We start from the raw sequence: 116,977 nt of genomic DNA, 5'->3' as shown, positions 1-116,977 counted from the left end.
GGGCTGGTGGTAGATTTTTTTTACTTGCATTTCCCGCTTTTTTGTGCTTGTTTTTGCACTCATTGTTGACAGTGATTTGTCATCAGACACAGATGAAGACAAGCTAATGGATGGGAGTTTTGACAGTGATGAGCTGTATGAATTTTATGATGAATAAAACTTGAGTTTAATAACTTTATGTAATACTTTTTTTTTTTCAAATATAGGGCCCCAAAATTAAGGTGTGTCTTATACTTGGGGAAATACGGGTACTTATTTTGTAACAGGAAGTTTGTTCTTCTTGATCCCCTTCACTTATTTCACCCACCTCCATGCAATGCTTTCTACAACCCTCTAGGGTGGGTGCTATTATCCTTGTTTGACGGAACTGAGTAGTGCCAGGCCACAGCGGGAGTGTGCAGTCAGAGCCAAGTCAGCTGGGTCCCAGGCTTTCTCTTTCTACTTCTCTTCATCCGTGACCTCCAGTCTCCTGCCACTCCCAACCTCTGACGTATTGGGGGGGAAAGCTGCTGGTGCCTTTTCCTATCTTTAGTTGGAAGAGAGGTTGTGGACCATCTAGAAGGCCCTCATCCTTTCTCTCCTTTTCCTACTGTCGACATTGACCTCTGTGCCTCTCGCCTCAGTGCTCACCCTTCACTGGCACTTCCACCACCCGCCCTGGCCTCCCTTCTGTTCCTGGTGTTCACACCGCTTTTTCCACCTGAGCCCTGGCATAGAACTTCCCCGCATGGGGTCTCCTCCCCATCAGTCTCGTCCTGGCATTTTCCTACTTATCCTTCTCTGATTATTCGTCAGGAAGACCTGCCTTGACCCCAACCCAGCCAAAGGTAGGGCTTCCTTCTCTTTCTTAGTTTTTTAAGTGAGAGGAGGGGAGCTAGAGAGACAGACTCCCACATGTGACCCAATCGGGATCCTCCCAGCAACCCCCGTCTGGGTCCGATGCTCAAATCAACCAAGCTATCCTCAGCACGGGGGGGCCGACACTTGAACCAGTTGAGCCACTGGCTGTGAGAGCAGAAAAGAGAGAGAAGGGGAGAGAGATCACTTCTCATGTGTGCCTTGACCAAGAATTGAACCTGGGATGTCTGCATGCCAGGCCAACACTCTATCCACAGAGCCAGCCAGCCAGAGCCAGGATTTACTTCTCTTTCACAGCAAGATGCTCTGTTGTTTTCTTTCAGAGCACCTATCACAAATTGTTATTATGTCCTGGTTAGGCTGTTTGTTTCAAGCCAGTTTCTCTGCTTCAGTGTAATCTTTATAAGCTACAGAACAAGATGGTGTCTGTTTTGCTCACTGTTTTGTTCTTGGCATCCCAGATATAGGAAGGGGTTAATAAATTGCAGGTGAACAAATGAATGAGTGACCGTAGGTTCAAGGCTGTTGTCAAGACACTGTTGTCTTGGAGGATCCATGTTCCAAGTACATCTATCTCCCAGACTACATTCCTCCATGTGATTCACTAGTTTCCTTTCACCTTTCTTCACCCCCACCCCTAAAAATGAAACGGGATAGAGTTCTGTTGCTAATTTTATGTTGTGTTTACCAGAAGTCGAAATAACCTTCTGCCATTTTGTGGTCTAAAGGGAATAGCTTTTGCATTGGATTTGTGATTAAAATGAATAGCTCTCCATTACACAGAAGTCTAACTTCTAAGAAATACCCCAAGGACATTTGTCCTTTAACATCTTGCTACAATAAAGGCCACATCTCCATCCTCATTTCTACTTTCACCAGCATGTCCCAGTTAATTGCCTTAAATAACCAGAAGTTAGAACTGTGTGATGTGCACAGATTACATGAATTCATCACCTGGTATTTGTTGGACAAATCTGTCGTACCAATGTATTGTTCCAGGCACTTTGAAAGATAAGAGAGAGAAGGCAAAGGTCCTTCCCACAAGGAATTTATCACTTCCCAAACAATTAAAATAAAATGAAATATACTTGGTCTTAGAAGTCTATAACACTGAACAGAGCCTTTTTCAGACTTTGCTTTAGCTTCTTACAGGGCCTCAGGGTCATGACCATGAAGTTGATTACCGTTGGCTAATGCTATGAAAAATGTAGCTAATTTAGTGCCAAAGTGTTCATGGCAGGCTCCAGCTTGAACTGTTTCCATTGCCTTGTACTGTCCTCGGCAAGATCCAAATTCATTAGCAGGGCCCTTTATGATCCAGCTTCTGCCTGCCTCTCCAACACATTTATCTTGGGCCCTCTGGGGGCCCTGTGGAGTGGCTGATGGTTTTCCTTCTCACACTTTTGCATGTGCTGGAGCTTCAGCCTTCCTTTAACATCTTCTTTTCTTTTTTTCTTCCTTTTTTTTTTCTTTAGAGAGAAAAAGAGACAGGAAGGGAGAGAGATGAGAAGCATAGACTCATAGTTGCCTCACTTTAGTTGATTATTGATTGCTTCTCATACATGCCTTGACCTGGGGGCTCAAGCTGAGCCAGTGACCCCTTGCTCATGCCAACAACCTTGAGCTCAATCCAGTGACTTTGGGCTTCAAGCCCAGAGGTTGACTTTGGACTCAGGCCAGCAACCAAGAGATCACGTTGATGGTCCCACACTCAAGCCAGTGAGCCCACGCTCAAGCTGGTGGGCCTGCGCTCAAGCTGAATGAGCCCACACTCAATTGAAGACTTGGGGGTTTGGAACCTGGAACCTCAGCATCCCAAGTCTGTGCTCTATCCACTGCGTCACCACCGGTCAGGCTCTCTCTCTCTCTCATTTTGAAAAATGGGCACAGAAACTTGGACAGCAAGGGAGAGAGAGGGACCCAGACAAGCAGTCTGGGGAAGGTGGGAGGGAGTACAGTGCTGTGTGGCTGCCTGAAGACGAGGCTCCGGTGAGGAAGGAGTGGGATGGACGCAGGACGCAGGGAGGGGTCTAGATCACTGCCGCCGGGGGCTCTGGACTCACAACCACTCTTCCCTGCTGGGTAAAAGGCATTCTGGCCGGTTTGCTGGTGTGTGGGGGAAAGCAGAGCCTCTTGGTGGCCGCAAAGTCTCCCCGTCCTGCCATCTGTCTGTGCCCCAGCTGTCTACTTGCCGTCTGCCTATTCTGTGAGAGGCTCTGTGAAGCACAAGATCTCGTGAGTCACTCATTACCTCTCCTCGGAGTAAATCATGTCAAATCTCACAAGAGCAGAGCAGTCGGGTATAAATGAGGTGACACTCAAGGACTGAGATCAGGTTCTGCTTTCCTTCGTGAGTTGGCACCACTGTCACGGGAGGCACATTGCCAGCTCCGCTCGAGCTTTTGGGGCCATTGACCCAGAGCTCTGGCTGCTTCAGGTTCATCTGGATTTGATATTCCGCCTGCCAGACTCAGCAAGAGGCAAAGCAGGCCCCAAAGATCATGGTTTCGGCCCAAATGGGGAAAACGTGAAATATGAAGTTGGGTGTATGTTGATTTGGTTTCGTCTCCGGTCTTCCTGGAGACAGGCTTATCCTTTATTCCACTCACAAATGTTGCTAACAGACATCCCAAAAGTAATTCTAGTACTGCTTGCCATCCCCTACAACATGCAGAGCCCTTTGAATACGTAAAACAGACCGCTCCTTAAGGAGCGGAGAGACTATGTGGTCCAGCAGAGGCCAGCAGTACCTTCGGGCTGATATTCTGACCTCACGCCAAGAGAGCGCGTTGTCTTCATTTCCTGGTGTCTGCCCGCAGCCTGTCTCTAGATCAGCCTCCCCACCTGGCCAGAGTCAGGGGAGGAGAAAAACAATTTGATTTTCTGGTAAAAAAAATATTTATAACAGGGCGTAAATCCAAGCACAGGTCTCGCTCCTTGCAGGGCATCACTCCATTTTAAAGTAGAAGCTTATTAATCAAAACCTAATTGATAGAAAGTTGGGTAAGACTTACTTTTTGTAGACAGACTATTTTTTAGAGTAGTTTTTGATTCACAGCAAAGTTGGGAGGGAGATAAAGCGATTTCTCATATTCCCTTTCCTCCCACTCACATACAGTGTCCCATTGTCAACAACCCCCCCCCCCCCCACCACCACCACCGGAGTGGTACACTTGTTACAACTGGTGAACCCACACGGACACATCACTATCACCCAGAGTCCAGAGTTTCCATTCGGGTTTACTCTGGTGCTGTACATTCTGTGTGTTTGGACAACTAACCTTACAGCATCATACAGAGTAGTTTCACTCACTTCCCTAAAAATCCTCTGTGCTTTGCCTAGTCATCGCTGCTGCCACCACTCTGACCTCGCAACCACGTCTCCATAGTTTGACCTCATCCAGAAGATCATATAGTTGTAAGCATATGGTAGGTAGCCTTTTTAGATTTGTTTCTACTTAGTAATATGCACTTAAGGTCCCTCCATGTCTTTTCCTGGCTTGATTGATCATTTTGTTGTCGTGCTGAATAATATCCATGTCTGGACACACCACAGTTTATTTATCCTTCTTCTACTGAAGGACATCTTGGTTGCTTCTAAGTTTTGGTAATTATGAATACAGCTATTATAAACACCTGTGTACAGGTTTTGTGTGGACATAAGTTTTCAACTTCTTTGGGTAAATACAAAGAAGCGTGATTGCTGGCCATATGTAAGAGTATGTTTAGTTTTGTAAGACTGCCAAACTGTCTGCCAAATTATGTTACTAAGTGCCTGTGCTATATTTTTTGCATTCTCACCAGTAATGAATGAGAGTTCCTGTTGCTCCACATCCTCACCAGCATCTGGTGTTGTCAGTGAAGATTTCTACTTACGAGAGGAATTTTCTGGAATCCCTTCATTCCCCTAACCTGTCCTCCTCACCTGACCCACGTTCCTCAGCATTAAGGAAACAAGTCTCAGTTTCTTGGTGGCGCTCTTCTGGAGGGTTGTTGCTGCTTCAGTTGCACCTGTTTCAGGCGTATAACTTCAACTTCATGGCACAACCAGTCACCGTCACACTGTGTCCACCTTACCCCCGCCCTCAGACACCCACCCCCTTGTTGGCAAGCTCATACTGACTCTTTACATCTCCTTGGAAACAGCTGTAGAGACTAGGAATATAAGGCATGGACTCTGGAACCAAATTGGTTGGGTTCCAAATACAGCCCCAGTGTCAATCTGTATCTATACAAATAATCGCTTCAGACAGTGCCTGGCACACAGGTGGGCAGTGCTGTTTAGGTGTTCATTACCCCTTTCTCCAGAAAAGCCTTCCCTAGCCTCTGGTGCAGGGACCCCTCCCGTGAGCTGTACTTTAATGGCCTCTTTTAATTTATGTCTCATACTCATTCAGCAGCCCAAACAGACAGTATATAGGTAGTCTCTCTTCCCCTTTCCAAGAAAGTCACCGGGGTGTCCTCATCCCCAGGATTGTTAAGGGTGCCTATAGGGGTAAAAGGAAGGGTCATAAATAAGGCAGGAAACAGGCATCCAGAATAGCACAACTGTGTTGAATCTTATAGAAAGAAAACAACCCCTGGCTGAGAGAGGAAGTAGTGGACCATCCTAGAGGGAAGATTTTGAGCTTTCTGAGACACTGGAAGGGGAGCAGGGGTGCACAGGTCCAGAGTGATGGTGGGGACCATCACTCTGGCCTGTGGAAGGACCTCAAGGCAAAAAAGCTGCAGGCTGCCCAGAGGAAGGAGGTTCAGTAAACATTTAGCTTCCCAACCTTCAAACGCTCTAGGGCTGGGCCCTGGACTACTGCTTTTAGGGACCATGTGGATTTTGACATGAATATCTCAGAAATAGCCAGAGGGGATCAGAAGGCCTTCTAAAATGTGCTGGACTGTGCCAGATCCCCTCTTCGGACTCCAGGGAGAAGGGTTACCTCCCTACCTTGCCCACACCGAATTCACGAGGTTGAATTTCCTAAGAAGATGGAGACTCTGAACAAATGTAACTTTGAGACACATGGAACATGACTTTTTTTGCCCCTTCGTGAAGTGAGTACAATTCATATCTACAACAAGTCCTGGCAAAAGTAGGTATATCAGTCATTTGGTGAATAAATGAATGCCAGAAGTGTCTTGAACTGTGTGTACCTAGTCTATTTTAATAATGCCATAGAAACAGTTCTTGTTTGCCTAAAGTTTTGAATAAAGGTTTTCCAGGGCTGTTTCCTGAGCATTTAAAGCACATTGAAATGAATTGTCTCTGAACAAAGATTTAAAAGACTTTCGTGACTATGAGCTAGCAACAAGTTGAATTTATAACTCACCAGTCTTACATTGCTGGTTTCCGAGCAACTAAGCCTAGCTGATTTACCCTTTGATTCTGGAAAGACTGGAGTCTCCAGTCAGAACTTGTACCACAGAGCCCCACCCCAATGATAAAGCCTGTTAGGACAGAAAATCAAAGTCCTACTTGGCGAATTGGCATCCATTTCACAAAGCTGCCTTGTGCCTGAGAAATCCTAGTCCCTGCTCAGAATGAAGGCTGTTGAAGCTCTTTCCCCTGTTTAGTCTTCAGAGACTTCTGTAACAGTCTGTAGGCCTGCTTTGTTTTTTCTGCCCTCTTAAGTATCAGAAGAGTATCTAAGACAGTTAATAAATGGGAGAAATAGGAACATGTTAAGATGACAAAGAATTCAAGCGCATCTCGAAGGTGGGACGTTCCATTGGACGGACTACTGTCCTGGACTCTCAGGAAGCCAACACCACAAAAACCTTTGTATGGAGGCAAAGAAATGAAGGACCCCAGAGAACTCTGACTAATACACAATAGGAGCTGCCTTTATACATATATCCCTTCAAACAAATCTGACACATAAAGATTTAGGATTACAGTTTATCTCTGTCATTGACAAAACAGAAAAAGGGTAAATATGATTTTACGACTATATTTCAAGTTTTCAGTTAGATAAACACTATTTTAATTAATATTCCAATGGTTTTATTTTTTTATGTTTTATGCCAATTTTGGATCTTTAGTACAGTTTAATAATTTTTTTTTCTATTTCTGTCTTTCTCTTAATATAACCACAGGGAGCTTTTGACCTTTAGAAGCTGAAAGGACTTCCCGACAAGCCACAGCAGCTCATTGGCCTTTGATTCTAGAGTACACAGATCTTCAAGATTAAATGGCTGTGTATCAGAGAAGGTTCTAAAATGATTAGGTTCAAGTTCACAGTCGTGAAAATTCTTCATCTCTGCCCCACTGAACTAACAGTCTCAGAAATGAGAATATGGTTATAATGTTATCACGTTAGCATTTCATTAAAGCAAAACATTATTTGAAATATACATGTAAATACTTTAAAACCCACTGCTATTGAATGACAAGGACTGTGGTACAGTGTCTTATACGAGCAGTTTCATTACTGCTCACAACAAGCCAGGGATCTTTCCTGTCGCTCTTCCCTGAGGGAACTGGCACACGGCAGGTGAAAAACTGGCCCAGATCACAATGGCGGCTGCGGTACAGGCAGGCTTGAAATGTAGGGTCAGTGAGTAGTTTTTTATCCACCCCATATTTAAAGCGTCAGGCTCGGTTCTGGCTTCTAGCTTCTGGGGATACCGAGGCAAACAAAAACATCAAAATCCCTGCTGTGGGTGTTGTGAACACAGCTGAGTTTAGCAGTTAGAGTCATTCATACTTAGCCAGTCTAGTTTTCCTTTTAGAAATTTAGTCCTATAAAGTTGATTTTTTTTCCCTGAAGGATAAAGGCCCCTAAACTCATTCCATGCCTCTGAAGATTGGAAATCTGGACTAAAACTGGACTCTTCCAGAAAAAAACAGCAACTCTCTTTGAAATAGCTACTTCCTTAAAAAAACAAAACAAGTAAACAGCCAACCAATGCACACACAGACACACACATGCGCACACATATTTCTGTCTTTTCAAAGCATCATCTATTCTAGGCAAATCTTATAAATACGCAGCAGTACCTTTTACAATTCAGGGTGGCCAGGCCAGTGGACTATTTCTCTGTTATAGCTTTCTGGTTGTGACGATTGCTGTACATTACAATAAAGAAGGACACCACAGTGCATTTTCTTAATATAGTAACCTGAATTTGGTAAGGCTTTTACTCCCTTAGCAACCAAAATGCTTTTGTGTTGTAATGTGTAACAAAGTCTGCAGTGGCCTGACCTACTGGGTCTCCAAATGCAATAGCCATACCACCTCTATCTAACCCTACAATTCGTGTTCCAGGGTGCTGCTGGCTATGTTACACAGGCAAGTTCTTTTTTTTTTTTTTCTTCTTTCTTTTTTTTTTTTTTTTCTCTGAAGCTGGAAACAGGGAGAGACAGTCAGACAGACTCCCGCAAGCGCCCGACCGGGATCCACCCCGCACGCCCACCAGGGGGCGACGCTCTGCCCACCAGGGGGTGATGCTCTGCCCATCCTGGGCGTCGCCATGTTGCGACCCTCCTGGGTGTCGCCATGTTGCGACCAGAGCCACTCTAGCGCCTGGGGCAGAGGCCACAGAGCCATCCCCAGCGCCCGGGCCATCTTTGCTCCAATGGAGCCTTGGCTGCGGGAGGGGAAGAGAGAGACAGAGAGGAAGGCGCAGCAGAGGGGTGGAGAAGCAAATGGGCGCTTCTCCTATGTGTGTGCCCTGGCCGGGAATCGAACCCGGGTCCTCCGCACGCTAGGCCGACGCTCTACCGCTGAGCCAACCGGCCAGGGCCCAGGCAAGTTCTTAATAAGGAATTTTAAAATAGTCAACATTTCTCCATAGATGGTTACCTAAACTTTCTATAAGTTATAGCACTAGCTTCTCATATTGACCAGCATTGGGATAAACAAACATATCTGATGCCTTCAGCAGGTAATTATGGATATATGAAATTTAAAAGTCATGACTGTGCCTGACCAGGCGGTGGCGCAGTGGATAGAGCATCAGACTAGAATGTGAAAGGACTCAGGTTCAAGACCCCGAGGTTGCCAGCTTTGAGCGCGGGCTCATCTGGCTTGAGCAAAAAGCTCACCAGCTTGGACCCAAGGTCACTGGCTTGAGCAAGGGATCACTCAGTCTGCTGAAGGTCCGCAGTCAAGGCACATATGAGAAAGCAATCAATGAACAACTAAGGTGTCACAACAAAAAACTGATGATTGATGCTTCTCATCTCTCTCCATTCATGTCTGTCTGTCCCAATCTATCCCTCTCTCTGTCCCTGTAAAAAATAAAAATAAAAAATAAAATAAAATAAAAGTCATGACTGTGCTTATACTATATATAAATATATTTATAATAAGGAATAAATTATTTTTATTTTCAAACATGATGATTTATCATCTTTATATTTGGGTCCTACTTTATAACCTTAATAGATATATATTGCATTATAGGAAGTGAAAGAATCGTGAAATAATATTCTGCTTTCCTTTGAGTTTCTCACAATGGCACTTATTTCTTTTACCATTCATTGAGAAAAAGCTCATAGGATTCACAGCAATGCAGGATTTATTTTTAACAATCCTAGCAGATTTTAGCTGTGCATAAATAGTTTAAAACAGACATCACTAGAATATTGGAGTTTATATTCATATAAAAAAAACCCTGAAGTTCTCTTGTGTTTTATGACAGTAAAGAGCTAAGTCTCCCTAAACAGAGAGACTTAGTTAACTACAGCACCTTGGCTTTAGATAGATGAGGAATTTCACTGTGGAGTTCCACACGGTGAGAGCAGATGAGGCCCTGATTTGCATCATTTGAGAAATGATTGCTATCTTCCCCTGGAACACCTCCGCCTCGTAACCTTGGTTATAAAATAGACACGCATATCATATTTCCATTTCTTATTATTAGTAGAAGGTTTCTTTACTCTCTTTGACACTAGGGACAATTTGATGACAAGCTGAAAAATAGACCATTGGAGAGATAAAGTCTTTGGATAGAGAGGAAAGAGAACAGGGGTTTCCAGTTCTGGCTTTGGGTGACCTGCCTACATTTCTATTATAAGACAAAATATTCCATCCTCTGGCCCTCAGCATCTGCAAAAAGGAGAGCAGTAGACCAGATTATCTTTGAAGTTTCACTTTTGGCTATAAAAGTCTTACTTAAATCTAGATTAAGCTATGGTAATTAAGAAGCAAAATGGTATCTGTGACAGGCTATTACATAATCTGTAACACACAATAACCAAAACAAATAAGTAAATAATGTAAATAAATAAGTCAGTGTGATAATGCACAGGAGTGGCACAGTGTCTGGACTCATACAGCCCAGGGTCAAGACTGTATCGTTTATAAGCTATATGACCTTTGGGAAGATTCTTGACCTTTCTGTGTCTCAGTTTTCTCATCAGTAAGATGGGGTTAATAAAACGTTTGTAAGAGTGTCATGAGGATGACATTTAATGAATGTTAAGCACTTAGAACAGTGCCTGGCACACATAACCACTATTTAAGAGCATGCTATTATTATATTAAATAGTGCTAAAACAAGAAAGGGAGTGTTGAGTGGGGTTTGTGATTTTTAATTAGCGGTAAGAAAAGACTTCAATGAAAAAATGGTGTTGAAGCAAAGACTTGAAACTGCTGAGGGAGTCAGTCACTGTGATATTTTGGGGAAACATGTGTCCAAGCAGAAGGAATGGTAAGTACAAAGGTCCTGAGGGCCTGACCTGTGGGGGTGCAGTGGACAAAGTGTTGACCTGGAATGCTGAGGTCACCAGTTCGAAACCCTGGGCTTCCTTGGTCATGGTACATTTGAGAGTTGGTGCTTCCTGCTCCTTCCCCCCCCCCACATTCTTTCTCTCTCTTCTCTCTAAAATGAATAAATAAAGTCTTAAAAACACAACAACAAAGGTCCTGAGGCTGGCACATGTCTAGGGTTCCAGGAATTGCAGGAGGGTGTTAAACAATAACCTTTGAGACTGAAAGTTTTTCTGAAAGAAAGGGTTTATTGAGCCAGAATAAAGACCATTTCCTGGAACATATGGTCTACCAGGCATCCCCAAACTATGGCCCCCTGAGGCCATTTATCTGGCCCCCCACTGCACTTCTGGAAGGGGCACCTCTTTCATTGGTGGTCAGTGAGAGGAGCACTGTATGTGATGGCCCTCCAATGGTCTGAGGGACAGTGAACTGGCCCCCTGTGTAAAAAGTTTGGGGACCCCTGGTCTAAACCACCAGCAACAGGGCTAGATGGAGAAGGCAGGGCTCTTTAGTACAATGGGTTTGGGAAGAAAGACAGTTGTTTTGAAAGAATGTATATTGGCTACAGATAGGGGAATAGGAAAAGGTAAAGAGAGGGGAATTCTAGGATGGGTGCATGGTCCCTAAGGAAGAACTATTTCCTGTTTGTGGATTAGTTGTGGGCAACAGTCCACAGAGTTCACGCCCGAGCAGGATGCGGTGGCGTCTGGTGGTCAGCTGATTGTTTTCAGTAGCTACCTGGAAGTTGATTCGAAGCTTTGACACACATTCAGGAATGTGAGAGGTCTTTTGTGGGTTTCGGCTCTCTTCCTCCCACCCTCTGGCCTGCTGTGATTTAATGGGGGGGGGGGGTAACTCAGAATTCTTCTCTTGTGAAAGGCAATGTGGCTGGAGAGGAGATTTCGGTAGAAAGGGACCATGGATTAGGACTTTTCTGAGGAAGAGACTAGGGCAGGAATTCAAGGATTTATGCCCTATGGGAAATATGCTTGTTCTCAGGGAAAAAGGAGAGAGGAAAACGGAAGCCAGCAGCGAAGGAGCTCAGCTGTGCGGGGGCCTCTGGAAAGAGAACTGTCCTGCAGAGCGTCCCCTTGAGACAGGTAAGCTGGCCCTTGGTACCCCCATTCCTGCGAGTCATTGGCAGCGGCTGCTGGATGGGGCGGAGTCTCGGCCCCTTCGGGCTGCTCTAACAAAAACCACAGGCTAAGTCGCTTATAAACAGCACATACTCATTTGTTACAGCTGCGGAGGCTGGAGGCCTGGGACAGAATTCTGGCACGCTAGAGGGAGGGCCATCCTCTAGGCTGCAGCCTTCCCCTTGTACGTCAGGTGGCGGAAGGGGCTGGGGAGCTGTGTGGGGCCTCTTTTATACAGATGCTGATCCTCCTGACCCGTGATGGTGCAGTGGATAAAGCATCGACCTCCAACGGTGAGGTTGCTGGTTTGAGGCCCAGTGAAGGCACATATGAGATGCAACTATGAGCTGATGCTTCCTGTTCCTCCTATGTTTTCCTCTTTTTCTCTCTCTCCTTTCTCTAAAGTCAATAAATAAAAAAATAAAAATAAAATAAAATTTTTAAAAAAGGCACTGATCCCATTATGAAGGCTCCCAAAGGCCCTACTTCCTGGTTATATTGGGGGCTAGGTTTTTACTATATGAATGGGGGGGGGCACAAACAAGGTGTTAGCATTCCTTTCTGGAAGCTCTACCAGGCATCCCCAAACTACAGCCCGCGGGCTGCATGTGGCCCCCTGAGGCCATTTATCCGGCCCTCTGCCACACTTCCAGAAGGGGCACCTCTTTCATTGGTGGTCAGTGAGAGGAGCACTGTATGTGGCAGCCCTCCAATGGTCTGAGGGACAGTGAACTGGCCCCCTGTGTAAAAAGTTTGGGGACCCCTGGTAGGCAAAGGCAGTAGACAAGAACAAAATTGAGATGTTCTAAATTAGAATTGTAGCAGCCAGAGAGAGAAAGAGAAGAGCTAGCCTGCTGGTAACTGTGGACCAGCTCTGACAGGACTGTTCACCCTACTGTGTATCTGTTGGCATTTAGCATGAGTTTCCAGGTGCCTGTGTCTTCGATTATCCAAAAGAGAGCTAGCCAGGCAGCACCAAACCCACCTTCTAATTTACCCATGCAGACTCTGGGGCGGTTATCCCAGAACTCACCCCGCTGTGGCTCCTCCCCCGTCTACAGCTGATACAAGTCCCTTCAGAAGGCTGCGTCTTCCTTCCCACTATCGCTGTATAACGCGCTTGAGAAACTTCTGGACATCAGACAGGTTTTCTTTCCCAGCTAGCCATGCTGGTGGTTTAGACTCCGCACCCCCAACCAGCTTCTATTTTTCTTTCTTTCTTTCTTTCTTTCTTTCTTTCTTTCTTTCTTTCTTTCTTTCTTTCTTTCTTTCTTTCTTTCTTTTCTTTCTCTTTCTTTCTTTCTTTCTTTCTTTCTTTCTTTCTTTCTCTCTCTCTCTTTCTTTCTCTTTCTTTCTTTCTTTCTTTCTTTCTTTCTTTCTTTCTTTCTCTCTGTCTCTCTTCCTCTCCTTCCCTCCTTTCATTCCTTCCTCCCTCCCTCCCTCCCTCATCCCTCCCTATCCTTCCTTCCTTCCTTCCTTCCTTCCTTCCTTCCTTCCTTCCTTCCTTCCTTCCTTCCTTCCTTCCTTCTTTCCTTCCTTCCTTCCTTCCTAGCAATGACCAAATAAATCCTTTCTTTTAAAAAAACTTTCAATCATGAAAGTTAATTTTTTTCAGACTTTACTTATTCATTTTAGAGAGGGGAGAGAAAAAAAGTGAGAGAGAGAGAGAGAGAGAGAAGGAGGAAGGTGCAGGAAGCATCAACTCCCATGTGTGCCTTGATCAGGCAAGCCCAGGTTTCAAACTGGCGACCTCAGCATTCCAGGTCGATGATTAATCCACTGCGCCACCACAGGTCAGGCAGTTATTTTTGTTGTTGTTGTTGGTTTTCTTTTGTTTGTTTGTTTGTTTAACACAATGAAGAAATTCTGCAGGGAGCACCTTTTTGCCATGCCTCCGGGTCTGTCCTCAGTGATTCAGGTCACTGCTAACGAGCATGTTGCACCCACGGAGCAGTGGCCTTGCGGGTGGGCAGCCGCACCCAGACGGCAGCAGGCTGTCAGGGATTGTGACTGGGGCTGAGCCTTGGGTGTTGTACACTTTACCCTGAGCAGCTTGTCATACTTCTGCTTCCAGCCACACAGTCTTTGTTCCCAAAAGGAGCTGCGGTGGCTTTTACGATGCCAACTTAAACTGGAACTCCACTTTCCAGGTATCAGATACGGAAGATCCCGCCTGGTGCAGAGAGGACACACTAAGCCACAGCCACTACAGGCTGGGGATTGGTAGAGGCAGGTAGGGGCAGCCCCGAAGGTGTCAGTGGGTCCCTCTCAGCCCTTGCTTTCCCTACTCCAAGTCCAGCTCTTCTTTCCAACTGCCAGCTCTCCTGACCAGCAGTGACCCAGGCCCACATGAGATGCTCTGCTGTGAGCTCACAGAGATGGAAGCCACCAGAGCCGACTGCCTTCCAGATACTTCCACATCAGCCTTTTTGGGGGCTCCTCTCCCTCAGCTCAAAGTTCAGCAAGCTCCACCTGTGTACCTCCATCAGGGCTGATTAAAGCTTTTCTCTGGACCTTTTCTTTCTCGGCTCCTCCCAAAATTGTGTAAGGTCGAACTCCATAAAAATCTATCCCATAATCCTCATAGTGGTCTTGCTTCCCTGATTTGAGCCCTACTGGTACAGGAGGGGAGTGTGATTATCTTCATCTTATTACATGGCCAAGGAAATTGTATCCTTCCGTACAGATTGCTACAACAGACACCTTTCCGCCTGGCTGTCCTTGAATATAATTAATATGTATCAATATAATCATATAATCAAAGTGACATTGAATGTAAGGTCCTTGAGTATCTGGTAAGGGCGGCACTAAAGAACTCTGTTTAGGAGAACTGTAATCAATCCAAAGATCCTTGTCAGTGACACCCACAGGGGCTGGGGGCTAGAGATACATTGGAGAGGCAAATTCACCCCCTTGGATCTTGCAGATAACTGAAAGCGTTCTCCCGTCTCCTGGGCTGGACCCGTCATCACCTGGTTTTTCCTCCTTGATCTTAACTTGAGTCTTTCCCCCTCATCACATAGCACCGTGCTGACGGGAGGCCAGCAGGACTTAATTCAGCCACGAAATTGCTAAATGTACTCATTCATAATCTCCAGGTGTCATGAAAAGCGTGCTGGCCTGAGGCTCAGAGGATCGGGTTTCTGGTCCTATTGCCAAGAACCCTCGGGATTAGGAAAGTCATCAGCCTCTCTGGGCTTCAGTTTCTTGGTGATTTGTTTTCTAATGCCATGCTAATGGAATAGGTTCTGGGTCTTCTGTCACATACCTCAATTCATTGCTCTTTTTAGAAACTTGCATTTCAGTTATTTACATTAAAGTTCCACAGAGTGGGCACATACATCCCAAGAACGTATTAAATACACGAATTGACATAGTGACCTCTCTTGCTCTAAATGTCAGATCATCTTGCATGGCGCTTGTTTCACACACACGGGGCCATCCTGAGGAAAGCGTGGAAGTTCCAGAACAGGGGTCGACAGTGGGGTCCTCTCTCTTTCATTTGCTTTCAGCATAGCATGACACATAACAATCTATGTGTGCCTAGCACTGTTATAACGGTTTTGGGGTAATAGTCACTGGCTTTAATTAAATTAATTTTCATTAAAAAAGAGTTAAAAAGATTTGCTGCAAGGAAATCATGGACTGAAATGAAAACAATAATATAAGCACCAGCACATACACAACACCAAGAATGACAGAGCAGACCCTCCTAGACAAACTCCTTGCTATCCACATTAAAAGGTTAAAATAATAAGGATCAAATCAGATCTGACAGAAAATCTGACAAAACTATCTGCAACTATCAAGGAGATGTTTTGTAATTTGAATTTGTATCTAGTAGATTTGTATCTGCTATCATGAATGTGAATCTCTGTTTAAGGGCATGTTGTGTCTTGAAATATTAACTAATGTAATATGATACCGTCGTGATTGGCAAGGCATTTGAAAATATTATTTATTTCCTCTTCATACCATCTTTGTTTTTCTTGTTTGTGCATTTATTATAGTGCTGATAGCACCGTGGGAAGTATACATATTGGAAGCATGTACTAAAAACTTATAACTGATTGGAGGGGCATGACCAAGCTGGTGACCACTAATTGGACTAAGACCCACATGTCTACCTGTCCATCTGACTTAAGAAAAGAGGCCCAGCTTGGACCCTGTATTTTAGGACTGCAAAACATTTATCATTCTACTTTTTATGACCTATGAAATAATTATAAGAATTAAGGAAAGGGTTGTACTTTAGAAATTCAGATAAGTGTTTTCATTTCAATTGTCAGGAACCCCCACTTCCAACTTTTAGGAAAAACACAACTAGATTTAATAATCTTTCAATGAGTTGCTTTCTCTCTTACTTTTACCTGGTTCAACATCCAAGTAAATGAACATTGCTAACCTATTAGTTTTTTTGGAACAAAGAAAATTGTGGGGATATTTCAGATTCAGGAAAGAATTTTGTTACAGTATTGAATATGTGCAATATTTATTTATTTATTTATCTATCTATCTATCTATTTATTTATTTATTTATTATTCAGTGAGAGGAGGGAAAGCAGAGAGACAGACTCTCGCATGCTCCCTGACCAGGATCTACCCAGCAAGCCCACTAAGTGATGCTCTGCCCATCTGGGGCATTATTTGGTTGCTGAGCAACGAAGCTCTTCTTGAACACCTGAGGTGGAGGCCATGGAGCTATACTCAGAGCCCAGGGCCAACTCGCTCCAATGGAGCAATAGCTGTAGGAGAGGGAGAGGGTGGGGGAGAAGCGGTGGAGAAGTAGATGGGCACCTTTCTTGTGTGCCCTGACCAGGAATCAAACCTGGGACCTCTATACGCTGGGCCAATGTTCTACCAGTGAGCCAACTGGCCAGGGTCATTATTTATTTTTAAGTCTACAGAACTAAAGTTACTATTGTTGAGAAATTAAAAAAAATCAAAACCTTAGTTTATTCATAGATAGATTTAACATTTTTTAAAATTGATTTTAGAAAGAGAGAACGGGAGGAAAAGAGAAAGAAACATTAGTTTGTTGCTCCACCCATCTATGCACTCATTGGCATATGTCCTGACCGGGGTTGAACCTGCAACCTTAGCACATTGAGGACAACACTCTAACCAAGTGAACTACCAGGGCAGATTGATTATTTATGATATGCTAGTTTTAGAGTGCATTTTATGCAGAAAAAATTATATTCCATATTTTATATTATTTAAAAATTTTGCAAAATATAAACAGGAGATAGAAAACAAACAGGGTATAAATGTGAACTAAATTGTTCACCAGGAACAGACAACCCCCTAAATCTTAGTGACTTAATGCTGTGTAAGTTTGTTTTTTACTCATATTTCATGTCTAATGCAGTTTGGCAGGTGGGGCCCTGCTCACTGAGCTCTCTCAGGGGCCGTGGTAGACAAAATAATGACCCTCAAAGATAGATAGCCACGTCCTAATCAGATGCTGTGAATGGGTTTTTTACCCTAATGGCAAAAAGTGCTTTGCCAATGTGATTCCGTTCAGGATCTCGAGATGGGGAGATTGTTTTGGATTATGCAGGTGGGTCCTTATGAAAGAGAAGCAAGAAGGTCAAAGGCAGTCGGAGGAGATATGACCATGGAAGAACAAGGTTGGAGTGATGTCAGGGAGGGCCGCAGCCTCTAGACATTAAAAAATGCAAGGACATGCGGCCTTCCCTGAAGCCTCTTAAAGGAATCAGCCCTGTTGACACCATGATGTGAACGCAGAGAGGCTGATTCTGGACTTTAGACCTCCAAAAGTATAAGAGGTTAAATTTCTACTGCTTTAAGCCATTAAATTTGTGGTAATTTGTTACAGAAGCAATAGGAAACAAATACAGGGACGTATGTTCCATCTCGACAAATGCTTTCATGGTTCCTAAGGCAGAAAACGGAAGAGTGGTAAAATATGTGCCTTCTCTTAAAGCTTTAACTGAAAGCGACACGTATGTCTTCTGCTTTCCCGATTGGACCCTGGATGAAATGCCGGGTAACCCAGAACTGACAAGCACAGTACTCACAAGGACAGCTCTCGTCAAGGGGATGTCCTTGTGGTTCTAGGCTGGAGGCGGGAAAAGACTAGTGAAAATGACACAAGTCAGCAGGGTTCAAGGCAGAACGGATAGAGATATAAGGTTGCCAGGTAAATTGTGGATTTGTCTCATGAAATATATAGACTGTATACTTCTTTGCTATTGGGCTGTCTTGTACATTGTAGGATGTTGAGCAATATTTAGGACATACTTATACTAAAAGATTATCCATTGTTTATCTAAAATTCAAATTGAACTGGGTGTTACACATTTTTATTGCCAAATCTGGCAACCTTAATAGAGAATAAACTCATGTTGAGAGCTGGCTTTAGTGCTGTGCAGGAGTAAATATGGGGACAGGCAGGGTCAGATTTGGGGAAAAAATGGACACTGGAATCAAATGTTAATTTTTTTTAATTTTTTTTTTTTTACAGAGACAGAGAGTGAGTCAGAGAGAGGGATAGACAGGGACAGACAGACAGGAACAGAGAGAGATGAGAAGCATCAATCATTAGTTTTTTTTTTTGTTTGTTTCTTTTTTTTCTGAAGCCGGAAATGGGGAGAGACAGACAGACTCCCACATGCGCCTGACCGGGATCCACCCGGCACGCCCACCAGGGGCGACGCTCTGCCCACCAGGGGGCGATGCTCTGCCCCTCCGGGGCATCGCTCTGCCCCGACCAGAGCCACTCTAGCGCCTGGAGCAGAGGCCAAGGAGCCATCCCCAGCGCCTGGGCCATCTTTGCTCCAATGGAGCCTTGGCTGCGGGAGGGGAAGAGAGAGACAGAGAGGAAGGAGGGGGGGGGATGGAGAAGCAAATGGGCGCTTCTCCTATGTGCCCTGGCCGGGAATCGAACCCAGGTCCCCTGCATGCCAGTCCGACGCTCTACTGCTGAGCCAACCAGCCAGGGCCCAATCATTAGTTTTTTGTTGCGCGTTGCAACACCTTAGTTGTTCATTGATTGCTTTCTCATATGTGCCTTGACCGCGGGCCTTCAGTAACCCCTTGCTTGAGCCAGCAACCTTGGATCCAAGCTAGTGAGCTTTGCTCAACCAGGCATCTCCAAACTACAGCCCGCGGGCCACATGCGGCCCCCTGAGGCCATTTATCCGGCCCCCCGCCACACTTCTGGAAGGGGCATCTCTTTCATTGGTGGTCAGTGAGAGGAGCACTGTATGTGGCGGCCCTCCAACGATCTGAGGGACAGTGAACTGGCTCCCTGTGTAAAAAGTTTGGGGACCCCTGGAGCCTCAAACCATATGAGCCCGCACTCAAGCTGGCGACCTCGGGGTCTCGAACCTGGGTCCTCTGCATCCCAGTCCGACACTCTATCCACTGCGCCACCTCCTGGTTAGGCTCAAATGTTAATTTTTAAAATTGATTTTTAGAGAGAGAGAAAGGGGAAAGAGAGAGAATGAGAGAGAGAGAGAAATGTTAATTTGTTGTTTCATTTATTTATGCATTCATTGGTTGATTCTTGAATGTGCCTCACCAGGGATCAAATCTGCAACCTTGGTGTAGTGGGACGATTCTCTAACTAATTGAGCTACCCGGCCAGGGCAAATCAGATATTAACTGAAGTCTTTGTTTTAGACTACAGTTACTGTGACTGAGGCAATTATACAACATGATTAGTCCAATTAGAGTGAATGTTCAGAAAGATGTGTGTGTGTGTGTGTGTGTGTGTATGAGTATAAAAGAGTTACAGACACTTACCTGTGGCCCAAACTAAGCAGTTGCTAGAGAAACATTCTCAATTATTTGAAAGTCTAAAGATATATAGCTGGTGAACTAGCATGTGTTTTTTTTTAAGGACAGTGATAAAAGACAAAAGTATCCACTAAAGACCAAATGTCCAAACTTGGTGATCTGTTTAAATCAGGGGTTCTCAACGAAAGGTACTTTGTATCCCAGGGAATACTTGGCAATGTATGCACAGTTGTGATTGTCACGAAGGGAGGTGCTGCTGTCATCTAGTGCGTGAAAACCAGCTAACCATCCTACAACACACAACGCAGCACCCAAAACAAAGAATCATCCAGTCCGAAAGGTCAACGGTGCCACTGTTGAGAATCCCTGGTGTAAACTCATGTAGTCAGTACACATTCTGTAAAGGCACAAACAAAATGTTCCCTCCTGAGTAAAACTAGATAATAAGCCTGAAATTCCATGCAGACAGATTCCAAACTAAAATAGAAGCAGCTGGCACCACACAGGCCCTTCATTTGTCATTCCCTATCTGGGGTTTAGCCACCTCTGCAGACAGACAATAAATCATTACTGTGTGTGGTGTGTGCATGGCATTGCTATCTTGTGTATATTTAATCATTATGCCCAAATGTTTTAACCTGCATACGGTGCCATTGTTTCTTCAGGGTGACTTATTTCCATATGATTCAAGAGATGGAGGCTCTGGCTGGATGGCTCAGTGAATAAAGCATCCACCTGGCACACCAGAGGTCGCAGTTTCAACCCGATTAGGGCACATATGAGAAGCAATGAATACACAACTATATGGAACAACTGTAACAACGAGTTGATGCTTCTCGCTCTTTCTCCCCCACCCCCTCTCAAATAAATGGGAACATATTTTTTTTATAAAAAAAATTTTATTTTAATGGGGTGACATCAATAAATCAGGGTACATATATTCAAAGAAAACATTTCCAGGTTATCTTGTCATTTAGTTCTGTTGCATACCCATCACCCAAAGAGAGATCGTCCTCCGTCACCCTCTATCCAGTTTTCTTTGTACCCCTCCCCCTCCCCCTCCCCCTCCCCCTCTCCCTCTCCCTCCTCCCCTCCCCCCACCCCCGTAACCACCCCACGCCTGTCCATGTCTCTTAGTCTCATTTTTATGTCCCACCAATGTATGGAATCCTGCAGTTCTTGTTTTTTTCTGATTCACTTATTTCACTCCGCATAATGTTATCAAGATTCCACCATTCTGCTGTAAGTGATCTGATGTCATCATTTCTTCTAGCTGAATAGTATATCATGGTGTATATGTGCCCCATCTTCTTTATCCAGTCTTCTATTTTTTTACAGTGATTAAAAGCCTTTAAGCAAACTCTTGGCCAATACAGCAAGAATCCATAAAAGAGTAGTGTCCTTAACATGTTCACCAAGTCCAAGTTGGCCCCATCACCATGCCAAATTCCTGTAAAATGCAACCCAACCACAGTTCAGTCTGTTAGGAGCTGTCACAGGGAGCAGGAGTCCAGGAAAAGTCCACATCCATGAAAAGTCCTCATGGCACTGGAATTGTTGTCACCATTCTATACTTTGCAGCTCATGTCCAAGTCCCAATGACCGCTGCTTCTAGCTGGTAATGATTCAGGTAGACTGGAAAAGCCATTTGCAGCATGCATGGATATGGAGCTTCTGTTCTCCTCTGCCTGGAGAGATGAGACCAGGTTGCTTTTCCCTGGAGCTCTGCGACTGTGGCATGGTAAAGAGAACCTTGGGATACACTAAGCTGGGTGGCAAAGGTAGATTCATAATAAAAGTTGGCAAAAGGGGGAAAGAGAGCTCTAAATTAGGAGTAGGTCCCAGCCTGAAATATGAGTGGGGCATTGAGGTAGGAGGAATAAAGGAAACACTATATATTAAACAAAGCAGCAGAAAATAGGACTATCAACACCCACAACAGAGATCTTTGAGGGAAGAATAAAAAACCTGACTATTCAGGCAAAACATAGTTAAGTGGCCCTTGTGCAAATGAGATCAGTTTACCTGCTTCCTGGAAGAAATACCCTAGGCTCGTCCACAGTGTCGTAGATGGGGCCGACGGCCCTGGGCACTTTCAGCCTTCAGTGGCAAACCCCAGCTTTCTGGGCAAGGTTAGGTCATAGGTGGCTGGAGCAGGGCTGGAAGAGACTGAACCCTCCCTTAGAGGAGCGAGGGAGAAGCCTACCTTCCAGTGTCCCTGTTTCCTCACAGCAGAGGCATGTAAGCCTGGCAGGCTTTAGCTCAATGACCTAATGGGAACATATTTTTAAATTTCTTTTTTTAAAGAGTTTATTTATTGATTTTATTGAGAGAGGAAGGGAGAGAAAGAGAAATTAGAACATCAATCTGTTCCTGTATGTGCCCTGACCAGGGATCAAACCGGCAACCTCAGCTCTCTGGGAATGCTCCAACCAACCAAGCTATCTGGCCAGGGCAATAGGAAATTTTTTTTTTTTTTTTTTCAAAAAGAGATGGTGCCTGACCAGGTGGTGGCGCAGTGGATAGAGCGTCGGACTGGGATGCAGAAGGACCCAGGTTCGAGACCCCGAGGTCGCCAGCTTGAGTGCGGGCTCACCTGGCTTGAGCAAAGAGCTCACCAGCTTGGACCCAAGGCCCCTGGCTCCAGCAGGGGGTTACTCGGTCTGCTGAAGGCCCACGGTCAAGGCACATGTGAGAAAGCAATCAATGAACAACTAAGAAGTCGCAATGCGCAACGAGAAACTGATGATTGATGCTTCTCATCTCTCTCCGTTCCTGTCTGTCTGTCCCTGTCTATCTCTGCCTCTGTAAAAAAAAAAAAAAAAAAAGAGATGGTTATATCTGTAGTAATATGGTTCAAGTTCAAGGAGTTCATTAGGGAAAGTTTTGAGCTAAATCAGGTCAAGGAGATACTAGAGACCTGGCTGAGAACCAAGGGAATTCTCAGTTCCTGGAAAGGTGTGTTTATGAAGGCTCTGTCAGTTCTAGAGGGCAGAAAACCAACTCACCAGGCTTGAAAGCAAAAGAAGATATATTGCTTCGCATGACTGAGACTGTCCCTGGGGTGTCCGCTAGGGCTGGATGAGGATCTGCATGCATCAACACCTGTTTCTAGGCACTGCCTGAACTCGCTTTTTCTCCCTGTTTCTCATCTCTGCCTTCATTTTGCTGGGAGACTTTCTCTACAGGGTCATGGTAGGGAAGATGGCTACTGGCAGCTTAAATGTCACATCCTCCTGACTTAGAACGTCTCTTTCCCGTCACCTGTATGTCAGAGTAGGAAAGGTCTCTGTTTGGCCCGAGCGGGATCCCTGGCTGTGTCCAGGGAAATGGTACCATGCATGGTTGGCCAAGTCTGTGTCATTTGAATGACTTTTGTGGGACCACATTTCTATGCTGTCTCTAGTCCTGAAACTTCCTCTTTCTCTTTTTTTTTAAGGTTTATTTATTGATTTTACAGAGAGGGGTGGGGAGCGAGAAGTATCAACTCATAGTTGCTTCACTTTAGTTGTTCACTGATGCTTCTTGCTTGTTGTATGTGCCTTGACTGAGCAAGCCCAGGTTCAAACTGGCAACATCAACATTCCAGGTCAGTGCTCCGTCCACTGCGCCACCACAGTGCAGCCTAGCCCAGGCACTTCTTGAATGCAATAGCTGGCACCCGACTGCTGAAGGAGCCGGACGTGTGAGCGCTTTCATGTCTGGCTGTGCAGAGCCACCTTGGAGGTTCAGGGTTACCCGAGCTTTTTTGGCTGAGGTACTGACTGACCCTCTTCATGTGGGGAAATAGTCCTGTTCTCGCAAGACTGTGTTAGAGAATCACAGAAACAGACTCATATGGTAGGAACCCGATAATACATGGTGATTGGTTGGTGGCATTTTTTTTTTTTTCTTTTTAAGAATTTACACAAAATAGTCCATATAAATGAGTTTTAATCCTTCTCTTCCTTCTCTTCTTCATCTGGTTAATCTGGAAGTAATGTAACTCTCCTTGCTGTACAACTATGTGCAACCAATCATGTCAAAAATCTGTTCTTCATCATAAAAACGAGACTAAGAGACATGGACAAGAGTGTGGTGGTTACCAGGGGTGGGGGGAGGGAGGACATGGGAGGGAGGGAGGGAGAGAGTTAGGGGGACGGGGAGGGGCACAGAGAACTAGATAGAGAGTGGCGGAGGACAATCTGACTTTGGGCGAGGGGTACGCAACATAATTTAATGACAAAATAACCTAGACATGTTTTCTTTGAATATATGTACCCTGATTTATTAATGTCATCCCATTACCATTAATTAAAATTTATTTTTTAAAAAAATCTGTTCTTCAGATAATTTTCGGTGAGTTGCTTCAAATACCTTTTGGGAAAAGGCACCTCGAAGTTACGGTGATCTAGCTCTTGCTCCTTTCAGTGGTTACAGCCCCTCCACTGAGAATTCCCACTTCCCCACTCTGATTCTTTCCCAAAGAAATTGCTCCAAGTTGGCAGCATCCACAATTCCATCTTCTACAGGGTGGGTGCAGTCACAGGTGGACTTACGAACCTGCCTCCATTTTTTTTGCACTTCTTTGACACACGCTTTCCCACGGATGCCACTGGGGCAGCAGAGACAGAAAAAGGATTAGTGTCCTTTCAGTACCCCAGATGATCCATGTGTAGTGCACAAAACACATTCTTGCTGGGCCCTCAGCTGATGGTCTCTCACATCTGTTTGAGTGATGTGAGAGAAGGAGCTCTATGTTTGCATCTTAATACCCTGACTTCTAAGTGGTTCTTCCACTTACTGGGCGAGCAACTCACTGGGCTGCTGTCAGCCCCACCTTCCTCATCTGTAAAATGGGCCAATAATCCCCCCTCTCAAGGATTCTGAGATAATCAATGAGATTACCTGTGTATAGGGCTGGTATGCAGGAAGTGCTCCAAATTGCTTCTTTCTTCTCTCTCTTCTTCTGCAATGTTGGTCAGCTTTTATCAAAATTTAAAGATGTTAGATTTCTTTAAGTTAGACAATATATAGCTTCAATTATAGGAACACTTTTGAATGTTAAAAATAACACTCAGAATATATAAATATTTTTAACTATTTAAATAAATTACATCTTAAAATGTAAGACATTATATATGATGATTTGATAAGTAAATTAAGCTAATCATAATTCAATTCTTATGTTCCTGAACAAAATGACTTCATAAATATTGGAAAACTTCCTGTTCACATCACCCCACCCTTCTTCCAAGGGTCAAGTTCTGTTTTCACTCTGAAGTTTCCAAATATGTATAAATTTCTCTTTCCTGGTGGTTGAACTACCAATGGTTATAAATGCTTAACCAAATGCTAACTCAGGACTGTCAGTGCACCATCTCAGTTACTGAGAATAAAAAACGCGAGCCTTTCCAGAGCAGTGCTATTTGAATAACTATTCTGGGAAAGACACTTTGAGAACTGACTGTATTCCTAACGAGTTCTTAGTAATGATACTTTCTCCCAGCATGAGCAAGAATGGCCATCTGTACTTCAGAATAAATGGATAATGTGCCCTGGGACCCTGGAACTTATTTTTATTAGTTTTCCCTGGCATTTGGCATATCAAAGGGAAGAGATGTGAACATCATTAAATAGAGAGTTCATGTGTGAAATGTGAGGTATAAGAGTTTAATTTTCTGTTGCAGCTGAGTAAATGCACGACTATGGCTTGACAAGTTTTATTCACTTGAGGAAGGTCTTAATTCTAGTGCTGATTTTCTTTTTCTGCTGTTTCAATGAGCTTACATATAAAGCTGGCATGCTATATTTATGCAACTATGTTAAATTTATGAAATTTATTTCTCCTCTTTTTTTAATTTTTTTAAAAATTTTTTTGGTATTTTTCTGAAGCTGGAAACGGGGAGAGACAGACTCCCGCATGCGCCCAACCAGGATCCACCCGGCATGCCCACCAGGGGGCGACGCTCTGCCCACCAGGGGGCGATGCTCTGCCCCTCCGGGGCTTCGCTTTGCTGCGACCAGAGCCACTCTAGCGCCTGGGGCAGAGGCCAAGGAGCCATCCCCAGCGCCCGGGCCATCTTTGCTCCAATGGAGCCTCGCTGCGGGAGGGGAAGAGAGAGACAGAGAGGAAGGAGAGGGGGAGGGGTGGAGAAGCAGATGGGCGCTTCTCCTGTGTGCCCTGGCTGGGAATCGAACCCGGGACTTCTGCACGCCAGGCTGACGCTCTACCACTGAGCCAACCGGCCAGGGCCTATTTCTCCTCTTATTCATCATCTTACGTCAAAAGAAAAAAGAAAATATACAAATGTGTACAATTCGCTTAATTCTTTAAGTGGGCAAGGGTCAAAAATGGAAATTAATTTAGAGGGATTACCTGGTATTCTTTACTGCCTTACTTTCAACTGGGATGATTTCTTTTCCTAAGGAAAGAGTTCCTTTTCTTTTTTCTTTTCTGATCCAAAGATTGTTATAAAGATTAAATGAGATAACATATGTCCACTATTGGCATGCAGCAAGTTTTCAATAAATGTTGCTTCTCTTTTCAGCTCCTTCCAATGAGTGGTCATCATGTCTGATGACTAAACAGAATGAATGGTTCTCAAATTTTAGAACATTTCAGAATTAACTCAGAAATTTGTGAGATGTGCCACCGCCTGGTGCCACTTTGGAATCACAGGGTCCGAATTTCCCGGACTACGTCTGATAAGCTTTGATGGGAACCCAGCATCAGAACTGCTGATCATAAACAGAAGTCAGAGCTTACAACAATTTCTGGGTTGCTTTCTTTGGTTCCCAAGGATTGAATGAATTCTGAATCAGTAGTTATAAAGAGAACTTTGGGGCTAGAGAAGAACTTAGTGTTTATTACATTTCCATCTTCTGCAGTTAAAACTGAATTGCAGAGAGGCTAAGGGACTTGCTGGGGAAACTTAGGTGCTATGTATGACGTGGCTGTCCTTGGGCTCTGTCCCACAACCCCCACTGGCTTTGAGCGTGAAGTCCTCCGCGGCTTCCTGTGGTAGAAACATTTACTTTCAGCTCAAATCAACCTATGCTTATACATAGATGGCTCCATCTTGATATGTCACACTGATCTTGTACTTTGTACAAAAATAGCTGCTCGATTCTAATGGCTGGCTATTTCTCACTTTTATTACCTGATATAATTACCCCTTGCCCATTCTTCTTTGTGGTTATATGATTCATGACTATTATTAGCAGTAGGCCTGAATGCACTTTGAAAGGAGTATTGAAAGGAGCAGATATTACTGACCAAATACCATGTCATCTCATGTGATTATTTTACTGTCTTGGGAGCAGGAGAGGATTAGGTAGGTATCTTTTGAAAGGATTGTTTCCTTTTATATATTCACGGCAGGTTGGTTTTGGAGAGTATAAAGTTGTCTCATTTTTCAAATACAGGAGCAGAATTTTTAAGTGCCCACCTACCTATTTAAGAATTGTACTATAGGACCTTGGGATCATATATGATTTAGAGTGATGTTTCTGACGTTGAATTTCTAAAACCAGAGGAGTATTTCAAGATTAGGTATACCTCATGTGTATCATTTTTTTTTTTCAGTTATCTTAACTGATCTCACCTACCCGGCACTTGAATTATCACTACTGGAACTTAGTCCCTCACAAGCTGTCCCTTAGTGCTTTCTGAGCCACTCCCAGGATATTTGACATGTCCTCCCACCTGTTTCTCCAGCTGTGGCCTCGTCTGTGGCTGGCTCTCGAGGGCTTCTTCTCTGTGGGCTGAGGCGGTCCTCTACTGCTACGATACTGTTATGCGGCTTACATGCCCGTCTTTCCATCTCCTATGCCTCTGTGTGAAGGATAGTTTCCTGAAGATTTGATATAACGACAGCGACGTCCAGTAGAGTGGAGAATGATCAGACCAGTACCCAGGTTCTCTAATAGTACTTAGCTTCCCTGCTCAAACCCAGTTCTCACTTCACTGCGCTGGGGCAGCTCACTCCCTACCCGAAGGTCCTAAATGCTTTGGGTTTGTGCCAACTGTTTCCCATCCCTAGAGAGGAAAGGGAATTTCTTCCTCACTTCTGTCTTTGACCCATTTGCCTTAGACCGTTAATCTGTTGCTCAACTGATTGGGAGTTGTAAATGCTCGTTTCCTAGATGGGAACTGTGCAGCCAGGAATGGTCTGGTTCCGCAGCCTCGGCGAGACAACCACAGCATGGCCTGATGTTAGTACATTTCCCAAAGGCTGGGCTATTCAGTCTCAAATAAAATCAAGTATGAAACACTGAGAACCCGGGCCAGGCTGAGTTGTCTCAAACCCAATCCAGATAATTCTATCTCTTTTCATCAAGGGTTTATAAATGGGTCGGGGTAGGAGTCCAGTCTTTCCCAAAGTCATCTTGTTACACAGAGAAAGTCTCCTCAATACACTACTTTTCTGAGGATGCTTATTTAAAGTGCCTTCACTGTTAAAGCCGCACTCCAGGGATCCTTCAGGTGAGGCTGATATTTGAGTGTCTTCTCCTCCCTTTGCCTTCCATGTCATTCCTCCCACAGCTGCAGGCCTGGCTGGACAAGGAAGCTCAGTGGGGAGGTCCCTAGGGCTCAGCCTCCGGGGACACAGAGCGTGCGTGGTAGAGAACGGATCTGAGGGAGCAGAGGGAGAATGACCAGACAGTGCCAAGGACAGAGTGTTTAGGGAAGGTCTGATTCCCGGCTGGGAACTCTAGAACACCATAACTCAACCAAGACTTTGGGTTTTCCTAGAGATCAGGCTTATAACTAACTGTCACCAGGCCATGTCTCTGTGTGTGCCTGTACATCTATGTATGTGCATGTCTGTGTGTCTCTCTTGTGTCTGTGTTTATGTGTATAGGCATGTCTGTATCTGTGTATGTATGTCTCTATGTGTGTGTGTGTCTGTGTATTCCTGTGTATTAGGTGTCTGTGTCTATTTTGTGTTCCCTGTGTGTCTGTGTGTCTGTTTCCCTGAAAGCAGGGAACAGCAAAGAGGACCTTCTGGGGTGGAGGACTCAGGACTCCCACACAGTCACGGTTCTGAGTCCGTGAGGCAGTGGATACCAAGGCTAGCCTGCCCAGGCATCTGGGGGCTGCCTGACACCTGGCAAAGGGGTATTGGGAGTCTGAATGACTGGCTTGGATTCTGCAAAGCCAGTTGGCATGGCGCAGTAGGATCGGCCTCTAGAGGAAGCAGCAGGGCAGGACTGCCCCTAATATTTGAGGGGTCCAGAGCAACAGTATAAATGAAGGGTACATGCCACATGTTTAAATCTTCAGAAGTTATCAATCAAGCTACATCAGAGCCTAGCTCTTGGGTTCCACGTGGCCACAGCGTTTCCTGGGACTGTCCTCACAACCTGGAGGCTAACGAAGCCTTCCCCTCCCCTGTTCTGCAGGTGGTATGCTAGTTCTGCTGGGGCCGCCAGGACAGCCAGGCCAGGGCAGACTGGGGTCTGGGCTCAGACTTCTGGGCGCGACTTCACTGCCTAAACTCAGCATTTTTCAACTGGAGCGCTTTGGGGGAGGAATTTTCCTTCTCTAAGCCTCAGTAATGTCCCATGACACCAGAGTTCTCCAGCACACCTAAGGTATTGCTTTTATTGGAAGGGTTTTTGGATTTCAGATGCAGAGAACTGAATGAGTCATAGTCCTCAGTTAGCAGCACATAATTATCCCTGGTTCCTACAAGGCACCTCTCTGATTCACTCATTCATTTATCCACAGCCAATCTATCATTGGCGTCACAGGCACAGTGCTTTAGGGCTCACAGTACTTTGAGAGCCCCACGAAAATGTTTTAATTTCTTTCAAATCAGAAATAAAAATGAGCTTGAAGGTCAAAGAAGATGTTTTTATACATAACAATATACTTGTTCTTATACCAACACAGTTGTCAAATATGATTTTTAATTTTTATGGGTAAAAAGATTCATAAATACAAAATGACTTAGAACCCATGAACTACAGAATGCAGCCTTGTATTTATTCATCCTTTTTGCTCTATATCCTAGTCCTTGTCCTCAATAAGCACCCTTTTAATGTGCGTATTCATTTCTATTTGAATGTATTTTTGAAAAATGTATATTGCTGCTTTGTGTGATGTATTTCTTCCTTAAGTGATACTGTATTGTTCTGTTTCCTACTTTCTTCACTAAGCTCCATGTTTTTAAGATCAGCCCATGTCTACGGCCATACCACCCTGAATGTGCCCGATCTCGTCTGATCTCGGAAGCTAAGCAGGGTCGGGCCTGGTTAGTACTTGGATGGGAGATCAGCCCATGCTTCTATGAGTACTTCCAGCTCATGGCTGCAAAATGCTCCAGGTGTGCCCGCACCACGCTTCACCCCTTCCCTCTCCCAGTGACTGTGGCCCAGGACTCCAACTCCCTGCTGCCACCATGCTGCAATGACCTGCCAGGGACATTCCCTCATGGGCCTGGGTGGGAATGTCCCCAGGATATAGGCTCAGTTGATTTCTGAGCCAGAGGGTACTTACATAGTTAATTTGGCTATGTAATAGCAAAAGGCTCCCCAGAAGAAGTACTGTTCTCAATTTTTTTTGTGTGTGTGCTAGTCATGTCGGGGTTTGCTATCAGTTATGTTAGTTTCATAATATATATTAGTAGTTCTTTATTTTCTAGAGCAATTTATATTGCAGAGGAATGAACTGTTCTAGGATGTAAGCAGTATGACTGCTTGGTGTTAAAGCTCATTTACATAAAAATTCTCTGAAAATGGTTTCAATTTCTTCTTTGGATGCAGATTCTAATAGATGTTAATGGTTCTCAATCTGTTGTTGGCGCCTGGGCAGGAATAACGAGGTAGGAGAAGCATGAGTCAGCATCCCTCTCCCACTCGAACTTTCCTGCCCGTCTTAGTCACTGAATTGATGTCAAAACTGTGCTAACCAAAGAGGGGGCAGAGGGGGTTCGGGTTTTAAAGGAGCCTCTTGAGCCCTGGCGGGGTAGCTCAGTTGGTTGGAGCGTCATCACAATGTAGCAAGGTTACAAATTGAATCCCCTCTTGGAGCACATGCAAGAACCAGCCAATGAATGATTGTCATGAATGAGTGGGACAGTGAATCGGTGTTTCTTTCTCTCTCAAATCAATAAAAAAAATAAACAAATAAAGGTTCTTCTTGATATATTCCAGGAGGGGTTAGGAGCTCCAGGTATGGCTTTAAACAGATTTCATTTGAGTCTTGCCTCTACAACAAGTAAAACACGACTATGGGAACATTACTTAACGTTCCTGATTCTATTTTTTCAGCTTTAAAGTATCAATTAAAATAATCATGGGATTATTGTTTTAATCATTTGAAATTATGTACATAGGCAAGATGACATTGGCACATAGTTCACTATAATTGCCAATATTTTGATTTATTTTTTTACATGTTACTCAGAATTATTTTTAAAATTTTTATAATTTTAATTTATTGTGTTAACATGGATTTAAGTGTCCCACTTAAATCCCTCACCCCCACCCCCTTGTCCCTCATTTTACCCCCTTTACCCACCTCCCCCTAACTCCCCCCCCTTCCCTCTAGGATTTGCTGTCCTGTTATCTATATCTGTGTGTTATGTATATATAATTTCACTAATCCCTTCACCTTCTCTGATCTCATCGCCCTAACCCCCTTCCCTCTGACAGCTGTTCCTCTGCTCCCTGTGACCCTGCCTCTGCCTCTATTCCATTCCTCAGTTCACTTTTTCATTAGATTCCACATATAAGTGAGATCATATGATATTTGTCTTTCTCTGCCTGGCTTATTTCACTTAGCATAATAATCTCCAGGTCCATCCACACCATCGCAAAAGTAAGATTTCCTTCTTTTTCATGGCTGCATAGTTTTCCATTGTGTATATGTACCACAGCTTTTTAAATTCATTTTTATAGTCATTATCTATCTTGCTCGGTGTACTGTCTCTGGCACCTAACACAGTACCCAGTATCAGGACTTGTCGAATGGATTACTTCTTATTCATGACAATATTTGTGTCACTCTTCCTCAACTGCTAGAGCTGTCAATGTTGGATGCTACTTGTACCTGAGTGACTTACTTGGGCTGTATGTGGAACATTGGTATTATAGAAAAGCTACAGTGATTGTTTTGTATAATGTATGTTATGCTGGTGGATAAAGGGTAAAACCACAGTGATATGTTTAGGGAGTGATGCCATGCCTAAAGAGTGAGATAATTCATTATGTCATCAACTAGGTAAGAGGCTTCTATCCTAGAAATGAGCAGGAGAAGTGTAGGTGGGTAACAGAATGGAAATATTTTCTTTCTCTTGGACTTGACCACAGAGATTTCAATATGACTTAAGGAGAGATGGTGAGAAGGAGGTCGTGTGTGTGTGTGTGTGTGTGTGTGTGTGTGTATGTGTGACAGAGAGAGAGAGACAGAGACAGAGAGAGGGACAGACAAGGACAGATAGGAAGGGAGAGAGATGAGAAACATCAATTCTTCATTGCAGCTCCTTTGTCACCTTAGTTCATTGATTGCTTTGCTTTTCATATGTGCCCTGACCAGGGGACTACAGCAGAGCAAGTGACCCCTTGCTCAAGCCAGCAACCTTTGGGCTCAAACCAGCGACCATGGTGTCATGTTTATGATCCTATGCCCAAGCCAGTGACCCTGTGCTCAAGCTGGTGAGCCCATGCTCAAGCTGGATGAGCCCATGCTCAAGCCGGTGACCTCGGAGTTTTGAACCTGGGTCCTCTGCTTCCCAGTCTGACACTCTATGCACTCTGCCACCACCTGGTCAGGTGAAGGAGGTCTTTCCTGACAACCTCCATGTGAGACTCTCTGAGTCTCAGCCCTATCTTATCCTAAGTGCCATCTGAGATGTGATACTCTGGCTGGGGCCTCTTTTCCTCTTGGCTCTCAGCCTCTGACCAGGGATTCTCAGCTCCATCACTACTGACATTCTGGACGAGATACTTCTCTGTTGCAGGAGCTGTACTGGGCACTGTAGGAGGGCTAGCAGCACTGTACTCGAGGTACTGTAGCAGGAGGAATAGAAAGTTCTACTCATGAGGTGACAATAGGATCTCCCCAGTTGTGACAATAAACAAATGTCTCCAAACATGGTTCAATGTCCTAGCTTGTTTGAGACTCATTGAACTAGAATGTTTCTTATGTCTTCTGTATCTGCTTCCCCCGTGTACCATTTGGCATTCTGTAAAGTCTCCTTGAAAATTCTATCCTGTCTCTACTGTGCTAAGGTTAAGAAAACGTTTCTTGGATACGTACAAACCAGCTCCTTAAAGGAGGAGCAAGGAGGTCTTGGAAGTTACTGGGGTTGATCTCAGCAAAAGAACCCTAAGGGGAAACAGATTGAGGGACTTATCACCTGGAGATTCAAAGATTCGCACTTCAAAGGGTTCGCCACTTTAAGAAGGGGTAGTGGTTTTGCTTATGTTGCTCTTCCATGAATTTTTGGATTTTTCTCCCACGAAGAGGCAGGTGCATATTTAAGATGTCCTGAACAAATGCCATGCCACTTTACCGAGGCCTAATTAGAGCTGAGTTTTATAGTTGCTAACTGGGGAAAAAATACAAAGGGTAAAAGTTTCACATGGCTGAAAGCCCAAGAAATAAAGATGTAGTTTCCTGGTGGCCAAGCATCTGGAAATGTTTTTCCTTTGTTTTCACGGGCACCATGGTTGACGCACAAGGGACTCTCTCTCTTGGCAACTTGTTGGCACAGATAAAATTTATGGGATCTCTCAATTCCCTGTGCTTCTTTCCTTGTCTTCAGAAACATTCCATCCAGCCTGAAACACAAGCCAATGGAGCAACACAATGGGGCGGCTTGCAAAGCTGGTGTACAGCTCTGGAGCACTCCCAGTATAGGTTTCTCTGGGCCGGAGACAACTCATTAAATGCATGTCCGAGGGCTAATTTGCATTTAAAAAATTTGAGACTAGGGGACAGTTTGCATAGTAAGTGAGTTCAAGAAACATTATGAAATGATGCAAGGGATTGGACAAGGCACTGGATAGGGTGGGGAGGTCGGGCAGGCAAAACTGCTTTGGGGAACTTACTTATTTTGTAAGGGACTGAAGTCAGGCGTGACTGTTAACTGTGACACATTTTACTACCCTGTAGATGGCCAACGGCTATGGGACAGAAGGGAGGGAGAGACTATTTCTGGTCCAGAGGGATGTGGGATGGCCTCATGGAGGCGAAAAGACTTGAGCTGAGTCCTGTCACTGGGCAGGATTGTGAGAGAGGGAGGTGGCTGGCAGTGCAAGGGCACTGTGTGTGGGGGGAACAGAATCGTACCAGCAGAGGAACAGAGACAGGAAGGAGCAGGGCAGGTTCTGGGCTTTAAATAGGCCTGGGGTTAAAAAATGTTAGTGTGGTACTTTATTTATCTACTAAAGATGATATTGAAAGATAAAGGTGGAAAAACACGTAGCAAGTCTTTAATAACTACTATTTATAAAATGAATACAGTAGAGAGAGTTAGAGTTGTACTGCAGAGGCTGCGCATGCTAAGTTAAAGAGTTGGACTTTCTGCCATAAGGGATGTGCAGCAGTGGGCAGGAACAAGTTTTGACCAGGAAAGTAGTAACATCAGATTTGTATTTTAGGAAGATTAAATTAGCAAGTGAAGGCAGCACGGACTGCAACCGAAGTACCAGGACATGGTAAGTGCCCATGAACCTTCCGGAGCTCGCTCCTCGCCCCTCTCCCGTTCTGGATTTCTAACATCTCATACATAACACCTAGGTACCTGAACACATTTTAAAATATTACTAGTTATATTCAACTGTGACCTCTAAAACTACTATACAATATAAAAACTTCTCTTAAAGTGCATGTATTTAAGAAGAAAATGTGAGTTCATTTAAAGGAAAAAAATTAAGTAATAGAACAGTCGATAAGCAAAATCCTGAGGAGGGCATGTGAATGACCAAAGTTTGGGGAACCCTGGACCAGAGGGACAGGAGATTAGAGGAGGAGGATCGGTGGACATCCGTCAGATCCACCGGGGGCAGTCAGCTAGATCGGGACCAGTCTTTGACCTGTGCAATGACAAGTTTGCAGTATTGAACCAACCCAATGTTTACATTTTATCCACTGTGCCACCGCCTGGTCACCAACATTTACATTTAGGTCTTTTACCTTTACTGTGAGCGAAAAGCTCTGTTCCAGTTGAAAAGATATTAAGCATCAGGGAGCAAAGTGGAGGGAAGTTGTGGGGCCAGAAGACTCCCCAAATATCGGCCTAGGCTTTTTGCTATGGAAAGGCACATGCTAACATCCTTTAAGAGTGAATTTGTGGAAAGGGGAGGTTGCTGGAAGGAAGAGTCCCTAGTGTCTTCTCTCCAGAGTAACTGCTCCTCCAAGGAACCAGCCTACTGCCGCCAGGGGCGGGGAAACCAAAGACTAAGGGACAGATGTGAGAAAGAGAATTACTTTTCATTGTATACCCATTTGTATCTTTTAAGTTTTTTTTTAATAATATTTAAGTATTTCCAGTTTTAAATAAAGTTTAAAAATTAAAATAAAGTACCACAGGTTCATATCCAAGTTTGATAAGCCTGTAATTTTATGTCAGTGAATATTTTGAACAGTTCCTTCTAGTCTTTTCTCTACTTACCCGTGAATATATTTGATAAAGTTGGGATCATACTTTGTAAACTTTTTTTTTTTTAAGTGAGAGGAGGGGAGGCAGATAGACAGACTCCTGCATGCACCCCAACTGGGATCCACCTGGCAAGCCCCCTCTGGGGCAATGTTCTGCCCATCTGGGACCCATTGTTGGTTGCTTGACACCCTAGCTATTTTTAGCACCTGAGGTATAGGCTCCACAGTCATCCTCAGCACCCAGGGCCTCAGCACTCAGGGCCAACTTGCTTGAACCAATTGAGCTATGGCTGTGGGAGGGGAAGAGAAAAGGAGAGAAAGGAGAGGGGAGGGTGGAGAAGCAAATGATTGCTTCTCCTGTGTGCTCTGACTGGGAACTGAACCTGGGACTTCCATAAGTTGGACTGATGCTATACTGCTGAGCCAACCGTCCAGGGCCTGTAAGCTGCTTCATGTCTTTTTTTGAGCTCATTTCACGAACATTTTCTTTTTCTTTTCTTTTTTTTTTCAATTTTTATTTATTTATTTTACAGAGACAGAGAGTGAATTAGAGAGAGGGATAGACAGGGACAGACAGACAGGAATGGAGAGAGATGAGAAGCATCAATCATTAGTTTTTCATTGCGCGTTGCAACACCTTAGTTGTTCATTGATTGCTTTCTCATATGTGCCTTGACTGCGGGCCTTCAGCAGACCGAGTAACCCCTTGCTGGAGCCAGCAACCTTGGGTTCAAGCTGGTGGGCTTTTGCTCAAACCAGATGAGCCCGTGCTCAAGCTGGTGACCTTGGGGTCTCGAACCTGGGTCCTCTGCATCCCGATGCTCTATCCACTGCGCCACCGCCTGGTCAGGCACGAACATTTTCTTATATTATTCTATATTCCTTCAAAAATATATATTTTTTCCATTTGGAGCACTCAAATTTAATCATGCTCAATGTTGTATTTAGGTTGTACTCAATTTTCTGGACAGAAAATAAAGTTGTTAGAAATAGTCTCTTGATTAATTGAAGCACTTTTGTGGGGTTTTTTTTTTTTTTTGCCATCTCTTGTATTTTAACTCTTGTACTATTTACCTTTGACATGTGAATACATTCTTTATTACCTAATTAGACTGTAAATGTAAGAAGTTACACCTATCCCAATTTTTGTTTTTCTTAAAGGCCAACTAACAGCACAATTAAAAACAGACATGTGAATGAATATGGATTTTAAGGATGATTTCTTAAATAAAAAGAAAAAATATCTCCCTAATTTTAGCTTGCAGAATTAACATTAATTGGCCAAATAATTTGTACAGTTTGGGGGTTTGGTAAAGGAAAGGCTGACAGGGGACTTAGTGGGTTGGAGAGAGACCTTTTTCCTGGACATTCACGTTTTATTAAGAAGAGTTTTTTTCTTTTTCTTAAGCATAGTTTTTTTGTTTTTTGTTTTTGTATTTTTCTGAAGCTGGAAGCGGGGAGAGACAGTCAGACAGACTCCCGCATGCGCCCGATCGGGATCCACCTGGCACGCCCACCAGGGGCGACGCTCTGCCCACCAGGGGGCGATGCTCTGCCCCTCCAGGGCGTCGCTCTGCCGTGACCAGAGCCACTCTAGCGCCTGGGCAGAGGCCAAGGAGCCATCCCCAGCGCCCGGGCCATCTTTGCTCCAATGGAGCCTTGGCTGTGGGAGGGGAAGAGAGAGACAGAGAGGAAGGAGGGGGTGGGGGTGGAGAAGCAAATGGGCGCCTCTCCTATGTGCCCTGGCCGGGAATCGAACCCGGGTCCCCCGCACGCCAGGCCGACGCTCTACCGCTGAGCCAACCGGCCAGGACCTAAGCATAGTTTTATTAAGATATAATTTATATACCATAAAATTCTCCTTCTTAAAATACATTATTTAGTGTTTTTTTAAAGAGTATTTCACAAAATAGCCCAATCATCTACTCTTGTTTCAGAACATCACATCACCCCAAAAAGAGACCCAGACCCTTTGGGACTCAGACCCTACTTCCTGCTCCTCTAGCACCTGGGAGCCACTAGTGTACTTTCTGTCTTGATGGACTTGCCTATTCTGGACATTTCATGTAAATAAAACCATATAATATGTGGCCTTTTGGGACTGGCTTCTTTCATTTATATAATTTCACTTGTATATTGTTTTTTTAGATTTGTCTATGCTGTGGCATATATTTGGAAAGCATTAAAAACAACAAAACACTTACATAACTTATTAAAAACAAAACAAAACAGAAAACTTCTAGTTAGCTCCTGGCCGGCATAACACCAATGCATTCTCCCCAGCAAGCTCTCCTCTCCTCTCCTTTCTTTCCCTTTCCTTCCCTCCCCGGTCCTCTCCCTCATTGATTTTCTGTCTCTCTCCCTCCTCTTTTCTTTTCTTCCTTATGGAAAATAACCATCTGCCAGCTCAGGGTTCTTCCCGGTTTCAGCATCTCTTAACCATCCTGTCCTTCACCTCCTTCCCCTTTTCGGCTCCAGTCCTCATTTCATCCAGGCTAAATTTAAATAACAAGAAGGAGCAATCTCTCTTTTTTTTTTTTAGCACACAGCCTTTTCTTCTGTACCTGCTGACTGATCATGGGGAAACCTACCTTATTCTGGGAATGATGGTGGAAGACTTTCTCTGGACAATGTTATGTGAAGGACAGGCAAGCACATTTTTGTTCAGAAAGCCAGAATCTTCTCAAGTAACCTAGAATCATACATTTACCTAACGCAAAGTACCATACAAGGTGCTCTGTGGGTTATAAACATGAGAAAACCAAAGATCTGTTTTCAGTAGCTAATATTCTAGGAAGGGATCTTAAACATTCTTAGTAATATGGCTTTCACAGTTGGTTACTGGACTTCAGTTCTTCTAGATAGGTGTATGGCCAGTAGTTATGGCCACCATCACAGCCACCTGGCTCGTGCAGGTTTGCATTTGATTTGGATAAATCGTAATGAAACAACAGAGCCAAGAACTGGTGGGCCATCCTTTATTCTAGCTCACACTGGCAAGCGAGTGAAAACAAACACTCGGGCACCAAAACCCATTCACATGTTCTCCGGTTCCACAACCAGGAGAGTCTTTCTGGTTTTTCCTAGAATCAAAGGCCCCCAACTCTGCTCCCCTTCAGATCCCCGCCATCTAGCTGCCTGCCTCTTCTGCAACCACATGGCCTCTTCCCTGCAACAACGCGGTCTCCTCCAAAATGGCCTCCTAGCTCCTCCTTTTAAAACTTTTCGGAGAAACCACCCCTCCTCCAGCACACATTAGCATAACCAAGCCCCTTCCCAAGCAGGAAGGTAATTAGCTGTATCACGTGGGAGCATTATCACATGAGCAGCAGCCATTTTTAACAATAAAAGTGAGCAAAACCAGAAAATACAAATTTTACAAACTTATTTGCCCAACAATAGGAAACTCTGCCAGGGCTGGAACCATGTTCTCTCAACCTTCCCGACACACAGTGTCTTGAGCAAAGTCGGCCTTGTTGTTAAGATGCCCTAAAGGAAATGTCCCTAAAGTGCTGAGTAAAGTCAGATGAGGGAAGAATTCCCTCTGACTGGTGAGATCCAGAAAGATTTCATGGAGAAGCCTGTTTCTGTAATAAGCTGTGAGGGATGAGAAGGATTTGGGCATATGGGGCTGGAAAGAGGATTCTGGGAAAAGAGGAAATGTCGAGAGGTGAAGCAGTGTGAGGCTTGGAACAGGAACCGTGAGTCAAGTCAATGATGACTTCACTCTGAAACAGAAAAGAAGGAACTTGAGAAGGTCACATTAGATGGCCTACACTTCCAAGTAAGGAAAAGAGAAAGGGTGTCTTTAAAGAAGTCAAGTTAGGGGGGTTGGGATTTGGTTCGAATGAAGTGTGGTTAAAGGTTTAGCTATAGAATGTGAGTTAGAAACTCAAATAGACATCAGGTGTGAGACCTTGAGGTGTTAGTGGATCATACAAGTAGAGATATCTACAGATGGTAGGCCATTTGGTTATAATTCACCTAGTTTCTTTTTTCTTTTTCTTTCTTTTTTTCTATTTTTTTTACAGAGACAGAGAGCGAGTCAGAGAGAGGGATAGACAGGGACAGACAGACAGGAACGGAGAGAGATGAGAAGCATCAATCACCAGTTTCTCATTGCGCGCTGCAACACCCTAGTTGCTCACTGACTGCTCCCTCATATATGCCCCGACCGCGGGCCCTCAGCAGACCGAGCAGCCCCCCCGCTGGAGCCAGCAACCCGGTGGGCTTCCGCTCAAACCAGATGAGCCCACGCCCAAGCCGGCGACCCCAGGGTCTCGAACCCGGGTTCCCTGCATCCCAGTTCGACACTCCACCCACTGTGCCACCTCCTGGTCAGGCCACCTAGTTTCTTAAATATATTGGTGCACATTTTATGTTTTAATAATTTACATTGTATTAAGAATTAAAACACAGTATACATTATTCATCATCTAGTCAACAAATATTAAACACTGTTTTCAGACTTTGGGCACTGCCCCATGAACTCATAAATAAGATTTGTGACTTTTTGAACATTTACATTTCAGTGGTGGGGAGACAGACCAAAAACAAACAAACAAACAAACAAACAAAACACCCAAGTAACAAAAATGTAGATAATATTAGCAGAAACAAATACATATTGTTAAACATCATTGATTCAAAACATTACACAAACAACAATGGCTATTTTGTAGCGAACTAATTAACAACTATTTTCTTTTTTTTTTTTTTAATTTTATTTATTCATTTTTTAGAGATGAGAGAGAGAGACAGAGAGAGAGAGAGAGAGAGAGAGAAGGGGGGAGGAGCTGGAAGCATCAACTCCCATATGTGCCTTGACCAAGCAAGCCCAGGGTTTCGAACCGGCGACCTCAGCATTTCCAGGTCGACGCTTTATCCACTGCGCCACCACAGGTCAGGCCAACAACTATTTTCTAATACAAATATTAGAAAAAACAGGCATAGCTCATTCAAACCTGTTTTTCTCTATTGTTTCATATATCAAATTAAGGTTTTATTATATCAAGACAGGAAGTTATTCAGCACAATTTGGAAGGCAGTTTGAAAATGTTCTGGGCACTTCAACACAGAGTATTTATAAATAATTTCCAGAGAACCATGCTGAGTGGTGACACCTTGGTAACAATAGATAACACTGTATTTTTTTCTCTTGAATGTATTTTATGTACATATTTAAATGCAGCAGATGCAAATGTACATAAGACATAATTCCTACTTTCAAAGAGGAAGAAAGAATGCATTGGAAAGCTGACGCAATGCACTGTATTATAACCAGTTCCAAGTACTGAGGACGGAGTGCTGAACCGTACCCTGAGGGTTCCCCTTCTTCATTAACTATGTGCGACATTCCCTCATGTCACAGATAACTTCTGAATCTGGCCTTGAAGGATTTGAGCAGGGGCAGGAGGAAGGCAATTCTGCTAAGGTAGAAAAATCTGCATTAACAAAGTGAAGAAGTTATATAATTTTATTTACCAACATTACCCTCATAAATTTAATAAAAAACAAAGGTAAGAAAGCAGTGTAGAGAAAAGAAACTAACACTGATTGAATTCTTAGCATGATATTTGGTATATAGTAGACACTCTGTAAATATTTATTCATGGCCCTGGCCGGTTGGCTCAGCGGTAGAGCGTCGGCCTAGCGTGCGGAGGACCCGGGTTCGATTCCCGGCCAGGGCACACACATAGGAGAAGCGCCCATTTGCTTCTCCACCCCTCCGCCGCGCCTTCCTCTCTGTCTCTCTCTTCCCCTCCCGCAGCCAAGGCTCCATTGGAGCAAAGATGGCCCGGGCGCTGGGGATGGCTCTGTGGCCTCTGCCCCAGGCGCTAGAGTGGCTCTGGTCGCAACATGGCGACACCCAGGAGGGTCGCAACATGGCGACGCCCAGGATGGGCAGAGCATCGCCCCCTGGTGGGCAGAGCGTCGCCCCTGGTGGGCGTGCCGGGTGGATCCCGGTCGGGCGCATGCGGGAGTCTGTCTGACTGTCTCTCCCTGTTTCCAGCTTCAGAAAAATGCAAAAAAAAAAAAAATATATATATATATATATTTATTTATTCAGCGAATAGGCATTCTTTCTTAGGAAAGGATCATTGCAGCCATTTTGTAAATAAAAAAACTGAGGTATAAAGAGATTAAATAATAGTTCTAAAGTCATGTCGCTAGAAGTGATAGAGTTAGTATTGACCTCAGGCTGTCTGCCTAGCAAGCTTATGTCCTTTGCCCTGCCCAGCTGCGTGGCCCAAGTACAGAGTGTCTGAGTGAGGGGGAGAACGAGCGTGTAGCCAGAGGTGATCTGAGAAACACGAGTTGGGACTGGACGCCATAGTCCTTAAATCGCATTCTAAGGAACATACCCTGTCCTTAGTGGGACGCCATCAAGGGTTTTAAAGTAGGACAGTGATGCCATCAGTCTTTACTGGAGGAAGATCAGTGTGACAGAGTGAATGCTGGGAGGTGAGGAAGGGGACAGGGGGTATGACAGTAAACTGATAGGTAAATTAGGAAAGTAAACTCCTAGACACGCTGCTGTACAAAGCTGGACCGCACGAGTATGAGACTGAGCAAAGGCGGTGGGAGTGGAGGCTGAGGGGGTGAAGCCTGACAAGGGGTCAGGGGAAGAGTCTCCAGCACTGACCTCATGAACACAGGGACAGGGAAGTGATACAAGACGGTAGATGGTGCTGGACGTCTAGCTTGGGTGAAGGACGGTGCTGTTCGCTGAAATAGGGGATGTGAGAAAAGCTATGTGGCCGGTGGGCAGAAGGCACTCCTTAGGCTGTTTTGAGTGGAGACATCCAAAGAGGGATGTATAAATATAATGAATGGACAGCGGGAAATCAGAGATGGGAGCAAAGGAGAGTGACAGGGACAAGCAGGTGTTGGAAATCCTCAGTCCATTACGCTGGGGCCTGGTGGATGAGAGGGCCAGGGAGAGGTGGAGAATGAGAGAAGAGAAGGGAAGAGGAGGGGAGTCAGCAGATGAGGCGTGAAAAGGATGAAAAGACAGAGGTGTAGGAGGGTCCAGGTGGAGAAGGGTGATGGCGGAGGCTATGAGAGGTGCAGGTGACTGATCAAAGGTTCTTGGTGACTTCACTGAGGTCCGCTTCCCGGGAGCGGATGAGCAGAAGCTCAGTTGAAGTTGAGAAACGAGTAAATGACTAGGCGGTGGGGGATGTGAGCACAGTCTATTTTTTCAGAGTTTCACAGCGAAGAAAGGAGATATTAAATAACTTAAGGGGAATGCAGAGTGGAGAAAAATCACAGGGGCCAGGCAGAGTCCGAGAGCTGGCAGCTACCCTGGTCAGTCCCCGTGAGAGAAAAGCTAGTGAGGTCAAGTTCTCGTTCTCTTCTTCCACTCTTGGGCAATGCAGCTTTTTTTTTTTTTTTTTTTTTTTTTGTACTTTTCTGAAGCTGGAAACGGGGAGAGACAGTCAGACAGACTCCCGCATGCGCCCGACCGGGATCCACCCGGCACACCCACCAGGGGCGATGCTCTGCCCACCAGGGGGCGATGCTCTGCCGCGACCAGATCCACTCCAGCGCCTGGGGCAGAGGCCAAGGAGCCATCCCCAGCGCCCGGGCCATCTTTGCTCCAATGGAGCCTTGGCTGCGGGGAGGGGAAGAGAGAGACAGAGAGGAAGGAGGGGGTGGGGGTGGAGAAGCAAATGGGCGCTTCTCCTATGTGCCCTGGCCGGGAATCGAACCCGGGTCCCCCACACGCCAGGCCAACGCTCTACTGCTGAGCCAACCGGCCAGGGCTGGGCAATGCAGCTTTTGTAACCCGGAGACGAGAAGCAGACTTAGTGGTAGCATCCTAGCATCCTTTTCATTACTGTTAAAATGACCAGAAAATTGCGATATTACTGTCCTCAGGGTATGTTCTACTGATTGTTTTGTAATGATGCTCTCTTTGGAAACGATAAAAATAGGACTGGCTTTGTAGCAAAGGCAGTAGCAGGTGGCTAAGCATCTTAATTCATGAGCCAGGCTGCCTAGACTCAACGTCCCACTCTGTCACTTGCTGTGTGACCTCAGTCCATTTTTAACCTCTCTGTGGTTCAGTTTCCACATTTGAAAACAATGGTAGTAATAGTGTCACCTGATGAGATTGTTGTGAACATTACTGAAGTCAATAAAACATTATGAAGAACTTAGAACAATGATTGGCCCAGAGCCAGCCCCATGGACACGTTAGCTACTATTTTTAAACACTTATATCAAGGATCTTGGGCATCATCGTCGGGAAGGACCCTGGGGTTTAACTGATTGTGATCTTTCTGCCAGCCACTGGCCCGTGGTGCTGCTATGATCGCTTTGGCAGTTCTTTCTCAACATGAAATTCTTTTAGTTTTGCGTATAACAGTTTTGAATGTCTCTCCTTCAGGATAATAAGGAAAAAAAATAAACATCTTAGGAGAAACTAATTTTTGTGTGGCAAAACTCTGAAGCATGGAGCTCCTCCTAACAAATAATGATAATATGGGTGGTGGGTGGGGTCTACATGCTATTGATTAGGGAAACTGTATTTATGTTTCATATCTTTCTTAAAACATTCTTCCTCTAAAATACTCCAAAACACTAAAGTAAAACATCTGGTGCCAGGCAGTATGCAAAAATAGCCTTTATCTTTCTGCTATTTTTGATGGCAACTGGGGCTATTATTTGGTATTGCTGTACCTCACTGCCACCTGCTGGTCAAGGCTCAGTACAACACAGGTCCCGTGATCACAGAGGGTCTGATTAAGTACTAAAGCAGGGGTCCCCAAACTTTTTACACAGGGGGCCAGTTCACTGTCCCTCAGACTGTTGGAGGGCCGTACTATAAAAAAAAACTATGAACAAATCCCTATGCACACTGCACATATCTTATTTTAAAGTAAAAAAAAAAACAAAAAGGGAACAAATACAATATTTAAAATAAAGAACAAGTAAATTTAAATCAACAAACCGACCAGTATTTCAATGGAAACTATGCTCCTCTCACTGACCACCAATGAAAGAGGTGCCCCTTCCAGAAGTGCGGCGGGGGCCGGATAAATGGCCTCAGGGGGCCGCATGCGGCCCGCGGGCCGTAGTTTGGGGACCCCTGTACTAAAGGCTGCAAAAAAAAGGCCCTGAACTTTTTCCTGTTAAAAAAGTACACCATCGCCTGACCTGTGGTGGCGCAGTGGATAAAGCGTCGACCTGGAAATGCTGAGGTCGCCGGTTCGAAACCCTAGGCTTGCCTGGTCAAGGCACATATGGGAGTTGATGCTTCCAGCTCCTCTCTCCTTCTCTCTCTCTCTCTCTCTCTCTCTCTCTCTTCTCTCTCTCTCCTCTCTAAAAAAATGAATAAATAAAATAAAATTAAATTAAAAAATTAAAAAAAAAAGTACACCATCATTCCAACTTACATCCAGAGTCAGGTCCTGATTTTGTGGGACCTGTAGCATATTCGATTTGAGTGATGTCCTTTAAGATGAAAGATTACAAAATTACAAACACCAAAAATCAGGTATAAAAGAGTATTTTAAAAAGAGAAGAAATGACTTCAATTATAAATTTCAAAAAGCTGACAACTACCACAAGCACCGCCTAATACAGAAAAGTAAAATGTTTGTATTAATTAACTGTCTCACACACCTCTCTAATACTCTCCTCCTACATTTAAAAAATTCCTCTTCATAAAAAATAATTTTGAGAATAGAAATATAATTTAGATTTTCTTCAGTCACAATTTGTCAAAATTTGTTTCCTGTTAGCAGTTGAGAAGAATGTCCCTCAGCTTCACGATTCATTCTGTCACTTATGTACAATTACAGTGAGGTTTATGGGCAAATCTGGGGAACTCTCTGTCACTCATGGAAAAGCTGTAAGGCCCCAGGGCATTGTCTGTTTTTCTCATGTAGTATCTCATCTTCAATTCCGTTTGAATTGACAGCACATATTAACCAGTTTGTCTCTCTGACCCCCTTGTACTCGTATGTTATAATTTCTGTTATTGTTTAGATGGCAGTGTTCAGGTCAAATTGGTCTGGAACCCCGCCTTTTTCTGTTATTGTAGACAGCTTACTTGCAGCCCATGTCCATGCTGATTGCTACTGAGTTAATATTGTCAATTAATATTGTATATATATATACGTATATATTACTAGGCAAAGCATCATTGTGTCATTAGGCTTTTGTTTTGATTGTTACTCACGGCCACCTCCTAGGCAAAAAGTATTGTTTTAAAAAAATAAAAGAGAAAAACCTTTTTGCTATGATCTGCTTTTTTTTTTTTTTTTTTTTTTTTTTTTTTTTTTTTTTTTTTTTTTACAGAGGCAGAGATAGACAGGGACAGACAGGAATGGAGAGAGATGAGAAGCATCAATCATCAGTTTCTCGTTGCGTGTTGCGACTTCTTAGTTGTTCATTGATTGCTTTCTCATATGTGCCTTGACCGCGGGCCTTCAGCAGACCGAGTAACCCCCTGCTGGAGTCAGCGACCTTGGGTCCAAGCTGGTGAGCTCTTTGCTCAAGCCAGATGAGCCTGCGCTCAAGCTGGCGACCTCGGGGTCTCGAACCTGGGTCCTTCCGCATCCCAGTCCGACACTCTATCCACTGCGCCACCACCTGGTCAGGTGCTATGATCTGCTTTATATTCTAAAATTTTATTATCTCTTGAAAAAGATTGATGCTATCGTGTCCAGCCAGTTAGCAAGCCTTTAAATTTCTGAAAACAGGCACTGGGTCCCCGGCGTGTTGTGCCCCCAGTTTATTCTCTCCCAGAAGGCCCTGGGATCCTTGTGCAAATTAATTCCACCCCTCCCCAGAGACCTGCTTTGCATTCTGGAGATCTCCAGCGGGATAGTGCCAGGATTCCTTCTGATACACCCTTTGTCTTCCTTCAGTGCTTCCTAAACAATACGTTTCATAACTAGGAGTGGCTGATGAAATGATTCTCCCCAGGACAAGAAGCTGTGCTGCAGCTTCCATTGCCAGACAGAGGACCAGCTGGAATAAACGAGCACCTTTGCTCAATGGGCCACTTGTGTCAAGTTGGCCTTAAGAAGTTGTCCATTACATGTACAAACTAGCATGCACATGGTCAGTATTGTCACATACGGGGTGGAGGAGACATCTTGGCCCCTAGGGACCTTAAATAGGGTAACGCATGGGCCCTCTCAAGCCGCCTTGCTCACATCCCTGCTCAGGTGTTGGGAGGAAGTTGCTGGCATACCGCTCTCAGATCTTCCTTCTCCCTTTCTCTCTGGGATCGAGAGGCAGAAAGCACACGCTCTCTTCTGCAACTGGCCACCCAATAAAGACTCTTCCCAGTGGCGTGAAATATGGGGTTTTCTAGGGCTTCTCTGTCTGCATGGGTGGGTCTGCCTAATTCTTAAGCTCAATTACTAGGACATCCATTGTTGCCGCATATAAACCACCTGCTCCCATTCAGCTTTTACCAGTAATCAAGTTGCTCATGCTAATTACTTGAGCTCCATCTGCTCACTTCCATTGTAGCTTTCAGATGGTTCAGAGATTGGGTGGACTAGGAGGGTGCTATTTATCGACTCCCGCAAACCTCCACGCTGTGTGCCAAGACACAGGGAACTACGCTAATCAAGACATTCTGTTCCTTTCCAGGGAAAGTGGACAATCTACCAACCATGAAGACATAAAAATTACAAACTTGCAGGGCTAAGACACACCAAAAAATGGGCAATGCCAACCCTTTCCCTGTTTATCCACCAGCACGGGTTATTCCACCTCTGGTGAGTCATCATCACACAGGACTGTTGCTGGGCTTACCTGCAATTAATGAAACTGATGGCGTGGGTGGAATTGCAAAATGTTTTCCATATGTGTGTTGAAATGGGAGAGGACAGATAGGGAGGACTGGAAAGAGGAGGAAGAAGGAAACGGAAAACATGTCAAGCTGACTCTGGTGCTGAACTCATTTTACCTTGCCGAGGAGCAGTGGAGTACATGATCACATCTGCCTCGTCGTGTTCATATAAGTCAGCAAAATTCATTTGAGCATGTGCTAAGTGGCAGGTACATTTCACTTTCTTTGCCCTTGGTTTCAAGGACCCTTCATTAGGCTGTGTTGGCATTTTTTTTTTAATATGAAGATCTCTTTATTTATTTATTTTTTTAGAGAGACAGAGAGAGAGTCAGAGAGAGGGATAGATAGGGACAGACAGCAGACAGACAGGAACGGAGAGAGATGAGAAGCATCAATCATCAGTTTTTCCTTGCAACACCTTAGTTGTTCATTGATTGCCCTCTAATATGTGCCTTGACCAGGGGCCTTCAGCAGACCGAGTAACCCCTTGTTCGAGCCAGCGACCCTGGGTCTAAGCTGGTGAGCTTTGCTCAAACCAGATGAGCCAGCGCTCAAGCTGGCGACCTCAGGGTCTCAAACCTGGGTCCTTCCGCATCCCAGTCCAACGATCTATCCACTGTGCCACCGCCTGGTCGGGCTGTGTTGGCATTTTTGGTGAAACTTCTGTTTTAAACCAATTGATTACTCCCTGAACCCCAAATACAACCTCCTTTCCCCCTTGACTTTGTCCCTTTTACTCCATTCACTTGGGACGGCCTTTTCCCAATCCCTGTCCCTTGTAATCCTCTTCGTCCTTCCAACCTCGGGTGCCTTGATCATCTAACTGGATGTGAGCTTTTGATCTGTGCAAGAAGGACCCTTTCTTTGCTATTTCTGAATTTCTTTTCTTAGTGAGCTTCTTGCTGAATTTCATTTTCTTCTCCAGGTTTCTCTAGTTGGTTCCCTGAATTGGCTTTTCCTATCTCTGTCATGGCAGGAATCTAATATAAAATGACTTCACAGGCCTGACCTGTGGTGGCACAGTGGATAAAGCATCGACCTGGAAATGCTGAGGTTGCCGGTTCGAAACCCTGGGCTTGCCTGGTCAAGGCACATATGGGAGTTGATGCTTCCTGCTCCTCCCTCTTCTCTCTCTCTGTCTCTCCCTCTCCTGTCTAAAATGAATAAATAAAAATAAATAAAAAATTTAAAATGACTTCACAGACAAAAAAGTAATATCTCACACATCTCAAAAGGCACACGTAAGGACGTCTGTTTGATTCACTTGTTCATTATCTTGCTGTAGCTCAGATTATATACTCTTCAAGGGATGTATATCTTTTTGCATCTTTTAAGATAATAATATAATTTAACAACTGATGTTTAATTAATGGCAGAAATAAAAAAGAGAATGAAATCTTATAATTTGCAACAACATGGGTGGACTTAGGGTATTATGTTAAGTGAAATAAGTCAGTTAGAGAAAGACAAGTACCATATGATTTCATTTACCTGTGGAATCTAAAGAACAAAATAAAACAAACAAAACAGAGAACAGAATGAGGATTGTCAGAGGGGAGGAGGGTTGGGGGGCTGGGTAAAAAAGGTAAAGGTATTCAGAAGTACAGACTGGTAGTTACAGAATAGCCATGGGAATGTGAAGTAGGATGCAGTCAATAATATTGTGATAACTGTGTGTGGTGCCAGCTGGGTACTGGAAATAACAGGGGACCACTTCATAAATGATATAATTATCTGACCACTAGGCTGTACACCTGAAACTAATATAAAATAATATTGAATGTCAACAGTAATAGAAAAAACTTAAAAATAAAAAATTAATGACAGAAGAGAATGCCCAAATATCTCCCCCCAAATTCTAGAAGACATATGCAAATAGTCCACTATGAGCCCCAAATGCTTTCTCCTAAAACATCAGGTGCCTTTTTCATCTTTCTCTGTAGCATACCCTTATTTGTTTTAACATAAAAATGCTAGGTATTGTTTACACTGAGTGAACTTAATGCTCTGACAAGGTGTGCAATACTGAATTGCTAAGTCTATCCCTGGATACACTATTGCTCACCCTGTTGTGTATTTCAGTTTGAGAAGCATAAATAATAGATGGTCAGGTAACATTTATTGGATGAATAAATGAATGACAAATCTGATGAGACGAATGGAATTCTTGAATCTACGGAACTACTCCCAGACATTTTATGTACCAGGTTTCAGTCTTCCAAAGGAGCTAGCTAACAGCATGATAGAAGTTGGGTCTGTATCTCTTTGAAGTCCGACCTGTTAGGGCACAGTGCAATTCTTTCTTATGTTCCGTAACTGGCTTCACTTTACAGGTGGGAAAGAGGAGCATTAGACAGATAAATGAGCATCACAATTAGCCATGAGTAAATAGACCATAACAGCCTTACCTGGAGGCCCCCGGGCTGACTCCCTCCTGAGAGCCCCCAAAGCACCCCAGTTCCTCCACTGCAGCTCTTTTCACGTGGGCTTGTCACTACCTGAGCACTTCAGACTCTACCACTGCCCCGAACGTCTGCTGTCTGGGACTGTCTTAATCACCTCTGTGTACTCAGCGGTGATGACAGCCCCTCCCACACGGAAGGCTTCCAGGAAATGTTAGAATGAATAAGTACAAGTGTATAAATCAAACAAACATCTGAATGATCCTTGATTTTTCCAGGCCTGTCTACTAAGGGAGCCTTTGTTTTTTAGCCTGGGCAGGAATGCTGCTCTTAGTTATAAGTGTTCATGAAAGAAAACTTAATGCTTATATTAGAAAGTGAACTCAGTGTTTCCCAAGACTCTCTTATTTTCTTTTTATTGTATTGAGAAGGTTCGCTTGGGCAGATCTTATTGACTCTGAGGGGCTAACGTGATTGATTTTCCTCCAACTCCGTGAGAAGCCCCCAGGGCCCAGGCCGCAGGGATTGCTTCTGTCAGTCCCTGAGGACAGGCACACCCTGCTGGCTGGGCAGGAGCACAGCTGGCCTCGTCTTCTGGGGGCATGCTATTAATCATCGGAACCACTACTCTGACAGGCCCCGACCTTCAGTTGGTTTCAGGTAGGTACCACGGGAGTCCCACGCTAACTCTTTCATAGGTATGGGTGGCAAGTCTATAATGTATAATAGTTTTTAAAAACAGCTTTATTGAGATAGAGTTCACATAAGATAAAATTCAATTTTAAATTAAATTAATAATTTAATTTACATTTCAATTGTATATTTAAAATACACAATTCAATGCTTTGGATGTATTTAGAGTTGTGCAGCCATCACCATCCCCAGTTTTGGAGTGCTCTCATCACCCCAAATAGAAACCGTGTCCCCTTTAGCCACCCCTCCCAACCTCTCCCCTTGAGGAACTAGCCATGTCACAATGAGAAAGCTCTGCTGCAGTTGCAGCCAGCTACTTTGTTCGAATATGAATTGATCGAGGTTATTGTGTTTTCAAGTGATAAAATCCCCATCAAAGTGGCTTGAGCAAACGGGAGGATTTATGGACTGACAGCCTCCATGGAAGCATTGAACAAACCACGGGCAGGGCGTGTGTGCACTTGGGTCTTAGAAAGAAACAGAACGAGGGACTTGAACTCTGCCCAGACTCCCGTCTTCTCTGCCCTTCTCTTCGTCTATTAGTCTTTTTTTCTCAGTGCAAACCACTTTTTTCCACGTGGTGGGAAACAAATAGCACCTCCCCTGTTGTAGATTACATGGTCTCCACCATCAAGGAATCTAAAAAGAATTCTGAAGCCTAAGCCACCAACATCGACAGAGTGCCCTGCAAGACAACCAGGCCAAACTGCAAAAACCATGTTGATTTGTAGGGTGGGTTTTTTTCTGGGGGATATGATGATATTGAGCTTCTAACATAGTCTAACCCATAATACAGAAGTGGTAGTGTTACCGATGAGTTTGGGTTTTTGTCTCCTGATATAAAAGAATTAAGACCAGGGACACCAATAATGGCAAAGGCAGATTTATTGAGGCTGTACAGAGGCAGAGGACACTAAGATAGGGTCCCAGGCTCTGCATGCTGAATGTGAGGCTTAGGGGGCACGGAAGTTGCTGGGGTTCACCAATCAGGGAGCAGGTTAGCAAGCTTCTCTTCTTTTGAAACACTGATATTTAGGTATACATTGGAGAAGCAAAGCAATCTGGGATTGTGCAGTGTCGTGAACCAGCGTGGCTAGTAATTCCAAGTCCTGAGTGGGAATGGTGCAAAATTAAGAAAATAGGCTTAAAGAATTAAAAGAATGGGTTCTGGAGGGCTCTGCAAAGCTGATAGCTGAAACAGAGGGCCCTGCAAAGCCGCATCTTGCTTTATTTATAGGGCAAAGTGGGCCATTAGCAAATCAATGAGATGTTTGATTATGTTTCCAAGGCAACCCAAGAAAACTCCCACCATACTTAACATCCTAACTTTACACAAAGAGGAGAGTTGCCTCCAGCCCTTCTGGGGAACATGGGGGGTAGGATGAGCATCACAGCTAACATGGAGATGTGGGGAAGAGCTTAGCCTTTTGCACCTTCACAGAACAAGTGAGGTTGGGGGCAGACTGTCAGCTTGCAGCCAATTCCCCAAACCTTTGAAAACTCCAAACTGCAAAAACCCTGTTGGTTTTTTGGTCCCCAACAGTGCAGCATTTATTACAGGATTCAGGAAGGGACTTTCCCAACCAGGTATCGAGTTTGTCTCTGTGATTCGTGGCTTGGCTTTAGATGTGAAAAACAAACTTAAAAGGTGTCAGGTTAGTTCCTGGACCATTATTGTATAGGTACCTGTTGATAGCTGCCACAGATCTGTCAGGGCTTGACTCTATGGAACAATTTTTAGGAGCATTTTATTCTACCTGTTTCAGTGGCTGGTGACAGCAACATCTGGGTTACAAATTAAATGCCTCTTGAGGATGGTGGGAAACAAGATAGTGAGAGCCTGGGTTCCTAATGACTGTGGAGCCCTCACACCAGTCTCAGATTACTCAGGCCAGCGTTTATGTGGGAGAGACCAAACATCAATCTTGTTCAAGCCACCACTATTTCAGACGATCTGTCATACTTGGGTAAACCGTGGGATGAATAATTACAATAAAGTGTAATTCCTGTTCTAATAGGTAATGTCTCCGTCTCAATGGATTATACTGATAGGGGTCGGATCATGGCACTTGTAGATAAATTCTCAAGAATACCAACCAACAAACAAAAACCTACTTCCTATGCACTTTTCTCAGGAAGCCCCCAGAGCAAACGAACTAAGAGGAAGACATGGGATCCTGGAAATAAGGAGTTCAACACAGGAGAAAGAGGAGAGCGATTCCTCAAAAAGGGCTGGAGAGGAGCTCCAGGACCCAGCTCTCCAGCGAGCCCCAGAGCAGCTGGTGCCGACCGACCGACCAACCGACCGGCCCACCGACCGACCGACCAACCGACCGGCCCACCGACCGACCAGGGGAGGAAACACAACTCCGGCAAAAAGGAGCTAGTGAGAGACCTCATGGATATGACTACCATGAGGCTTTATAGCTTCGGGGGATAGTTTTGGAATGAATTTGTGATTGTCATAGGTAAGTATAAAAAAAAGGAAATCAGTTACAAACTAAAGAGGACCCAAAAATTGTATAAGAAATAAAATATGACTAGAGTATTCTGTGTGGCTGGGCAGGGACATCACCCTAATACAACAAGCGCTCTTCTGATTTCGTGAACTTTTGTGAATGAGCTGAAACCGCTCTATTGGATGGAAGAAGGGAAGAGTGTGTGTGTATCTATGTGTGTAAGAGAAGAGATTTAAAGTCCCATCTTCTCTTCTACAATTAAAAAAAAATCAATACTGTCTAAATTTTTATAAGAGATCAAGAAATAGCAATATGGAAGTAAATAGAAAAGAAACGCCTAAGGAATGGAGACTGATTGTCTCTGAGCACTGGGGGTCAGGGCAGGGAGGGGCGGGCCAGGGCTTTCCTGGTTTGTTCTGACTATGTGATCCTTAAGACTATGATAAGAATAAAAATCAAATTAATAAAATAAAATAGAACCACTTGACTATAGGCCCTGGCCGGTTGGCTCAGTGGTAGAGCCTCGGCCTGGCGTGCAGGAGTCCCGGGTTCGATTCCCGGCCAGAGCACACAGGAGAAGCGCCCATCTGCTTCTCCACCCCTCCCCCTCTCCTTCTTCTCTGTCTCTCTTCCCCTCCCGCAGCCAAGGCTCCACTGGAGCAAAGTTTTCCCGGGCGCTGAGGATGGCTCTGTGGCCTCTGCCTCCGGCGCTAGAATGACTCTGGTTGTGGCAGAGCGACGCCCCAAGATGGGCAGAGCATCGCCCAGTGGTAGGCATGCCGGGTGGATCCCGGTTGGGTGCATGCGGGAGTCTGTCTGACTGCCTCCCCGTTTCCAGCTTCGGAAAAATACAAAAACAAAACAAAACACCCCACTTGACTATATAATCTCTAAGCTTCTTTGAGAGGTTAGATTGAATGCAAGAACACTAGGAGAAAACAGAAGGAGCTGGGAGGACATCAGTAGGAAGGATTTGTTTGCAAAACAAAATCTTTGTTTAAAATGATTCAGGCAGCTTTGCCTTTGCTACCTTCCAATAAGAAACAATGTTCATTCATTCACTCATTTATTCATTCATCAACAAATATCTCCTGAGGCCCTGTTGTATCCACACTGAGTGACAGGCATAGTGCTCAATCCTCCCCCCTCCAGAGTTTACACTGTGATTTTGGTGCCTCTTACTCTGTTCATTACAAAGTAACTCAGTATTGTTATTTCCTCAGAGACTACTCTGAGAAAACCAACCATTTTCTGGACCAACCATTTTCTACATAGTAATGCATATCCTTACAATGACTCTGCAAAGGAGGCTTTACTGATGAGAAAACAGAAGCTCAGCAAGGTTAAGACACTTGCCCAATTTCGCTGGAAGGCTGGAGTCAAGATGTGAACCCAGGAGAGAGTGACTCAACCATCCACTCTCTTTCCATCACCTTCCCTGACATTCTCAGTGTGATTAGTGAGGATAGCATCTTCTCTTCATCCAGTGCCTGTTATGCACCAGGCATTGGGCTAAGTGCTTTATATGCTCTTATACTAATTTGTTTGCATCTACATTTCAGGAGTCTATCTCCTCCTTTAGTGCTGAAAGTGTCAGTCACTTGTTGCCCCAAGCTTTCTTGCAGCAGGGGCATGTGGTCTGATCTCCATCAGACCTTGACTCAGGAGCCAGTAATGTCAGAGAAAAGGACGGAAGTACTCCTTCGGCAGCATGGAAGTGTGTTACTCAGACCTACTGGGAGCAGTATAATTAAACAACAGTCTTTGGCATCCAGGACACTATTCATTCAATGTCTCTGCTCTAACCAGGATGTGCCCTTCAATGAATAGGCCCAGAGGAGCTACAGGAGCTGGGCCATTCTTCTCCAGTGCAGGATAGTTGAACAGGCTCCAGTTCTGTCTGGCTGCAGCTTTTCGCAAAGGTCACTGCAATCTGAGGTTCTTCCTACCCAAGACTCCTTCCTTTCCCCTTCTTTCAAAGGTGTCAGTCTGATATCATGGTCTGCAGAATCTTCCTCCTATCCCTACCCCTCTCTCTTTGTCTTTCAAATTATTTCCCTTATAAATTTCTTTCACTTCTCACCCTGTCTTTATGTTCGCTTCCCGAGGGGCTTAAACTGACTCACCCTCTCTGGCACAGTGTCGGGGCACTAGTGGCTTCGATGCTGGTGACTGAAGCATTTGCAGGATAGTTGAGTTCCCGGCATGGAGCAAAGCATGGCTTTTGGTGTTCCATGCAGGGCAAGTTCTCTCCTCCAAAACAGCATGGCTTTGGCTATTGTTCTTGAAAGGTTAGCCATGAGCTAATCCATGGGGTTAGAGTACAGGTTGGTTCATCTCCAAGGCCCCACTCTTAATCATTGTATTGTGCTTCCCATTGTTCCAGTTCGGAAGAGCGTGGTGGTTTCACTGTAACCTTAGTTGAAAATCTGGTAGAAGAGTATGGGAGCTGAGGACACTGGATCCCTGCCTGGACTGATTTCCCTAGATGGTATTTACTGAGCAATTAGTCCCCGGGGCAGCATGACAATTCCTAGAGGAGAAATTAGCTTAAACACCACGCTCACATTTTGTAACTTGATCATTCCTCTTTCTCACTTTCTTGTGCCCAGAGGGGCATAGGATGAATGCTCAATGGAATTCCCTTTAATTGTCATACTCCCTCAACCTCTAGAGAGATTGGATGTGGGTGCATTGGTTTGGGCAGTGCTGGTTCTGTATGAATAAACCTCAATATTTCAGTGTCTTGGTCACAAACACCAGGTGAAGGTCAGTATCTGCCATCACCGGACTAGCTTTCCTCTGGGGACTAAGGCTCCCTTCCCTGGGGCTCAGCCTTTCCCTGGGACCTTATTATAACAAGCAGCAAAGGAGGGAGAGGGAGAATAGCAATGCCTTTAAGCCTCCTTGTGCGGCAGTGACACACATCACTTTGTCAGTTCCCATGGTAAGAACTAGTCACATAAGACCCCACGGGGATGGCAGGGGAGCTCAGACATGCAGCCCCTGTCTGGCGGCTCCTTTCCAGTAATAGCTCGGTTCTGTGGACAGCACAGGGCAAGCAGGGCTGTTTGGTAGTTAACCTTCTCTGCTCTAGGGAGCTCCTGCTTTTCTGTCCATTCAAGGAAAGAAGTTAAGCTGTCCAAAGTAGAGAGAGGCAGGCAGAGTGTACTCCTGTTTCCTCATAGCCACAACTTGAAGTCTGCCGGTCTCAGGCAAAACCCAGTGCCTTGAGGACTCTAGCTAAAACTGAGCCAAGGACCATCAGCTTTCCAGAGAAGTTCATTACTTCTCCTTCTTTATTTTTGTATTTTTAAGATTTTATTGATTCATTTTTTTTATTTATTTATTTATTTATTTATTTTATTACAGAGACAGAGAGTCAGAGAGAGGGACAGATTGGAACAGACAGGCAGGAACAAAGAGAGATGAGAAGCATCAATCATCAGTTTTTCGTTGTGACACTTTAGTTGTTCATTGACTGCTTTCTCATATGTGCCTTGACCATGGGCCTTCAGCAGACTGAGTAACCCTTTGCTCGAGCCAGAGACTTTGGGTCCAAGCTGGTGAGCTTTGCTCAAACCAGATGAGCCCATGCTCAAACTGGCAACCTCGGGGTCTCGAACCTGGGTCCTCTGCATCCCAGTTTGACACTCTGTCCACTGCACCACCATCCGGTCAGGCTATTTATTCATTTTTAGAGAGAGAAGAGAGATAGAGAGAAAAAGAAGAAGTGGGGAGGAGCAGGAAGCATCAATTCCCATATGTGCCTTGACCAGGCTAATCCAGGGTTTTGAACCGGCGACCTCAGCATTCCAGGTTGATGCTTTATCCACAGCGCCACCATAGGTCAAGCTTTTTTTTTTTTTTAATGTTTATTTTATTGATTTTAGAGAGAGAGAGGATGGATGGGAGAGAGGGAGAGAGAGACAGGAACATTGATCTGCTCCTGTATGTGCCCTGACTGGGAATCAAACTGGCATCCTCTGCACTTGGGGATAAGGCTCTAACCAACTGAGCTAGCCGGCTAGGGGAGAAATTTATTACTTCTTTCATATAAACTCCTTCAAATGAACTGTATGGAAAAAGAGAAAGATAAAGAAAAGTGTTCAGGTTTTCTTTTCTTTTTTTTTTTCACTAGGGAGCCTTTACTTGGCTATTACCATAAAAAAAACAACCTAAATATCTATCAAAAGGAGAACTGTTAAGTAAATTGCACGTAACCATGTTGTAGAATAATATGTTGCCATGAAAGTCACTTTGTAGATTATTTACTGGCACGAGAAAATATTCTCCATGTATTAGGCAAAAAAAAAAAAAGCAGATATTTAAGAATAATAATTAAATTACTATTAATTGCTAATTAAAATAAAAAGGACAGAGCTATACATTCTTTTTATTTTATTTTTTTTATTTTTCTGAAGCTGGAAACGGGGAGAGACAGTCAGACAGACTCCCGCATGCGCCCGACCGGGATCCACCCAGCACGCCCACCAGGGGCAATGCTCTGCCCACCAGGGGGCGATGCTCTGCCCCTCTGGGGTGTCGCTCTGCCGCAACCAGAGCCACTCTAGCGCCTGGGGCAGAGGCCAAGGAGCCATCCTCAGCGCCCGGGCCATCTTTGCTCCAATGGAGCCTTGGCTGCGGGAGGGGAAGAGAGAGACAGAGAGGAAGGAGGGGAGGGTGGAGAAGCAAATGGGCGCTTCTCCTGTGTGCCCTGGCCGGGAACTGAACCCGAGTCCCCCGCACGCCAGGCAGACGCTCTACCGCTGAGCCAACCGGCCAGGGCCCAGAGCTATACATTCTTATGAAAAGAGGGGGGCTGTGATAGAGTGCACTATTGTTTATAAACACTTCCTGCCTCTTCTGAATAGACACTGCCCGTGAGGCTTCCCTGACCTCTGGGTTTGCTGAGGGAGAGTGGAAGGGGTGTGGTCCTCCCTGAGATCTGCAGGGGAGGCTGCTCCTTCAGCCTCAGTCCCAGACTCATGATGCTGGGGCACCCCTCCAGCAGCCCACTGTGGACATGAGGTGTGGGTGAGAAATAAACATCCATCATTAGAAAACGTGAACTTGGCTGCCCTGAAAGTGTGCCACAGGTGCTTTTTAAAAAAATTAATGAGCATCACTGAGGGCTTGAAGTGACACGAAGGAGTTTCTTTTTATTTCATCTCTTCAAAGAAAACCATTTCTGTTGAGCTAGATCAGAAGATCTTTACTATATGATAAAAAGTTATTATCTTGCCCTGGCCAGATAGCTCAGTTGGTTAGAGCATTGCACTGATACACAGAGGCTGCCGGTTCGAGCCCTGGTCAAGGCACATACAGAAACAGATCGATGCTTCTGTGTCTCTCTCTCCCTTCCTCTCTCTCTAAAATCAGTAAATAAAATTTTTTTAAAATTATGATCTCCTAGTAGAGATTCTGGTATTTTGATAAAATGGAGAATAGTCTCACTATGTTCTAACTGAACTTGATGTGTTTGTGTTCCAAAAATATAGAGGAGGAGGAAAGAGGCAGTGGGCAGCGCCATAATGGACTTCATTCATTTCCATGGAAAATAAGAATGCAAATGGCAATGTGAGGTGAAAGAAGAGATTCCAACAAAAATGAGAAGACCATGGCCTTTGAAATTATATTAAAACCAGGCAGACTGTAAATATGAAAGTTGAGGTAGCAGCAGTGAATTTATATATAAGGTCTACCGGAAAGTTCTGTCCGTTTCTATCACAACAAGTTTCGACACGTAAGCACATGTTTATTTGGTGCATGTGTGCCTCTCTATTTTTATCACTTAATGTATACATACTGACGTAGCAAATTAACTAAAACAAAGTTGATTCACGTTAGTCTTATGTGTGAAGCGATAGTGTACCCATGGCTACTGATAAAGTTCATTTATGCCACTGTAATTTTTATGAATTTCAACAAGGAAGAAATGCTACAGAAGCATGTCTGTCACATCCACCATATTCCCCGGACTTAGCACCCTCCGACTATTACTTGTTTTTGTCCTTACAAAATTTTTTGAAGGGCAAAAAATTCAAAAATGAAGAAGATATCAAACAAGCACTGGTTCAATTTTTGGAATCAAAAGATAAAACATTTTTCAAAAATGGGATATACAAATTGCCCTCACACTGACAAGAAATCATTAATAATAATGGCAATTATATTATTTAATAAAGTCTATTGACAGTAAGAAAAATTTGTATTTTGTTTTATTCCAAAAATGGACAGAACTTTCCAGTAGACCTTATATAATGGATATGTTCACAGAGCAAGTCAGCCTAGATGATGCTGTTATCAGTTATAGAGTAACTCATATCCTGTGTGTAGTGAGTAAAAATTATACAGTACCAGTGAAATTCAAGGGAGAGCAAGATAATTACCATTTCAAATGAATATTCTACTTGACTTATGATATTTGACAGTAAAATTAAAAGCAACTTCATCCCTGGCCGGTTGGTTCAGTGGTAGAGCGTTGGCCTGGCGTGCAGGAGTCCCAGGTTCGATTCCCAGCCAGGGCACACAGGAGAAGCACCTATCTGCTTCTCCACCCCTCCCCCTCTCCTTCCTCTCTGTCTCTCTCTTCCCCTCCCGCAGCCAAGGCTCCATTGGAGCAAAGTTGGCCCGGGCGCTGAGGATGGCTCCATGGCCTCTGCCTCAGGCGCTAGAAGGGCTCTGGTCGCAACAGAGCAACGCCCCAGATGGGCAGAGCATTGCCCCTTGGTGGGCATGCCGGGTGGATCCCAGTCAGGCGCATGCGGGAGTCTGACTGCCTCCCCGTTTCCAACTTCAGAAAAATACAAAAAAAAAAAAAAAGCAACTTCATAATTAACTGGCTATTGGAACAATAATTCAAGCTTTAGCTACACAGGAAAGAATCAGGAATCATGATACATTTTCCCACAATGTGCTGTGGAGGGGCAAAATGAGTAATGGGAAAAAAATGGTTGCAAACACTACTGAAACATTATTATTTCTTTAAAGAAGGAGGGAAAAACCTCTGATAAAATTCCCTCTGGCATACCGAGTGTCATTCTTGTCTCTGCAGTTGGAAAAAAAATTCAGAATGAATTAGAGAAAGCCTAGAGAAAGCAACTAAAATAATCTCAGGATGGAGAGGCTATGGATATAATTGTGAAACCTGTACTTACCCACCATATGGTTAGTACAAGGCCAAACATTATGAGAGGTATACATATAATAATGTAAGTTACCATTTACTGAATACTTGTGAATACTATGGATCACACGCTGAGTGCCTCAGTACTTGATCTACTTAAACTTCAAACGACATATGTATTGATATAAAGTAGGTTTTTATAGGAAGGGACAGACAGCTCACCATAGTGTGGTTTCTTTCCTTTCTGGGCTCACAGATAGACTGAATTTTTCCAGACTACCTTGAAGTTAGTTGTAAGCTAACTGTTAAAGACAAGAAAAATAAAATACTAAGACTAGCCTGACCTATGGTAGCGCAGTGGATAAAGTGTCAACCTGGAAATGCTGAGGTCGGCAAGCCGGTTCGAAACCCTGGGCTTGCCTGGTCAAGGCACATATGGGAGTTGATGCTTCCATATCTCATCCCCCTTCTCTCTCTCTGTCTCTCTCTCTCTCACCCTCTCTCTCTCCTTTCTAAAAATGAATAAATAAAAAAATGAAAAAAAAATACTAAGACTAAAAATTGAGCTCTGAGTGGAAGAGAAAACATAGTGCCTCCTTACTAGAAGCACAGCTTTTCCTAGCACTTAGCTTTGAAAAGGACAAACTTTACAGAGCACCTGCTGGGCACACACAGCAATAAAATAGATGCTTTTTATATGGGTGCAGAGAAAATAAACCTATGTGGGCAAAGAGGAAGGAAAATGCAATGTCTCATGCATTTAGTCACTGAAATTCTTCACACATTGAAGAATGCGCGATGCTAAGTGACTAGAACCCAGCCAAAACATTTTTACAACATGTAACTAGAATGAGTTGCATTTTTAAACTGCTTTATTGAGGTACAATTCATACACCATATAACTTAAAATGAGCAATACAATGCTTAAGTATATTCACAGAGTTGTACAACCATTGCTACAATCTAATTTTAGATTTTTATCCCCTCTTAAAAGAAACTACATACTTATTTATTCCACTTTTCTCTTACCACCTGTCCCCCAGCCCTAAGCAACCAATAATGTACTCTCCACCACTATAAATTTGCTTATTCAGAACATTTCATGTTAATGGAATCATACAATATACAATTGATTTTGTGATGGCTTCTTTCACTTAGCACAGTGTTTGCAAGGTTCATCCATGTTCTAGCATGTGTCAGTACTTCATTTCTTTTTATTGATGAACAATATTCTATTATTTTATGAATATACTCCATTATCTTTATGCAGTTATCAGTTGCACATTTAGGTTGTTTCCACTTTTTGGCTATTATGAATAAAGTTTATATGAACATTTGTGCACAAATCATGTATGTTTTCATTTCTCTTGGGTTTCTATATCAATGAGTAGAATTATTAGGTCATATGGTAACTTTTTTTCATCATTTGAGAAACTACCATACTGTTTTCCCAAGTGGCTACACTATTTTACATTCCAATCAGCAATGTTGGAGGGCTCTACTTTCTCCATATTCTTGTCAACACTTGTTATTATCTGACTTTTTTATTATAGCCATCTTAGTGAGTGTAAAGTGGTGTTTTGTCGGGAGCCGATCAACAACTGCTGGCTGACAAGGTCACAGCAGGAGAAGACCCACAACTGCTGGCTGACAAGGTCACAGCAGAAGAAGACCCACAACTGCTGGCTGACAAGGTCACAGCAGAAGAAGATCAAAAACTGCTGATTGACAAAATCACAGCAGAGAAGACCAATGGCTGCGGGTTGACGAAGTCACCCAAAGGAGAGACACAACGATACTTCCCCCTTTGACTTTTTGAATTAATCTGGCCTTATATCCCCCCCTTTCTGAGTGTGTGCTATTATTTATGGCACAGGGATAACAGTACCGTGCTTTCCCTGTAGATTCGTAGTAATTTCTTTGAAAATGAGACAGAGGGTGTGAGTTCCACAGAAAAGCCTGTGAGCCCCTTGAAATGGGCTCATAGACATAAGAGGCTGGCTATGATATCCCTCGTAAAAGGTTAAGTCTGTAGGAGAATTCCCTCTTAATCATGTTAGAAAGAATAGATTGTGACTTGTGAATGGGTAGGAGGCAGTGGCTGTGCACAGAGCACCTTTCAGCCTTCACTTAATTCAACATTTTTCCTCCCTAGCCTTTTCATGTGATAGAGTAGAGGAACATTCCTTTCTTCTTGCTTATTTGATCTGCAGATAGTGGTACACTCTGAGAAGAATAGAGTGAGAACTTAACTAGTGTTTAAATATAATAAATAAGTAATATTTGACTAGACAATAGTATCTTAGGTAAGGTATAGTAGAATGGCCCATTGTGTGGCCTAGGATGAGAGCGTAGTCAGCAAGAAAAGAATGTTTTACTAAGAGAATTGTCTTTTGACTAAAGGCAATTGCTAGGCTTTCTCAATGAGATGTTCTCATAAGATTTACATACTTTCCAAAATTCTTTGATAATGAGAGAAATGTAGAAAAATCCATAGAAGTAATAACAGTTAATGTCTTATGTTGCTACTAGGCTATCTTGCAAGTACACTCTGTATATCTTTGGGTGAAAGCTACTCTTAATGTTATGTCAATTTCTTTATAGGCAAGCCTTTTAGAATCTTGTGAGAAAAAGTAGGACACTGCATAAACTCAAAGCCATTTACCTAAGCAAGCGGTGGTCCATTGTTAGTCCTTAATGATTTCATCTGCTAATCTCTCTCTGCCCCTTAACTCACAACAGCAGTAAAGTTAGTTAACTATTAGTACTAATACTTTAAAAGCTTTTACCGATGTTGTTATCGCTATTCAAGTTATTTTGTACTTTGAATGATTTGCTACCTGGCTTGTAATTTATAGATATAAATTAACTGTTATCCGGAAACATGTAAACATAGTGAAACAGAAGCAATGATTAACACCATGTAATTGTAACTCAGTGTGTGTGTATAAAAAGGGAGCTATACTAGCATTTGGCAGAGATGCCTGGCAGTAAATGCTAACCAGAGAATAAAGAGAAAGAAAAGAATTCGGCTCTCTCACTCGATTTCGCCGACGCCGTCTCCTCCTGTGGGACCCCTGGATCCCCCCACCCCCCGGGGCTGGACCCTGGCAGTGTTTTATTGTTTTGATTTGCATTTCCCTAATGAAATATTATTGAATATATTTTTCTGTGTTTATTGGCTGCTTGTATATGTTTTTAAGAGAAAGGTCTATCAAATCTTTTGTTCATCTTTAAATTGGGTTGTCTTTTAATTTTTGCGTTGTAATTTTGTGTGTGTGTGTGTTTGCATATTCTGAATATCAATTCCTTACCAGATGTATGATTTAAAAATATTTTCTCTGATATTTTCAAACAACAGCACAGATAAAGGCCTAATATCCAAAATATACAAAGAACTCATAAAACTCAACAACAAACAAACAAACAATCCAATAAAAAAATGGGAAGAGGACATGAACAGACACTTCTCCCAGGAAGAATTACAAATGACCAACATATATATGAAAAGATGTTCATCTTCATTAGTTATTAGAGAAATGCAAATCAAAACTGCAATGAGATACCACCTCATACCTGTTAGATGAGCTATTATTAACAAGACAGGTAATAGCAAATGTTGGAGAGGCTGTGGAGAAAAAGGAACCTTCATACACTGTTGGTGGGAATGTAAAGTAGTACAACCATTATGGAAGAAAGTATGGTGGTTCCTCAAAAAACTGAAAATAGAACTACCTTATGACCCAGCAATCCCTCTACTGGGTATATACCCCAAAAACTCAGAAACATTGATAAGTAAAGACACATGCAGCCCCATGTTCATTGCAGCATTGTTCACAGTGGCCAGGACATGGAAACAACCAAAAAGCCCTTCAATAGATGACTGGATAAAGAAGATGTGGCACATATACACTATGGAATACTACTCAGTCATAAGAAATGATGACGGCCCTGACCAGTAGGCTCAGCGGTAGAGCGTCGGCCTGGCGTGCGGGGGACCCGGGTTCGATTCCCGGCCAGGGCACATAGGAGAAGCGCCCATTTGCTTCTCCACCCCCACCCCTCCTTCCTCTCTGTCTCTCTCTTCCCCTCCCGCAGCCAAGGCTCCATTGGAGCAAAGATGGCCCGGGCGCTGGGGATGGCTCCTTGGCCTCTGCCCCAGGCGCTAGAGTAGCTCTGGTCGCAGCAGAGCGATGCCCCAGAGGGGCAGAGCATCGCCCCCTGGTGGGCAGAGCATTGTCCCTGGTGGGTGTGCCGGGTGGATCTCGGTCGGGCGCATATGGGAGTCTGTCTGACTGTCTCTCCCCGTTTCCAGCTTCAGAAAAATACAAAAAAATTATAAAATAAAATTAAATTAAAAAAAAAAGAAAAAGAAATGACATCGGATCATTTACAGCAAAATGGTGGGATCTTAATAACATTATACGGAGTGAAATAAGTAAATCAGAAAAAACCAGGAACTGCATTATTCCATACGTAGGTGGGACATAAAAGTGAGACTAAGAGACATTGATAAGCCTGACCAGGTGGTGGAGCAGTGGATAGAGCGTCAGACTGGGATGTGGAAGACCCAGGTTCGAGACCCCAAGGTCACCAGCTTGAGCGTGGGCTCATCTGGTTTGAGCAAAAATTCACCAGCTTGGACCCAAGGTCGCTGGCTCAAGCAAGGGGTTACTTGGTCTGCTGAAGGCCCATGGTCAAGGCACATATGAGAAACAATCAATGAACAACTAAGGTGTCGCAATGCGCAAGGAAAAACTAATGATTGATACTTCTCATCTCTCCGTTCCTGTCTGTCTGTCCCTGTCTATCCCTCACTCTGACTCTCTCTCTGTCTCTGTAAAAAAAATAAATAAATAAATAAAAAAAACTAAAAAAAAAGAAGCTCCTACACTGGCGAAAGTTAAAAAAAAAAAAAAAGAGACATTGATAAGAGTGTGGTGGTTGGGGGGGGGAAGGGATAGGGAGAGGGGGAGGGGCACAAAGAAAACTAGATAGAAGGTGACAGAGGACAATCTGACTTTGGGTGATGGGTATGCAACATAATTGAACGACAAGATAACCTGGACATGTTATCTTTGAATATAAGTATCCTGATTTACTGATGTCACCCCATTAAAAAAATAATAATAAAATTATTAAGTAAAAAAAATTTCTCCCATTCTGTACATTGTCTTTGCACTTTCTTGATAGTGTCCTTTAAAGCACAAAAGCTTTTAATTTGATGAAGTTCAATTTATGTATTCTTTTGTTATTTGTGCTTTTGATGTTGTAGCTAAGAATCCATTGCCTAACTGAAGATCATGAGGAGTTATGCCTTTGTGCTCTTCTAAGGTTTTATAGTTTTACCTCTCACTTTCGGCCTTTGATCCCTTTTGAGTTAATTTTCATATACTGTATGATGTGAGATAGATGTCCTACCTTTATTCCTTTCATGTGGACATTCGGTTGTCCTAGAATCATTTGTTGAAAAGACTATCCTTTTCCCCATGTAATTATGGTGGGAAACCTATTGAAAATCATTTGACCCTAAATGAAAGGCTTTATTTTTGGACTTTCAACTCTACTCCATTGACCCATAACTATCCTATGACAAAGTACCAGTAAGCAATTAAGTTATTTGCAGTTCTTTTCTCAAAACTGCTGTGGACTTTGAGAAATAATTGCTCTTAGGTGATTCTTACACTTTTAGGCAACTCATCATGGATTAATTTCAGAGCAACCATTTCAGAAATGATAAACTCCGCTTCCCCCCAAATTTAAAGAAAATAAAATTAAAATGCTTTGAAAAGGTTCTTTAAAAATTGGAGACACCCCGAGGTGTGGAAGTATTTGAGCGAGAAATAACTGGCTAGTTCAGTCGCTGCATTGTTAATCAGAGCCGGTTCTCATTTTCTCCTTGGGGATGGGAACTGCTCAAGAACATTATTCATAAAGCTGAGGAGGGCAGTTTCCACTCGCCCCCGTATTCTCTCCCCTAAGCAAGTGCTGCGAAGTCTCTAAAAGCCACCGAAAATCCTGTAGTCTCTAGAATTTTCTGACCACCTTTCCAGAATGCTATTAGTTCAATACCCGCGCTGGAAAGGAGCAGCACAGCCGGGTGGCTCTCGCTGGAGCCCGCGCGCTCCGGAGCGTCGCCCAAGCCCTGAGGACCCCCAGGTCCTGTTCACACTTGTTCGCCAGACGCTCCAGAGTCCGTCTTACAGCTGGCCCATCCGAGTCTCCAGTCTTTCCCTTTGCCTTCTCCTCGCAACGCGCCCCGGTGGCCTTGTTTAAACCAGGGCACCACCGGTCTCAGCTGCACTGGTTCCGCGGCCCCGGGGGCTGGCCGCGCTCCCTCCCCGGGCTGCTCTGGATGCCGGCCGGCCGACCGATCTGTGCTGCCCGACGGCGGAGCTCCCCAGGCCCCCGCTCTGGCAGTGGCGGCCGGTACGGGCCGAAGCAGTGGAGCCAAGGCTGCGCAGGGACGCGAGGCGCCCGCGGCGGTGACAGCGCAGCGCGCACAGGCGGTGCCAGGCCGGGTAGGCTGGGCTGGGTGTGGCGGGGCGGGGGCTGCGGCCCCACCCCAGCCTGGATTCGGCACCCGGCCCGCGGGCGGCGGCGGACTCGGCGTGGGGACACAGGGACCGCGAGGACCTGCGGCTGGCGGGGGCGCAGGGTGTGCGTGGCTGGGCTGGCCCGCGCTGCTGCTGTCCTAGAAAACACTGCTCCACGCCGCGGCCATGCGCTCCCTGTGGAGAGAAATCGTCCTGGAGACGCTCCTGGGTAAGCTGAGGCCGCCCTCGCCGCGCGCGCGCGTTCGCAGGTGCGCGCTCCCCCCGGCCTCCCTCGGAGCCGCAGCGCTAGGCCGGCTCGGCTGAGCTCCGCGAGGAAGAAAGGTGCGCTCTGTGCCCAGAGTAGAGATGCTTATCGTCCCCTGGGAATTTTTGCTGCCGTAGGGGAAAAAGAAAAGACCTGGACTGAGGTTCCGAAGCCGAGGATTCAGGCCAGGCGCCCGCGGGAGATGATGCCTCCCGGGTTCCCACGCCACTTTGGGATTACTCCCAAGGCGCGCGAATTCTCCACGTGTCGGCCTTGCACTCGCGCGGTTCGTAGCGCTCCCTCCAACCCCGGACCTTTATGTTTAACTTAATAAGACTCAGTACCGAACTTTCAAGGGGCACCCGTTTCCCCCGGCGGCGGTGGGTGAGCACGCAGGACAGTAGCTGCTGCTGCTGCTGGTGTTGGTTCGGTATCCGTGGTCTTGGTGACTGAGGTTGCACATTTGGGCATTTGGCAAAAAGCGTCGAACTCAGTCCCGTGTGCTCACTTAGCAGCTTTATAAAAAGTCCCAAGGACAATTATTGATGTAATTCTGTCGGAGTGTGTGATTAATATCAGACTTCCCCAACAAACGTTTGGGAGACTGCTGGAAACTTGCAGTTTATTATTAAGCAAGCATTCCTCCCGCCGGGGAGGGGCGCCTTCCTGAGAACTTGATTTTCTGGGAGCTGGTAATGCTCAGAGGGCCCATTTCTCTGGCTCAGTTTGTGTCTCCTGAATACCGCCATGTGAAGAGACTGGCTGTGAGGACTTAGAGTGCTTGGCACTCCTTGTACTTGATCTCATTTAAGTTGAACAACTGTACGGTGTTTAAAAGTGTGATTTTGCTGATTAAGAAAGGCTGAAAAGTAACTTGAGAGTAATTTAGTACACTTAGTGGTTAGAAGGCTACTAGGAGACAGACTACGTGGGTTTAAATTCATTCTGCCTTTGCTGTTTTTTGTGACCTTAGACAACTATTTAACTTTCTGAGTCTCAGGAGGCTTGTTTTTGCATTTGTAAGAGAGGAGCAAAAATAATGTCGACCTCATTGGACATGGTTGGTGTGAGGGATGAGAGAGATGATCCGTGTGAACCCTTAGCACAGAGCCCAGCACAGGGCAAGCGTTCATTGTCATTGTTGTGGAAGGGTTCACAGGCAGCCAGCAGTTGGCAGAGGTGAAACTGACTTCAGATCTGGGTATTCCGCTACCACATACCATTTCCTAAGGGTTGGGTTTAAAATAGTCTTCTCTCAAGAAAGTGATTATTGACTAACCGATCTACCTTTGCGTGTAGTCCGGAGTGGAAGGAAAGAACCTGCTGCCTTTTGCCCCGGTCGGTTTTCATTTTTCTCATTCTACAAGTCAACTTAGATAAGGAACTGTCATCAATCAAGGTACTGACAGGAAACCAAATTTAACCCGTATGTTCTAAATGAAGAGGTTTTAATAAAGGAATGACCTAGGGGGGTGTGAACAAGGTTAAAGGACCCCACGAAGGGATGATGCCCAGAGATTTACAATAGCAGGGAGCCGTTCTTAAACTGGCCTGCAGGCGAAGGGCGGAATTCTCTGAGGGGAAACCAGTCACGGAGAGCTGTGAAGGAGGGCGGCGAGCTGGGGCAGTAGTAGTGGAGAGGCAGGGCTATGCTTCGAAACAATGACAATGTTACACTTCGTCTTTCTCCTAGGATATGTTTCCTGGTCGCTCTGGCATGGCCTGCCTCCGATGATTTACTACTTTCCCCTGCAAACACTGAAGCTCACGGGGCTCGAAGTTTTTGGCATAGCGTTTCTTTCTCCCATATGCCTAACAATGACTTCTTTCTGGAAATTGGTTAACAGGAAGTGGATGCTAACCTTGCTGAGGATTATTACTGTTGGTAAGATTTAAAAGTATCCCTTTAAGGTGTTTGTTTGTTTTTAGTTAAAAATCAAGTGAAAATATGTACTGTTCTCTGAATGCTAAATGGTTGAATAAAAAAACGATTTTCTCTTACCACTATCTTAGAATTCTGAATTTTAGTAAAATTGTTAGACCAAAAGCCAATGTATTGTGCATTTCTAACTTTTCTATCTGATTGGAAAAGCCTTAAGAAATCACTGAAATAGGGAGGAGAAAGAAACCTTCGTAAACAGGTCAGCTCTTGAACATACTGTGTTTTTTCTCAAATATGACACAAAACTGAGAAACCATTAAAACTATTACATGATAGTGTATAAAAATATGAAAATTATGCATGACAAAAACCATAGTTAGCTAAGTCAAACAACAACCCAGATAACATATTTGCAACTCTTTTCATCCAAGGGCTGACTTCTCTGATCTTTGGGGTTTTCACAAATCAGTAATAAAAGAGAACCAACAACTCAATAGAAAAGGGGGCAAAGGCTGTCATCAGTTTACTGGAAAGGAAATATAGTTGGTTCTTAAAAATATATTAAAATGTGTAGAATACAAAGTATATTCACAATATTTTTATATATAGTTCTACCTATTGGTTCGGCAGGAAAACAAAGTCGATAACACTGTATCGTAAGGATGGGAAAGTGGGCGCTGGCCATGCTGGTGGGAATGTAGGTTGGCAAACCTCTGTGGAGGATAATGTAGCAGTATTCATTAAAATTACAAGTGTGTACATACTCTTTTGTCCAACAGTTCCACTTCTAGGAATATATCTTACAGTTATACTCACCTATGTGTAAAATAATAAAAACACAAGGTTACTTAATCATTGTGGCAATATTTTAATAGAATGAGTGGAAATAACTTAAGTGTCATTTACAGAGAGTAAATTAAATTATGGTTATAAATCTTGGACTATTATGGAGTCCTCTGCACCTATAAAAACAATAAGAACTATTATTTATGTAACAAAATGGAATGTTCTTCAACATAGAGTAAGTGAAAAAAAGGAAGCACTAATTAGTGTGCAGAATACTAATATTTGTGTGGGAAAAGGTTCAATGAAATTATATTTAGTACATGCATTAAAAAGCTCTAGAAGGATTTTTAAAAACCTGATGGCATTTCAGTTGCTTCCAGGGTGAAAAATATGGTTACATAGACACAGGTATGAAAGAGAACTTTGTACTGGATACCTCTTGTACCTTTTGAATTCTGAATATGAGCATGTTACATTGCCAAGAAATAGCAATTAAAAATTTAATGTATTCTTATTAATAAATACTGAGACACCTGGTGATATAGTGGTAGTAAAAAAGTAAGAAGAGGAGAAAAATAGCCTAATTGAACCCTTTGAGTAGTAAAAAAAAAAAAAAAAAAAAAAAAAAAGTAAGAAGAGATTACTGAGAAAATGTTAAGAGAAAAACCCACCAGACTCCAGTGTGGTTGGATGTGTCGCTGAAAACTCCAGATGTCTTGCCCTTTTGCTAGAACACAGTTGGTTTCTGAGTTTTCTCAGTGGCATTTGTTTATGAACCATGTGCTGTACTTCTCCTGGCTGGGAACAGTCGGTTGATTTCTTTTCAGGAACACTGGGAGAAATCACTAGGAAATTGCCTTCTGCTTTTTTGTGCATCAGTCTCTGGGGAAGGCAGAGCATAGTTGGTGCAGTGAGTTGTAGTGCTACCCACCAAGGTGTAGAATTCTGGTTTTTATAGAGCATGGGCTCAGAAAGAACAGTGGTAGAAACCACTGAAAAAATGCACCCTTTACAAATATGGTGCCCCCCAAAATGGAAAGATGTGTCAAATGACCGTGAAATTTTATGTTCCTAGAAATAATAGAAATGAAGTTTTCCATCCTCAATTGAGTTACAGTAACTGAGTTAAACTGCCATCGGCTTACGCATCCTTCTGTGAATTACAACGGCTCGAGTGTTTCAAATTTTATTTCCTTATTTTCCCCCATACTTGAATTTCCTGTAAGCTTTAAAAAAGATTAACCTAATTTTATTTTTCAATTACAACTGACATTTAATATTATACTAATTTCAGCTGTACAACATTTATGGAACTCACAAAGTGATCCCCTCATAAGTCTTGCATCCACCTGACATAATATATAGTTATTACAATATTATTGACTATGTTCCCTAAGCTGTGCATGTTTTATTTTCTCATCACACTCTCTGGTTGACTTTTATGGGACTGATCTCATCACTGAGACTTTTTTTTGTTGTTGCCTTTGCAAAATGCTGCCTTACTTACAAAGTCACTGTCTGAGCAGTTACTGGGACAGTATTTTCTTATTTAAGTCCAGTTCTGGCCCAGAAACTTCTGGTGGCTAAAAGAGATGTGATACTAAATAATTTTGGGGTGGGTATGGTACATGAGATGCTTCCTGTTGTTCCCCTTTCACCTCCTTCCTCCATGAAACTCATCATCTTGGGTAGAGGTAGAATTATATTTGAGAAAGTGGAGTAGTGACTCAGAGTTGAAGGTGAAGAGGCTAGTTTCTGCCAGATACTCTTCCAGTTAATCATCGAGTTTTGCTGATGCTAACTAAGTAAGGCTGAAGTAAGCCATGACTTGCCCTAAAACTTCCTTCACATGCTTCTTAAGGAAAAAAGAGTTTTAAGGTATTTTTACACAACTACAGAGAAGAGCTAAGTGTGATATGCTATCTTACCTCTGATACCTCAGATATTTTAGGTTAACTATGTGAAGGTAACTATTAAACTAGTTCTTACTCATATTGACTTAGATTATTTTGACCTTAAAGATTTTGATCCATCAGAATGGCTATAATAAAAACAATAGACAATAACAAGTGTCGACAAGGATGTGGAGAAATTGGAGCACTCACACATTGCTGGTGAGAATGTAAAATGATGCTGCTCCTTTGGAAAACAGCTTGGTGGTTCATAAAAATGTTATCCTATGACCCATCAACTTCACTCCTTGGTATATACCCCCAAAATGAAAACATCTATTCGTACAAGACCTGTACATAAATGTTCACAGCAGCATTATTTATAATAGCCAAAAAGTGCAAACAACTCACATGCCCATCAACTGATGAATGGATAAACAGTGTGGTACAGTGTATATCATGCAATGAACTATTATTCAACCATAAAAAGGAATATTGTACTGATAACATGCTATATGGATGAACCTTGAAAACATTATAGTGAGTGAAACAAGCCAGCTACCAAAGACATGACATGTTGTATGATTCATTCATATGAAATTTCCAATAATAGGAAAAATGGACAGGAAGTAGGTGAGTGATTGCTTGGGGCTGGGAGGTGGGGGGCAGAAAAGGGAGTGACTGTTGACAGGTATGGATTTATGGGTTTCCTCTTGAGGTGATGAAAATATTCTGGAGTTAGATAGTGGTAACAGTAACACAACTTTGTGAATGTATTAAAAGCCATAGAATTATACACTTTAATATGGTAAATTTTATGGAATGAATGATATCCCACCCAATAAAAGTTTTAAAAGATTTATATGCACACACAATATATACTTACTCTATCTTCCTGAGTATAAAGATGGTATCAGAAGCAACAGTTATGAAATGCCGAAGATTGAGCACCAATGCATGATTGCCAGAAATATCTAACTCTCCTTAATTTGTTTGTAGGCAGCATAGCCTCCTTCCAGTCTCCGAATGCCAAACTTCGGCTAGTTGTCCTTGCACTTGGTGTGTCTTCCTCGCTGATAGTGCAAACTGTGACATGGTGGACAGGAAGTGGTTTGCAAAGGTATGGTCCGTATCCTATGCACCTATAGGTGAATGAGTGTCTGATCAGTTACCAGAGGGCAAGTGGGACCAAGAGCTCCAGGTTATAGTGTTTATCTTCTATATGCCCTTGTAGAAGTCTCCTTTTTTTATTTTTACCTTTTCACAAAATCAGGACATGAATACCTGCTATCAGTCTTAATACTGTTTTAAGAATAAAGGAATTTTGACAAATGGCCTAGGTAATGAGGTAGGTAAAGGCTCATGGAAATAACTGCAGATTAGCAGCCAGACTATTTCGTATACCCATTCTAGGAAACTGTGACATTCATGATGGACATAGTTCATTGAAACCACATAAAAAGTCATTGAAAAATACTTTTGCACTTACAGGTACCTCAGAATGTGGGGACTCATTTTAGGACAGATTGTTCTTCTTGTTCTCCGCATATGGTACACTTCACTCAACCCGATCTGGAGTTATCAGATGCCCAACAGAGTGATACTGACATTGAGTACCATAGCCACACTTGACCGCATTTCCACAGGTTAGCGGGTGTGCAATTTAAGGATTCTCTCTTGCGTAGTTAGTATTTCTGACCTGAATGTAACATACCTTAGCAAGGTAAAAATGGGTTCTTATGCACTATTTCTCTATTTCAACTTTTTCTCCCTCTGGAACAGTAACAGACGTAGTCGGTGGACTATTATCTAAGTGGAAGGCATCTTTTTATTGCTAGTACAGAGGGTGGATATAAAAAGCTGTCTTGGCGTGTGTCTCTGTGAAAAGGGAGAGGAGTCCAGGCCCCATGATCCCGGCCAGCTGACAGCCCGCCTTTCTCCTCTTCCCCTCAGAGAGGGCTTTCCAGGGAGGATCCTTCATCCCTCTTCCTCTGACCCCAGCATCTTTCTCAGACGATGGAGCGTTATTAGTGAGCGAGAGCTGTGGGAACTACCTGGCTTTTTATTTCCAGGAGTCTGAAGATCATTAAATTTTAAATCCAAAATCGAAAAGAAAGGAAATCTTGCATATTCACATCACCGTTCAAATCACCTGTCTTTCTCTGCCACTGACTTTCTCCAAGAGAGACACAAACTCAACCTGGATGTTTGCCTGATCGGCTAATTTGACACTCTTCTGAAAAGAAGGGAGAAGTGTTACTGGAGTCTAATTAATGCGCTCCTGTCTTTTTGTGTAGCTCTCAATGAGTCACTGTTCTTTTGTAAATACAAGGAGGAATCTCACAGGTTCGTGGAAGTTTAGAGGATTTTGGCTCTCCATGAACAAAGTGCTTGTGTAATCCCCCTTGGGCCCCAATTTTGGCATGAATGGGGGTAGTGAGAATAGGGGAACATCGTACAAGTCCATTTGTCAAGTGGCATTAGTATCAGTTAGAACATTGGTTTAGTGCACTAATATTGTATTTTATAAAACACTAGCATCTATTTTTTTTTAAATTAATTTATTTTTACAGGGACAGAAAGAGAGTCAGAGAGAGGGATAGACAGGGACAGACAGACAGGAACGGAAAGAGATGAGAAGCATCAATCATTAGTTTTTCGTTGCAACACCTTAGTTCATCGATTGCTTTCTCATATGTGCCTTGACCATAGGCCTTCAGCAGACCAAGTAACCCCCTTGCTAGAGCCAGTGACCTTGGGTCCAAGCTGGTGAGCTTTTTTTTTTTTTTTGCTCAAGCCAGATGAGCCCGTGTTCAAGCTGGCGACCTCGGGGTCTCAAACCTGGGTCCTTCTGCATCCCAGTCCAACACTGTATCCACTATGCCACTGCCTGGTCAGGCCAACACTAGCATCTAAAGGGGGACACGCAGGCAGCAAACTCCACAGGTGCAGCCTGATAAGGGTCTGACCTTCAGGGCATCCTTTATGTTTCCTGACTTGTATTTTCTTCTTTCCTGACTCTGTTTTAAATTTATGTGGCCCAGTTGGGGGTCCCTCCCCGCTTCTCCCCTGTGCTCACATTTATGTAACTCCAGACTCCTCATCAGCTTCTCTAGAAAATCTGATCATATGTAGTTTTATTGGATATTTGCTGGGTCCTGAGGGAAGGGTCACCCACCATAATAATACACAGTGTAGTACTCAGCAAATTCAGCTTAAGTCTCTTCTCCAAAGACTGTCTGCTTCGCCTCCAGGCCTTGTCCTCCCCTCTGTCTTCACCACCCTCCCCCTCATCCCCATAGCTTTCAGCTCTGCTCCTCCTTCCTCTGACTCCTGTGTTGGCAGAATGCCAGCCCCTGAGGCCGACCCTAAGGAGTCCTTCTGCCCTGCAGAGAGCTTCACAGTGTCCTAAAGCATCTGCCCTGTTAACAGGCTCTCCGTTCCTACAAAGAAATCCTCCTGCCTGCATTCCCCCCACTTTGGTTCGTTTTTGTATGGTCAGGCATTTATGCAGTGAGCTGAGACCTCTTGGTTAGACAGCCCCAGAAGTGTAGTCTGGTTAAGTACTCAGGCCCTGGAGCCGGGTAGCCGAAGTCCTGATCCCAGCTTCTCTTTATAGCCAATCTTAGACAAGTCACTTGTTCTCTCGCTAGACTTCAATTTTCTAATCTGTAAAATCGGATTCGTAATCGAGCCAACTTCATAAAGTTGCTGTAAAGATTAAATGAGCTCAGAAGAAGGGCTCACTCAGCACAGGGCCCAGCATATAGCATCTGCTCAGTCAATGCACTGGGATTACTCTGGATACATGAGGTTTAGAGGAAAGCCCTTTTCTTTGGGGGAGAAGCAGGCTGGTTCTGGAAATATTCCACATATTTGTTCCCTGAGTGCATCTTTCACTTATCCTACATCTATTTTTGCTCTTACCATTAACTTCACATGAAGTAAATAACTTTTGACATGTTTACTTGTCAAATTTCAAGACGCTTTGTTCTCCCTAAACCATTTCTGATCTAGCCTGCCAAGAATAGTCTCTCCCACTGACTGGCTCTCAGCAGATTCTGCTGTGTATTGTAGTTGCCGGTCTCCTCTCCCCTTCTAAAGTAAGCTCCTTGAAGCCACGGGCCATGTTATACTCAGTGAAACCGTGTTAAATGTAGAGGGTACATTTCCGTGTAACTGACCCTTTTCCATTTTTTATTCTAGATGGTGACTGCAGTAAACCAGGGAGAAAAGAGACCAGTGAGTCAGCCAAGAGGATGGCCCATAGACCTCACTGGTTGTTGGCCGGGGCAGCCTTTGGCAGTCTTGTGTTCCTCACCCACTGGATTTTTGGAGAAGTCTCCCTTGTTTCCAGATGGGCAGTGAGTGGGCATCCCCACCCAGGGCCGGACCCTAACCCATTTGGGTAAGTTTGGGTTTGGAAGTTGGCTGTGACGGTTGAAGGAAGAGATACCTTCCTTGCTGAGCCGCTGGTTCTGTGCCAGCCGGGTAGTTCCTATTCTGTTTCATTTAGATATCTGAATCAGTGCATGAAGTTTTGTGTGCACTGTGGAGATGGGGGAGCCAGAAAGGTGTTTGCCCAGTGCTGGAGGGTTGCTGTGGGTAAATGGGGGACACGGAGGGCTGTGCACAGCTAAGTAAGAGGTTCTAGGAGCTCCTGCATGGGCATCCTGGGACTCCGAGGCTTCCCCGGTGTGGAAGACCATTTTGGTGGCAGGGAAAGCATAGCGTTCCCTGACCATTTTCTCCAGACCCCCCTTCTCCCCAGACACACCCCATTACAGTTACGGGCATTTGGTCGGATGAGGCCAGAGTGCCCTGATGGGAAACTGGGTTGTCACCTGAGCATGGAAGTTGATTCTCAGCAAAGGACGGAAGCCCTGGGAGATCTCTGCATCCGCTGGAACTTTGGGACCTGCTCCAGCCATAAAGCACCCAGGGAGTTAGCAGTCATGAGTTTAAGCAATGGGTCCGTGTGCTTGGTCCTCATTAACCCTCTCTCTGCTCTTCCTCACACCTCCAGTGGCGACATCCAGCCATTTATGTCAAAACATTGCAGGGACCTTTAAACATCAGCCTCAGAGATCTGTTTTCTCTTAAAGCGCTGAAATTCCCACATTTGGATGCATGTATCTGCCTGCTGGGTCTTTCCCCAGCCAACATCTGGGCATACCCACAGGTATCTCAGGCTCAGCATGTCCACATCTGGACTCTGTGGTTCCCAGTCCCCAAACGTGTTCCTCCTCTAGGCCTTGGTTCACTCTGCCAAGTCCTCCTAGAGTTCTGAGTCTTCCTCATGTTCTGCGTCTAATTGGGCATTAAATCTCGTCGATTCTACTACTTCTCTGCAAGAATCTATCCCTTCCTCCCTGTCTGCAACCGTATCTGCCTTAGTGGAGCTCTCCTCATCTTTCATCCAGGCTTTCATCCTTAACCTTAGGATGTGGGGGGCTGCAGGACAGCAGCTGGGAACCTCACTCAGGAGCCTGAGCACCTTTTTGGGATTCCCAGGCCTATGCGTCTGTGCAGCTCTGTGTGACCTCAGGCAGGTTACTTTGTTGCTCTTTCCCCCCAGCGTCCTCCTCTGCAAAATGGGGATATAGTATCACTTATCTTACAGACTCATGGGGATTAAATGAGCCAATGTAATTAAATGTAAAAATCTAAAAAACAGTGCCTAGAAGGCAGTAAGTGCTATTTTTAAAATTTATTGGGCTGACATTGGTTAATAAAATTATACAGGTTTCAGGAGGACAATTTTATAATACATCATCAGTATATTGTATGGTGTGTTCAGCACCCAAGTCAAGGCTCCTTCCATCACCCTCTGTCCCCCTTTACCCGCATCTACCTCCCCCACCCCCTTTCCATCTGGTAACCCTCATACTCTTGTCTGTGTCTATGAAGTTTTTTTCATTGCTTAATCCCTTCACCTTTTTCACCCAGCCCCTCAAAGTGCTATGTGTTTTAGCTTAATTTATATTATAGCTACTTGATTGAGTGCTATGTCCTTGTTGTTATTGCTACTGGATTTCCCCATGAAAGTTAAATTTTTCTCTTCCCTTACAAGTTTTTGCCAAAGTAGCAAAAGAATGAAATAGCGTGTGGCTGTCTTAAAAACACACAACTATCAATTACTTATCAAACGGACACAAGTCCCGGGCAGGAAGGCAGAGACTGTAGCTAAAGGCAGTATTGAGGTAGAAAGAAGAAAGAGACAAACTAAGTAGACATGATTTCTAGTGACTTTTTATTTTTGTCTTTGCAGAATCATTTAGAATTAATCATATGGCCAGTATGGACTGTAACTTCATAGTCTGAGAACACTCAATTCCTTTGTTTACACTGAGCATAAGAGACTACAGATATCATTTATTTCAAGTCCGAGTTGCTATGACTTCAGTGTTCCGAATGTATGTAATATAGGTTCCCGTAGGCTCTCAGTATCTCATTGGTTGTTTCACACTCATGTTCTCTCTTGGGTGATCCTAGAGGCAGGAGATAGTTTTCATTTTCATATAGGGGACAATGAGATAGTAATAATGTCAGATGTCTATGGCATGTCCCTTTTTTTACAGAGGTGCAACTCTGCTGGGCTTGGTGAGCGGATTGATGCTTTCGACTTGCTCGTGGTTCCCGGGTACTGGTTCAATCTGGTGGGTGACAGGTACGTGGAGTGTGCCTGCAGGCATGCCAGCCGTTCAGCTTAGTTGTCCAATTTACCTGCAAGCATGCGCACCTAGACTGGATGCAGACGACCAAGGCAGCAAGACAGATGTGTGCTGTTGCTAAGTGGGCTGTTATAACCAGCTGTGACAGCTGGCGCCGGACTCCACGTCCTCCTACTTCATTTCCCCTCCCCTCCTGTGGCTGTGGCTGTCTAATTCTGTCCTGACTATGCTGACATGATCTCCCCCATCTCCCGAATGACTCTTCTGAGACACATGTGTCAGGGGCCTTCAGATTGACTGACGGCCTGAGGAGATGGAGTTTGTTCATCACCATGTTGCCTGACCTCCTCCCCTCTTCGAGATTTCTTGCTTCTCTGGTTTTCAGGAATGCCCTGTGGGACTCTGTAATGAAGGTCAATTTTTCTGTCTATTTTATATGCAACAGCTTAGTTCCTCTGCCCCCTAGCCAGCTTTGGGGTCCAGAGGCTTGGGCCATCTCCTCTCTTTGGGATCACGGAGTATTGGTGAAGTTATTATACTTCAGAAGCATTTACTTATTTTGTGAATGAATTATGCCACTCTTCTCCCTTTCTCTTAAAAAGAAGAAATAGAGTCAGTTTTAATGTTTAAAAAACCACAATCCACTCTGTGACAGACAAACAGTATATTTGATTTCTGTGAGGAGAGATGTCCTTTCTTCGATAGATCAAGCAGGCGAGTCAGTGTTGTACTAGATGCTGTGTGGAGAATATGTGTATTGGTAAAAGATGTGGGTTGAATAACATAGTAGGTAAATTTCTGTACATCCTGAGTGTCATCACCCTTGCATGGAGATGTACATGTACTCCAAGTAGATTGCTCAATTAATGAGGATGGCCAGGTCCTCATCTTCCTGGAGCTGTGTGAGTGAAATGTGGCAGTCACGTTGAGCTAGTTTTACTTGCTGGTGTGACTACTGGTAGGCACTCCCTATGGGGTCGGAGGAAGTTTGTGTAATTTTTCTTCTCATTAGAGAGCTGCCTTGTGACATGCCTCAAGAAAGGACCAGCCCTGGTCAGTTTGCTCAGTGGTAGAGCATTGACTAAGTGTATAGATGTCCCAGGTTCAATTTCTAGTCAGGGCACACAGGCGAAGCGCCCATCTGCTTCTTTACCCTTCCCACTTTCCTTTCTCTCTGTCTCTCTCTTCCCCTCCTGCAGCTATGGCTCCACTGGTGCAAGTTGGCCCGGGCGCTGAGGCTGGCACCATGGCCTCGCCTCATGCGCTAAAATTGCTCCGGTTACAGTGGAGCAATGGCCCCAGATGGTCAGAGCATCACCCCCTAGTGGGCTTGCCAGGCGGATCCCAGTTGGGCATATGTGGAAGTCTATTTCTGCCTCCTGGCTTCTCACCTATAAAAAATCCCCCCCCCCAAAAAAGAAAAAAAAATCCAGATAACTTTGCCAGCGCTGAGCTTGCAATGAGCCTGTATACCTTCTTAATCGGTCTGCAGTTGGGAAAAGGAACATGGAGCACATTGAAAGTTTGTTCAGCATTTATCTCATGCATCTTCTCGTGGGATAAAAGTAAAATATTTATGGGGCGATAATTAGCATCTTCATTTTAAACATGAGAAAAATGAGGTCCACAGCATATCAGCTGTTAGTTAAAGAATAGAAAAGCTGTGAATTTAGTGTGATGCTTAAACTTACTTCCCCAGATAAGCAGTCATACCCTTGAGACTCAAATCTAATCTAGTGTTGTGGTTTCTTGAAGTATTAAATGGTAGCTTAAAAGACTCTAGGGGCAAACAGATTTAAACTCCTAATAGGTTCCTGCAGTAGACAGGAAAGCAGGCTCCTGATTCACAAGCTTCATCTCCTCTGCTCACCTGCTCACCTGAAATAAGCTGGAGTTTTCACTTAATTATCTAGAGATCATGCCCAGGTTTCACTGATTCATCCCTGGAAACCACATCATAAAGAATATAGAAAAAGAAATCATATTTCTTCATTGTACAGTTAAAGTTGGAAATCCCAACTGGATCTCAACATGATATTGATTATGGCAATGACCAATAGAATTTCATAAATGCAAAGAGCTTGACATCTTGATGGCAATTAAATTAGTAAAATCAAAGTTCTACTTTAAAAAAATACATAAATGTACTAAACACATTCTTAGGACTCTAGTGTACTGCACAGTGTGCCTATAATTTTATTGTATGAAAAATTCGATATTTAGAAAATGAACATTGTAGACATTATAATTATTATTGGAATGTTCAATTACCATTTATTCTATTTAGTGTCTTAGATGTTGTAAAGATTTGGAGGAAATTATTTGGAAGACTCAGTCTCAAACAAAAAAATAGTTGAGGTAAACAATTAAATGAAAAAGGCACAGTGATGAAGTGGGTGTTGTGTGCCACCACTGGTGTACAAAAAGAGAAATGTACATGCATATATATAGTTCTTTCTATGCATAAGTGTCTCTAGACTTCTGCATAAGGAAGGACGCAGAAAATGCTAACATTGATTGTCTTCACTATGGGGAACTAGTGGGTGGTGGATGGCCAGACAAATTCTTTTCTACCTTTTGAATTTTGGGTTTTGAATTTATAACCTTTTTAAAAATACAGTTTTAGTAGATTAAAAAAATATAGCTTATGTAAAAATAGAGAGTAAATTAAAAATAAAGACAGTAACAGTCCAGGAAAATTTGAAGAGGTGTTTTCTTTCCCTCCAGAGAATTCTCTGTAATAAGATGGAAGAAACAAAGTCATTCTGACATCTTCAGATTAGAATATCAAATCAGGACTCTTTTCAAAATTGGTCATTGTAAACTAATAAACAGGAAAAAAAATAGTTTCACTAATAAATACGTGTAATTTAGAATGTGATACTGTTTTTTATCATTAATTGGGCAAAGATTTTTAGACAAAGTGATTCTGTCAGGGCTCAACAAGTAAGACTTTTGGCAAGGTTTCTGGGGGAAAAGGACACTGCTGTCACCTGTCAGGAAAGCAGGTGACCACAAGTAATGACTCTTTTTACCTCCTGTCACCGTAATTGTACTTCTAAGGATCTGTTTTAAGGAGATAATCAGAGCTGTAGTGAGAGATCCGTTGACAAAGAAAGATGTTCCTCACAGTGTCAGAAGCTGCATATGTGGCCGATAGGACGAGGTTGCTTAGATTGTGGTGCATTTATCCAGTGAAATAGTATATATATAAAATGTTTTAGGCAAAAATATAGTCACATGAGAAAATGTTTGTTTTTTTAAGATTTTATTTATTGATTTTACAGAGAGAAGAGGGGAGGAAGGGAGGGAGAAGTATCAACTCATAGTTGCTTCACTTTAGTTGTTCGTTACTTGCTTTTTGTATGTGCCTTGACCAGGCAAGGCCAGGGTTTTGAACTAGGGACCTCAGTGTTCCAGGTCAACTCTCTATCCACTGGGCCACCACAGGTCAGACACAGACAATGTTCTTTTTTTTTTAACATGTGAAATTATTTATTTTATTAATTTTAATGGGGTGACATTGATAAATCATGGTACATATGTTCAGAGAAAACCTCTCCAGGTTATTTTGACATTTGATTATGTTGCATACCCCTCACCCAAAGTCAAATTGTCTTCCATCACCTTCTATCTGGTTTTCTTTGTGCCCCTCCCCTCCCACCACCCCCTCCCTCTGACAGTCTTCTTAATATAATGTCACATAAGAAGCAGAATATAATCCTCAACACATGCTATGATTTCATTTATGTAAAAATACTTCCAGATTAGACATAGAAAAAGATTAGGAGAAATACATCAGAGTATTGGCTCTGGTCATGCTAGCCTTAGGCAACTCTTAATTGCTTCTTTACAGTTCTGTATTTTTTAAATGTCTACAGTGAATAGACATTACATTTGTTTTATTTCTATGAAAAAAACAGTTTCTGTTACTAAAATAACCATTGTTGGATCTAAGTGTTGGATGGTTTTACTCTGGAGTTAAAAGTCCATGAGTTGTAGAGGGCCCTGGATCTGGGTCTCATGTTTATCTGAGTGATAGTCTTTTGAAGTGGGGGGAATAGACAGTCACATGGCATTGTCCTGTGATGGTGCAGGTGGAACTCACTGATGGATGGGAGCCGTGGGGCACTCAGAAGCTGGCTGGAGCCACTCCTTCTGTCCCTGGCTGGCTTTTCTGGAATTCTTGCCCTGAGCAGTGAGTCATCTGCTGCAGACACACTTGAAGGGTGGATCACAATGACACAGTATTGATTGAAATATCTAGAAAATGTCATATTCTTTGTAAAAGTGATATATTGATGGCTCCAAAATGAGGTGCTGTGAGACCCTAACATACTTTCTAGTGTCTGCGGTGGAGCAGGTGGGTCGCACAGCCCCCAGACTCAGCGGGCTGTTGGGTGGGGTGCACTGACCGCAGACTTACTCAGGCGGCGTGCCTGCAATACTCTTCCCAGCCACATCTTCTGGGCCTGTGTGGTTGGGGAAGTCAACTTACTTACAGAAGGACGAGGCACAGTCTTTAAATGGATGGAAATGCCTTAACAAGTTAACTTAGAAAGTACCTTAACAAAAACATTTCAGAAACCACACTGACTCTACCTGTGTTCTAATGTCAAGGGTCTGGCTAGTTAAATGGACATGTGTTTGGTCTTATAGGTAAGTTCATTTTTTAAAGTTTTTATTGTTCTGAGGATCTTAATGCAAATAATCTAAAAATACCTTCTTCCCTCTCCCCACCATTCCTGAAGAAAATCATTGGGTGGAGATTCTCTAGACCCACATTCCACCTCCAGTTGTGCAAATAACTAGCTGGGTGACTTCTAGCAAGTCATGTTAACCTTTCTCATTAGTGCAAAGATTGAACCAGAATGCCCCTGAGGTCCCTTCTGGGTCTAAATGACTATACACTGGTTATCCTATAAGCTTATTATCCCTCCTTATTTATTTATTTATTTATTTATTTATTTATTTATTTATTTATTTATTTATTGTTAGAAAGTGGAAGAGACTATCATTGCTTTCCTGTTTGATTCTTTTTCTTTTTCTCTTTGAAAAACAGGAGCAGCCTCGGCCGCTGGCCTTCTTTACCTGCCCACGTGGGCAGCCGCCACGTCTGGCTGTGTGCTCGCCGTCTTCACAGCGTCCGTGTGGCCGCAAGTGCTTGGACACCTCATTAGCTCGGGGCCGAGCCCTGGGAAAACCATGACCATTGCCATGCTATTTTATATTCTAGGCATATTTTTCTGTGCATGGTGCACAGCTTTTAAATTTGTCCCAGGAGGTGTCTACGCTAGAGAAAGATCTGATGTGCTTTTGGGTGAGTCATAACTACAGGAAAATACCCTTCAAGATTGGGATCTAGCACTTTAAATGACGGATGGAAATAAAGAGGATGATCTTGCATTCTTCATTAAAACAGAGTCTCTTGATTTAAAAAAAATACCGGAGGCATGTCTAAATTACTACTTAAAAATAAATTTCTTCATTCATCTGACTTTCAGGAATATTTATTACTACAAAGCCCTTCTGAGCAAATTTGTTATAAAAAAACAAGTTTAATTCATAATAAAGTATAAAAGAGGTACTGTGTAACACTTGTATCTGACATGTTGGGAAAGGGTATAGGATATGATAATGATGTTCACCTACATTGCTACTTCAGTGGTAGGTTTATAAATATATATATATATATATATATATATATAAATTGTGATATTTTTGGTTCTCCTGAATTTTATCTATGATTTTTATTTATTTTTACCTATAAAAATATATATTTTGCATATATGAATCTTAATGTAAATGATAAATTCCCAAGTCATAGAATAAATACGGTTTTCATTTCAGTGGTTATGAACTTATATGCCAAAAGTAAAATTTCCTAAATTTCATCTGAATTTAATACTTTAAAAATAGTCTGCTAGCAATAATAAAATTACTGCTGTATAATATACTGCTCACAAAAATTAGGGGATATTTCAAAATGAATATGAAAATCAAAGAAGCATTTGATTTTTTTTTATTAAACAAGAACATCAGAAAAGCAAACAAGTCAAAGTTGTTTGATTATGCAAATGAGATGCAAAACCAACTTTTATTTCATAGATGAAAATGCACTGTACAAAAGTGCTGAAAGTACTGGAGTATCTGCATGTTCCCTGACCCCCTAATTTTTGTGAGCAATGTATATATAAATCAAATGTTGCTTATCATTTTAGTTAAAGTAATCCATGTCAGATGCTTCTAGGATAAAATCGTTGAAAAGTGAGGAGCCGAAACATATTAGTAAGGGATTCAGTTCTTGTTTGTTCTTATATTTATTTTTTCTCCTTTGTTCATTCACTCATTAAAAAAAAAATATTGCACCCCTCTTGTGTTGTGGGTACAGTGCCAGGTGCTGGAGACTTAAGAGACACCGTGTCCCTGGCTACCTGGAGCTTCACTGTGGCGGAGGAAACAGCATTCATAAAACCAGACAGTTACTGCGGGCTTACAGTGGGCCGAGTGCCGCACATAGATCTGGGTGTCCACCTGAGCTCCTTGGCAGCCTCTCCTTTACGCCCTTGGGATGCACCCACCCACTCTGTATAGTTTCACATGCATGTTTCTATCCCGTGAGCTAGACAGCTGTCAGGACAGGGCGATTTAAGAGAGGGATTTTTAAATTACATGTAATATTTAAAATGACTTTTGAGAATTTGATATTTCTGGCAAATACCCCAGCTCTCCCCTCATTAGAGAAATCCATTGCTGCACTTCCACTGCGGTGATCTTGGCTTTGCGAACTGTGGATTTCTTCTGGTTTCTTTCAGGTGTGTGTGCTCTGTCCTGCTCTGTCTTCCTGTCCAATGCCCTGCTTTTTCCTTCCTCCAGCTTGCTTAGGGGTCTGCCATGTGGAGAAAACAAATGAAAGTAAGAGCCATTCTAGCATGTGTTTATTTATTTAGAGGTGTGCTTTTTGAGTGCTTTCTCAACGAAGATTTTTTTTTTTTTTAGCAAGAGTGGCATCTTGATAAGGCCACAAAATTAAGAAATGTTGGTAATGTTCAGAGTAGCTTTTAATACAATTGAAAAGAATTCATATTATATCAGTAACTAGTTATAAGTTTATTTTCTGGGTTTCTACTATTTTTTGAAAATTGCACATATATATATGTATAGTTTATTTTTGTTTGTTTGTTTTGATAGCCTTCCACCTAGACTTAACTTTTTAAAAAATGTATTTATTGATTTTAGAGAGAGAGAGAGAGAGAGAGAGAAGGGAGGGGGGGAGGAGCGGGAAGCATCAACTCATAGTAGCTGCTTCTTATATGTGCCTTGACCAGGCAAACCCAGGGTTTTAAACCCGCAATCTCAGTATTCTAGGTCTGGTGCCTTATCCACTGCACCACCACAAGTCAGGCTTGACTTAACTTTTTTTTTTTTGCATTTTTCTGAAGCTGGAAACAGGGAGAGACAGTCAGACAGACTCCCGCATGCGCCCAACCGGGATCCACCCGGCATGCCCACCATGGGGCGATGCTCTGCCCAACAGGGGGCGATGCTCTGCCCATCCTGGGCATCGCCATGTTGCGACCAGAGCCACTCTAGCGCCTGAGGCAGAGGCCACCGAGCCATCCCCAGCGCCCGGGCCATCTTTGCTCCAGTGGAGCCTTGGCTGCGGGAGGGGAAGAGAGAGACAGAGAGGAAGGCGCGGCGGAGGGGTGGAGAAGCAAATGGGCACTTCTCCTGTGTGCCCTGGCCGGGAATCGAACCTGGGTCCTCCGCATGCTAGGCCGACGCTCTACCGCTGAGCCAACCGGCCAGGGCTTGACTTAACTTTTAATTGACATTTCCTAATTCATATATTGTTCACTCATCCCTCTGTTTCCCCTTTTATTAGATATAGATACAATCTTAGAAGTATGGAAATTTTACATTAAGGTACATTGTAATGCATCCCAATTGAGCTCAACATTATAGGCCCACCTTACTGGCACGGTGAGTGTTCTGGCAGGCATCCTCTGAGGAGCCCGTGCCCGGAACACCCTCTTCCCAGGCCAGAGTTGTTGCCACAAGCACTGCCATTTTGAGAACTTTCATATACCCTCCTTTGTACTCTCAACTTGGTGTACGTGAGGTCCCTTCCATGGAGAAGATTGAGTCCTTCGGGCCGTTCAGAAGGCTCCCTTCTCTTGAGCTCCACTCCGCTCTGCCCAGTCAACACTGATGCATACTCTGGGCAATCTAACTGCTAGGAAGCACTCAGGAAATGAAAAGAATCCATCAGGGTTCTACCGAGCTAATTTCTTACGCTCATTCCAGTGATCAAAAGTACTACTAGAGCCTGACCAGGCAGTGGCGCAGTGGATAGAGTGTTGGACTGGAATGCAGAGGACCCAGGTTCGAGACCCTGAGGTTGCCAGCTTGAGCACGGACTCATCTGGTTTGAGCAAAAGCTCACCAGCTTGAACCCAAGGTCACTGGCTCCAGCAAGGGGTTACTCGGTCTGCTGAAGGCCCACGGTCAAGGCACATATGAGAAAGCAATCAATGAACAACTAAGGTGTTGCAACATGCAATGAAAAACTAATGATTGATGCTTCTCATCTATCTCCATTCCTGTCTGTCCCTGTCTATCCCTCTCTCTGACTCACTCTCTGTCTCTGTAAAAAAAAAAAAAAAAAGTACTACTAGAGTAACGGCTTAGGTTCTGAGATAAATTAACTTAGTAACTGAATTTTCAGGGTGTGCCCATTGAATTGAAATCTTGGCTCCTGAAATTTATTATTGGAAGGATTTTTGGATTAAAATGTAATATAGTCTAATATATTCTTTCTCTTTCAATAGGATCAGTGATGCTAATTATTGGGCTGAATATGCTGTTTGGTCCTAAGAAAAGTCTTGACTTTCTTCTTCAAACAAAAAGCACTCCTAAAGTGCTTTTCAGAAAGAGTGAAAAGTACATGAAACTTTGTAAGTATAGTTTTGCTTTCTCTTCAAAATGCTTTTATAAATATACTGCTCACAAAAATTAGGGGATATTTCAAATGAATATGAAGCGATAAAAAAAGCATTTGATTTTTTTATTAAACAAGAACATCAGAAAAGCAAAGATAAGTCAAAGAAAGTTGTTAAGTTATGCAAATGAGATGCAAAACCAACTTTTATTTCATTGGTGAAAATGTACTATACAAAAGGCTGAAAGCACTGGAGTATCTGTACGTTCCTTGATCCCCTAATTTTTGTGAGCAGTGTATAAATCTTCAAACATATGTGATATTAGAGTATAATGAATCCTCCTCTACCCTTCACCCAGTTCCAAAAATGGTTAACAATTTCCCAATGTTATCGATGGCTAACTTTCCCAGGTTTTTTAAGTGTGTATGTGTGAAATACTTTAAAACAAATCTCTGATATCATATTATTTCAACTGTAAATATACTGTGTTAATTGTGTTTCACTTCTAATGTAGATAGGATGACTTAAGAGGTAAAATTTCCAAAATGCTTTGTTTTAATAGTCAAGACTATGTATTCCATTTCTTGTTCTCCTTTTTAGGAGATTAAATATGTTAACTTTTAGAATATTGATGAATGAGAAACTCAAACATGAAATAAGTTTACTATTTAGTATGACTCATTTCAAATGAACTGGATTAAGTAAATATTTAATGTATAGTAAATGTGTAAAATTTGCAGATAGTATATTAGGATACAATAAATTTTATAACTACATAATGTTATGTAGGATTTAAACACATGTGAAAACTGGTCTCCATCCTCAATGAGTAGATACTTTATTAAAGAAGACAAAATATTATAGTGTAAATAGATAACAATTAAGAAACTAAATAAAATTTCAATATATTTCTAAAAGAAGTATCACAAAGCAATGAGACCATTATATATTTAAAAACCTTAATATATGTTTCATCAGAATTTTAAAAAATTATTTTAAAATTTAAGGGGTATTTAAAAATTTTTTGTTGTTGTTCTTATGTTTTAGTTATGTCCCTCAAAACCAGGATCCAGCAGTTTTTATTAGTTTTTAATCCTGACAATCTTTGTTTTTTTTAATTATTAATATTGAGAGCCATAATTCTTTCATTCATTCATCAAATTGAAGCATTTGAAACAGTTTACTCACAGAGTTGTCTAGATAGTTTTATGTGGTTTTTAAAAATAGTCTATTTTTAGAGCCATTTTAGGTTCATAGTAAAACTGAACAGAAAGTACAGAGGTTTCCCATTTATGCTCTGACCTCACACACAGACAACACCCCCCACACCACCACCATCAGCATTCCCCACTGGAGAAGCACATTCATTGCTATTGATGAACAGACATCACACATCACTGTCACCCAGAGTCCGTAGTTCACGTTAGGGCTCACTCTTGGTACTGTGGATTCTGTGGGTTTAGACAAATGCATAATGACATGTACTCACCCTTACAGTATCATGCAGTGTAGTTTTACTGCCTTAAAAATCTTCTGTGATCTGTTTGTTCATCCCTCCCTTCCCCTACCCATGGCAACCACTATCTTTGTCTTTTTAAAATGTTAAATGGTTTTATTTTTTTAGAGCATACCCCCTCTGACTCCCATCCCACAACTTCCACCATTACTAACATCTTGCATTATTGTGGTGCATTTGTTACAATTGATGAATCAATACTGATCAATTATTACCAAAGTCCCTAGCTTACATTAGGGTTCACTCCTTTTGTTGGATGTTCTATGGATTCTGACAACTCCATAATCAGATGTGTCTATTTCACATACCATTACAGCATCACCCAGAGGAGTTTTGCCACCTGAGCGTTCCTGTGCCTCACTTACTCCCCTTTCCCCCTCCTCTGGACAACGCCTTGCCTCCACTGTCTCCATTGTTTTGCTTTTTTTAGAATATTAGCCTTTGTCTTTTAACTTCAAAGTTTAATCTATTTTTATAGCAGTTTCTCATGCACAGTATTATGATTTACTTCTATCTTCTTTTCTCATTCTTTTTCTACTTTGTCTAGATATATATTTTTTCTTGTTTATCTTCTTACTTGCTTTTGCATTGGTTGGGTTTTTCATTTCTTATGAACCCCCCCCCCCCCCCCGCCCCATCCCGCTACTTTTCTTTCTATAGTTTGGAAATTACTCCTTTAATTTCTGTTCTTCTTAGTAGTTGCTTATTTTTCTCACCACCTTTAGGATAAGCCCCTGTCATCTGGCTTTTATTTTTGCTGATGAGAAGTGGGCTATCAATGTAATCTTTCCTCCTTCGAAGGCAGTCTGTCTTTTCCCTCTAGCAGTCATTAAGATTCTCTCTTTGGCCCTGGCCAGTTGGCTCAGTGGTAGAGCGTCAGCCTGGCGTGCAGGAGTCCCGGGTTCGATTCCCGGCCAGGGCACACAGGAGAAGCGCCCATCTGCTTCTCCACCCCTCCCCCTCTCCTTCCTCTCTGTCTCTCTCTTCCCCTCCTGCAGCAAGGCTCCATTGGAGCAAAGATGGTCCGGGTGTTGGGGATGGCTCCTTGGCCTTTGCCCCAGGTGCTAGAGTGGCTCTGGTCGCGACAGAATGACGCCCCGGAGGGGCAGAGCATCGCCCCCTGGTGGGCAGAGCGTCGCCCCCTGGTGGGCGTGCTGAGTGGATCCCAGTCAGGCGCATGCGGGAGTCTGTCTGACTGTCTATCCCCGTTTCCAGCTTCAGAAAAATACAAAAAAAAAAAAAGATTCTCTCTTTGTTGGTGTTCTGTAGTTTTACTGTGATATATCTAGATGTAGATTCTTCTTCTGCCACCCAGCTTTATTTGTTTTTAACAATGTGATATTACAATGCTAACTTATTTATTTTTATTGATTGATTTCGGGAGAGAGGAAGGGAGAAAGAGAGATCAATTTGTTTTTCTGCTTATTTATGCATTCACTGGTTGATTCTAGTATGTGCCCTGAGCAGGGATTAAACTCACAACCTTGGTGAATGGGGATGACACTCTAACCAACTGAGCTACTCAACCAGGGGCATCGCTCATGTTGCTTAGGAGTCTTTAGGCTTTCTGAATCTAAAAGACATGTCTTTGATCAATTCTGGAAAATTCTCAGCTTTATTTCTGCAAATATTGCCTCTTTTTAATTCTGTCTCTTCTTTCCTTTTTGACTCTAATTAGATATGGGTTGGCTCTTCTTATTCTCTTCCCCATGTCTCTGAGCTTCTTGCAGTCTCTACCTTTGTTTATTAAGCTGCCTCTTGCACTCCTTTTCTATTCAGCTTTGTCTAATCTACTGTTTATCTCGTCCATTGAGCTTTTAGTTTCATTTATTATAGTTACATAGTTTTATTTCTAGAAGTCTATTGATTTCTTTATAATTTTTCCTGATCATTGAGTTAGTCTTATGTCCCTCAGTCATACTATTGGATTTCCTCTTATTTTTCTAAACATGTTAAACATCTTATTTTATATTCTGATTCTTAAATTTAAATGTCTTAATTATTTGTGGACTTGATTCTTCAGGGTGTTTTTTCCTGCCAGTTCCTGCGCATAGAGAGTTGTTCTCTCATCTATTACTTCCTGTATCTATTTTCTATTTATGATTTATTTTTACTCTAAGCTCATGGCTGTTGGAATATTTTTAGGGAAGAATCTTTGAAACCTGGTTTTAAAGTATGGGTCTTGTATGCATGTCACACATGAAAATTAACCCAAGAATTAGACATTTCTCCTTTTCACAAAATCTTTGATGAATAGATTCAATAATTTCATGAAAAAAAAAATTGAAAGCAAACATAATTTCTTTTAAACAAGTATCTTTTCTTTCTGTTTAGTTTTATGGCTGCTTGTTGGTGTGGGGTTATTAGGATTAGGACTACGGCATAAAACCTATGAGAAGAAATTGGGCAAAATGGTAAGTAGAACTTTATATGTTACTTATGCATATGCATACCTCTGTACACTTCACTATTATACTTGAACTCTAGACCTGGATCTAATGACTTTAGGGCCCTGTATCTCATCTCCTTAACCCTTAGGTCAGAGGCTAATAACATAGTAGAATTATTTTATGAAGTTGGGTTAGTCTTTGGGACAGGATAAACACATCTAATAGGGGCAAACTGCTTATTATTTTGTTATATGAAGTTATTTTTGTCATCCCATTAGACACATTTACCCTATGAAATAATGAACTATTTTATAGTGGGCTGCTTTGTACTGTTTGGTAGATATTGCTGAAAGCAATAATGTGAGATTCTTTGGTTTAAGGAAAAACAAACAGCTGATTCTTGATTTTCAGATTTAGGGTAACTTGTGAATGGGTGAGTTGGGGAAGTTTTCTGGTCCCTTTTGCCTCTTGCTGTCTACAGTTTTGTATGCTTTATTGTCCCTTTTTGTGCTCGAGGTGGGCATCAGTAAGCCATTGCAATGTTGTGCTTTCTATCTGCTCTGATAAAATGTATGATGTGTTTCACCATGCAGTTAGAGTTACAGTTTTGGGGAAAATAGAATTTGTGGGTTAACTTTGGATTTCAGCAGTCTGTATTACCAGGCACATTTTTTCATATTGAATAAAAAGCTGTATCGAAGAGGCAGGCCACACCTCTCTTGTTTACCTTGGTACTCTTAGCACCTCCTGGAGTGCTTGGCACAGGCTCGGAACTCAGTAGCTATTTCTTAATTATGTGATCTCCCTTTCCTTTTATTTATTAGTTGTCAAATAATGTCAGTCAGAAGGGGATAGTAATGTTGGGGATTCTTTTCAAACGGAGTCCTTTCAGTTTGATTTCATACCTGATCTTTTGGTCTTTTGTTCATTCATTCATTTGACAAATCTTTTTTTTTTTTTTTCTTTTTCTTTTTTTTTTTTTTTCATTTTTCTGAAGCTGGAAACAGGGAGAGACAGTCAGACAGACTCCCGCATGCGCCCGACTGGGATCCACCCGGCACGCCCACCAGGGGCGATGCTCTGCCCCTCCGGGGTGTCGCCATGTTGCGACCAGAGCTACTCTAGCGCCTGAGGCAGTGGCCACAGAGCCATCCCCAGCGCCCGGGCCATCTTTGCTCCAATGGAGCCTCGGCTGCGGGAGGGGATGAGAGAGACAGAGAGGAAAGCGCGGCGGAGGGGTGGAGAAGCAAATGGGCGCTTCTCCTGTGTGCCCTGGCCGGGAATCGAACCCGGGTCCTCCACACGCCATCATTTGACAAATCTTTATTGAATGTCTCCTTTGTACCTGGTGACAGAGATTCAGAGGTAAACAAGTTGGACAAGATGCTTGTTCTCACGGGGTTAACATTCTAATAGGGGAGAAAGACCATATTCAGAGGAACAAATAAGGAATTGAGGATGACTTCTGTTTTTGTTTTTGGCTTGAACAACTGGATGGATGATGGTGGTAGCACTTACTGAGATTGAAAGAATAAAGAAATACCAGCTTTTCAAGTGATAAAATCTAGTTACTTATATAAATCTAGTTGCATAAAAAGGGCTAGTTTGATGAATATAATTATGCTTCTTGAAATTTCTGTTGATGGTTCCATTCTCTTTATTTGACATTCACTAAATTGAATAATCTTTCTTGTATAAAGATGAAATGCCCAGCTCACTGCTGTGGCACATTGAGCTTTTTGTGTTGAGTAATAGCCCTCCTATGCCTAGAGATTGCTACTTATTCTTCTCCCAGTCTCAGCTCCTATGATCCACTTTGAGTTGTTTTTCAGTTGCAATGATAGATTTGTTCTTATCCAGCCATACTCTTTTATAGGATCCCTGTTGTGGATCTGTAGGTATTAGTTTGAGATGGATGGTTAGGTGTGGGCAGTGCATTCTCTGACCGAGCCCATGGGCTCAAAAGGGGAACTCTCAAAGGGGCTGGGCTCCTGAACCTTGGCCTTGCCAGGACAATAGAGGAGTAACACCTATATTCTAAATTATAACTCATTTAGAATCAGCATACCACTTTACAGATGTGTTGAAGGACTCTATATATCCCTCTGTGATCTCATTTTTCTCCAGTGCAAGGGAAACCCCTCTGCTGAATATAGTGTTTATCATTTTCATACACTTTTTTATATTGTTATGATAGATGATATATCCCTAGACAATAATGTTTTTTTTCCATGTTTTTAAATTTATCTAAATGACATCTGACATGTACATTTTACAACTTACTTTTTTATTTAAAATCATCTTCGTGAGGCCTTGGCCAGTGGCTCAGTAGATAAGAGCATTGGCCTGGCATATGGATGTCCTGGGTTTGATTTCCAGTCAAGGCACACAAGAGAAGCGACCATCTGCTTCTCTCCATCTTCCCCTCCCCCTTCTCTCCCTCTTCCTCTCTCACAGCGTGTGGCTTAATTAATTCGAATGTTGGCCCTGGGCACTGAGGATGGCTTGGTTGGTCTGAGTGCTTCAGCTTTAGGTGCTAAAATAGCTTGGTTTTCGAGCATTGGCCCCAGACAGGGGTTGCTAGGTGGATCCCAGTTGGGGTGCATGTGGAAGTCTGCCTCACTATCTCCCCTTCTCTCACTTAAAAAAATAAAATAAAAAAAAATAGATTCATCTTTGTGAGATTAATCTATATGGAAATATGTAGCCTCGACTCATTTGTTAATACTGTGCAGTATTCCATGATATGTACATGATACAGTTTATTTGGTTTCCATTTTTTCCTATGAAAAAACAGCCTGATTATTTCTAAAATTTTGCTATTATAAACAATGTTTATTACAAATGCTCACTTTCTAAATATTCCTCATGACTTCTAAGTTTAAGTTAGAAATGTCACCGATTATAAGAATACTACTACCTAGCAAACATGTCCTTATTTTTGTGACTTAAATGTGTGGGCAAATGTCTAAGGAAATTTCCTTTGCTGAAATGTGAATTTTGGCAGAGAGAGGTGGAGGTGGAGAAAAACTGGGTCACTGAGCCTGACACTGTTGACAGTCACCCCAAGTCACCATTAAAACTTCCGTAGGCATCAGCCACAGAGGTCTCGGCTGCCATCTGGCCTTTCAGGTTTGGCTACGACAATGAAGGATGGTCTAGTCTAGAAAGATCGGCTCAACTACTTAATCAAACAGGTGAGTCTTACTGGCATTAGTTCTAGGTTTTGAGAAACTACTACTGTTACTTTTACTTTGAGCAAGATCCTAAGTAACAAGAAGCAGGTTTGCTGGGTCGTAAACTAACCTCTTAAAAAGGCTTGACTGTGGTGGGTAGCTGCAGGAGGATTTAGCTTCTGTAACCACATCTGTTCTTGTTGAAGAGCAATTAATTCAGCTGATTCTGAACAAAGCCTCATACTGGGCATCTACATGGACTTCTTGTCATGCCTTTGCTCTTAGAGATGACCCTGCTGGTGGCTCCTGCCACTTGGGGGCTCACTTTGGGGACCAGAAAATTGTCAGATCAAAAGGCAGCATGGGTCAGAGTAATGCTCATTTGTGAAGCAAATTACTTCCAAGAGCCTAAGGTACAATTTTAAGCTTTTCTTGCCTGGGGGTGCTCATCTTTGTATGAAGCATCCTTGGGAATATGTCAGCATTTGGCTCAAAGATCCACTGCATGGAGGGTAAAGGTCTGAACTGCTCTGGTTATTCTTAATGATGAGCATGTCTCCTGGGAAAGTGCTGAGGCTCTGTGCAAGTCTAATGCTGCTAAGGCCTTTAATCCTTTATTCCTGATTATAGATCTCTGAGGCACATCTGGCCAGGGTCTGGAAAAACCAGTATACCTCTGTGCCAAGACCATGCAGGCATTTGCCCAAGAATAAAACACTATTGTGTACCACTCTCTTGTTTTTTGTTGGTTTGTTTTTTTTTTACATAAATTGAGTATTTGAGAAACGCATTAAGCTTATTTGAGATTTGGGGAATGATGTTAATCATATGTGAACATTGCCTGACCTGTGGTGGCGCAGTGGATAAAGAATCGGCCTGGAATGCTGAGGTCGCCGGTTTGAATCTCTCAGCTTGCCTGATCAAGGCACATATGACAAACAATCAATGAACAACTAAAGTGAAGCAAGTATGAGTTGATACTTCTCACTCCCCCAACCTCACCTCTTCTCTCTGTTAAATCAATAAATCTTAAAAAAAAAGAAATAATATATGAACATTTAGAAAAGTGATGTTTTTATCCTTTCCTGCATTTTCTTAAGGTGTTCCATGTATCAATTACATTCTAAATATGGGAAAATTCTCATATAGCTCAGACTTGGTCCACTTCATTTTTGTGACCCATTAGAATTTTTTTAAATTTTTTATTTATGAGGAAAGGCAAAGGGTTCAGGAACAGAGTTTTGCTTATAGTTTCTGCATTGCTGTGGTTCATCACTATGTACATTTTTTTTTTCCTGACCAGGCGTAGATTTCATAACAATTTTGGAGAGTGATGCTTCTAAGCCATATATTGGGAACAATGACCTCACCATGTGGTTAGGGGAGAAGCTGGGTTTCTACACTGACTTTGGCCCAAGCACAAGGGATCACACTTGGGGGTGAGTGTGCCCGGGGGCTACAGCGTGGGCTTCGGCAGTGTGGGCTTCGAGTGGAAAGGTGACCTTGTCACACCTTTGTCCAGCGATGCTTCTTGGGGGCTGAGGAGGTGCCAAAAACGTGCCTATTCCACATCTGCTTTAATGGTTTCCCTGTTACTGGGTATTTTTAATTTACCATCATAAACCATTCAGTGTAGAAGCCGAGGTTACAACAGTAAGAATACCTGACCCGGACATTGCCCTCGATGAGCTTGCACTCTAGAGAGACAGAAGATAAACATCTACACAAAGAAGGAAATTAGATCATTTGAGATCGTGATGACATGCTATGTAGAAAAGGAAACAAGCTATTGAAAGAGACTGGGTGACTGAGTGGCCGGGGCAACGGGGGCGCTAATATAGGTCAGATGGTCGGGAAGTTTGCTCGCAAACCTCATGGTGAGAAGGGCCGAGGACCCAGCCATGGCAAGCGCTGAACACCACGGTGAAGATTTGGGGCAGGATCAAGCTTGGCGTGCCTGAAGCATAGGGACTGAGGGAAAACAGATAAAAAATGAGGCCAAATGCCAAGACCAGCTCGGTAATGGGTGCGCACGAAAAGAAAGCATGGCAGGACTTAAGAAAAAACACACACAAGACACAGTGTAGAGAAAAGATAGGTACAGGGGACTCACAGCCTCTAGGACTGAGAGCCCAGATCTCTGTAGCCTCATCGTATTTATTCATTTCTTTGCTCATCAAGCAAATTAGCGGAGCCTGGGTTCAGGTGCAGAGAAGGATTTGTAACTAATACCTTTCAGGTATGTAGGGAAAAGGCCATGGGGACCAGCTGTTTCCTTTAAACAATCTGATCAGTGCTTGGGGGGCAGTGTTCTGCCCCCACGGGACTTGGCCCCCAAAGTCCGCACGGAAGACTTGTCTCAGGGCAGTCTAATCTCAGAGCGTTTTCCTACAGCCGGATGAGCACCGGATCCTAGAGAACCCCCTCATCCATGCTGAGGATTTGATTTACTTCAGTTGTGATGGGAAGCCACTGGAGGATTTGAAACATGGGAGTGATTTAATCTGATTTACATTTTTAAGAGATCATTCAGGCTGTTCTTGGCAGAGCAGAATGCCAGGGGCGAGAGAGGGAGCAGGGAGACGGGTGATGAGGTAGCTGCAGTAGCACAGGTGGGCGAGGACTGTGAGAGCCTTGGAAATGGAAAGGAGGGGGCCAATTCAGGACCCGGTTTGGAGATGAGCTGGCAAGACTTAGGGATGGTGTAGGCGTCAGGGGCTCCGAACTGAAGAGTCAAGAGCAACGTGTAGGTTCCAGACCTGAATACCTGATAGGAGATGACATTGAATGGCATGGACATGGCTAAGAGAGGAGCATTGGTGTGCTAAGTTTGAGATGTCCCTAGACCAGTGGTCGGCAAACTGCGGCTCTTTGGCCAGCTTAGGAGTACCCTAATTAAGTTAATAACAATGTACCTACCTATATAGTTTAAGTTTAAAAAATTTGGCTCTCAAAAAAGAAATTTTAATCGTTGTACTGTTGATATTTGGCTCTGTTGACTAATGAGTTTGCCGACCACGACCCTAGACAGACAAGTGACATCCAGTAGGCAATTGTGTGTAGCCTCTAGAGCTGAGTAGGACAGCAGAGACTGGACACGTAAATTCAGGTATCGTCCGGCAGAGGGCCTCCAGGAAGGGAGGAGAGATGGTGCGTGCAGCCAGGGAAGAGAAGCCAGTCAGAGTCCGAGCTCTGACTTAGGTGGAGGTAGTCCATGCGCTCATATATTTATTGGACAGGTTTTTTAATTTCTAACTTGGTAAATTGTTACTTTGTGTCCATGTTTGCAAGATTGTACATTTCCATGTTAGTTGATTAATATTAGAATTGTTCATGCAGATAGGTTGCCAAAGTAACAAAGCAAGTAAAATGGATTTCGTGTATCATTAATACTTCCTTTTTCATGTATTCATAGCACTTACTAAAAGAGAATAGATAAAATTCTGTTTTATGAGAGTTTATTAGTGACTCTGAGAAATGCAAAGTAGCAGGATACAACGTACTGACAAGGAGACTTCTTCTATAGAAGTTGTCTGCCACTTTACTGCTCTGAATGCTTCTCGGTGGGATGCTTGAAGTGTGATACATTCCTTTTTAACACATTTGCTTAGTTCTGTCTGTGTGATATGGTCAGACCAACAATGATGCTTCTTTTTATCCCCACATAGGATTATGGTTTTGTCAAGATACCCCATTGTAAAATCCAAGCATCACCTTCTTCCGTCACCAGAGGGCGAGATTGCACCAGCCATATCGCTGACGGTGAACATCTCAGGCAAACTGGTGGATTTTGTGGTGACACACTTTGGGAATCACGAGTGGGTTTTTTGTTTTTTGTTTTTGGTCTATCTGATGGTACCCAAATGCCAAGAAACACTATTAACAAATACTCTGATTTCTATACAATGACCTATCTTACTTTCTTCTTTCTTTTCTCCCAAACTCTTTTTCCCTGTGTGATTGCTCTTAAAAATAAGGCATAGAAACATTTGAGACGCAGGCGGTCCTTACTGATGCTATAAGGCAGCAATGATGATTGTGTTAGTGGGCAGTTACTGAGCAGAGGCTGTGCTGAGGGCCTTTTTGTGTGTAATCTTCACTCTGTACGAAGTAAGAGCTGTTAAAGCCCCATTTATAGATAAAGAAATTAGGTTGAGAGAGGTTGGATGACTTGTCCAACCAGGGTCACACAGCTAGGAATTAGGTAGGCACAACTCGCCCGCAAGTACTTGGAACCACAGGGTAAACCAGACTGCAGAAAAAAGGAAATTTCCTTTTCCTACAGGGTTGCCGCAGCTGGGAGTACTATTGGAATTTGAGAGTAGCATTCCTTTTCCCTGCGTGTGTTTCACAGTCTACTGATGGATAAGCAGAGAAATTTGTCAGGGATACCAAAATATCACTTTTAATTCTGATAAGCCTATTTGGGCAACATGACTACATGCGTCCATATAGACCCGCTAATACATCTTCCAACAATACATGAAACTGACTCCCCGAAAACCGCAGACCTGCCCGTTAGGGGCAGAGTCTGCCTTGTCAATCTGTCACCTAGGTGGAGAGAATAAACCAGAAAACACCCTGTTTGCAAACTAGCAGTTTTCAAGAAGAGAGAGGAAGAATCTGAGACAAGCCTGCTCCGTTAATTCTTCTAAACTTAATTAATTATAAAAAGTCCTCCCCAGAAGAAGAGAGTGGAGAGAGAGAGGCCAGAGATGGTTTTCTAAGAAAGTCCCTCTACAAGGAGACATGAGGAATGGGGAATGAGTTTTATCCCCCCAAAATAACATTCACAGCTGGTGACTTAGTACTGAATAAATCATGAAATGCTGAGACTATATTGTAAAAGTAAAGATAAAGATATCATTGATATTCTACCAGAGTAAACATTCTGTAATAATAATAGAAAACAGTGATGTAAAGTGCTAAGTGCCATAAAATCAGGCACATGGGTTCTGTTCACATTAATAACATGAGGCCACAGCACTTTAAAGTGACATACAGAACATTAGAAAAACAACATTGTTGTCCTGTAAGTTTTTTTTTTTTTAATTTTTTTTTTTATTCATTTTAGAGAGGAGGGGGGGAGAGAGAGAGAGAGAGAAGAGGGAGGAGCAGGAAGCATCAACTCCCATATGTGCCTTGACCAGGCAAGCCAAGGTTTTGAACCGGCAACCTCAGTGTTTCCAGGTTGACGCTTTATCCACTGCGCCACCACAGGTCAGGCTGTAAGTTTTTTTTTTTAATTTTTTTTTATTCATTTTTAGAGAGGACAGAGAGAGGGAGGAGTGAGAGAAGGGAGGAGGAGCTGGAAGCATCAACTCCCATATGTGCCTTGACCAGGCAAGCCCAGGGTTTTGAACCGGTGACCTCAGCATTTCCAGGTCAACGCTTTATCCACTGCACCACCACAGGTCAGGCATTCTGTAAGTTTTATTTAACAAAACTAATGTGTTCACTACCCTTACTTTCCTGGTTACCTCACTTTTCCTCACAGTATTATGGGGATCTGTGAAATCATGCTTGCATATTTTCTGAAATAAGTCAGAGCATAAGTAATATAAACAAATTATGAGATCTATTCATAATCAGACTCTTGCTTGCCTCCTTAGAAAGAAGGGTGTTTGGGAGACAGATGATATAGATGCTTCATATCTCTTTAAAAAGCTGTTTCAAGAAATGCCTTCTGTTTCTCCCAGTAATTTTCATGTAGCAAGTGCAGGCATTCAAAAATCATTCCACTGGCCTTAAGTAACACTTGAATTGGGTGTATCTTTTTAAGAATAAGCACTTTGCATTTAAAGGTTGCAAGATTTTAACCTAAAAACCAGTTGAATCTACTCCTTCCCTTTTTGCTTTTGCTGTTTCCCCATCCTTTTCAGCTCTCTCCAAGCTCCTCTGCAATGTGAAGAACAGACTTGAGAGAGAAGGCAAGACTGAAAGTGCTCAGTCTGTGTTTACAAGGGTAGCCTTGTCCAACTTTCTATTCCACAGCTTTGAAGCCCTCTGAATAACACTTGTTCCTTTACTTGCGATCTTACTCACTTGATTTAATAATAATGACAACAGCAGAATCAACAATAAGACTAACTCTTATTGCAGTGGTCCCCAACCGTTTTTGGGCCACGGACCAGTTTAATGCCAGAAAATATTTTCAGAGACCGGCCTTTAGGGTGGGACGGATAAATGTATCACGTGACCAAGACAAGCGTCAAGAGTGAGTCTTAGACGGATGTAACAGAGGGAATCTGGTCATTTTTTAAAAATAAAACATCGTTCAGACTTAAATATAAATAAAACGGAAATAATGTAAGTTATTTATTCTTTCTCTGTGGACTGGTACCAAATGGCCCACGGCCCGGGGGTTGGGGACCACTGCCTTATTGACTGAACAGTGGTGGCACAGTGGATAGAGCAGGCGTGGCCAACAGTTTTTGCCCCCGGGCCAGATTAGAAAGAAAACTTTTTTCATGGGCCGGCTGAAATATTAAAATTAAAAAATGTTAAATACAAAAATGATTCATTTAAGTAAACAATATTTTAGTATGTAATTTGTTTATGAATAAATGTGAGTGGAAATTTTTTTATATACAATATTATTTTAATAAAAATACATATTAATAAAAATATAATTACATACCGTATAAATATCCAAACTGTATTGCAGTCGATCAAAACAATATTTAATTAACAGAATGAGCTTGAAGGGGTTATATTGCAAGTAAAACAATTATTTCGTTTTACAAACAGCCTGGACATATTTTCAGTTATCAGCTGCAGCTATTGTCTATGCTACAATGCCACTTGATTCAGCACACTTGACCACAAAAATAACGAATTGTTTGACCTTGGGTGCGTACTACCAAAGTCCGCCTAAAAGAATATGGGTTTTGCCTGACCTGTGGTGGTGCAGTGGATAAAGCATCGACCTGGAAATGCTGAGGTCGCTGGTTCGAAACCCTGGGCTTGCCTGGTCAAGGCACATATGGGAGTTGATGCTTCCAGCTCCTCCCCAACTTCTCTCTCTTTCTCTCTCTTCTCTCTCTCTCCCTCTCTGTCTCTTTCTCTCCCTTACTCTCTCCTCTCTAAAATGAATACAAAAAATAAAAAAAAAATAAAAAAAGAATATGGGTTTCACATCGCCACTAAACATCAAACAGTTTATATCGAGTACAGACGAGTACAAAAGTTGTAAATCTTTATAATGATTTCTTTTAAAAAAATAAAGAAGTATCACGAATCCATTTGACCAATTATTGGAAGTTAATCCTAGATTAGTCACACGCGGAATTCTTTTCCACGTATCACTGTCTTCTTAAATATCTCGATTTCCAATAATCAAAGATGCTTTCGCTTCTGAGTAGCTGAGATTTTAAAGTAGTGGAGAATATTAAAAATTTAATCACCGGTTGGCTCAGCGGTAGAGCGTCGGCCCAGCGTGCGGAGGACCCGGGTTCGATTCCGGCCAGGGCACACAGGAGAAGCGCCCATTTGCTTCTCCACCCCTCCGCCGCGCTTTCCCTCTCTGTCTCTCTCTTCCCCTCCCGCAGCCAAGGCTCCATTGGAGCAAAGATGGCCCGGGCGCTGGGGATGGCTCTGTGGCCTCTGCCCCAGGTGCTAGAGTGGCTCTGGTCGCAACATGGCGACGCCCAGGATGGGCAGAGCATCGCCCCCTGGTGGGCAGAGCGTCGCCCCTGGTGGGCGTGCCGGGTGGATCCCGGTCGGGCACATGCGGGAGTCTGTCTGGCTGTCTCTCCCTGTTTCCAGCTTCAGAAAAATGAAAAAAAAAAAAAAAAAAAAAAAAATTTAATCACGGGCCTGACCTGTGGTGGCGCAGTGGGATGGGGCGTCGACCTGGAACACTGAGGTCGCCGGTTCAAAACCCTGGGCTTGCCTGGTCGGGGCACATATGGGAGTTGATGCTTCCTGCTCCTCCCCCTTCTCTCTCTCTCTCTCTCTCTCTCTCTCTCTCTCTCTCCTCTCTCTCTAAAAATCAATAAATAAAATAAAATAAAAAATAAAAAAAAGTACTGGTGCCTGGGTTCCACCCTCACCATTAAAAAAAAAAAAAAAAAAAATTTAATCACGGGCCGCATAAACTCATTACGGGCCGTATGTTGGCCAGGCCTAGGATAGAGCATCAAACCAGGGCACTGAAGGCCTTGGTTCAAAACCTCAATATCACTGGCTTGAGGGCAGGCTTATCGGCTTGAGTGCAGGGTCACTGGTCTGAGTGCAGGATCATTAATATGATCCCAAAGTCCCTGGCTTGAACCCAAAGGTCACTGTCCTGAAGCCCAAAGTCACTGACTTGAAGCCCAGAGTTGCTGGCTTGAGCAAGGGGTCACTGTCTTGGCTTGAGGCTTCTGGTCAAGACATGTAAAAGAAGCAATTAATGAACAACTAAAGTGCAGCAACTATGAGTTGATACTTCTCATCTGTCCCTCTCTCTCTCAAAAACAATAAATAAATAGAGCTCACCCTTATTGATGAGATGTAATTTGAAGGAGGGAGGTAGTGTGTTTAATAGTCAGGAGCATGGAATTCCAGAACCTAGAATCAGACAATCTGGTTTGAATCCTAATTCAAGGTGTATCCTTTATCAAGTTAGCTAACTAGCTTTCTCATCTGTAAATTAGGGGCAGTAATCCTGTCTACTTCATAAGTTTCTTATGAGTATTACATGAAGTATATTATCTCATGCAAAGTACATGAATATAGTACGTGCACAATTAAAGCTGGCCGTTACTATTAAACCAAGTCAGACAACTCTAAATATAAGTATATTGGGCAGCTTAAAAAAAGAATTCACTTATCAACCATAAATCAAGCCTCTGCCATGTCTGCAGCACAGGCTAGGTGCACTCTCTGTCCTCAGAGCCCCAGTTCCTGTGCCCCTCCGTAGAAGCCCTGTGCACAAACACTCTAGCCTCCCAGCAAGTGACACGAGAAGGTTCACGCTTCAGATAATTTGTGAAGCCATCATTACATATTTTTGTCTATTTTCTATAATACTAAATATAAGATTCATACTGTGAACAAATATTTAGAGATTTCATTTTCTAGCAATTATGGCATGTAAGCATGAAGTCATATTAGGAAGGAAATACAGAATGCTTGTGCCTATGATTAGCTGATTCAACAAGATTTTAAAAATTATGGACTACAGAAATATCTCTTTTCAGCCCATAAATATAAATAACAGCATTTCTTCTTAGGATTCATTTAGGAACACACCATTTTTTTTAATTCAATTTTATTTTGAAAAAAAAATTAATTAATTTATTTATTTTTACAGGAACAGAGAGAGAGTCAGAGAGAGGGATAGATTGGGACAGACAGACAGGAATGGAGAGAGATGAGAAGCATCAATCATCAGTTTCTCGCTGCGACACCTTAGTTGTTCATTGATTGCTTTCTCATATGTGCCTTGACTGGGGGGCTACAGCAGACCAAGTAACCACTTGCTCAAGCCAGCGACCCTGAACACAAGCTGGCAAGCTTTTTGCTCAAGCCAGATGAGCCCGCACTCAAGCTGGAGACCTCGTGGTCTCGAACCTGGGTCCTTCCGCATCCCAGTCCGATGCTCCATCCACTGTGCCACCACCTGGTCAGGCTAAATTCAATTTTAGGTAATTAACTAAGCCACCAGTCCATCGCCATTGTTTTTTCTTTCATCTACAAATGTGCATAAATGTACAAGCAGGAAAGAACACAAAATCTGTAATCCGAAGACCTGTGTTCTAGTTTTGGTTCCAATACTGGATGACATAACCTTAGTGAGTTTCAGATCAGTTGTCACTGAAAATTGGTTAAAGTTCTCTTTTGCAGCCCATATTATAAGGTTATTGGGCTGAACAAATGTTAACAGATCAGAAAACATATTGTGTTCTCTCTTTCTGTTTGCCTTATACCTATACATAAACTTTCTGTTTTTATTATCACTGGATAACATTTATCTCCTGAGAAAATGTAAAACCGAAGGCATAGATCTTTTTCCAACAATATATTACTAAAATATATTTGTACAAAAACACTGTCCGTGTTGCACTGGCTTTGAGATTTTTCTCTACCTGGATTTGAACCCTGGTTCTATATGTCAGAAGGAACAGAATTCACTGCAGACTTAATGGACTGCTTACCAACATGGTGGGTCAAAGGAACAGATAAAAGATGCTGAGGCCCTCAGACACTAGTAACAGTGGGGAATCAATGACCATCCTTAGTGACAGGCAGAGGAAATAGTGTTCCCAGAGTGGGAGCTGGAACCAGGAAGAGGGGCCACCGGGCATGAGGAATGCAGCTACTGCAGGTGAGAAAGAGATACCCTGACTTCTCTCTCCTGTCAACCTTTCCTCTCCCGCTGCTGTCTCCAGCTGGGGAAACATAACTGAAAATGAGCAGACAAGAGAGTCCGAGAGATGAAATCTGCAGGGTCAGCCTCCCAGGGTGCAGAAGAGGGCTGAGAATGGCTCTGGGCAGAGGAGATAGATGGAAAATAACCATAGATTCATTACTTAGCATCCTTTAAAGATAGAGCTAACGCCTGCCTCTCAATTATTGAGAATTCAGTTTCAAAGATGTTAAACAAATGGGCATTCTTTTCACGCTTTCATTTCTGGAGACATCTTTTTAATAGTACTCAGCTGTCCACACATATTTAATATTTATCTAAGCTTAGTCTTGTCTTCAGATAGTACCTCAATGAGGTGTTCTCCAATCTCCTAGGTCCTTAGAGATCTCCCTGAGTCTTCCTCTGTTATTATTTTTTCTTCCTCTGTAAGCATCTGTGTACTACTTCTTATTTGCTCTTGTATCCATTCCTGGCTTATCTCCCTCCCAGCTATACATTGTAGGGAACCGCATTTCCCTTCTGACTTCTGGGTAGGGCTAGCCAATGGGAGGCACTCACAAGGCTGGAGGGCAGGGGGAGGGGAGAAGCCAGGGTATTTCCCATCCTCCCTCTCTGCTTTCTCTGTTTTTCTGGCAACAGGTGAGTGTCCTCTGCGACTTCAGCTCCTCCTTAGGGGACCCCAGCTCCTTTTGGGTGCCCTCCCCCATAGCACTGTCTCCCACCAGTCAGGGCTGGCTTCTGGCTGCTGGGCCTCCGCCTGCTGCCCCTCTAGCTCTAGAGATGGGGCTGGTTTCTCCTCGTTGCAAAATTCCAATTGCCTCACCGACTGCTATTTGGCTTTCCATCACCTAGGTAACCAGTTCCCTATATTAAATTCACTTTGTTTGAGACACCCAGAGTAATTTCAGTTTTCCTGGCTGGATCATTTCAAATATGATGCCCCATTTTTCCCCAGATAGATTGTAAACCACCCCAGTTTGATGTCCTTGCCAAATTCGTTCAGTTATACACTAACACTGCCTTGCAAAATAAAAGTATTGTGTTTAACCACCTAAGAAGGTGTTCAGCTGAGAGAGCTGAGGTTACATAAGCCTGGTGTGTTCTGTGAATGTTAGGATTCTGTGGGTGTTTATGTTACCACTTTTTAATTATGCTACTTTCTCTTAAAATGTATGTTTTAACAAGGACAACAAATCTCATGCCTGCCAAATCCCAGTTAGGAATTCAGAGCATAGAAAAAGTCAAAGCTGCAGCAAACAATTATAATGTGTACAACTAACTTTAGTAAACAGTTTAGTACATTTTGATTATAAAACTCATTTATAGATTATTCACATGTGTTTTTCAAGATTTGCTCCCGATAATACATAAAACATAACTAATTAAACTGCACAATAAAGCTGAGGCAAACTACCTATGAAGAAGCTGCATACAAAAAATTCTTTAAAATTATTTTTTTCGTTACTAGTCTTTAGCTGTAATACTGATAATCAGGTGTCAGATGATTACCGACACAATTTCTTCTGTTGAAAGAAGTTCACAAATGCTGATTTTGGAAACAATATTTAAATCAACTTGACTCCAACTGCTTAGTGGAGTTGTTGTTCTTAGTCAGAAGTTTGTCAGCCGACTCAGTTGAGCACTGTGTCTCGGTATTACTTATTTCCTTAGCATGAAAACATTTGCTCAGGTAGGAATCACTCTGGGTCTGTGCTCAACCTGAAGATATATTTTTTGGGGGGGGGAGGGGAGACTTAGTTACCGAAGACTTTTAAAAAATTGTTTTGCAAAGATAGAAAATATATATATTACATTTTTGTGTTCTTTTAGAGATGACCTCGACAGGAAGCTTCAGGCTATTGCTGTTTCAAAACTACTGAAATGTAGCTCCAATCAAGTTGTATTTCTGGGATACATCACTTCGGCACCTGGTTCCAGAGATTATCGACAGCTCATTGAACATGGCAATGTGAAGGTAACACAATCTTAATAGGATTTATTAGTAATGTGTTTGTTCTTCATGTTTAAGAAAAAATAAACTGACCCAACAGTTTAATATGTATTCTAATTATCTACTGCCGCACAGAAAACCACCTAAAGATGTACTACTGTCTTTAAACAATAGCAGTCATCTATTTGCTCATGAATCTGCAGTGTGGACCGGGCTCAGGGGATCATCTTGGCTCTGCACAGCTAGGGGTGCGGCTGGGGACTAGGGGATTCATGTTGCAGACAGCTCACAGGTGGCAAGTTGGTGCTAGCTGTTGACTAGAAGCTCATCTGGGGCTTGGGGTTGGGGTCCTGGTTCCTATTCATGGGGTACTTGGGTTTCCGCCCTGCATGATGGCTGGGTTCCAAGAATCAGTGTCCCAAGAGAACCAGGAAGAAGCTGTCCTGCCTTGTCTGACCTGGCCTTAGAAGTCATGTAGTATGACTTTTGCCATTGTCACGGCATGCCCACATTCAAGACACATAAACCCCATTGAGGAGTATCGATGTTACATTATAACCGTACTCTACAGAGTAAAGTGAGTTATTGTAGCCATACTTCAAAAATACTATCTGCCGCCCTATGAAAGTTAAGTATGATATTGAGAGTAAAAGATGAAATGAAATGGCATACAGAGGGGCTGGCTGGCCAGCAGACAGGGCCTCGCTAAAGGACACTGAATCAGTCCTTACCTGTTCAGGTCTAAACTCTTGACTGTGTCAGCATACCGGATATAATAATGCTTTGGGGAACTGACACACAAACAAATTCTGGAGACTGACACATGCACTAGAGTGATAACTGCACTCACTTATAATGAGAAATAGAATTGATATGGGTAGGTAAGCCCATGGAGATGTCTTGGTCCTTTACATTTTGTTTTTGACCTCGTGACTTGAGATAATATCTGCAGAGAGAAAAGCCTATCTATCTTCCCCAGTGCTTGGGAGGACAGGTGAGCGAGAGGATGGCATAATGACAATTTTCTACACGTGACAGAAAACACAAAGTGGCTTAAATAAGAGAGAAGTGTATTTCTTTTTCCTTTCTTTTTTTGACCATAGAAATGAGGTCTTTCCTTTTGTGAAGTCTGGGTAAGGACGTCGATGCCAGTATGGCACAATGGTGTCAGGAAGGTGCTCCTTCTCTCTCATGGCTCCACTTGATGAAGTCTTCATTACAAACTTTGCCTCTTGGTCCACGATGGCGGCGTCCATGTCCTAGTCAGTGAGACAAAGAGAGGAAGGGGCAAAGAAGGGGCCGAGATATATGCCAGTTATCTCTATTGGGGAATTCCAGGAAACTGACCTCCAACAATGTACTTCCATTTCATTGACTGTAATGTAGTCCATGGTCATACCTGGATGTACAGGAAGTTGGGAGCTGCAGTATTTAACCTTGACTGACCCATATACCCAGCTAAAAGTAGCACAATTGGAAGAAGAGCAAGGCTGTCGGGGAGGTGAGTTAATTTCTGTCATAGTGAATAAGGCAGAAAGTAGAGTCAAGATAGACTCCTGATTTTGGCTTCAGTCAGAGGGTTTATGATGGTGACATAGGAAATACATAAGAAAGAAAAGTTCTGCAAAGAAGGTGAGAAGCTCAGCTATAGGCTGAGCTGTCCCGTAGGCAGCAGGATCTATGAGTCTGGAGTCGAGAAAGGCAATCCAGACTAGAGATATAGATTAAGGAGTCGACACCCTTTCGGCCATCCTTGAAACCATGGAAGTGAGTGATGCTGCTTATAGAATTAGAGAAATGCAAAACAGAGAACAGAGAAAATCCCTGATTTAATGTGGCTATCATGACGGTGGGTGAGGGAAGAGCAGGGGCATTATCTCAGAAAAGAGATTAAGGAGAGGCCAGAGAGTAAAAGATAACATGGAGAGTGTGGAGGCTGCAGCAATTTTGTATCACAATGTACCAAACCACCTCAAACCTACTGGCTTAAAACAATGATTTAACGGTCTCATAATTTTGTGGGTTGACTCGGTGGTTTTCTGTTTTGTTTTGTTTTTTGTTTGTTTGGGGTTTTTTTTGTTTTTTTTTTTAGATTTTATTTATTCATTTTAGAGAGGAGAGGGAGAGAGAGAGAGAGAGAAAGGGGGAGGAGCAGGAAGCATCAACTCCCATATGTGCCTTGACCAGGGAAACCAGGGTTTTGAACCGGCGACCTCAGAATTCCAGGTCGACGCTTTATCCACTGTGCCACCACAGGTCAGGCAGTTTTCTGTTTTTGTGTTTGTTTTTTTCTTGACTCACTTTGCCGTCAGCTGGTGGCTGGGCTGTGGCTGGGGGTTCTAAGATGGTCTCAGTCTGGGGCCTTGTGCTGACTGTTGGCTGGGCCTGTCTCTCCGTACAGCCTGTCATCATTTACTAGCCTTGCTGGTGCTTCACTTACTGGTGGTGTGACCTTGGGGCAAGTTACTTAACCTTTCTGAGCCTCAATGGCTGTATCTATAAAGTGGTGATGATAGCAATATCCACTGTGTCAGAGGGTTGTTATAATAAAGTATAAGCAAGTGTTCGCACTCGGTATATGGTAGCCACATATATGTATTGTGTGCATCTGGCTGTATGCAGACAATCAAATTAGTTACATGTGTAAGTACAGGCCCATGAAGCACAAAAGATGTTAGAAAATATGATATTTGGCAAGTTTAAGAAAAAATTACATCCTGCCTGACCAGGTGGTTGTGCAGTGGATAGAGCATTGGCTTGGGAAGCTGAGGACCCCAGTTTGAAACCCGAGGTCACCAGCTTGAGCGTGGGCTCATCAGCTTGAGTGCAGGTTCATTTGGCTTGAGTCCAAAGGTCGCTGGCATCCTAATAAGAGAAGGAATTGTGTGTGTGTGTGTGTGTGTGTGTGTGTGTGTGTATGTAGGCATATGGGAAGTATTAGGGAAGAGGAATTTTATTTGATTTTTATTTAATGCTCTCTTGGTTTTCACAGTCATAAGCTGTGTCAAGATTGGCAGTAGATTCTTACATAGCTTTTTCTATTAAGAGGTTTATTAATGCAGAAAGTTTTGGTCATAAATGCTTGGATGAACAGATTTTTCTCCTTAAGAAATAAGTATTTAAATTCTGTAGTCATAAAACTTGACAGCATCTTTTTAAAACCTAATAAAATAAAATGATAGTTAAGTGTATTCCCAGTTTAGTATTCCCAGTACATACAGCTGAATGACTAAATTTTTACTTCTTCTTCAGGCAAACCAGAAAAGTCTTTTCCTTATTTATTTACTTTTTAATCACTGAAAATTTTTGTTTAAATTTTCAAATTATATCCCCCTGCACAAAAGTCAATTCAAAATGGATCAAAGACCTAAATATAAGACCTGAAACAATAAATTACATAGAAGAAAACATAGGCACTAAATTTATGGACCTTGGCTATAGAGAGCAATTTATGAATTTGACCCCAAAGGCAATGGAAGTAAAGGTAACAATAAATGAATGGGACTATATCAAACTAAAAAGCTTCTGCACAGCAAAAGAAACTGTCAACAAAATAAATAGCCAACAAAATGGGAGATGATATTTGCAAACAACAGCTCAGATAAGGGGTTAATATCCAAAATATATAAAGAACTCATAAAGCTCAGCAACAAACAAGCAGGCAATCCAATAAAAAAATGGGGAGAGGACCTGAACAGACAGTTCTCCCAAGAGGACCTACAAATGGCAACAAATATATGAAAAGATGCTCATCATCACTAGCTTTTCAAGAAATGCAAATCAATACTATAATGAAATACCACCTCACACATGTTAGATTAGCTATTATCAACAAGACAGGTAATAATAAGTGTTAGAGAGGCTGTGGAGAAAAAGGAACCCTCATTCACTGTTGGTGGGAATGTAAAGTAGTACAACCATTATGGAAGAAAGTATGGTGGTTCCTCAAAAAATTAAAAATAGAACTACCATATGACCCAGCAATCCCTCTAGTGGGTATCTACCCCCAAAACTCAAACACATTGGTACATAATGTGCCCCCATGTTCATTGCAGCATTATTCACAGTGGCCGATTCAGGGAAACAACCAAAGTGCCCCTTGATAGAGGACTGGATAAGGAAGATGTGGTACATATATATTTATACAATGGAACTCCACTCAGCTATAAGAAATGATGATACAGTGACATTTATGACAACATGGATGGACCTTGAGAATATAATACTGAGTGAAATAAGCAAGTCAGAAAAAGCTAAAAACTGTATGATTTCACACGTAGGTGGGATATAAAACTGAGACTCATGGACATAGATAAGAGTACAGTGGTTACCAGGGGGAGGGAGATGCAAGGGACAGGGAGGAGGGGTGGGGGAAGGGTGTAAAGAGGAACAGATATAAGGTGATGGAAAATTATTTGAATTTGGGTGATGGATTTGCAACACAATCGACTATTCAAATGATGTAGTGATGTTTACCTGAAATCTATGTACACGTGTTTATCAATGTCACCCTGTTAAATTTAATTTTCTAAATAAAAAAATAAAATAAAAATGTTAAATTATTACAATTTTTATGTATACTAAAGGCATATATATGTATGTGTGTGATATACAGTAGTAAAGATTAACAAGTATCCAGTTTCTCCCACCAAGCTTATGAAAAAATAAGGAATAGGCAATAACAGCCTGGCCTGTGGTGGCGCAGGGGATAAAGCAACTCGGAATGCCGAGGTCGCCGGTTTGAAACCCTGGGCTTGTCCAATCAAAGCACATGCAAGAAGCAACTGCTTCTTGCCCCTTCCCCTTTTCTCTTTCTCCCCTCTCTAAAATCAATAAATAAAATCTTAAAAAAAAAAAAGAAATAGATAATAAATTGTGGTGTATTCTTTTAGTGATTTAAAAATGTTCTAAATTAAATTTTAATAGTAAAATTGAGAAATGATCAAAAGTCAGGTATGTTTATAGTTCATAAGATTTTTTTAAAAAGAAAATGGAAATTTCTTTAGACTAAAAGCTCCATATGTAGAGTTTTTCCAGCATACTATAGAAAAAAGTATATGTGTGTATGTTCTGCTTCTCTGGTCTCAAACTTTCACCATCCAAAAGACTCATAGTTACTCCCAAAATGTGTTTATTTCCAGTGATTTCAATTTAACAAACACAGAATGAGCGCCTGCCAAACACCAGGTTTCTTGCTAAGTACCAGAGAGCTCACGTGACGACGAGTTCCTCTGCTCAGGGAGGGGAGGGGTGGAGACCTATCAATAGAAACAAATAGCCATGCAGAACAGCGTAGCTGGTGTGAACACACAGGATGACTGATGCAGATTCTGTAAATTCTGCTTAGGATGAGATACTTGGAAAGCTGCAGGGAGCCAGGAACTGTATTATAATCATTGATTTCCCTGTCCAACGCTCTCTCAGCATCTAGTACAGGAGCTAGACAGGCATAGAGTAGGTGCTCCAGAAATATCTGTAGAGATGAATAAAGAATATGGGCTTTAAAGGATCAGTAGGAGCTAGGCAGAGAAAATAGCACGCACAAAGTCATATTTATTATGCTAGGTTATACATTTTCTTGGCAGTTCAGAATAGAGCACTGTTTTAATGCTTTAAATATTCTCTTCTTTGTTTATTAGGATATTGACAGCACAGATCAGGACAGATGGTGTGAATACATTATGTATCGAGGCCTGATCAGGTGAGCACAAGTGTTTGATTTCTTTTTAAATGAGAAGAACGGAGATAGACAGATTTCCACATGTGCCCCAACCATGATTCACCAGCAACCTCCACTGGGGCTGATGCTCGAATCTACTGAGCCATCCTCAGCACCCAAGGCTGATGCTCGATCCATTCAAGCCACTGGCTGTGAGAGGGAAAGAGAGAGAGAAAGGAGAGAAGGAGGAGAAGAGAAGCAGATGGTTGCTTTTCATGTGTGCCCTGACCAGGGATTGAACTGGGATGTCCACACACCGGGCTGACACTCTATCCACTGAGCCAACCAACAAAGGCTGGTGTTTAATTAATTAATTATTATTATTACTGTAATCTTTTGGGACTATCCTGGAGAGAAAGTTAATTAATTTTGTTGCTTTTTATAAACACTGATTTGGTTAGTTAGGCAGTTTAACATTCTTTTCAAGTCACAGCCTAATGATTTAAGAAGAAATAAATAGCTAAGCAAATTAAGATTAATTATACAAAGAGGATACTGTATAAGCTATTAAGCATAAGTGTGTAATTGCCAACACGTTAGGAATGGCACCGTTCTGGACTGTATGGTATGGTAGAAACAGCCTGGACCATGGAATAAGAAAGCCCTGGTTTTGAATTCTAGTTTTGCCAACTTCTAGTCAGGTAATCTTGGTTAAGTTAACTCACTTGTTAGAACCACTAATATATTGTGGTGAGGTCTCTAGGTAAATTTTAGCTTTAAAAAAAATACCATCCATGTCAGAAAGTAAATATTTTATATATATTCCAAAATATATTGTGTGAGAGGCAATTTGTATAGATAGAATATTTGTTAGTATAAAAAAGTAAAGTAACTCTATATGCATGTTCTTTATTCACTTATATCACAGAGGTAATATGTTGCTAAATATTTAGAGTAACAAATCAAGATAATTCTTGTGATATACAAGGTAGTGTTAGATATGGGAAATTGGCTTAATTATGAAGGTTTTATCTACTTAGATCTCATCAGATTTCTGTATGACAATAAAATCTTTACAAACCATTTCTACATCTGCCACAGATTGGGTTATGCAAGAATCTCCCATGCTGAACTGAGTGACTCTGAAATTCAGATGGCCAAATTTAAGATCCCTGATGACCCCATTAATTATAGAGACAACCAGAAAGTGGTCACAGACCATAGGGAAGTTCCTGAGAAAATTCATTTCAATCCCAGGTGAGTGAGCTTCTCCATGTTGCAGATGACAGTCATGGGACACTGTATCTCCTCCAGGGACCTAAATATTAGGCCACAATGAGCTACAGATTTTATTTGGCTCTAGAGGTTCGGTCAGGTAATGGAGCTCATGGGGAAGATGATAGATTTGGTAGAAGTTATGGGCCCTACCTTCTGGGATAGAGGAACAGGCTGTAGTCTCAACTTCAGGTAAAAGAGACCACATAGACATCATTGTTGCTATCCCTGTCATTAACACTGTAACAAAAGCTGACACTGGCATGTCCCTGTGTCCCAGACAGACCATGATCTAAGTGCTTTGTGTGTTATCTTATTTAATCCCCATTTGGTTGGTACTTTTGTTACCCCGGTTTTATAGGTAAGGGAGCTCAGGAGGGGAACAGGAAGTAAGTTCGCTAGGGTTCCCTGACTTGTCAGCAATAGAGCTAAGAAGTGTGAAGGAAGCCTGTTAATGTCAATGCAAATATAGCTGATTCCACAGCTGGCTGCACATGAGGCTCTCCTAGAAAGGTTTTAAAAGCTGCCACTGCCTGGGCACCAACCCAGACCAGTTCATCAAGACATCTTGGTCTTACAGGCTTTGGATTTTAAAACGTCTTTCCAGGTCATTCTAACTTGCAGATAGGATTGAGACTGTGGAGTGGCACGTTCATTTCCATTGCAGATATTCTGCCATGTGAAGCGTATTGGGTTTTGTTTAGTTTTAAATAGGTTATCTGAGAAATCTATTTGCAGCAAAAGCTGTGATTTGGCGTATGTATTCTTGCTTCCTCCCACGACTGTATAACAAGAAGAAACATCTGCATAAAACCAAACCCAGAACACGTCACGTATATTATTACTTGACATTTCTGTTAGTTTTACCAACGAATAGCTATAGAAACTTCTCAGAGCTCATTTTGTTTGGGGAAATAAAGGACAGTTATTCATTTTCTTTTTCTTCCTTGTGTCTCCTTACAACAAGAAAAAGACTAGACCCAAGTGTAGGCAATGTGTGTAAGGGGAGCTATGACCAAGTCTTGGTTGGCCTCCACTACTATCTTTGATAATTCCCTTTGTAAGTGTAATGGGCTGTGAAGAGCATGGGCTCTGGGTGGGGTCAAGCTGCTCAGTTCAAATCCTCAGTCTTGCCATTGAACAGCTGCATCACTGTGGGCAAGTTGCTTACTCTCAACCTCAAGTCTCTCACCTGCAAAACGGGGAGAACAGCAGTGCAGACATCTAAGGTTTTTGAGGTTTGAATGACAGAATGTTTTCCGAGTCGTTCATGGCGAATGCTCAATAGCCGGCAGCTACAATCACCAACAGTAGTATTTGTTGTATTGACACTAGAAGCAAAATGCATAGAAGGTTTCTCTCCTTTTGTTGATTAAGATGACTTCTAAAATGGAAATTAGACGATTTAGGAAGAAAAAGGTGCTCTCATTTCCTTAGTCTTCATACCAGGAGCGTAGAACAGTTCAAATAAAATATTTCTGGATAAGCACAACTGCAGATTGCTCCTACCCAACTGTAAAGAGGACTAGATCCCAGTCAGTTTAATCAGCAAAATAACAGAAGCATAAGTAGAAGGCCCGCTTGATTTAAAATGTTCTTATCAAAAATATATAATACAGGTCCTGGCCGGTTGGCTCAGTGGTAGAGCGTCGGCCTGGCGTGCAGGGGTCCCGGGTTCGATTCCCAGCCAGGGCACATAAGAGAGGCGCCCATCTGCTTCTCCACCCCTCCCCCTCTCCTTCCTCTCTGTCTCTCTCTTCCCCTCCCGCAGCAGGGCTCCATTGGAGCAAGGATGGCCCGGGCACTGAGGATGGCTCCTTGGCCTCTGCCCCAGGCGCTAGAGTGGCTCTGGTCATGGCAGAGCGATGCCCCGGAGGGGCAGAGCATTGCCCCCTGGTGGGCAGAGCGTCGCCCCCTGGTGGGCGTGCTGGGTGGATCCCCGTCGGGTGCATGCGGGAGTCTGTCTGACTGTCTCTCCCTGTTTCCAGCTTCAGAAAGATAATAAATAAATAAATAAATAAATAAAATATATAATACAAAACTTATAAAATAGAAATAGTCAAAGAATACTAAGTTCACCAAATTCCCATTCTTTAATTCAACAAACTATTCTTTGAGTGCCATGATATCGGCACCTGCTAGGTAGGCCCTGTGCTGGATGTGAGGACAGAGCGGTGAGTGAGACCAAGTCTTTGTCCTGGAAAGCGAATGTTCTGGTGGGCAGAGAAGCAGTTCAGAGGTCATCACGGTAACATTTTTAGATAGATTTTTTGCTATTTATATGCAAATATATCTATATATCACACAGTTATCCCAACTTTGTAAATGTAGGAAGCATACATATGTGTGTGTGTGTATTCATTCTATTGACCTGATTTTTTCCCATCTCAATAATATATTATGAATTTGCTTCCATAATAAAGTATTCCTCTCCCTGTCTGTCCCTGTCTGTCCCTGTCTGTCTGTCTGTCTCTCTCTTTCTCTCTCTCTCTCTCTCTCACAAAAAAATAAAAAAAAGTATTGCTCTGCAAATATTTTTTAATGATTGCACAATAATACTCTAAATTTTAGTTAACCAATTTAGTTGTTTCTGCACATTTATTTTTTCATTAATATAGAAAGTCTTCCAGGGACTTCTTATATCGTTGGACATACCCTTGAATACTTCCTTAGGACTCAGTTCTGAATATGGAATGGCAGGGTCAAAGGTTGGGCAAAATTTTAAGATTTCTTATTATTTTGTGAGGACAGTATTGTTTTGACTCCTATCTCCTACATTATGAAGATTATTTGCTGATGAAGAAAAAGAAGTCAAGGGCTTCATTTTCTCAGGTCTTTACTTCCTTTCCAGTGCCTTTTGCGTTTCACCAGGCCTACACACTAGAGCTGTGTCATTAATCAGTTTTTCATCAGGAAAGTAAATAGTTAAGCTGCAGCATGTGAGCCCTTCTGGTAGAGACTTAAAATTTGAAATTGTGCCAAAACAGATCTTATACGTGCATAATTGTAACATAAATAATATTTCAGATTTCATGATCCCTTCACTTATAAAATGGATAGTATTACAGCTGAGGACTAGAGAAAAAAATCCAGCTTTATTTTTCACTAATGATATCAGCCAATAATTCCTCACCAGCTGTGCTTTGGGAATGACCCGTAACCACAGAAAGAGGACTTTGAAGGTTAAAATGCATGAATCCCTTTCTATTTCTTTATTTGCTGTTTTATAAATTAATCACATCTCTCCTGGTTTTATGATAGATAAGTAAAACCACAATAGGTTATGGTTGAAATTTTACATAAGAACATACCTTTCTGAATGGTTTTTACATGTTAATTACTTTGTTTTAGATTTGGATCCTACAAAGAAGGACACAATTATGAGAACAACCACCGTTTCCATATGAGTACACCGAAATACTTTTTATGAACTATTTAAAACAAGAATTCACGGACTGAGCAAGTCTAAGGAAAACAAAAGTATATAAGATAAAAAGAAAGACGGATGGAAGCAGGAAACTACACACAAAGAACCTCAGTTTTGAAAATGTATGGTATCTATGCAGTGGGAAAGTCTATCAATTTATAAAATATATTGCTTAATAAAAATATTGCTCCAAATCGTTTTCCTTAAATTTTTGATAAAAAAAATAGAATGTGGGATAACATTGGAAAGTTTTACTACTAGAGATAAAATCATTACTATGTCTTACCTTCGTAATGCTTTAAAATAAGAAATTGATTTATTGATGAGCTGGAAGAACTATTTCAAAAATCAAGCAGTCTTAAATACCTGGTTTGAGAAAGCAGGGAAAGAATATTTAAAGATTAAGTCTAGGCCCTGGCCGGTTGGCTCAGCGTTAGAGCGTCGGCCTGGCGTGCAGGGGACCCGGGTTCGATTCTCGGCCAGGGCACATAGGAGAAGCGCCCATTTGCTTCTCCACCCCCCCCCCTTCTTCTCTGTCTTTCTCTTCCCCTCCCGCAGCCAAGGCTCCATTGGAGCAAAGATGGCCCTGGCGCTGGGGATGGCTCCTTGGCCTCTGCCCCAGGCGCTAGAGTGGCTCTGGTGGCAGAGCAACACCCCGGAGGGGCAGAGCATCGCCCCT

The 116,977-nt window shown here is 42.9% G+C and overlaps 1 protein-coding gene and 1 long non-coding RNA gene across 3 annotated transcripts; both read left to right on the top strand.

Annotated features, from left to right (window-relative positions):
• The first annotated feature begins 11,576 nt into the window (after window positions 1-11,576).
• Window positions 11,577-37,159, top strand: LOC136337534 (uncharacterized). The gene is made up of 3 exons (XR_010731847.1): window positions 11,577-11,671; window positions 34,070-34,126; window positions 37,007-37,159. It is a non-coding gene; the product is annotated as an uncharacterized lncRNA (long non-coding RNA).
• A 29,015-nt stretch (window positions 37,160-66,174) lies between these two features.
• On the top strand, window positions 66,175-116,492 carry CWH43 (cell wall biogenesis 43 C-terminal homolog). Of its 2 annotated transcripts, none has more exons than XM_066279826.1 (16): window positions 66,175-66,338; window positions 68,068-68,259; window positions 71,934-72,054; window positions 72,426-72,580; window positions 75,141-75,342; window positions 77,516-77,604; window positions 82,671-82,928; window positions 86,440-86,565; window positions 90,401-90,480; window positions 93,548-93,653; window positions 94,936-95,071; window positions 97,301-97,450; window positions 105,817-105,961; window positions 111,577-111,638; window positions 112,698-112,853; window positions 116,223-116,492. In XM_066279826.1, exons 1-16 carry the CDS (start codon window positions 66,296-66,298, stop codon window positions 116,299-116,301), a joined length of 2,100 nt encoding a protein of 699 aa, XP_066135923.1. In that variant the 5' UTR covers window positions 66,175-66,295; the 3' UTR covers window positions 116,302-116,492. The 2 variants fall into 2 exon arrangements, with proteins under 2 accessions (XP_066135923.1, XP_066135924.1); XM_066279827.1 differs by lacking the exon at window positions 66,175-66,338 and adding an exon at window positions 66,352-66,451.
• Window positions 116,493-116,977: the final 485 nt, after the last annotated feature.

This window comes from Saccopteryx bilineata, chromosome 5, assembly GCF_036850765.1.
Source record: "Saccopteryx bilineata isolate mSacBil1 chromosome 5, mSacBil1_pri_phased_curated, whole genome shotgun sequence".
Lineage (NCBI taxonomy): Eukaryota > Metazoa > Chordata > Mammalia > Chiroptera > Emballonuridae > Saccopteryx > Saccopteryx bilineata.
This window is presented reverse-complemented; position numbering and strand designations above follow the sequence as displayed.

What these genes read in the sequence shown, in the direction of transcription:
- CWH43 (XM_066279826.1), top strand. Translation starts at nt 66,296, where the DNA reads ATGCGCTCCCTGTGGAGAGAAATCGTCCTGGAGACGCTCCTGG. An exon ending in ACAGGAAGTGGTTTGCAAAG is followed by an intron (nt 72,055 to 72,425) that starts GTATGGTCCGTA and finishes TTGCACTTACAG; the next exon opens with GTACCTCAGAATGTGGGGAC. An exon ending in TTCAATCTGGTGGGTGACAG is followed by an intron (nt 77,605 to 82,670) that starts GTACGTGGAGTG and finishes TTTGAAAAACAG; the next exon opens with GAGCAGCCTCGGCCGCTGGC.